The sequence below is a fragment of the Oryzias latipes genome, chromosome 14, assembly GCF_002234675.1.
Source record: "Oryzias latipes chromosome 14, ASM223467v1".
NCBI classification, from domain to species: Eukaryota; Metazoa; Chordata; class Actinopteri; order Beloniformes; family Adrianichthyidae; genus Oryzias; species Oryzias latipes.
The window spans coordinates 23,264,102-23,403,017 of record NC_019872.2 but is presented as its reverse complement, the minus strand read 5'-3'; the positions used below and the strand labels follow the sequence as shown (position 1 = coordinate 23,403,017).

Genomic DNA, 138,916 nt, shown 5'->3' with positions numbered 1-138,916 from the left:
ACAATTTCTATCAAGCTAAACAGTGTAAAACTGCCTAAAAAGTATGTTTTTAGGCAGTATAACATAGATCAGATGGAACTTCCTTTGGCATTGTAGCTGCCATAGACTTCAAATAATGTCAATAACAGCATTGATAAGTTTGTTCATCAGTTCCTGTTCGAGGAACAAATGCATTACTCACAACAGGTTAGCCGTATGGTGGTGTTATTTACATCAGTACTTTTCCTTTTTCCTACATTCTGCCAAGTCACTTGGGGGCGGGGTCCGATTATCCAGTCTTCTCTGTGGCATTCAGGTCAGAGGTCATTGCTGGCCATTCCATATGAGGCACTCACCCTTCCTAAAGTCCTGCTGTGACAGTCCTGGCACCATGCGGTGGAGCGTTATCATCCATGAACAGGGAGTTGAGGGTGTGCTGGGGAAGCTGGGGGATGATGATGAGTACGTAGCGGCTGTGTGAGACGGCCTTGAGGTAAGACCATGCAGTGACGGGAGCATCTGCAATAGAAAAATCGGTTTTGTGATGCCTGCTCAGACTGTTGCACCTCCTGCACCAAAGCCAACCCTGTGAATGATGTGTCAGGTGTGAGATGGCATTTCATAAATGACATTGCATTTCTTGTGTTGCTCAATCTTGTCTTTTGGGTGAACCAGTAGTTGCCTGAGTGTTTTATATGGTTTAACTGGGGTGCTGATGTGATGTTTTTTCATGGTCCTTTGGATGCGTTCTGTTATTCCTCTGATGTGACCATTCCTTTGCTTTCTGTCTTCTTTCTCTGTTTCCTTGTATTTCCTCTGCCCCACCAGTTTTTGTCCCTTTTTTTATAGCCCATTGTGTTTGAAAAATGGGTAACACTTTATATTAAGATTCCTTAACAAGCTTTGTTAACACAATAACAAGCATTATAAATGAATTTATAGGGTGTTAGTAAGACATTTATTAGTACAATAAGTCTAATAAGGTTTATTAAATTACTTAGTTAACACATTTACAAGCATTATTATTAGGATGTTTTTAAGATGCTAATGATGCATTTACTGATATTATAGGTGCCTAACAAATGTGTCAGTGTTAATAAACTTAATAAGATTTATTAACAACCTTTGTTAACAAATTAAGAAGTATTATTATTGTTTGGGGTTCTAGTAAGATATATATTAGCATTATAGATGCCTGACACAAGCCTAAGTGTTCATAGGCTTAATAAGTTTTATTAACTAACTTAACAAATTAATAGGCTTTATTAATATGTCAAATGCTAAAGATTTGAACGATTTGTGTATATTTAGTCTGTTTTAATGTCATAAAGTTCTTTTTACAATCTTTATGCTTTGTGGTTGTTTGTGCTAAAAAACGTCCACACTTTAGATGAGGTGCTGCAAAACAATTAATAAACTATTAACAAAGTTAATTAATACATTTGTAAAGCTTATAAGCAGTTTAGTAATATGGATTTAGAAGACAATGCTCTGACTTTAGATGTTAATAAATCTTATTAACACTTTCAGGTATTTGCAAGACGTCTATAATGCTAATAAATATCTTACTAGCATCTGACACATTAATAAAGCCTATTAATTTGTTAAGTTAGTTTGTTAATGTGTTAAAGCTTGTTAAGGAATCTTAATATAAAGTGTTACCGAAAAATGCTTTAGTTTTTCACATTTCTATGCAATCGTTTTGTTCAACCCATGGAATAAAAGCTGAAAGTCTGCACTTCAATGGCATCTGAGTTGTTTTATTTAAAATTCACCGTGGTAATGTACAGAAACTAAATCAGAAAAAATGTTTCTCTGTCCAAATATTTATGGTCCTGACTGTAGGTGTAGCGGCGGAAAACGCCTTTTGGGGCAGGATGGAGGGCGTACCGGGATGTGAATAAATGCAGACACGGAGACGTGATTATCAGTGCTTTTGTAGAGCTTTTCAAAATAAATAAATCAGATCTCTAAACATCCTCCACGTCTCCCATGCATTGTAATAAGACATACAGAAATATGAAGTTATTTGCTGTAAATCCAAGTGTTGCTCACATATGTGTTCATGAATGACTTATCGCGTGAACAAAATATTATTTAATGGAATCAAATTAATTATTTCATGGAAACTAATTCATAATTTTGTGGAACAGTTTGGGATCTGCAACCTAAAGCTCCGGTGCCACATGCAGCTCTTTCATTCTTCCATTTTGGCTCTTTGGCATTGAAGAAAAACATTTAAATAATTTGAAACAATCAAGGATTTGCAGTTTTTGTCAGTTTATTTTAGTGTGTCAAGTTTTGTGGTGGTTTATGAGTAGAATAAGCTTTAAGCTCATATTCTGATCTTCTGATGCACAACAGTGTCTAGTTGCAGTTAAGAGATAAAACTCTTGAAATATAGAAATGTATTTACATGCATGGATTTTTGGGGGATTTTTCCCCAATGTTATCATATTCATATTTGACAGTAGGAGGAATAAAGCTGCACCAATGTCATAATGACGGAGAATATCATGTTTGACTTTCTTGCTTTTTTAATTCAAGTTAATCTTCTGCAGAATGTGGATCTTATTTGAGACCGGGTGTATTTTATATTGAAAGGACCTGGCATGTGCTACTGTCAAAAGTAAAAGTAATGAAAGATGTTATATAGAGAAACAATAACACCCACAATTCGATTAATATAAATATTTGAAAATTACGTTTAATAAAGGAAGGGTTCAATGAACACAAAGACATTAATAAAGATTTAATAAAGCCTGAGCCTCAGTCAGATGAAGGTGCCGGACACCTGGAAAACAGCATGTCTGGTTCCTGTCCCCAAGAAGACTGCACCCTCTGGACCTAGTGATTACCGCCCTGTTGCCCTCACGTCCCATGCAGCTAAAGTTCTGGAAAGGATTTTGTTGTCCCACCTGAGACCTCTGGTGAAACCATCTCTCGACCCACTTCAGTTTGCCTACCAGCCACGATTGGGGGTGGAGGATGCTGTTATTCACCTGCTGCAACGTGCTCACTCTCACCTGGATGGAGGGGGGGACACTGTGAGGGTCACATTCTTTGATTTCTCCAGTGCGTTCAACACCATCCAGCCCTGGTTACTGGGTGAGAAGCTGCAGCGGATGGGTGTGGGCGGCGCCTTAGTCTCCTGGATCATTGACTACTTGTCAGACAGGCCGCAGTTTGTCCGGCTGGGCGGTGTCCTGTCTGACGTGGTGACAAGCAGTGTGGGGGCCCCACAGGGAACTGTGCTCTCTCCCTTCCTGTTCACTTTATACACCAGTGACTTCCAGTACAACTCAGAGTCTTGCCATCTTCAGAAGTTCTCTGATGACTCTGCTGTTGTTGGCTGCATTAATGGTGGGTGGGAGGAGGAGTACAGGGATCTTGTGGATGAATTTGTGAGATGGTCTGGAGAAAACAACCTGCAGCTGAATGTGGAAAAGACCAGAGAGATGGTGATGGACTTCAGGAAGAAACCACCAGCTTCCCAGCCTCTCAGCATCCTTGGCAGAGATGTGGCAGAGGTAGAGGAGTACAAGTACTTGGTAGTAACCATCGACAACAGACTGAGCTGGAAGAGCAACAGCACTGCTGTGTACAAAAAGGCCAGCAGCAGACTCCATTTCCTGAGGAGGCTAAGGTCCTTCAACGTGTGCAGCAAGATGCTTGAAATATTCTACCAGTCTGTTGTGGCCAGCACTCTGTTCTTCTCGGTGGTCTGCTGGGGGGGCAGCATATCTGCTAGGGACAGCAATAGACTGAACAAACTGATCCGAAGAGCGGGCTCTGTAATTGGTTGCAAAATGGACACGTTTGAATCTGTGATGGAGAGGAGGACTTTAAATAAACTGGTATCCATCATGGATAATCCTGAGCATCCTCTCCATCCTGTACTGGACGGTCAGCGGAGCTCCTTCTCCAACAGACTAAGGCAGCTTCGCTGTCACACAAACCGCTTCAGGAGATCTTTCATTCCTCACTCCATTGGACTCTATAACTTGTCATCCATGTGCAATAGATAAAGTCATTTATGGTCCGTCTATTTTCTCTCTCCTGAGGTGGCATGCAATACGACTGTGCTAATTCACTGATGTTTCTTTCCGATTGATTGTTTTGGTTCTCTGTCATCTATTGTGTGTAAGTTTGTATCTTGAGCCTAACGCCGACGCTGCAACAACTGAATTTCCCAAGCTGGGATCAATAAAGTATCTTTATCTTATCTTATCTTATCTTAAAGTGAATTTTTCCTAACAGTAAAATGGGATTTTGCTGCTCTCGCTGGGTTATTTTGGCCAATACGAAACTGATCTAAATGGCTCATTTCGTGCTATAGTCTGTTTATAGCTTTCGCCTAAATGTTATTTTGGAGCCTTCTGAGCCGCTATGTACATTTTACATTCTTCTTTGGGTCGGTATGATTCTGCTAGGTTTATAAAAATGTGCTGATATTAAATATGAAACAATCAGTTCTCTGTAAATGAATGGAGTTTGTTTATCTGACTCTAAAAGAGTCCTGTTATCTATTTTAATGTGGTGTTTTTGTCAGTACTCACAGGTCAGTGTGTTTTTATTGACACACTGACTAGAAGTATCTTAACATTTCCCTATACGCTGCACAAAGACTGGCAATTCAACCAGTTACAGTTAAGGTTCAATTAGTTTCATAAATGAATGCACACAGTTAAGTAAATTGTCTGCTTTAATTTGATTTGAAATATTTATTCATGATAATTCCAGGCTCCCAAGTGGAAGGTGGGGCAGACCATTTCCAGAGTGGGGGAGCAGTGCATTATTTAGTTTTTTCCCCTAAGACTTTAACACGACTTAAGCGAACGATACTCTATCAGTAAGCGTCTAATTTGTAGTTTTGTAATGATACACGTGTTTAGTTTGATGTCAAATCTTTATGAGTTAAATTGTGCGGTAAGGATCAATGACTACCTCTGGGTGCAGAAGTATGGTGCTGCAGAAGCACCCACCCCACACTGTGCGGTTGGTTCACTCAGAAAAACGAAACACAAAGGATTACAGCAAGAGCTTATCTTTCATACTGTGGTTAAAGAGTAGCACCAAGTATGAATGTGCATGTGTGTGTTCTATGTGTTTGTTTGTTTGTGTGTGTGTTGTTTGTGTGAACTTCTGATTGGCTGAGCAGATCCCGGCCTGATCTTGATTGGTATTCTGCTGTTTCTGGTCTTGGGGGGGGGGGGGGGGGGGGGGGGGGGGGGGGGGGGGGGGCTGGTGAAGCTTCCTTTATTTGTTGAGTCGGGCAGACCTGAAGAGGCAGACAACAGTTCATCACCACTGATGAAGAGCTTCGCTCCAGATCTGACGTGTGGAAGCTGAATTCTGGTGGAACGCTGGTTTTGATCTGGAGGTTGTGCAGCTCAGCTGTCTGAGGTAGGCTGGAGAACAGTGTGGGTGTGTGACGGTAGAGGCGATGGATCGTGAGGACAAGGGCAACTTTTTCCCCCCTTCTGTTAAAAATTCAGTTTGTGTCAGAAAACCTTTGGCTGTCTGAACTGAAAATCAGAAGATTTTTTGATTGTTCTGGAGCATGAGGAACTATTACATTCAAGGTAGTCTCCAAACCTGCTCTGAGCAGCCAGTTTCACTTCTTAATTCTCTGCGAATGTCTGATTCTTTTTTTTTTTTTTTGAGCCAGGTCCTGGTTCTTCTTTTTTCTGGTCAGGGTTTTGTCCATTACATGTTCTGTATTTGGTGGCTGTTGTTGTTAATTTCTATAGAGCTATAATCTGGTACAAAGGATATTTTGTTTGACTAATGCTCCTGTCAAATAAACTAAAATAAAATGGCTGTTTGGGGAGAAGGTTAAAGATTATAAGGTGGTGTTTTTCGCAGTTCTACTGCTTCTTCAGTTTCCCATATTGAGGTCTTCACTGCTTTCCCCCGATACTACCTAACTTTAAATTGATTCTATGTTCTTTCTATAAAATGTGCGCATGTCACTCAGGTGTACACAATAATGACTGTGTGGGAGTCAGTGACGTGCGGTAAGGTTCTTGGCTGGTGAGGCACAGACATATGAACCCTACAGGGTAGCTTACTCACCATTTCATTTGCAACGGTTAAAATTTCATTTCTAAATTTGTTTTCCAGTTACAAACTGTAGCATAGAAAAAATATCCCCAAAAATTGTTATTATTGACTTATTTCTACTTATAAATGAATTCTGGGCGCTGCTCCTTCTGAAGAAACACATGGGTAACCTGTTTGTATACGTGTTTCTTTTCTTTCTGCAGTTTTAGAAGTCTCTCTGTGTCAATAGAGATCACTTCCAGAGACTAGTCTAAACAAATTCCAAACACGGCATCCTCCATTTAGAAAATGGTGCTAAACAATATTAAAGAAAAACTGGACAGCTGCAGTTGAATAGCTACCACTAATTCTATTATTTTTTAGCTGCGGTATCACATCCTCTGGGATCACCAGCGCCCTCTGCTTTGACACAGGCATACTGCGGGCTTCACCTTCGCATTTCTTGCAATACAAAATACTAAATGGGTCACAAACTTGCACTGATGTGATCAGACAGTTGGCAAAAAATTAAAAGACTGAAGTAAATAAAAATAGTGTATTTTATTACTATAGAAGGACTGAATCAGTTGCTACGGTTACATGGACAAAAGTAATTGGAATAAACGCCTGATCAGAACAAAAACGCGTCATGTAAATCCCCCGTTCGGAATACTCTGCCCCGATCAGATTCATTTGGATCAAGATTTCTTTCTGATTGACATAGGTGGGTTATGCTCATTGTTGATCCGATTGTGGTGCATGTAAACAGTTTATTCCAGTTGTGGATCACTACTGCTCTGGCTTTTGCGTCATCCGTAGATGGTGTGGCACTGCAGAAGACACAATCATAGCTTCGTGTTTGCAGGAAGGGAAGGGTGCTTTGTTGCGGTGTGCACTCCAGAGAAGGTTTCGGATCGTAGTCCGTCCGGCAGTCTGTGGGGTCTAAAGTGAATGTTAAAATTGGGGGGTGGGACCGGCGAGCGATGAGCCCGGATGCCCCCCTCCACCAGACCATCCCCACAAAATGAATCAAGGTGTCTAATATGCGAGTAAAAGTGGAATAGTGGGCAGGTGCCAACGTGACACTAAAGAGAGTCACCCCCGACCAGCCCCGCCAGCATATCCCACCCGTCTAATTCCCGGAGCCCTATGTGCATGTGTGCAACATTTGTTTGGGTGGGAGTGGGAAGGAGCAGGCGGATGGGTACATCGAGCAAGCCAGCTGCAGTAGGCGCCTCAACTCCCAAGGCGACCAGGCAGCCACGAGGCGGCCAGCCAGCCGCAGACAGAGGGCGAGACAGCGCCAGCGGAGAGAGACAGTCAGCAAGGAAGGGGCCGAGCGCTGCACCTGAGGGGCAGGAGGTCCAGCACCACCACTCATGTCACAATGATTTAATCCGATTGAAAGTGTGGCTTATGTTTACGTTTGTTATAATCGGGTGACGTTTTTCTGGGACCACTTCAATTTTAATCCAATCTTGGATCTGATCAACTAAATTTTTGTACATGTATTCGTGTATTTGAACTGGAAATTCGTAAATTCTCCACATTATTTTTTACCAAAGAAACATTGAAAACCCTTTTAGTAGAAAAAAGTATATTCATTTTTATTTTGTTTATGTATTTCTTAAGCTATATTCTGCCTCCCTTGACTGCATGTCACTGGTGTGAGTCTTTATATATGTGAATGCGTGGGAACACTTCAGTGTGTTTGTGTGTGGAGATTCCTTTGTCGACATGTCTGACCAGTAAAAGTTTCTTCTTCTTCTTCCTCACAGACAGGGTGGAGCCACAAGGAAACTGGGGCTACGATCTGATGGGGTTGATGTTTTGTAGATTCTGGTTGCTGGTCCTGATGATGATGTTGAAGAATGTAGGTCAGTTTTGAACACAGGGACATCTTACTATCACATTTTCCCTGAACATGTCGGAAGCAGAGGTTAAGGTAAATTAGCGTTGTTGGCTCACCAAGCCCCACCCATTATTCTTCAAAATAAAGCAAAGCAAAGAAAATAAAGAATCGGCCATTTTCATGTGAACAACACTATTCCACCATCAACTCTTCTAAACGGAAATGACTGAGTGGTATTACATCGATGGTAGAAATAACATGTGTCTATACCCCATTGTGGCTCTAAACATGACCGAAGGGCAGAGCAAACTCTTCTGAATTTACCCCTCCCATTTAATCTTCTGGGTAACTTAAGAGATTTCCAATAATACCTGTACTTGTTAATGATGTCAATTAGGCACCATAATGGTAAATTTTTTTTTCTACCTAAAAGCTGCTAAAACTTTCAGTGCACTACTCCTGTTGGACAGGTGAGGACCTGACAGCTTTTCTGTGTTTGATTTCTGACCCTAGCTACTTCAGTAAAGCTCATCAAAGTCACTGTGACCAGCGGTAAGAGCCTGGTGCTGTCTCCTGACCACCTGGAGGGAGTCAAAGAAGGCTGGGATTTCAGGTGGACCCACTCTCACTTGGTCCTCAACAACCGGACTACTGAGTGTCCACATGGACGCTGTGAGTTGCTGAAGAACGGATCTGTTAGATTCAGCCAAGTCCTGCTGGAGGACTCAGGAAACTACACCCTGGAGGTGTTTGATGACAAAGGAATACGCAAGAACAGGACTCGGTTCTTGGTGCAGGTGGATGGTAGGTGTTCTGCTCACACCATAGACTGGCCTCTTCACTTAGGGGTCAAGTTATCTTACAAAGCACATCTGAGCAATCCACAGGAGTTCTGTTTTCTGCATCCAAGTCCATACTGAGGTTTACTGACAGGAGGTCAGGAAACCTAAGGAAATGTTTATTCTACAATAAACTGTGAGGAAGTTATGGTAAATCCATCTGCTGTGGAGAATGGCAATCCTGAAACATAGGAACACCAGGACAGCATGAAGCTGATGTAAAAGTAGCTTACCCCGTGCCTGAGGGGCTCAACTACTGACAACAATCAACATCACACCTTCAACTTGCAGCTTCAGACTCATCACCCTATCTGACCCTCTCTTCACCTCCAGGACACTAATCAAACTCCTCCTTCAGGATCTCTCATGATGTAACAGCTTGACCTTGACCAAAATCTATAAGTCTAGCTCTCTTGAACACACAGGAGATCCACTTTTCTTCTGTCTATCGTGTCAACAAGCTCTCTTGTTTTTCCTGCCAAAGTCTTTACATTCAAAGTTCCCACTCAAAGACTGATCCTAACCCCACAGTCTATGAACACACTGATGTGAACCAGTAATAATAAAGAAAGTCTTCATATTTTCTCTTTTCTTTTCAATTTCACATTTGTATCTTAGCTGCTTCTTTGGTGCGCTCTTGACTCCTGTCCTCCTCTCAGGCGCTCGTCTTTCCTCCAAGCACCTGTTGCTGTGCTGTGGGGTCACTGACATTAAGGGGTCTCACCTCTGCCCATCTTTCATCCGTCCTGAGAAGCACTCTAGAGACCATCATCACTTCAGACTGAGGCTGATTGGTGGTGTGGGCATTGGAAACATATCTCACCTTAAAGCTCATGTCAAAAACTGTGTGCACCTTGTGTGGAAGAACTGTTGGATTATTAGTATAGGTTGCAAACCGTTTCATTTCTTTTAGCTGCATCGCATTAGTCTGCTCATTCGTCACTCTCGACAGCACCAAGTTAAAGGGCCTATGTCATGCAAAATCAACTTCTTTGAGCTTTAAGTGTATTATAATGTTAATTCCAAACTATAAACACTCCCAAAGCGGTATTTTTGATCCATTCATGCACAAAATGCACAACCATCTTTGCAAAATTTCAGATGTTTGTTTTCGTGGGTGAAACGCAGAAAGACTGCCGAGGCCGACTCTAGATTGACGTCATGAAATGGGCGGCACCCACAAGGAGAGAAAGAGTTCATAGATTAACTCGCCTTACTTCTGGGTAGGAAATTGAGCTGCAAAAATAACTAAAATTTCATTAAAAAATATTTTTTTAGTGTGCCACAGATAATGTATTATCATCCATATGGATATCTTACTCTGAAAGACTTGGGAAAAGCATGATATGGGCCCTTTAATGCATGCACACACATACGCACGCTGTCCATGGTTGTGTCCGAATTCCCGCCCTAACTTTATAACGAAAAACGATATAAATCCAAACTATAAATATGGATTTTAAAAGCAATTCGGTCACCACGCTCACTACTTTTTTTTTTTAAACGGCCGACATGATGTCATCGATTTAACAAAGTTAAAATACAATTAATATGAGCGTTTTGTTACGATTATTTATGAGTCCACTGTCTTCTGAAGATAAAAATGTTGATGGTTTATCAAAAAAATACATTTAAATATATATTTTTGGTAAGAAATGTTGCAATGCAATGCATTGTGGTCTATATTCGCCGATCTAGTAAGCATCGATGCACACTGGTTTTTCGCAGAGACTTCTGGGAAATTTCCAGGGAACTTGATTTTGGAATTGTAGATTCGGACAGCTCTAGAAAATGCCGAACGCAGTATACAGTGCCCTGTATAGGGATTAGGGTGGGATATTTGTACATACCCCATGTCTAATTTAACAGCTACCAAGTCCTAATTAAACAGCATGTGTGTAGATATGTTGTTCACTTCTTTGGAGAACTTGACAAATCGAGCTTTTAAGTTTGTGTTTGTAAAAGAAGTTAGGTTTTGGCACAGTTGCTACGTTCCTTTTGATCCATTTATTTCAGTTGATTTCTCTTTTTTTGGCACTTTGTGGTACTTTTTGGAGACACTGTGGTTCACAAGCAAACCTGTGTTATGAAGATGGTGCTCGGACAATAAACGGTAAAATCTTTGCTTAAAATCTTTCACAGTGTCTTCAGGTTCCAGGATTGAGAGGCCAGCCATGCTCTTGTGGCTCCTCCTGTTGTTCCCACTCATCAGCATCATCTTCTTCATCCTAAGGAGGATGAAGAAGAAGAACATGAAGAAGATGACCACAGGTAGCCCATCCAATCAGAACCAGACTGACTGAGGCAGCTGTTCTGCAGTTGAAGACTGACATAACTTTGTGGTCTGTATTCTTTTAGGCCAGAAAGAGAACAATGTCTATGTAGAGATGAAGAGTTGCAATGGCCACAAGGAGAAGCAAAGAGAAGAGTCTGTCTATGGTAATTGCGTACATACAATTCAATTCAATTCAATTCAATTTTATTTGTATAGCCCAAAATCACAACAACAGTCGTCTCGATGGGCTTCGAAGTAAAACATGAAATCAAAAGGATCACGAATACAAAGAGTTCAATAGGAAAATACTAAAAAGAACTAACAAACTGACTAAGCTATACTGGCATCCCTGCCCTTAGACCCCCCTTCGCGGTAAGGAAAAACTCCCAAAAAAACCGGATTCCGGAAAAAACGAAGAAACCTCAGGGGTGCCCACATGAAGGAGGGATCCTCCCCCAGGACGGACAGGCGATTTACCAGAAATCTTAGAGAAGAATTAACTTATCTAAATCTACAACTACATATATAAAAGTCCAGCAGACGAGCTTCATCCAGCCGTGGTTATCGGGACAGTCAAAGGCGCGAGTCGAGCCGGAGACAGGAACCACAGCCAGGTGTAGGAGCAGGAGCAGAGACGAGGTACTCGGTCAGGTACAGAGCAGAGACGAGCCAGAGATGAGCCAGAGGCAGGATCCACAGCCAGGTGTAGGAGCAGGAGCAAAGGCGAGGTAAACGGTCAGGAACTGGAGCACGGATGAGCCAACTGGAGTCTGGAAGCACTCCCACTCCCCAGGAGGGGAGAGGAAAAGAGGGACAATACATGAATCGCACTGCACCAAACAGAGGCATGGAGAACTAAATGATAAATTATGATCAAGAATAGAGGAGAGGAAGGGTAGAAGTAAAAAAGGAAAGAGGACAGAACCCCAGTGTACCATAGTTACCCCAGCTTCAACTTCTAGCAGCTAGTCTGACAATAAGCCTGTCCAAAGAGGAATGTTTTCAGTCTAGCTTTGAATGTAGAAACTGAGTCGGCCTCTCTTATATGAGCTGGGAGTTTATTCCATAAGACAGGGGCTTGGTGGCTAAACGCTCTACCTCCAACCGTACTTTTACTAATTCTAGGAACCACAAGCAGTCCTGCATTTTGCGAGCGAAGTGTTCTGATTGGTTGGTAAGGAAACTATGAGGTCCTTAATATAGGACGGGGCCATTCCATGTAAGGCCTTATAGGTTAACAGGAGGATCTTGAACTTAATTCTAGAATCAACTGGGAGCCAATGGAGCGAAACTAACACAGGAGTGATGTGATCTCTTCTGCTGGTTCCAGCTAACAATCTAGCTGCTGCGTTCTGAACAAGCTGGAGACTTCTTAAGGAACTCTTAGGACACGCTGCTAACAAGGAGTTACAGTAATCCAGCCTCGACGTAACAAATGCATGGATGAGTTTTTCAGCATCACTCTTAGAAAGTATATTTCTGATCTTAGCAATATTCCGCAGGTGAAAAAAGGCAGTTCTACATGCCTGAGATATGTGAGCCTTAAATGATAAATCCTGGTCAAGTAAAACCCCAAGGTTTCTAACTGTGGAATTGGGGGCTATACTTATACCATCCAGGGAGACTATCTGAGCAGACAGAGCATCTCTGAGGTTTTTAGGACCAAGTATAATGACCTCAGTTTTTTCTGGGTTCAAGAGGAGGTAATTAATTGTCATCCAGGTCTTGATGTCACTGATGCAGGCGTTCAGTTTCTCTATCTGGTCATTCTGGTCAGGCTTCATGGATAAATACAACTGCGTATCGTCGGCATAACAATGAAAATTAATGCTGTGTTTCCTGATTATGTTTCCTAGGGGTAACATATAAAGCGTAAACAGGATCGGTCCCAAGACTGAGCCCTGTGGGACTCCATAGTTGACTCGAGTGCACTGAGAGGAATGGCCATTTACATTAACGAACTGATACCTATCAGACAGATAGGATTTAAACCACTGGAGAGCAGATCCTCTGATCCCTATGTCCTGCTCTAATCTATGGAGTAAAATACCGTGGTCGATAGTGTCAAAGGCAGCACTGAGGTCCAACAGGACCAGAATAGAAAGTAGTCCCTTTTCTGAGGCCAATAACAAGTCATTAGAGACTCTAACTAGTGCAGTTTCCGTACTGTGGTGAGGTCTAAACCCCGACTGAAAGTCTTCAAAGTGGCTGTTGTCCTGTAGGTGGCAGTAAAGCTGCTTAACTACAACTCTTTCTAGGATTTTAGAAATAAAGGGCAGGTTTGATATCGGTCTATAGTTGGCCAAGATGCTAGGATCCAAACTGGGCTTTTTCAGAAGAGGTTTAACAACTGCATATTTAAAAGACTGTGGCACGTAACCCGTTTCCAGAGAGGCATTTATCATTGTTAATATGGAATCATTAATTAGGGGAAAAGTTTCTTTAAAAAGTCTAGTGGGAATTGGGTCTAACAGACACGTTGAGGATTTGGAGGACGTAATAATTGATGTTATTTCCGCTTGATCCACAGCAGTGAAGCAGTCTAATGTTACAGAGGTTTCTATGGATGCCTCCATTTCTACCGCTTCAGCCTGTTCTGGGCTGATAGTAGGAATAACTTGATTTAACTTATGTTTAATATTTGAGATTTTACTATCGAAAAATGTAAGAAAATCATCAGAGCTGAGAGAAACAGGAACATGTGGTTCTACTGAGCTCTGACTGCGAGTTAATTTAGCTATAGTGCTAAAAAGAAATCTTGGATTGTTTCCATTCTCTGATATTAAGGTTGAATAGTACTGGCTTCTAGCTCTACGCAGAGCTTTTTTATAATTTAATAGGCTATGTTTCCAGATATCCAGAGACTGCTCTGAACCGGAGCGGCGCCATTCTCTTTCCAACTTACGGGTTTCTCGTTTAAGAGAACGAGTTTCAGGGTTAAACCACGGTGCTACTCGGTTTTGTCTGACGAACTTAGGTTTCAAGGGGGCAACAACATCGAGTGTACTCCTGAGGGCTTGTAAGGCATCATTAACAAAGTGGTCATTTATACTAGGACTGATACTATGGGAGCTGGTCTCAGAGTATTTTCTCAGAATATCACTAAGTACTGGCTGAACTGTGTGTTTAAACTCAGACACAGAACGGTCAGTTAAGGTTCTTCTAAGCTGTTTCTTATTCACTGGGGCAGAAGGATGTTCCAGTGTAAGCTGGAAGGTAATCATAAAGTGATCAGAAATGATGGGGTTAAGAGGAAGGACACTCAGCTGGCTGATCTCTATCCCATGGGTCAAAGGTCATATTGATCTTGAATTTTCTTGGAATATGCCTGACATGGTAATGTGGATGTGTCTGAAAAAGAGCTATTTCACAATATCAACACTAATCAGTACATATTAAATCACATCAGACAGGTGTTGAGCCCAGTTGCATGTGATGTCAGTGCCACTGATGATAGTCCTTAGAAGTATTCGTATTGTGAACTTTTGGGTCGCCATGGATGCAGGGGCTGGATTTCCCCTGGTCATAATCTGTAATAGATCAGGTCATCAATAAGCAACACTTATTCTGTAAATGGTCAACAGCTTTCTTCTTGTTGCAGGATCTCTCCACAGTGTCTTGTATGTGTTGATGTTTCTCCAAATTCAAGATCACAAGAAAACATAAGAATGAACAAGAGCCTTAAAGTAATACACTATTATCCCATACATAATGATTTCAGCCGAGGAAGCGTTCAGCCTGATATTTCAATCTTGTTTCAAATGATGGGATTAAAGTCTGCAGCCAGGATTTTGTTGAAACTCTGAACTTTTTGCCTCCAGAACAGGTCTCTGACCTTTGCTCTTCTCTCTGCAGTTACCTGTCATCCTGCTGTGAAACAAGAAGACATATGTGCGTGACAAGAAATCAAAGCAGTTCAATTTCCATCTTTTTTTTTTTTGAATAATTAGCTAGAATCCAATGTTCAAACTGACTGCTGACCAAAATACAGATGAACCTTCAGCAGGAGATGGGCTGCATACATACTGAAAACAGACACCTTTCAGAATCATTACCAAGAGTTCCAGCTCATCAAAGAGACACAGCTTACTAAAGATGAAAGCAGCTGGTAAAAACGTGTGAACAAGTTTCATTTTCAGGTCGCATTTGAAGCTGCAGCCTCACTCTGCACACACACATTACACGCACACACATTACACAGTCCCAGCTGAAGATGGACTTTAGCGTTGTTCACACCGTTCAAACCATAATTCTTCGCCAAACTCCGGAAACCCCCTGCCACACCTCTCCACAACGCTCAAAATGCCCTGCTGCCAGACCGCCATGTCGCTCAAAACACGCCACACGGTCTCTGAATGCATCTGTACATTCACAGCACTAAACTGGACGCCCCTGATGCCTGAATTGTAAACACAGCTTCAGACTCCATGACTGCTGTTCTCTTTGTACCTGTTAAACTGATTTGGATTCAGTTAGGTTTGCTTCTAACTGTGCTTCAAACAGGAAATAAAAGTATCCCCCCACTGGTCAACACTGGAAAATTGAAATTTGATCTAGAAGGAAAAGAAAATTCTACATTAAAGTTTTTTTTTTAGTTTCTAGGCTAATTTAAAGCCTCAATTGGGTCAAACATATTTGGCTGATTTTACTCCGCCCACCTCCACAGTTTTCCAAACATGTACTGTTCAGCATGGCAACATAAAGGGACAGTTTGGTAGAGTCTGGCCATGGCTGCCCATTAAAAGGCACATCAGTTATCGCAGAAGTTTGACCTTTAAAGTGTTAAAAAAGGGATTTGAAACCCACACTGCTTCTGAGCAAAGTTACAGGTGTGCTACAGATGAAAGATGCTCAAAAAAAATCTCTGTTTTTAGATATTCACACCAACAAGTCTCAGATAAGCCAGCAAAACAGTGATAAGTATGATGCCCAGAAAAATGAGACAGTCAGCAGCAAGGAAGGGTGCCAATCCCGAGGGGCAGGAGGTCAAGCCCCACCAATCATGCCCCGACATTCCTAAGGACTAGCCGCAGCTCGTTCTTCCAGATTGAACTCTTAAACTGTTGCAAATCTCGTGAGCAAGAGACGTTCTCACCTGGACAAAAGAATTGCATTCTTGTGAGATTAATCATATTTGTCTGAACCTACTTCAGAAAAAAATCATAGAACTTTCTCTGGAAATAAAAATCAAATCACCTGTATTCCAAATTTCACAACCCATGAACAACAACAAAAATGATATCATAATAGTAGCCCTTACAGTTAATTTCAGGTCATTTTCAGTTCATTATAGGCAGAATGTCTTAAGGAGATGACTTGCTCACTCAATACAAAGGATTCAATAACATTCTGCTGATAGAGGCGTCTGAGATAAAAACAGGTACTAAGTATGATGCCCATCATCCTCAGAAGAGGAGATGTCACATAAGAAGAGGTGGAGAACAAAGCTCAGAGGAGCTCCATCATTATGATGAATGTGGTATTATCATCCTCTGGTTTATGACTTGAATAAATGTAATTCTTGATTTTCAAGCTTTTATCTTGAGAACTGATAGAAGGTTGTGTTTCTATAGTTGAAGCTTCTCTTTGATGCTGCCTGTTGAAAGCAGCATTCAGAAAAATCCCCTGAAGCATTGAGGAAAAACTGCCTCTTACTTCAAATAAATGTATGCACAAAGTGCCATTTTACAATTGAGGGCACATTAGTTTTTACTGTAAGGTCATGTGACTCAAAGCACTTTCCCTTTCATTGACCCTGGATTAATAGAACTTTAAAGTCCCACTCTGACCATCTTTTGATCTTTTTTCAAAGCTCAGACGAGGAAAACAAAGACGTTCATGGATCTATTTGTCTGCAAGTGGATGCATCAGAATGGAGCAGAGCAGGGAGCTTGTAGTCCGCTGATTGTAGCTTCTACGTAACAACTACAAGCTTTTTCCAATGACACTTTTTATCTGTTCTTGATTCACAACAATTTGAATAAAAATTAATAAGTAAAAATGCACTTTGAATCTTAATTTTCTTCATACATGTCCTCTATCATGTTAAAAACACCATTTTCATTGCAATTTCTCTCTAAGTTTAAAAGTATCAAATCTGCACCCGATGTGGAGCACATGCAGAGCAGCTGTAAAACAAACAAACTAAAAACTGCACATTCATTTCCATGTTTGGGAAGAATAAGAGCTGTAATCCCAGCTTCTCTTGAGATGTATTTCATTTCTTCTCAAAGTGCAGCAATGAAAAAATTGCTGACTGTTTGGTTAGCTGGCAGACTGGCAGGGAGAGCCTGGTAAAAACCAGTCTTATCAGCAGTCCCCACCAGAAATCCTGTCAATTTGGGGACGAAAGACCGGCAGGAACAGGCCAGAGGACAGCAGTGGCAAAGACAACCTGAAGAGGGAGACAGAGATCTGCCAAACCATGACACAATCATTAAAGTCATGTCAAACACCTGATTTCCAGATCAGGGCCAGACTCACCATCAAGCAAAGGTAGGAGATTGAACTCTTAAAATACTTGAAGAATTAATCCTTGTGCTACCCTAGGCACTTTAACATTGGGAGTGGGGTCATCTAGACCCCACTAGACAGTGCGCTGAACCTTTATTTTCTTCAATGATTTGTGATCTTCACTGGTGTCCATGGATTACATGAAATCTTTCCACCTTTATCCACCTTTGTCATGGGAAAACACGTCAATGGTCGTCTTGACCCCATAGGATAGATCAAGGGTTAAAATAACAGCCGTACCCATTATTTCTCATCTCTATCATGTGTGAATGTATGAATGGGTCTCCCTCTGTAAAGCGTTTTGGGCCTTCAGAGAAGGTAGTAAATCACTAATCACTAAATGAGCTGGGCTGAAAGTGAGCTGGTACAGCCCAGACTCCTATTTTTGCTCAGATTTTCTGCAAAGCTTTAAATGGCAGAAGAACAAAACCCTCTCAGCTGTCGCCCTCTCTGCCCGTGACTGCCTTTTGCTCCAGATCAAACTATAAATCAAATTGACTACATATTTCAATGTGTGGTGCTGCCTTGCATCCTCACAGAAAGTTCAGATCAGGTCTACACACGAGGAGGGTGGCGGAGAGGAAGTTCCTGCTTTATTCTCCAGCTCATGGTTCCTGTTTAGATGAACACCGGTAACAAGTCTGGGAAAACATTTTTTCTGATCTGAACTACACTGGGCGAAGTCATGGAAGGAAAGACGTTTTTGGAAAGTTCATTTGATTCAGTGTCTCCGGTTCTTATCAAAGTTTGGAACGGTAGTAGTAGAGTCCTGCTTCCTGTAAACCATGTGACCACAGCAGTTAATCCCCCCACCCCCTCCCTCACAGAGCGCCCCTTTAAAGCAGTGGGGAGGCAGAGAGTCCAGCAGCTCTGTTCAGGACTGTAAGAATGACACAGCAAGAATTTCTATAGGGTAAGAAAGGAGAGGATTCCTCTAATTCCTGCAGTCAAACTGAGTCTGGAAAAGTGATCTGAGGTCAGTCAGTCATTCTGACTTTAGTATGTCTATGCTTGAAGGGTAACTGTAACTGAAACCGGTCAGCATGCATGGCTATGGTGTCAAATTAGCGCCTAAAGTATTGCGCATCAAAACAGTGAAACCGTGCATCAAAACCTCAAATCTGCGAATCAAAATGCATAAATTGAGAACCAAAACCCACAATTTGCAACCAAAAGCTATAACCCAAAGCACAATCCTATTTCTCAGCTGTCGATTTGTTTTCTCGCCTTTCTGAAATCCTGTTTTTGAGTTGCACTTTTATTTTGAAATCATCTTTTTGAGTTGCGCTTTTATTTTTTGCGGTTTTGATTCTAAAACCTGTCGACACGTAAAAACAACGACATGTCAGTCAAGGGGAGGAGAGGCGGGACATCCCTGATATCCAGAAGCTCATTGGCTGCCGAATAACACCGAGTCTTACGTCAACAGACCAGTTTAGAATGTGCCGGTAAGTTTTTCATGTTTTTCATATCTTTTACTATATTAAACGATCAAACTTGAACTTTATTTAACCAGAGGACGCCAGCCCATTCAGATGAGGAGCTCCAGCAGTAGCTGCTAGTGAAAAAAGATGTTAGAAAGTTAGATGTTGCATGACAAACTATCACCATTGTTCTCCCGTGTTAGCATGCTAGCTAGCTCAATGCTAGCGGGGTTTCCAGCTCTTTTCATGACTTTTATGGATTAAACAAAGCCCATTTTTTACCACAGTGTCAGAATCGGTCATGTAAACCTGGGAATAATTGCCCGTGAATTGTCACTAGGGTTAATCAAATCGTTTTTTAAGAAGTACATTCATGTATAATTTATAAGGTTTCTCAATATTTCTCAATATTGTTGTAAGAAAGTGACACCTTTCCTAGTTTGGGATCAAGTTCATCCCGATTTAAAAAAAAAAAAAAAAATTATGATTCAGAAACACATCATTTATCTGAGGTACCAGAACAAATTTCCCACGTGTGGGATCAATAAAGTTTTTCTGATTCTGAACTGTAATCCCAGACCATTTTATTCTCAACCTTAAAGATTGCATGTTCACACAGGAAGTTAACTCTCACAATATGCAGCTACTGAGTATCATTTAAGGTATATATATGTATATATTCTCATTTTAACTTTCTTAAATACATTTTTCTTTGTGTGCAGGATGCTGTGGATATTGGACGACAGACTAACTTAAACCAGGCAGAGCAGGAAACTGTTGGAGTTGTTGTTCCCTCTGTGGCTTGTCCTCTCTCCTCTCAGACCTGTTCAACCCTTGTGGGACAATGGAAAACCATGACCAAGACATTAACATTTATGTACTGATCTATGCATGTTATCTCAGCAGGATGTAACAAAAACTAACAATATGAACAGATCTCATCTGTCTCACAAAATACTGCCCCCCTTAAGAAAATAAATGGCTAATAATCACCACTGGTATTTTGTAAAGCTTCATTTTTAATGTTTGACCATTAAATGTCTTTTGTACAAAAGACTGATGGTTTTGCAAATATCTTTGAAACAGAGTCAAGTGTATTAGATTGTGTGAAATTCTGAACCACAATTCAGAGAAATTAAAATAACTGTTTTTAAAACTCCTCAAAAGACTTGAGGTGGAAAAGTCACTGTTTTTGTGCAGGCACTGAGAAATGGGAAGCAGACAGTGTACCTGGGCATGTTGTCAATGCAATCATGGTCAAAATGGACAACTATTTTAAATGCTTCTCTTTCAGTTAACAGGAGATGTCTGTGAGCCTGCTGGACAGCCTTTGCATCACACCAGGGACGTCTTTGGGGCCTGCATCTGGAAAGAAACAAAAACAGCAAAGTTAATTAACCAAAAAAAGAAGAGAAAAATTAAGATTAAAATTGTTTTCATTACCTTAAAGAAGTTGTAGACATCCACGTCATAGCTGCCTCAGTATTCCTGCCTTTTTTTGTTATGGCATGCATAACAACGGCCCTTATAGAAAACAGACATACAGGAATAGTCCATTTTAAAACCAGCACCTAATTTAAAAGAAACTAATAATTCTAATGATGTCTAATACTGGAATAATTTTAAGGGGAATAAAGCACGTTTTTGCTGGTCTGCTACAATTTACTCTGCTCTGATTCACTCATACCAGAATTCTGCCGGTCTGCATAGGGCAGACGCATACATTTTGTAAATATGGCACAGCAATATGTTGCTCTGTTCAATAATTCCCTCTGTCTGTAAACCCTGAAAAACATTGAGAAACCTTATAGGTTATAAACTATTTGATTAATTCACGGGCAATTATTCCCAGGTTTACATGACCGATTCTGACACTGTGGTAAAAAATGGGCTTTGTTTAATCCGTAAAAGTCATGAAAAGAGCTGGAAACCCCGCTAGCATTGAGCTAGCTAGCATGCTAACACGGGAGAACAATGGTGATAGTTTGTCATGCAACATTTAACTTTCTAACATCTTTTTTCACTAGCAGCTACTGCTGGAGCTCCTCATCTGAATGGGCTGGCGTCCTCTGGTTAAATAAAGTACAACTTTGATCGTTTAATATAGTAAAAGATATGAAAAACATGAAAAACTTACCGGCACATTCTAAACTGGTCTGTTGACGGAAGACTCGGTGTTATTCGGCAGCCAATGAGCTTCTGGATATCAGGGATGTCCCGCCTCTCTTCGCCTTGACTGACATGTCGTTGTTTTTACGTGTCGACAGGTTTTAGAATCAAAACCGCAAAAAATAAAAGCGCAACTCAAAAAATAAAAGCGCAACTCAAAAAGATAATTTCAAAATAAAAGTGCAACTCAAAAACAAGATTTCAGAAAGGCGAGAAAACAAATCGGCAGCTGAGAAATAGGATTGTGCTTTGGGTTATAGCTTTTGGTTGCAAATTGTGGGTTTTGGTTCTCAGTTTATGCATTTTGATCCGCAGATTTGAGGTTTTGATGCACGGTTTTACTGTTTTGATGCGCAATACTTTAGGCGCTGATTTGACACCATACACGTCCTTCTTACAAACAAAAATATTATAGGTGGAGTTTAGTGATTTCTCAGTGAATCTGTATTAGACAGAAAGGCAGTCGTGTAGGAATTTACCACTTATTTCTCAGGAATAAAAGTGGTTCCTTTCCTGGCAAGGGGAGACAAGTAATCAGAAACTGGCTGTTTTTTTCACAAGGAGAATTCATTTATGAGTTCAGAGCTACTTTAAATAACGGTCAGATTTTGCAGTGGGGGTTATTTGCACTTCTGGATGTCATCACACTTCCTCTTGTGGATTTACAATACATCCTTTTACGCCATTAAGCTTTGAAAACTACTGTATAAACAAAACAGGATAAAGCATTTCAGGAAATAAAAACTGGCTAAAACAATACAAAGAAACACAGAAGTATAACAAGTACCTACCAGATGTCAAGAAAAGAGTGTCTTTGGGTCTGAGGTACTGCATTTGCAGCTCGTTCTTCCAGATTGAACTCTTCATTTAATTGCTGCAAATATCGTGAGCAAGAGATAACATTCTTGTGAGATTAATCATATTTGTCAGAACCTACTTCAGACAAATATCATAGAACTTTCTCTGGAAACAAAAATCAAATCACCTGTATTAAAAATTTCACAACCCATGAATAACAACAAAAATTATATCCTATCAAGTCGCCCTTACAGTTCATTTCAAGTCATTTTCAGTTCATTATAGGCAGAACGTCTTAAGGAGATTACTTGCTCACTCAATAAAAAGGATTCAATAACATTCTGCTGATAGAGGCGTCTGAGATAAAAACAGGGACTGAACAGAAAAACTTGTTGCTGCAGCTTTGGATGAAGTCTTTGTGATCAGAGGCCTTCACACCTCTAAAAGCTGTAGAGAACGTCTGTCTTACAATTATTGTTCTTTCATTCTTTGGGGCTTGCACCCTCCAGTTCTCAACAAAACTGTCGTTTTAAGAACTAGGGTCTCTGTTCACCTGCAGATGAACTTTGGTGTGGTTCACTTCAAGAAATACACAGAGGGACTTTCCACAGGCCAAAGGGAGGAATTGATGTAAAGTGTGTTTGCATGGAGGAAAAGATGTCAGTCCACTCATTTGTGGTAGTTCTCAATTGCTCTGGTTATAATTCTGTCTAGCGCTTACATAGGGATTGATCCCATTCATGCAGTTTTATTTGCTTTAGAAGACTTTTCTTGGATTGGACTTATCTTCTGTTTTCAGGTTTTGTGTTTTTTTTCCCATCAGTTACAGTCATACAAAATTTGTTGTTTATCACTTTTTGGCGCATCCTGTCAGGGGTCGCCACAGTGAATAAGCTCTCACTGATGGTGGTTTGGCAGAGAATTTGTTAATTATCTTCTGTTTATTTAGTCACTCATCATTCATTCATCTTCTTTACTGTTTTATCCCTTTCGGGGTCACGGGGCTGCCTGAGCCTATCCCGGCCACTTGGGCTTAGGCAGGGGATGCCCTGGACTGGTCGCCAGTCTGTCGCAGGGTAGAATATCTTCGGTCGCCAGTCTGTCGCAGGGTAGAATATCTTCAATCACACTTCCATTCGCTCTCACACTCACACCTATGGACAATTTAGAGTTGCCAATCAACCTATGAAGCATGTTTTTTGGACGGTGGGAGGAAGCGGGAGATCCCGGAGAGAACCCACACATACACGGGGAGAACATGCAAACTCCACACAGAAAGGTCCCCCATTGATGTTCTGTTTTTCATGTCCGCCAGCCGGGACTTGAACCGGGGGCCTTCTTGCTGTGAGGCAAGAGCGCTAACCACTGCGCCACCGTGCAGCCCTAGTCAAAATCAAAATACCTGTGACAGGAGTTCATTAGAAATTCTCCTCTAAATTGTAGGTGGGACCATTGGAACAACCACACTCCCACTTCCCATCACCCATACGTGTATGGGTGATGGGAAGTGGGAGTGTGGTTAGCCTCATATACCCAACCTAACATTACTGGTTCAACTAAAGTGGTGAACAATACTGGAGCTATCAGAATGGAGCAGAGCAGGAAGCTTGTGCCCCACCCAGCGTAGTTTTAAATACATACAGCTTTTACAAAAAAAATCTTTTTTAAACTTTATTTTTTGTCCACTCCTGATTCACAACAGCTTGAATAAGGACATTATCATAAATGCAATAGCAATCTTAATTCTCTTCATATATGTCCTCCATCCTCAGAAAAATGCCACAAGAACATGTTAAAAACACCCAAAACTCCATTTTCATTGGAGTAGGTCTTAAAGACGTTTTCAGTTCACCATTGTTAAGTCATTTGTCATCAGTTTTTGTTGTCTATTTAGCAAATCCAAAATCACAATTCCTGAGACTATATATATAAAAAAAAAACAAGCTTGAAAAAAACAGAGACTTTAGTGGATCACAGCACCTAAAAACAACATTCAGGTCTGTGTGCTTCATTTAAAGTCTGAACAGCCAAATAACAGGAAGTAGAAAAGTGTCTAGTCTCACTCATCCTCTTACTGTGCCTGCAGCTACAGGTTTCCCCAGCAGACATTGATGCAGAGGTTAAACTCTAAGGTTGCAGGTTCAGCTCCTGCTTTACCTGTCCATGTGTTGGGCAAAACTCTGAATCCTACATTGCTCATGGCTAGTGCCTGCATCAAGCTAGTGGCTTGATGAAGGCGAAGCTGCAGCGAGACTGAAGGAGAACAGGAAGTTGGAGTTTAATTTAGTTTTAAAATGCCTTCCCCCTTTAGTATGATCTGTGTTATTCTATCTTTCATATTGATTTAATGTTTTGTAATGTATGTAGCCTTTCTTTAATCAATAGGTATTTGAAATTATTTTAATTGATCACTCAACTACAAAAACCATCAGGACACATTTCCCATAATGCATTGTTCTGTAGTCATTTGGCGGCTTGCAGTCAGTGCAGTATTACATTTCCAGCTGCGTTCCCTCAGGTTGGGGTCTTGCTCCCACCCCTTTCTGGTGATATTTTTGTGATGATTGACAGGTGATGCTGGAGCAAAAAGATATGACACACACCAGGTGATCTGCACAGCATTTCGTCCACCTGGGTGATCTCAAACAACGTGCATTAACCCAGGGTTACCAAGTCGAGCGTATTTACGCTAACTCATATCCGGTCTTTTGGAACCGACATACCCAGAGTAAGCGAGTTCAGGCAGATTTCAGCCAAAGTTCAGGGTTAAAGTCAGGCTAGTTTAAACATGCTTCCTGGAATACCCCCCAGGACCAGTTCATATGCACGCTGTAAGTGAACCTGAACCAAATGGTACCAGTGTCCATTTCATCTTCAGATGGTCTTGGACTGCTTGTTTCATCTAGGCCAGTTTGCAGCAGCGTATTCACACTTTAACACCTGATTTAAACTGATGTGGAAAAAAAGTCTGGTCTGTTTTAGGCAAACCAAATAAAGTAAGTTTGAATAAACCCTCATACACCTTCTTTTAGGTTCATAGTGGTTCAACGGATCAAGGATGATCTGTGATCACTAGCCACACGTGTACTGCGGATCACACCAATTCTAAAATGGCCTGTTTAGGCCTTTCATTTGTTTGTAAGTGTGGCTCTGAAGGGTCAGTGCCTCACCACCACAACCTTCAGCGCACATCACTGCTCTAAACATTCTCAGTGTCTTCCATGCATTGGAATAAAATACACACAGACATCGCTCCATGTAGCGATCAGGCTGAAAACATTTGGTGGCAGCTCTTCCCACACGCGGCTGGAGCGTCGAGCTCATGAACACATTTTTGGACAGGCGCTGAGCTACGGCAAGCAAAAAGTATCATGCCAAAAAAAGTGGCGAAAAGAACTGAGCTCTGGCCATCAAAGACACGTTTTATGCTCAAGCAGCATTTCTACACAGTGATGGTGAGGCGGTTGACGCCGGTGCCGGGCAGTAACCCCCAAGCTGGAGGAGCGCCTACAGCAGATCCCTGGAGAGACCTTAGACCTCTCAGAAAAGCGCAGTGCTAGGAACAGCTAAGATACTGTGCAGGACCCTCAAGCTCCCAGGACCCGAGCTTGGGTGAAAAAACCAGCCACGGACGGTTAGAAGGACGTTTTAACACCCCCCCCCCCACACACACACACACACATACTCACACAGAAACATTTATACTATATGACTAAATGTATTCCTTTGTCCGTCCACAGCTTACATCTGAGCATAGAGGTCACAAGCTTCCAGCTTTATGTGTGACCCAAGATTGTGCTTTCCATGAATGCACGTGGGTGCACAAAGCCCACCCCCTCCTCAAAATGCAGCCAATAGCAGCCGGCAGCTGTCAGAGGAAGAGCTGCGCTTAACCAAAGAAGATCCAGGATCTGGGGAGTAGCTCAGGCATTACTGCTGTGAGTAACTGCGCTAAGTTACAGCTACATTGACACGTGGAATTTTGGCTTTCATGTAGGTTTTCAAAGTAAGACATAAAGTTAGATTTGTCGCAGCTCTGGTTGGTTTTAATGTTTAAACAGCGTTTGAATGTCGTGCAGTATGTAAACAATGGCATATACAGATGAGGAAGTGAGGGAACAAATAACTAGAACCCAGTTGCAAAGAGAAATTAGGCTTTGACTCGGGAACGCACTAAGAATTATTTAACACAAAGACAACACTAAGAGTATCAAGAAAAAAACAAAAACTTCTCACAAGAGGGGAAAAACTGCAGTCCTAAATAACAATCAAAGGCAGAGAAAAAAAAATTCAAATTCCAAGCAGACCTCAGTGTCGGCAAAGCAGGATGGCTTAGGATGAATGAGCGAAAAACCAACACTGAGGACTAAGAGGCTGAAACTTAATGACCCACTGTGTGTTTTTTTAAATGTGTGTTTTTAATAGGGGTGTGTATTGGCAAGAGTCTGGCGATATGACACGTATTCCGATATTTTACAAGAACATTCTGTTTCTTTTTTTAAAAAGTAGAACTTAGAAACAACTCAATATAACTACGTTTAACTATGTTTACATAAGTCTTTTATTGTGATAAAATTTTAAAATTCCGTTTATTTAATGATCACAATGCTTAGCACTGCAACTGTTTCTTAACAAGTTGCTTTAACCCAAGCAAATTCCTAGTGCTTTTATTTTGGTAACTTAAAATATTTAAAGTGAACAGTCAACATTGTCTGTTTTCCACAACAAAATATTTTCTAGTGTAACAAAAAAAATAGAATGAAATTGTGATTAAGGAAATAAAGTGCTGTTTATTTTCAACATTGCTTAACGTAGCTTCTCCAGTGCTTTTCACGGGTCCGAAGCCTGAATGGTGCATCAAAAAGAAAGGAAAAAAACACTAATTCTTTCCAGGAACAATAAAGTCTCATGATGAGGCAGCAAGACAGGATGAAGGAAAGTTGCTTTAATGGGGTTAAGATGATTTTTTTACGTGACAGTCTGCACTGCCGCGTTGCAGCCACGCTGTCTCACACACGGAAGTAAACATGTATTTCACCGGTCATTGACGTGATGTTGGCCTTTTTTCAAAGTGTGACATCACTCTGATCCATCAGGTCGGTAAACTAGAATCTATTGCTGTGCGTTTCTGCAAAAACTTTGGCCTTTTTGCTGATGGCATTTTGCCTGTTGCTACGTGCATTAGTCACTGTGAAGCTGCACTGCTTCACTCATTCTTATCTGAGCTGCTAAAAAGCCCTGGAATCTGTGTTTTTAACATACTGGCAGTAACATGGCACAGAGTTTCGGTTTAGTATCCATTCTCAGTAAAAACTAAGTTGTTCATATCTCATAACAACTAAACAAGTTGCTTCACTGAGATATTCTAAGAGGCTCCGTGTGCTCTGCTGCCAACTAGCGGTCGGAAGTTGAAGTAGAAAACAAGAGTCAGACGCTAATAAATTAATTAATAAAATGTCGTCCTGACTGATTCGATACAAATATCGCAAAATGAACTGTCCCGATATATCGGCAAAATGATTTTTTCCAACACCCCAAGTTTTTTACAGGTTTTTGCAGCCTTTTTCCCTTGATGGAGGACATGTTTAAAGAAAGTTACGAGCTATTTAGACACATATTTAACACTCAAAGACATTGCACCTGTGATTGTTGCAGAATTATATTTTGCTACATGGACCAATTAATACCTTGTGCAAATAATTGTGAGACAGAGGTCAGTGGTAAGGTAAGAGAATGTGTGCTGGGCGGATAGATGTTGGCATTAATGTCAGTTGGTTAAAACTGTCTTTAAACTATTGAAATCATATGAGTTTAAAAGGAGAATATGTTGACTACTGCTTTATAAAGAGTGAGCTACAATACTGATCATTTATGACTTATTTGTGTATGTAAACAGTTGGCAGTAATGTATGGAGTTAATTCAGTCTCAATAATCAGAAATGCACACAACCGGTTTTACAAATGCACACGCTCCGATTCACAAATGTCATTTTATGCAAACGTGAAAAATAAATTCGGAAATACACACCCTGTGTTTCACAAACACACAGATTGTGTTTCACACATGCACACTAAATGTTTTACAAATGCACAATAAGTGTTTCTCACAAATGTGCACACTGTGTTTCACAAAAACATTTTAGAAATTCACAATAAATGTATCAAAAATGCACAGTAAGTGCTTCACAAACATGATTTTTAGGTACACATGTGATGTGAACTCACAGATCATTCGAACTGCAGACTGTGCATTCAAAATCCCGTTCTCGTTTGTGAATCTCCCCGTGTGTGTGAGAGATTTTTCTACGGTGAATATTGAGACTCATCTGACGGAGCGGGTCAACTAATGTCACCATTGGCTAGTGAATCTGTCAATCAAACTCATCGGCAAAGCAGGCGGGTTCGCTTTTAACCAATCGAATGGCCCCTTACACTCCTCACTTTCAAAGTGACGAGGGAGGGAGCTGTTCAGCACAGCAGTTGAAAGGACGCGGGCGGCAAACATGGCGGAGAGGTCTTCTGAACGGGATCAGTCTCAGCCCGTAAGTAATGCATTTATTTGATCATTCCCTCGTTGTACGTCCTGTAATGTTATTGAATACTAAGTTGAAGCGTTCTCCTTAGCCAAGTGACATGTGTGAATGCTTTATGAACACTGCAGCCGAGTCGTTTGCAGAGTACCCCCACCGCAAATTAGCTTAGCTTTGTTTTGCTTAGCCTGTGCAAGTTGTGGCTGCCTGTGAGTGTGAGTGAAGTTCAGCTAGCGTCTATAGCCAATGATCTGTAGGTTCTTAACATGATTCAGATAGAACTAAGGGGAAAAGCATGCCGGGTTTACAGCAGCAAAGAAAGTTTAATAAAAAGTATTGATTTGGAGACGGCGATTTGTTTAAACACTGATGCTATGCTATGCTAACTAGCTAGTTGTTCCATGTGCTGCCTTTATGTAAACGCGATCCGGGTTAAAGTTAGACACAGCATTTTCACAACCCAGACTTTAAGACGGGGTGGACTGTGCAACAAAGTTAATTCATATGACATTCATGAAAACGGCATTTTTTAAATATAACATACATGAATCCACTGTTGAATGAAAGAAGCCTCATTAAGTTTCTAACGTTAGAACCCGTATTGTGCTGAAAAGCCCTGTGAGATTGTGTCAGAGTGACAGCCACTAAAATCCCCGTATCTTTACTTCCAATGACGTAATGACAAGAATCCCAAACATTATGTTTTTAGGCTGTTTTGTAGTCGATAAGTAGTCACAGAAAGGGTGGATGGGAGAAATCAGCTGTCAACAGTGATTAGAGTAGAAGTTACTGTAAGTATTACACACAGGCTTCCTGTGATCAGTGTCTTGTCTCTGATTTTTTTTAAAGCTGTTCTTTACTACAAGCTCAAGTAATCATAGCAAGAGTGTTTTAAAAAAATTCCCCTTTCATATATTTGAAAATTATGTAATTTAAGATCAGACAGCTAAATGATCTAATCCATGTTTGTTGTGTTTTTATTTATTCTCTAGGAATTACTGAAGCGTGACAGCGTGACAATCTTTTGTTCCTCGTGCCATCAGGCAATACAACTCTCTGGCAGGGCATCTTACAAGTAATTTCTTTTAATTTTACCCACTGATTTTCCAATTATTTACCTTTTTTTATCAATCTTTTTATTTTGTGATATTTCTATTTGTAATGCATGTGTGTTTATGTGTTTTTTTAAGATGGCCATTTTAAAAAAAATTCCTCAGGGATTATTAAATACCCTTCTATTCTATTCTATTTCATATTTTATCATCCTATTGTATTACTGTTTTACCTGTCAATTGGGAATTTAGCATTTTTGCCGCCGTAAACATCTGTCAGTTGAAAGTATTTGTACTTGTATTCCATAGATCCTGTACCTGAAGATAGCAGACAACAACTGTGCAGACACCCACTTGGCCTTCTTCAGTGACGCTGTGAACGTTTATGGCTTTCCTCTGAGGTATTCATGTCATTCATAAAGAAATATTTTATTCACATATCAGGCAGTATAAGTACTTGGTTATTTGTACAAAAATAAAATTACTTTTTTTAGACTCCTCTCCATAAACAAAGGCAACTCTAAAACTCTTTCCCCTCATGAATAACATTTTACCCCCCCTTAACAGTCTCTCTCACCTCATTTTTTCCCCAGTGATACATGTAACCCACTCCTGCAATTTTTTAACCTAGAAATTCTACTTATTGGCATCATACATAAGAACATTACATTTTAAACCGATGTGTACCGTATTGGCGATGCATTTGTAATTATGTGTTTGAGACATGATTTTCATGTTATTGTCAGGGTGAGAGGAGATCACGGAGGAGAAAATGTGGGCATAGCCGAGTTAATGCTCACAGTACGTAGAACTGACACAAACGGCTTCATTGTGGGAAAAGTGTACACACAATCAACGGTGAGTTGAACCTAGTTTTAGAAGCTTTAATATATACACAGGGCTCCAGACTGCGTCCATTTGGTCGCATTTTGCGACCAAAATTTGAGAGTGTGCGACTGAATTTTACATCCAGTCGCACATGTGCTACCAGTAAATTTGCCTCCTCCACCCTCCGTATTTTTTATACATTAAACATGAAAGGAGCACGTCAAGGATCGATGAAATGAGAGATGAAATCATCAATGAGACGCGAGCACACACACGCACGCAGGCAGACACACACACTCACGCGAATACTCATGAGACTGAAGCACACGCGAGCGCACGCGAGCACACGCGAGCACACGCGAGCACACACTCGCGTTTCATTGAGTGATGCCTGAGGCGGCCAATGCGTCTGAGAAGAATAGGGAAAGTCACTGCAAGTGGCTAAAATATGTGGAGGGGCGGGGCCTAGAGATAATCGAGCGCACGTAAACATCCGTGGGAAGGAAACGGAGACAAATATCATCACAACCTGATATGTGCGTCTGAGCTATGAGCAAGTGAACTATTGATTCGTTCTTCCGACCTGCAGCTAGTGTACTAGTGACAGAGTCTACAGCAGGGGTCTCAAACTCGCATGAAGTCGAAGCTGCAGCGAGACTGAAAGAGACCAGGAATTAGGAGTTGTCCTTAACATTCAATTTCGTTTTAATATGCCTCTCCCCCTAAGTATGAGCTGTGATATTACATCTTTTATGATTATTTTAATGTTTTGTAATGGATGTAGCCTTTTTTTAATCAGTTGGTATTTTAAATTATTTTAATTGATCAGTGAACTACAAAAAACCCATCAGGACGCATGTCCCATAATGCATTGTTTTGTAGTCTGTAGGGCAGCTTTTAGTCAGTTCAATACTAAATTTCCAGCTGCGTTCGCTCTGATTGGTGTCTTGCTCTCACCCCTTTCTGGTGATATTTTTGTTTTGATTGACAGGTGATGTTAGAGCAAAAACAAAAATATACGTCACACACCAGGTGATCTGTGCAGCGTTACGTCCATCTGGGTGATCTCAAACACGCTTATTGTGCATCTTGGCTAAACCTATTTGGTGTCACCAACATGAATTTCCATCCTCTAATATTTACATACATTTAAGTATTGTTTGAAACTGTGAAATTACGAAAGGTTACTACGGTAATCACTTGTTACTAAAAACTTTTTTTATTCTAAATGTATGGTATTTTTTTTACTATTTTTACTTAGTTGTACTGTCGTGACAGCGATGGTGATGTCAGTTTACCTTCATGTTACATCTTCAAAAGTGCAGAATAAAATATGTCACTGAATTAGAAACAGCACATTGTAATTTCTGCATCTATTATTAAAGTATTTATTTGTAATACAGTGGAAATTAGTAGATTTGGTTAGAATGTTGATTTACGGTATGCGCCCCTAAATTTTCTGGTTGTGCCCCTAAAATTTTCAGTTAGGGGCCACTATGCTCCTAGTGAAAAAAGTTAGTCTGGAGCCCTGATACATAAAAGTGAATGATGTATTAAAAATAAATCTGACAATATAATATTTCTTTTTGCTTTTTTCCAAATACAGGATTGAGCCCCTCTGGTGTGATGTCTTCGTGAGTGTTACTGGTTTATATTACAACATCCTGCACTCTCCTGAGGACCAAGACTTGCTCAATATCAGTCACATCACGTATTCTGCTGCCATTACATTTTTCTACCACGCATTCAGGCCAGTTTGGATGTCTTTAGTGACGCGTGGGACAGCCATCCAATCAGGACGGAGCAAAGCATGACACCAAATCAGCTGTGGCAGTTGGGCTTGACCCAGAACCCTGTTTCTGATCCCCGGGTAAATGCTTTATTTAATCTCACTGTACTGGACAACTGATTTGTGTGCAGTTTGACTAAAGTGGAAAGTATCAAGAAGAGTATCATGAAATCATAATGACTACAGTGAATTTTCATCGAAAATGAATGAAAAGGATTATTGTTGTGTGGTGCAAACAATTTCCCTAAATTGTTTGTTTGTAGGAAGAATAGCACATCTGCAAGTTCAAAATGCATCACAATGCATGGCCTTATGAGCCATCAGATGTACTAATGTCACTACTTTGTTAAGGTTCACTTATTTGCAAATTATAAACAGTTATGGAGATATGAGGTCTGCCTGCCAGCAACAATATAAGTTATTATTAGTCGGTCACTGTTCCTACATAATCTAAAACACAAAAAAAACAGTGCTGTTCATAAACAGTATCTTTTTTTTTTTGTCAGGGTATGCTGGTTCCAGAGATTGAATGGGAGGAGAGTGGATCCATGGCTGAACCTCATCCTGGGATCAATGTCCCGGTATGGGACAGTCCTCTTTTGGGTCCACAAATGTTGGAACTGCAAGACGACATCAATCCATTGTGGAATTCAGACCGTTTGGGAGTGGACCTATATATTTACTGTCCAGTGTGTTTAGAACTTAATTTAGGCGACATAATTTCATACAGAAGAAGAGAGACTGAGGGGAGTAAGACAAAGTTCAAATCAATACTGCTGTATTGTTCAAGGGACTTCATTGTATGTAAGGAAGTTATGAAAATTAGTTCCAGTTTAAATAAAATTCAAATCAGTAGAGATCCCACATTTGCTTAAATTTTGATGTTTTAATCTGTCCATGTTTTCATTGAATTTTACTCTGCAATAAAGGGTGAATGTTTGCACTTTGTTGTTCTATGACCATCTTTTGTTGTGTAGTATTTAACCAGTTATAAAACCCAGAGAGATGAGGATCTCTTTTGCAAGGGTGACCTGGCCAAGAGGTGTATATGTATATGGTTACAATATAAAATCAATGACATTTGAGTTATTAAAAAAATAAAATTAAGGTCAAGCAAAGTGACTTCGGGCTGAGCAGGGGAGGTGTATTGGGTATCTGTGATTGACAGTGAGATGAACTTGAGGTAATGTAGTCCCACTGCGTGGTACGGAGCAAAGTGATGCCAGTTTCTCCACAAAACCTGTGGAAGTTGAAGATTTTTCTCCTCCACCTTCATATGATCAAAACCGTGTCTGAGTGTTGAAATGACGCTAGCATGAAAGCTAAGAGAATAACGTACAAACAATCCCGAGTGAAACATTCATTTTAAATCTAATGACCAGTACAGAGTTCGATGGATTCAATGTCAACTGCATTCAACCACTGTTGCCTTGCTTCCAGGTCCACTGAAAAGTTGCACAAGCCAGTAATTTTTGACAACCGAAGGCAATAAACCGACAAGCCATGCTAAGGCTAACACGCTAACGACCGACTGGTCCAGAATCAAAAAAGGGCGGGGCTTTTGCCACCCGCAGAAAGCGTAGAGAAAGTGTAAGGGGCCATTCGATTGGCTAAAAGCGAACCCGCCTGCTTTGCCGATGAGTTTGATTGACAGATTCACTAGCCAATGGTGAGATTAGTCGACCCGCTCCGTCAGATGAGTCTCAATATTCACCGTAGAAAAATCTCTCACACACACGGGGAGATTCACAAATGAGAACGGGATTTTGAATGCACATTCTGCAATTCGAATGATCTGTGAGTTCACATCACATGTGTACCTAAAAATCATGTTTGTGAAGCACTTACTGTGCATTTTTGATACATTTATTGTGAATTTCTAAAATGTTTTTTGTGAAACACAGTGTGCACATTTGTGAGAAACACTTATTGTGCATTTGTAAAACATTTAGTGTGCATTTGTGAAACACAATCTGTGTGTTTGTGAAACACAGGGTGTGTATTTCCGAATTTATTTTTCACGTTTGCATAAAATGACATTTGTGAATCGGAGCGTGTGCATTTGTAAAACCGGTTGTGTGCATTTCTGATTATTGAGACTGAATTAACTCCATAGTAATGCTATAAATGTGGTGATTCAGGCACACTACGTAGGAAAGTTGAATCACTGGATTTGTTATTGTATCAGTTCATTTATTTAGATTTTTTTTCTCGTTAGTTGTCCTGAGCCTGTGCGTAGAACTGGGTTTCTTTTCAGAACTTTAGATTTTTGTTGGTGAAGTTGTAACAAACACAAGAACTGCACACGCCACATCTTTCTGAATTTCAACAGAATGGTCATAGTGTTCAATGCAATGAAGACAGTAGATTCCTGCTTTGATAATGACGAAGACTCCCACCATCACATGATCACTGCTTTCCTTTCTTATTTTGAGCTTGATGTGGTGTCCCCTGAAAGCCCTTAACTCTATAAAAAACAACAACAACCCTGTTCTCATTATTAAAAACTGTCGGTTTTGATGCCTTCAAGCAACAGAATTAAAATCCTTTTAAAAGTGTGAACAGAGCCTGACTTCTCTTCTTGCAGAGGAAGAACCACTAAGATGATATTGATAAAAAATGCGACACCTTACACCTGGTACTGTTCCTCAATGGAACATGAGGTAAGAGAGAAATCATCACGAACGTTTTTTCAGAGTGATCCCATATTTAATTCTACTCCTATTCTGCTCTTTTCTTCAGGTTGGTCAGAAGGTGACAGGACATTCAACTCTTGAGTTAGATGAAAGCTTCTTTGCTGGTGTCATAATGGTTGTAGATTTGCTGTTTGGTCCGGTGAAACCCAGGGTCTACTTACGATATGAGGGTCATTCCAGCTGGGACCTCAGAAGTATCCCCATCATTGATTTTCGTAACGAATTCACTATCAGAGAAAGTGATGACCGCAAGCACTTCCATCTGCTGACCGACCATGTTGTTATTAATGACAGCTGCCCCAACTTTGGTAAGTATAAAAGAGATGAATGTGGGTGTTCTTTGATCATTTTCATTGACTCTAATGTACCAGTGTATTTTATCCTTGTCAGGAATATCCAGCAAATTGGAACTGAGCTCCATAATGTTTCTCATTTAAGTCCCCATATACCTTATCCCTTACCAAAGCTATGAAATGATATACAGAAGTAAGGCATTCATAAAGAAATTTCAAGATAATGTTTCAAATCTCCCATCTGAAACAGAAAAGATGAGAAGTTATAAGGCAGGGCAGCTCATTCCTTGTCCTCAATATCTACCACCCTGACTGTGGTTCTCCAAGCCCTGCTAGCTGCTGATTAGCTCAATCAGATGTCTCCACATTCTGATTGAATGAACACACTGTTGCGGCCCGGTGTGGCCTTCGCAGATCCATATGGTTCAGGACACCCAAAATGTAATGTGCAGTTGGGAAATTAAAAAAGAAATTCACACAAGAAGTCTGCATGACATTTCAAACCTTTTGAAAAGGGGAGAGTGAAAAAAAACACTACCAAGGCAGGTTCCATCGTTATTGTCAGACAAAGCAACATGTAAAATGCGTCATTAGACTCTGTGTCTGTAAGTGCAAGGTATTTTTGCGCCAGTCAAGGATGTAAGTCTAGTCTGCATTCTGCAGGTGTCTCTGTTCCATAAACACTAAAAAGAAAACAAAGACCAGAAATCACAGACAGGCCTGCTGCTGACCTCTGCACATGTCATCTGGTACTGCATGCAGGTTTCACTGTTCACTCAGCAGCAAGCAAGCATATTTCACAATAGAATATTCATGCATATTTATGGTATCAAGTAGATGCATAATCAAAAGAGCATAAAAATATAACTGAACCCCTGTTTACCTTCACAACAGCTGGTCCAGTTAATCGCCAGCAAGCAGTGCAGAATTCAACTGGACATTATTACTGGTTGAAGATGTTTTTGCCTCTCATCCGAGCGACTTTTTCAGTTCTGTCTAACTGGTGTTGAACTAGAGATATATGTCCCCCTTACAAAAGTTTCAGTCCTTTCATTGACAACAAAGTCCTCTAACAACCGAGTGGTTGACCCTGGTGTCCCTAAGTTTTATCACCTGCTCTGGGTTTCATCTCTGTACAATGTTGTCATGCTGAGTTTGTTTTTGCAGTGATTTCAAAACAGGATTGGAAATGGATGAAAGTTTATGTTTGAGTCCAGCCCCTCTCTTCAGTGAGGGATTTTATAAATTTAAAATGATGTCTTCCTTGACTCCTCTCTCAAACCATCAGTGTTACCTGGAGAGGATTTTATGGAGAGGTGGAAGACACATTTAAATTTAAGATGCAACCTACAACAAATCCCGAAACAAATGAACAAATACTGAAACACAACAGCAAATCACGAAACACAACAGCAAATCCCGGAACAAATTACAAAGTCCTGAAACACAAAATCCGGGTCCAAATTACCAAATACCAAATCACAAAAACAATCTCGGTACAAATGAACGAATCCAGAAAACACAGCAACGAAAATGGAGACGTGGCTTCCAACAGTAAAGGAATGTCCTGACTCCTGGAAGTGATGTAATATAAAACTTATTGTGTATGATTTTTACATTTATTTATTACTGTTTTTTATGTGGACATTTTAAATACATGAGACAGTCCAAAAGCCTCTTTTTGTAAAATGGTATTACTAGAATAAAAAATTACAACACTGTTTAGCGAGGTAAAGTTTTTTGCATAACTTCTGTTATTCCCTTTCCATTAAGCTTTTGCACTTGCCGGCCAGCAAATTCAAACAGAAGGAGAAAAAATTTACAAAAGCAAGCAGCTGATAACGGAAATGGAATACTCTTCTTACCGGATGTGACGCGAAACATTACCTAGCTTAACATTGTTGTAATTTTTATTGTAGTAATATAATAAAAATGAATGCTTTTGGTGTAGTGTATTTAACATGTCCACATAGCGAAAACAGTAAAAAATAACTTTAAAAAATATTACACAATTTGTTTGATATTCCATCCCTTTTTGTTAGAAGCCGTGTCTCCTTAGCCGTGCTGCTTAGTTTCCCCAATGTACAAGTTGCTAGATTCCTGACTACACTTAACGGCAAACACCATGTCGCTCTGGTTGTTTCTGGGTGTTTTGTCTTTCGGGTGGTCCAGTCTTTCCCTCAAGGTGTTCCCTGCTTTGAAGTTGACTTGGATGTTGTGGTTGTGGAAGATCCTTTCAGTTTCTCTGATAACCCAGCCACATATGGGATGACAGTGTTTTTCCCTCTTGAATCTGGTTCCTCCTTGTTGCCGGTGGTGGGTTGCTCTTGTGCTTTAGTGAAGACCCATTTGGGGTATCCATAAACCTCCAGAGCTTTCCAGACTTGGAAGAGAGAAAAGACACAAGTTTTACACAGAAACACACAATTCTGTGTTTGAAAGTTTTTCAGACATTCATCAACAACATTCATGGATGAAATGGTGAGCAAAGAAAGAAAAGAAAGGAACCTTTGATAGATGTCTAAGTTCTGACAAGGCCAGTTTAGATGGTCCAGTAAACACTGACCCTTGGGCAGCAGACCGATACTGGTCCATGGATCACTTGGTACTGGGTCGAAGAGAAAAAAAATACAAAACTGACATTATTTCAATGTTATTTATCATCTGATTATGAAGACAGTTTATTTGGAAAATCTATTGGATTCTCTCCTCCGCACCCGTCTGTGACTCACACTTGATGCATGTCAATACTTTTCGCTTGGTAACATATCCTAGATAGTTTGCTACCTTCTGAAAGCAGTTGTAACGACGGCTAAATAAAAACCCCTGAGCTAGCAAAGCTAAAGACAAACATCTCTTTGAGAAGGAGAAGATGGAAGAGGAGGATGAAACTATATTCAATGCTTAACTTACTAGTTCACAAAAAAGTGACAGTGAGTAGAGAGAGGACCAGACGACTTCCACAAAAAGAGTGGCTTAGCAAGCAAACCTAGTGATTCAGAAAGTAGAAAGGTTGTTTTTCTTTTTAGCTCAAGATTTAAGACTTTCTTTAGTTTCTGTAGGACAATTCGCAATCCAAGCAAACCCGGAAAGTAACACAATAGACAAATGACAGAAAATCAAAGATCTTCATAGCACTCCCCTTCATTGATCCGTCAAATCTTGCAATGACATTTTTTATTTCTTTTATAGTTGCATGTTTTTCTATTTTAACAATTGTTTTACATTTGCAGCGTAATCTTTACTGGTTACACAAAACTGACACGGGCTATCTCCACTTGCATTGTTTGTCTTGCAGGCCGAATTGAAGAGGAAAAAAAAGAAAAGCAAAGACAACAGCAAAGAGAAGAGCAAGAAAAGAAAGAAAAGGAAGCACTTGAACAAGAAAGAAAGGAAAGAGAAAGACAAGAACGGGAAAGACTAGAGCAGGAAAGACAGGAGAGGGAAAGACAAGAGCAGGAAAGACTAGAGCAGGAAAGACGAGAATGGGAAAGACTGGAAAGGAAAAGACGAGAGCAGGAAAGACTGGAGAGGAAAAGACGAGAATGGGAAAGACAGGAGAGGGAAACACTAGAGCAGGCAAGACGAGAATGGGAGAGACTGGAGAGGAAAAGACTAGAGCGGGAAAGACGAGAATGGGAAAGACTAGAGCAGAAAAGACGAGAGCAAGAAAGACTAGAGCGGGAAATACAAGAATGGGTAAGACTGGAGAGAAAAAGACTAGAGCAGGAAAGACTAGAGCAGGAAATACAAGAATGGGTAAGACTGGAGAGGAAAAGACTAGAGCAGGAAAGACTAGAGCAGGAAAGACAAGAGCAAGTAAGACTAGAGCGGGAAAGACGAGAATGGGAAAGACTGGAGAAGTTGAGGAGGCAAGAAGAAGAGGAAAGGCAACTGATGGAGTTTGAGCGACTGCGTAGGATCCATGAACAGATTGAGAAGGAAAACAAGGCAACCAGAAGAAACCTCTACAGGGCCCAGGAGAGGCTTCAAGAGAGACAGATCCTTAAATCTCAGGAACAGGAACAGGAACACACCCAGGTTATCCACCAGCTCTTGGATGAACATGCAACCCCTGTTGACCACAATGAAGTAAGTATATGGCAGTCAGAGTTGACAAACAGAGTGGATTGGTTTCTTTTATGTTACTAGAAAACTGATCCAACCCTTTTTCTTCAGAAATACTACCCTGCTTGCTTCCCAGGTGTCCCTGTCCTAGCTGCTGATGATCACCATAATCAGAAAGACTCAGCCATTCCGAATCTGAAAAGATCCATGAAGTTTCTTTTTATTAGCGTTGGGCACTTGTTTAATGCCAGATTTCTGTCTTCCTTGATACTTGTGAAAGATCACCACCAGCTAGTTTCATGTCTTGAGTTTTGTTAAGGGGTTTCAGACGCTGTCAGAAACAAGGCTTCCTATTGCACTTACCTTTATTGGGTATTCTTACTATTTCTTTCCAATGGATCCGTTGAGTGGATTTTTGGTCCTGTTCATCACAAAACAGACAATTATCTTTTAGAATTGGTAAGCTAGAGAAAGTGCTTTGTTGTTGAAGTTGTCAAGAACTGGTGATGTAAGACCTGTGTGAAGAATGAAAAGAATGAAAGAAATGAAAAGAAAACACCACACTTGAACAACTGACACAAATGAAGACATTTGATAATTTTCTTTTGATAATTATCACATGAAACCAGGTGAGGCTGTAGCAGCAAGAAAAACAAGCCTGAGAGCAGAACAACACATAAACCAATAAAACAACCAAAATAGCAAACTAAAATAAAGGACATAATGCTAACAGCTGTTGATTCCCAAAATGTTTTTTTGTGATTTTTATTCTTTAAACCAGGGGTGTCCAAAGTTTTTTTGGTGAGGGCCAAATACAGATAAATGAGCAAAGGTCCGGGCCGCACACAGGAGGTGACATATTGACACATGATTACTGTGTATTTGTAACTCACCTATAATGTGAAGAACATTGCTCTCAGTGGGAGCAGTGATGCTGATCTCTGCCACATTAAACAAGCGCACGTCAAAATGAAATATCACTCAGACAATGAAACCTCATTCCAACCAGGCAGTTCAGAACGGGCTTATTGGGCAGCTGAAGCCAGCAGATCTTTACATACGTAGCCGTTAGTGTGGTTGACTGGCAGAGTGCACGATTTTGTAGATTATAAAGAGTCGACTGTTTTCTCAGAAAAATAGACCAAAAAAAAGGGCTTATGGGTGACCAACGAGGACAACTTTAACATTTAACGCACACAATTTAAAAAGCTTCATTCTACAATTTAAAAAACTTCATTCTACAATTACACTCTGTGACAAAATATGCAGCTATGAACTAATAAATTCCAAAACAAAACAAGTTCTTTTGAATACTTTTTCCTTAGTTCATAATGCATTTTCACCTTTTAGGTTCACTCTCTGTGTCTATCTCTAGATGGAAAATAAAGACGTCATTAAAATGTCTACAATAGTTCATAAAGAATGACATTATTAGCATGAGCTGAGGAATCTAAAGGCACGCGGTGATCCTGGTGTTGCGGAACAGGCAGCGCCAGCAGTGGTGTGCTTGCCCCGATTCACCTGGCAGACAGAGCTTCATGCTGTTAAAAACTCAAATAAAACAGACAATAGGAACCCAATAGTGGACCAGATATATTTCCAAGCACTGAGCCGCTGTCACCACCGCCGCCCCCACGTTAAATTTGCGCACCGGACAATTGCCCGTATGACCTGTGCCTAAAACCGCCACTACCGCGCGGCGCCCCTGGCATCGCTTCGGGCTCGCCCCACTATTTGAGAAGCACTAAGAAATATTCATTTTCCCACCGTGTTTGAAATCTTCTACATTCACTTGCTATCTTGCGTTTCTTCAGTGCTGCGATGCCTGGTGACTCGTAAATATTCGTCTTTGCATTTTTTTCTTTTAGTGGAGAAGCACCTTTCTGTGACCGATTCCATCTAGTGTTGAAACTGAGAAGTGCAACAGAGTTCAGCTCAAGCGGGCCATATTCAATTATATTTTCCAAATTTGCTGCGGGCCAATAAAAACAGACCCGCGGGCCGCAGTTCGCCCGCGGGCCGTAGTTTGGACACCCCTGCTTTAAACCTTCATTGTCACACCTCACAAATGAGGTAGGTGTGTGTGTATATATATATGTGTGTGTATGTATGTATGTATATGTATGTATGTATATATATATATATATATATATATATATATATATATATATATGACGTTCCCATAAAAGTGGGAACATCAGGAAGAAGGAATGTTTTGAAGTACTTTGTATATATTTTACTACTTGCTGATGCTTTGGGACATGGATTGTTTTTCAATGTTGTTAGCTATCGTGACATTGCTCTAAAGTGGTTCAAATAGCAGAATATATGGAAACACATGCAGGTCAAGTACACTTTTGAAAGTAGAATTTTTATTATGCATATAAAAACAACAAAATACTGTGTTCGTTAAGTTAACATCCAAAATTTAAAAATGTAATTGAAATGGCCTCATGCACATCACTCATTCTTGCTAACAGATCTATGGCTTATACTTGTCTTTTGTAAAAAGTAAAACATCAAAAGTCCGACATTTTGTGACATGTCAGTAAATACATTGTATATTTTCCTCTAAAAGTAGTCTCGAAGCTCACAAACTGATGTTAACTTCATATTCTCTTTCTTTTTAATGTCTTTATGTAGCTCCATGACGTCAGTGACAGATTGACAGGCCTCTTGTCTGAGTACCAAATCACAGAGAGTGAAAGGATCTTTGACAACCTGGAAGACCGGATGAAGACCCTTCAAAATGTGCTGGCATTAAACCACTTTGAAAGACATCAAATATCCATCAGCTCACTGTGGACCATGGACCAGGCAACTGGATATGTGGACCTGTCTCTCACTGAGAAGTTTAACATCTTGGAAGCGGTAATAATGGTCACCCTTAATGAGAGGACTGAATATGAGGATACATCTAAATTCGGACAGGACCAAAAGATTGAATTCCTCTTCAACTTACAAGATCAGCTTTATGACACGAATCCAACACTAGCCAGGAAGGTATTGGTCAATGTCCTTGATCTAACTTCACAGCTGCCTCAAGCTACAAGGGACATTCTGAGTCTGATCCTGTTCAATAACATCTGGACACCAAAAGAAATCAAACTTTTCACAAGGAAAGCCTTGACCATGAGTCAAGAAATAGTCAAACAGACCCTCCAAAAAGCGTGCACCTACAGGGTAAACTGCATTCTGACTCTCTCTTCACTTAATTACGTAGATCCAGCAAAGTACATGAAACACATTATACTGAATGAGATGGATAAAGACATAGACACCATCCTGAGTGAAATGCGAGAAAATAACTATCCAGAGCAGACTCTGTCAGAACTGGAAGACATTCTTAAATATGTGGAAGCAAAGTTGGCCGGACTTAGAGATTCAGACATCAACAAAAGTATGATTGAAGATGGAAGAAAAATGATACAGTCCCTGGATTTGTCCAATCCTGATCCTGATACTCTAAAAAGAGTCCTGTTTGTGTTGTCTTTGGCTGTCAAAAAATGCACTGCATTCTTCAATGAAAAAGGTGAAAAAGTTCAAGGCTACTTCCCCAGACTGACTCAGCTGACCTCACTGTTGTTACTGATACTGCCACAGATTCAGTCAAAGGGAGGGTGTCTCTTAGAAATTGGGACTGGAGAGGGCAAAACTTGTATTTTAGCCATGTTTGCCACTATTCAAGCACTTCAGGGGACAGCTGTGGACATTGTAACAAGTTCTCCTTTGCTAGCAATTCGTGATCAGGAAGAGTGGGGGAAGTTATACAGTATGTTTGGAGTGACTTCCTCCACTGTGCCCCCACAATTTGAAGGCAAAAAATCTTCAGAGAACCATGAAGACTTGCTGAAATGTGCATACTCAATGAGAGTGGTTTATGGTACTGTTAGCACCTTCGCAGCAGATATTCTGAGGCAGGACTTTGAGAAGACAACCACTCGAGGGCAGAGGAAGTGTGAATGCGTGATAGTGGATGAAGTAGACTACATGACACTGGACAGTGGAGTTCAAGTGACTTTCCTTTCTCACCAAGCCAGTGGACTGAGGCATCTAGAACAAGTCCTGGCAGGTATCTGGGCCATGGTGTCAAACTGCCGACAAATTGAGATCTTTGAAACCGGAGACATCTGGTGGACAACCAGAATCCAGCACTTTCACAAAGCTGTGAAACAGGCTGTGACTGGATCAATATCAGAAGATGACATTCTGTTGCGGCTTGCCATGTTAAGCTCTTGTTCACAAGATGACATGGTTCAGTTAGAAAAAGCAATCAAAAGACCACAAACAGAGCATGGCAGCTCTGAAGATGGAAACTGGAAAACCATTGAAAATATTATGGCCAAGATTGGCACTGAAGAGCAGTATCATCTGCTAGGAGAGCTTGTGGCACAAGAAGGCAACAATGTGGTTGTTGACTGTTATTCACTCATCGGCAACAAAGCCAAACTTCTTGGAGAAAGTTCTGACACAGACTCTAATGTCAGCATGCTTCTCCTGCCACATGGGCGATCCTGTGAGATCTTGTCTGAGAAATCACTCATTCAAACAACTCTCAGAAACTTAAAGCCAAAGATAAAATACTCAGATGAGTGCTCCTTAAATTCACTGGAGAAATCAGAAGGCTTTATTGTAATTCCATTTGTTTTAAAAGAATATGTTGAGAATCAGTTGCCAGTTTTTGCAGAAAACGCTCTAAGAGCCATCAAAATGACTCTGGGAAGAGAGTACATGATTGACAAAGCAACTGAAGCTGACAGTGTTCAGAGTCCTCATCATGATGCAATAATTCCTTTGGACTTTCAAGCCAGTGGAGTTCTGGAAAAAAACAAACGCTGGGGAGATGGCCTGCAGCAGTTCTTAGAGATGAAACACCAGCTGGCAATTTCACAACTGTCCAATGTCACCAATTTCATGTCAAATGTCCACTTCTTTAAAAGGTACCTCAAAGGAAAAGGCATCTTTGGTGTCTCTGGGACACTCGGGGGCAAAGCTGAGAAAGCATTTCTCAAACGACAATACAAAACAGAAAGCTACATCATTCCAGCTCATCGTCACAAAAAGCTGCTGGAGCTGCCAGCTGTTCAAGTGAGCGGAGGAAACACTTTGTGGGTCCATGCGATCTATGAATCTGCCTGGAGAGCTGCAGGCAGGGGACAAGTAGTATTAATTATTTGTGAGGATGTGAAGACTGCAAATGAGCTGCAAACTGAAATGCATAATCAAAGAATAAAGCCTGAGCAGATCACCATGTACACAATCAGTGAAAAACACAACATAGAGAAGAAGAACTTCCGTCCGGGAAACATCATTATTGCCACAAACCTCGGTGGACGAGGAACGGACATACACATTCAGCAGGAGGTCAACGAGTGTGGGGGACTCTTAGTTCTTCTCACATACTTCCCTGCAAGTCAACGAGTGGAGAGACAGATCTTTGGCCGCACTGCCCGAAAGGGCAACCCAGGAATGGTGCAGTTGATCCTCAACCAAGACTGTCTTGAACCAGCTTACCAAGGCCAATCAGTGGAGACCATGAGACTGCTCAGAGAGCTGCATGAGATCAAGCGGTTGGAAGGCATGGAGAAGCATGAGCTGCTAGAAATTGAAATAAAAGAAGATCTCTTTTCTAGGTTTTGTGAGTTTCTCTGTGACTTTGACAAAAATTACTCAGCAGAAGAGAGGAGTGACATCACACAAAAGAGGATAAAAGATGTTCCTGCATGTTTTAAGATCCATAAAAAGAAATGTGACTATAAGATTGCGCTCAATGCTTTGAAAGAATCGTGGGCATTGTGGCTCATTCTCCATGAAGATGACATCAGCAGGCTTGACTACAACAACACATTGAGAGAAGACCTTACCAGAGACTTACGGAACACTGCTGAGCACCTCCTGCAGGGAACAAATACCAACTTTTATGACTACATGAAAATTGCCAAAGGCAGAACCATCCTGCATCGCCTCAAGAAGGAAAGTGACTATGGAGCATTGACATACTGGCAAAGGGCTGCAGAGAGGGATCCTTTCTACAGTGCTGTGGCATTTTATAACCAAGCTTACATCACAATCAACCTGCAAAAGAGAAACTACTTATCAAGCGCAAGATGGTTTCTGAAGAAAGCAAACACAGGAGTGGATGTGTACTTGTCAGAAACAGCAAACACTATGGCTTTTTGCAATTTGTCAGTAACAAAGGATTTTGTAGCTCACCACAAAGACTGCAACCTGCAGAGTCAAATGAATGCCCGCATGAGTGCTTTTAGAACTTGGAAAGGCCACATGGAAAATGCTCTGAAAATTCTGGAGGAGCTGGAAAAAAGCAATGGTCAGGCAATCGTGGAGGACTCTAGCATCTACAGTCTGGCAAAAAACAGAGATTTCATTAGCACGCAAGAGTTGATGGTCCTTCATGAGTTTGGCCTCTGCATTGTGTTTGATGTGAAGAAGAAGCCAGAATTCTCCATTGATGCCTTTCTGTGCTTCTGTCTTGGTGCTCTTCAGGTGGCTGCAGGTGTTTTGGTTTTGACTCTGTCATATGGGGCTGCCAGTCAGTTTGGATTTGGGCTGATCAGTGAGGGGGTGTCAGACATGATTCAAGGGATCAAAGGCATGATGCAAGGAGGTTTTGACTGGGCAGAGTGGGCAGTTTCCAAGGCCATTAGCATTGGAGTATCTCTGGTGTTTGGAGGTCTTGGCCGACTTAAAAATGCTGCTGGTGCCGTGCGCAACGGTGCTAAAGGCCTTATGGCCGGAGCCAAGCATACCACTGGATTCACAGTGAAACAGTGTTTCAAACAAGCTACAAAGTACACAGTCCAGGAGCTGACCAAGCAAGGTTGCATCAATGTTCTGAGCTCTGTTGCTGACTCTGCACTTGCAGATTTTTTCAAAAAGATCCTGAAAAAGGCTTTTATGAACAAGACAATGTATTTAGTCAGAGCCAATGAGCAGCTGGATAATGTTCTCACTAGCTTCATCTGCTCCACAATACCAAAGACGGCCATTGACCAGGGGTTCAGTGACTTCAAAATAGAAAGAGGATGCGAGGAACAAATACGCCAGTCAGTGGATGTGCTGACAAAAAGCACAATTCCTGACCTCATGATGGACTGTACCAGGATTACAAAGGTTCTCAATACCCTTTCAGATGTTTGTGGTTCTGTAAGACATCACATAGAGAACCAAAAGAGAGTTAAAAACGTGATGGTGATTCTGAACACTGCTAAATACGTCACAATGTTTGTGGAAATGTTTAGCTCCTTTCCCACTGAGGATGTCATCAACACCAAATTTGTGCCTCAGTTCCTGCTCAGTATGAAGGATCTACCACAGAACAAGCATGATCTGGATGAATGGCACCATTTATCAGATGTGAGGCGACTCAAAGATGAACTCATCAGCATCATAGCACTTACTGTTTCTGATGCCTTGGTTGAGGCTTGTGGCAAACGAATGACCTCCCTGGTGACCAACAGCTGTATGAATGCAGTAAACCACGTAGCTGGTTCTGCTGTCAGCAATTTACTTGGCAGGACTGACACCCAGAGCTTCTTTGAAACACAACACTACAAACATCAGCTGAACAAAGTCATCCAGCGCCCTTCAACGATTGAGACTGATAAGAAGACCTGTGATCATTATGTTGAGGAAGTCGGGAATGTTAACCGCCCTGCTACGGCTCTGGACATCCATGTGCTCACTGAGAGTGGCGCTCTGCAAGGCAAAGGCATCAGAGTGATTGTGGTGGACAAGCATGGCAAAAAGGTTTCAGAAGATTATTATCCAGGGAAGAACAGCTCTGCTGGAGACATCAAGCTTCAACTAAAAAAGATCCCTGAAAATCAGCAGCAGTAAGTAAAACTGACTGCATAAAAGCATTACTGTGCTTAGATAAAAAGGCTGCATTTATACCGCAAACAACAGTAGTTACCCCAAGCCTGCACAAATGCCAAGGACTCCACCAGTCCAATGCAAACATGGACCAACATAAAATAATTCAGCAGGTAGAACCACACTCAAATGTCAAAGACACGAGCAGGTAGAACCAAACAAAAATATCAAAGACATGAGCAGGTAGAACCAAACATGCACATACTTAAAAGACTCCAATGGGCAGATGCATGCATGCACCAACACCAAAGACTCAAGAAGAGGGATCAAAATATATACCAACATTAAAGACTGCAGTAGATACAGTAGATCAAAACTTAACCAAGCATTAAAGACTTTAGTTGATACAGTAGATCCAAGCAGTAACCAACATCAAAGATTCCAGCAGATACACTAGATCTAAATGTAAACCATGGTCAAAGACTCTTGTAAAGATAGTATATCCAAATGTGAACCAACATCAAAGACTCTAGTAGCGAGATGCAAAAATGTACTAACATCAAAGACAGTAGCAACTAGATTCATTTATGAACCGTCATCAAAGACTCCAGCAAATAGATCCAAACAAAAGCCAACGTCAGACATTCCTACATCCATCCATCAATCTTTTATACTGGCTTATTCCTAAACATGGTCACAATGATAGGAACGAATAACATAGGACTAAAGCACAGTACACCCTGGTTAGTTTATTAGGCCATCCTAGGGCCAGAAAAACACTGACAAGCATGCACAATAACACTTACACATAAAAAATCTTGCTAGACGTGCTAATCTAAACCTCCATAGGTTAAACCAAAACAAACACAAACAGCAGAGAAATGCAAATACAAAAAATATATATATATAAATTAAAGACTTTACAAATCCGACCCAAACGCAAACCAACATCCGAAATTTCAAAGGTTAGCCGAACAATCAATCTGGGGTTTTTTGGTAGTTAGCCAACATCAGTTCAACAGAGTCTCAGTTAAACCTGTATCCATGCATGCACAGATATGAGTTTTCTAGTGTCAGAACACATGTTTATGTCTTTATAAGATTATTAGTTTTACGATAGTGATTCTAAGAAGCAACAGCTAACATTTCATAGAATGAACATGTTGCAGTTAAATATTTTTCACTGATTTATTTCCTTTGAATCAAAAAAACATTTTTTTTGATAGGAATGAGGAATTCATCTCAAAGGTGAAAAAAAGGATCCATGGTGAGCAGAGCCTCTACAGTGGACATTTTGAAGTTGTGGGTCCACATGGCTCTGTGATACCAGTCCATTCAGAGAACCAGGAGTGTCTGTATCATGCTGTTGCCCAGGCCATCAGACCAGACTGCAAAGACCTCAGACAGGAGGCACTGATCCTTCGAGGCAAAGTCCAGGCCTCAGTAAGTTTTCTGCAGGGATTCCTCACTGAGTTCATTTTCTTGCACACGGACCATCTGATTTCCTAAATTATCAGATAATTTGAGCAATCGTGTAAGCAGCAGGATCTAAATCTTTCATCCTAACTTGTTTCATTACTTGTGAGAATGTGTAAAAAAAGGAACAAAATGACAGAAAATGGAAATAATGTGGTCAAAGTGTGAAATGAAAAACTTGAATGTTTAAAAGTCACCCTTTTTACTGTCCTCATGGAGTAAAAATGCAGATTCATCTGGAATCTATGGGGCAAAACTGAACTAATTTAATCTACAGAGCAGATGCTAAAATAAAGCGGAAAACCAAAGTTTGAATCCTCACAATGCACAAGTTGAAAAAAACCTTGAAATGAATTAAAAACACACAATAGGTTTATTGAATGTTCAGATTTATTAAGTGCTTATGTCAGATCTGAGGATTGCAGTGATCTGATCATAGATGATCAGTGTCACTAAACAAAGGTTCTGGATCTGAAGCCAGTAATATTAATAACGGAGGAAAATCACACTTGTTAAGAGAAAAAAGATATTTATCATCTAATACCTGAAGAGGGAGCAGTAGCAGATGAAGATGCTTAGGAAGACGATGGTCATGAAGCTAACCCCTGACTTTGCTCCTGCTCAGCTTCAGCAGAACCCGTCCAGATACGTAGCTGCTGTGAAGCTGCAGAAAGGCTATGAAGAAACATCTGCACTGTCCTCAAAATATGCCATTGCGGGAGGAGGACTAAAAAAGCAGCAGGAGGCCAAAAGACAGCTAATGGACATGATCAACACAAGAGACGTGCAGGATTTAACTGAAGATGAACTCAACCTCATCAAGACGTACAACCTCGGTCTGGTCGGGAAGATCCATGAGTACGTTTTTCTGACTAAATACTTTGAGTATGTGTGTGTACTTGATCTACACGTGCATACATCCAAATACACACAGTAGGAATTAATTTATAATTATTCTAATCATAAATAGACCTATAAATTATTAGTATATGACACAATAAAACCATTACTTTCATCAAAAAGAGTTGAATTCATTGCTTGAAAGGGAGTAGGAGGAAGTAAGTCTATATAATCCCACCCCTATTATGTTTTACCTAAGTTTTATTTTTTACACAATCAACAATATCCAGTTCTTAACAGCTTCAATTATTTATAACACAAATACAAGTCAAAGAAAAAAATCTCTTAAAAAACTCACTAAAATTGTTATTAATGACTTACTTCTACTTATAAATGAAGTCTGTGTGCCAGTCTTTCTGAAGAAACACATAGATAACCAGTTTGTAGAAGTGTTCCTTTTCTTTCTTCCGTTTTCAAAGTCTCTCTGTCTCAATGGAGATCACTGCCAGAGACAAGTCTAAACAAATTCCAGAGTATAGACACGGCATCTTCCATTTAGAGAATGATTCTAAACAATATTTAAGAAAGACTGGATGGCTGTTCTTGACTTGCTACCACGAATTCTAATATTCTCTAGTTGCAGAGTCACAAGCTGTAGTTACATGGACAAAAGTAATCGGAATGAACACCTGATCAGAATAAAAATGCGTCATGTAAACACACCATTAGGAATACTCTGCCCCGATCAGACTCATTTGGATCCAAATTTCTTTCCGATGGTTATGCCGATGTCTGATCGTGGTGCATAGAGACAGTTTATTCCGATTGTGGGTCACTACTGCTCTGGCTTTCATATCATGTATTGACAGTGTGGTGCTCCAGAGGAGGCTTTGGAGCGTTAACATGACCGGTCGGCTGCTCCGTGCGAACAAACCATGTCTCTGAGCAGAGCAGCCGGACTCGTAGCTTCATGTTTGAAGGCAGGGGAGGTGCTTTGTCATGGTGTGCGCTCCAAATGAGGCTTCGGACCGTCGTCCGTCCGTCTCCTTTGCGTGAGCAAGATGCTGGACTCAGGAGAACCGTGTTGACTGTTTGGTTCATGGATGATCATTTGGATCATCTAACATTTTCCTTCCAGTCGTCACTAACATTCTTTGTCTTTTTGGAACAGTTTCATTCAAGATTTTTTTTTGCATTTCTTAACACAGATTGAGTTTATCCAGAACAGAAAAACATGTTTTGAGTCAAAGCTGCTCTGTGACTTTTAAGTGTCTACTTCTTTTTTGATACTTAGCATAAAAGGTTTGGATTGGGGGTTTAACCACCAAAATAGTATCCAAGTGCTGCTGTTATTGCAGCTTACTGCTTACCAAGAGAAGAGGTATCAAATGTGGAGAACAAAACAGTCATATGTATGTGACAACAGTGGGATCTTACCTGTCTTTCTTTTTATTCCCTGGTTAGTATTTAGTTTGGGTAGTTAACAAAATAGATGTTGGCAGTGATGTTTGGAGTCAATCAAATGTATTGTTTTCTAAAGCATCAAAGGTGTCCGGAGGACCAGCGGCTCCATCTCCGACAAGAACAGCAGCTCTGCTGTGAACGCAGATCACATCCCTCCCGTCAACACCTTCCAGATAGCTCACAAAGAGTTAACGAAGCCTGAAAACAGAGACCTGAAGGAGAAGCTCCAAAACCAACACCCAAGACTTTATGAGATGATTGATGTAAAAGGAAACCGGGGGCTCTGCAGAGAAGTTCTCACACAGCACCACATGCAGGTCCTGACCACCGGAAACAGCAAACAGGCTCAAAAAGTCAGGTAAGAGCCTCCTTTGAGGGAGCTGAGCTTCAACTACAGATCCTTCAGAATGTCTTCTCTTCACTCAGGGAGAAGCTTGCTGACGTTCTTCTTCAGGGTGAGAAAGTCAAACTGATGAAGATGTCACTGATTGTATCCAACCCTGAGATGTCAGAGTGTCTGAGAAGGGATGCAGGTAAACAAGGCCTGGAGCATGGTGTCTGTGTAATAATAATAATAATAATAATAAACTTTATTTATATAGCACTTTTCAAAATCCAGATTACAAAGTACTGTACAATTAGCACAAGACAAAAGATCAGGATTAAAAACACTATATAGTACGACAAAAGAAAACAAAGCATGCACAAAACAGTGATGGCGGTTAAAATCAATCAAATAACTAATAATCAAAAATATCATACTTTTAAATTTAAGAACCAGTAAAATCATTGACAGCACGTCTATAGAGGTATGTTTTTAAAAGAGATTTAAATACAGTTAGAGACTCAGCGAGTCTGATCTCTACTGGGAGACTGTTCCAGAGTGTCGGGGCTCTTATAGCAAAGGCCCTGTCTCCGTTGGTCAATCTGGATTGTTAAAAAGCCTTTTGTCAAAGATCTAAGATTGTGACCAGGTACATAAGGAATGAGGAGACCAGCTATATATTTAGGTGCCAGACCACAGCTTGCTTTAAAAGCATTTGTGAAATCTTAAAATCTTTTCTAAAATGAACTGGTAGCCAGTGCAGAAAGGCTAAAACTGGAGTAATATAATCTCTGATTCTGGTTTTGTTTGGAGTCTGGCGGCAGCATTTTGGACTAACTGGAGTTTATACACACTGCTGTGAAAGGCATGTGTAGAGTGTGTTACAATAGTCCAAACAGGAAAAAATAAAAGAGTCAATTCCAATCTCAAGACATTTTTAAAGGGCGTCCGTGGTGCAGCAGTAGGGCGGTCGACCCATGATCGTAACATTGCAGGTTCAATTCCCGCCTTGCACACCCATGTCTCAAAGTGTCCTTGGGTAAGACAATGAACCCCATCTTTCCTCTGGTGGAAGGTTGGCGCCAGTGTTCGGCAGCAGAGTCGCCACCAGTGTGTGAATGTGTGTGTGCAGGTGACTGGGACTGTAAAGCGCTTTGGGCCTTTGAAGAAGGTAGAAAAGCGCTTATAAGTATACACCATTTACCATTTTTTAGATTTGACGGGGTTATCCTGTATAATCTGTGTATTTGCCAGAAACAACACGTGTCTACAAATTTAAATCAGTATCAAAGATTACCCGCAGATTTCTGCCGTTTGTAGAAACATTCTTAGACAGTGACTCCAATTTCTGAGCCACACTGTTTTGAGCCTCAACTGATCCAAAAATAATTACATCAGTTTTGTCCACATTCAACCGCAGAAAATTTTGTGCCATCCAGGTTTTAATTTCGGCAATGCGGCCATTGAGATTCTTTAAAAGACCCATGTCTTCAGGTTTAAAGATAAGTAAAGTTGAGTCTCATCGGCATAAAAATAAAAACTGAGGTTATGTCGCTGTGTTATCTCTTCCAGTGGAGTTGCATGTAAATTGAAAAGAACAGAGGTCCCAGTAGCAAACCCTGGGGAACGCATCGTTATTATCACCTTAGATGAGCAAAAATTTCAGATAAAAACGTTTAGATAAGAAAGAATAAAAACAGTTAAGAACTGTGTCAGAAAAAAACAGCCCAGACGTTGTAATAAAATTGAGTGGTGAACTGTATCAAATGCTGCACTGAGATCCAAAAGAACAAAAACAGATGATTTTCCAGAGTCCACAACAATTTAAAGGTCATTCATTAGTCTCAGTAAGGCTGTTTTGGTGCTGTGGTTGGCATTAAAACCAGATTGAAAGGACTCAAATAATCCATTGCTATTTATAAAGGAAATTAACCAATTAGGCACTAGCTTTACCAGGATCTTAGCCAAAAAAAGAAATTTTAAGATTGGTCTGTTGTGCTCTGTAGTGTTTCAAGCAACTTCAGTTAGTCAGTCTCTGGGATCAGTGGTTTCACATCTTCTTTTTTCTCTGAACATTAACATTTCAGACATCCAGACCTCTAAACGGGGGCAGAACATTTTGTCCAAGGAAGCCACCAGAAGATACCACGACACTGGAGGACAACTGTTGCTGCAGGAATATCAGAATATGGGGGTGATAGGGCAGAGGGAGGGACAAGAACTCCTGCAGTGGCAGAGAGAGCAGCTCTACTCCAAGAATACTCCGGAATATAAAGAACTCCTGAAAGCACTAAAACCGAAGACTTTTGATCAAAATCTCTGAAGCTGAAAGCTCTGCATGACAGTCCTAACATGGATCTGCAGCTAGTTTGTTAGCAGCATATTACTATACACATCTGAGTTAACCACTGGTATGTGTGTATGCATTTGTGTGTCTTTTACTCCATATGTCATTAACATTGACTGTATATGAGAACTGGACTGAGTGACCCCTCCCCCCTAACGTTCCAAACAGGAAGTACCCGCTGGTTCCAAGAAGCTAAAATCTCATAGACTTCTTTAGAGAAATAAACAGCTGTCACTCATAATCCTTGTTTTGTTTTTTTCTTCTCCCCTTTTATCCTCAAAGAAAAAGTTAAAAACTAACCAATCAGATGCCTCAAAAAAGAAGGTGGTTTCATGTCGAACAGTTTCTCCTGAGTCTACTTTCATTGGTACGGGTGTGGCCTTAGATCAAGCTCACTCTTACTGGTGAGAGTGGTTGCCATGGAAACGATGACTAAGACCGACTCGAACTAATGACTGCCCACTGATGTCATCTGGCTCAGATGTGGCGGCGTCCATACTGTGAGAAAAATGGCAACTGAATTGACTTCATTTGGTTGTAGCCAGAAGTCATTTTCTGTGAGTGATGGCACACTCACTCAGTCCATGCACAGTCAATGACTGCTAAATTGCAATGTACCATTTAATCCATGACTTCATCTAATTTAGTATCACCTTGAACATAAAAAACACTAAGGAATATTTATTTTGAATAATTGGAAATAAATTTTAGCATGAATTTGTTAATCAATAAATGCTTTTTGTGGATCAGACTCTGTTGTTGCAGTTGATCTTTTAATCTCTAGGGAATTGAGAATCTAAAAATAGAAATGTGTGACTCAATAAACTCTGGAAAAGGAAATGAGGTGTGCAGTGCATGTATGTTTACCACCACTTCTCACTTTGGTGCCTCAGTTATTACTTTCTGACATAACTATCATTTACTATAAGTGTGCAGAAACAGCTGCTGGGACGCAGAACGAAAAAAAAATCCAGAATATGACATTGTCTGATTTTTACAAATTTTATTTAGAAATTATGGTGGGAAATAGGTATTTGGTCACCTACACACAAGCCAGATAACTGGCTCTCACAGACCATTAACTTCTTCTGTCAGAGGATCCTCTGTCCTCCACTCGTTACCTGTATTAATGGCACCTGTTTGAACTGGTTATGTATAGAAAAGACACCTGTCCACAACATTCCAAACTCTACTATGGTCAAGACCAAAGAGCTGTCTAAGGACACCAGAAACCAAGTTGTAGACCTGCACCAGGCTGGGAAGACTGAATCTGTAATAGGTGAGCAGCTTGGTGTGAAGAAATCAATTGTAGGAGCAATTATTAGGAAATGGAAGACATACAAGACCACTGATAATCTCCCTCCATCTAAGGCTCCCCACAAGATCTCACCTGTGGGGTCAAAATGATCACAAGAACGGTGAGTACAAATCCCAGAACCACAGGGGAACCTAGTGAATGACCTGGAGAGAGCTGGGACCAAAGTAACAAAGGCTACCATCAGTAACACACTACGTCGAAGGGGACTCAAACCCTGCAGTGCCAGACGTGACCCCCTGCTAAAGCCAGTACATGTGCAGGCCCGTCTAAAGTTAGCTAGAGAGCATTTGGATGCTCCAGAAGAGGATTGGGAGACTGTCCTATGGTCAGAAGAAACCAAAAATAGAACTTTTTGGGCAGGACTCTACTCATCCTGTTTGGAGGAGAAAGAATGATGAGTTCCATCCAAACACCATACCTACTGTATAGCATGGGGGTGGAAACATCATGCTTATGAAGCCACTCCTTCATAAGAAGCATTTCAAGGTCCTGGAATGGCCCAGCCAGTGTCCAGATCTAATTTTAGTGTTAGTGTAGGATCACAGAGCACTTTTAGAGCAAAAATCAGGTTTCTCCTCCAAACCATCAAATAATACGATAGATAATTATTGGGATGTGTGAACTTCAAGAACTGTGGCTAAAGAAGAAAATTAATTTTATATGGTTTTAGTCATGAAGTATATTTCGAATGTTATAGTTGTTTATGCCAGATTCCTGCCTTACTTCACAGTCTCAACAACAAATCAGGTTCTGGGTTCTTCTTTTTTTAATTTAGAGATCACTTCACAGGCCAGATTCCCTGCATATCTGTTACCCTGCAGGGACAGCCAGCAGGGGGAGCTATTGCTGCAAAAAATAAGCTTTTTTCCTAGAAGAGAGTTCTGCTGTGGTGGAGCGTCTGCCAGCAGCTCTGCTGCCTCATTCAGGGGAGGAGTCATCCCAGGGACTGGTCTCAGTTGCACCCAGTTCGCCTGCAGTCAGTCTGCCACGCTTGTCAGCATGGAGGAGTCTTACTGTGGATTTCTGGTGGTGCTGCTTCTGCTGCAGACAGGCTCTCTTGTCTCCGTCTACATCACAGATGGCACAGGTGAGACCTGAGCTCTGATCTCTGCAGGTGTGCTGATGATTGTGCTGCAGCCTTCACCTGGGAGTGCATGGGAGCACCTGTGTCGGTCCAGCAGCTTCATGGGGGAGTTTGGCAGTTAATGAGGCAGACTGTGACTCTGACCTGGTAGTCAGGCTAGGCATCAAGGCATTAATGGAAGACGAGGAAAAAGTGGGGTCAGGGTGTTTAAACCTGCAATACCCATCAGCCTGTTTCTTAGTTCAAAATCAGAACGTAGATCTCTGCTTGTCTGTTGTTTGGCGTTTGTGAGCAGCTTCAAAGAGATGGGACGAACTTCTAAGTGAGATGGGAGGGGCTTCTGAAAAATGAGATAGCCTCTGAGAGATGGGAGGGGCTTCTTGAAGATGGGATGAGCTTCAGAGAGATGGAAAGAGCTTCTGGGAGATGGGAGGGGCTTCTGGAAGATAGGAGGAGCTTCAGAGAGATGGGTGGGGCTTCTGAAAGATGGGAGGGGCTTTAGAGAAATGGGAAGAGCTTCTGAGAAATGGGAGGGGCTTCTGAAAGATGGGAGGAGCTTCAGAGAAATGGGAAGAGCTTCTGAGAGATGGGATGGGCTTCTGAAGGATAGGAGGAGCTTCTGTCCGATATAACTTTTTAAATTTTTAACTTGTCCTGTCCAACAGTAGAGCAAACAGATCAGAACTGAAGATCTCTTGTGTTGGACTTGTTTTACTATTACAATTGCAGGTTATGAATCTTCTGACACACGAGGTGTATATTTGTGTTAACCCCTTTTGTATTTGAGGCTAAACTTTATTTATATGGATTATATTTGTGTCCATTTTTTTGACAGTAAAAAAAGAAGAAAAAGATAGATGGATGTTAGAGATGGGGGTTAAGGATACAAAAGAAAGAGGAGAAAACAAATGGGTTAAAGAAGTTGGAGGAGAATTAAAGAAGTAGGCGGTAGAATCACAGAGCAACAAGTTGCTGTAGATTTATCATTATTACTGCCAGGTGTAGATAGATAGTCTTCTAATAAGACAGCTTGCAGAATGTTTTGGAGCTGTAGCAGAAAAGGTGTGGCCTCGTCTGAACTTTTTGTCAGAAGCAGCATTACAGCTGACCTCAGCTCACGGCGGTTTTGATTTCAAAGCGTATAAAAGATGAATTCTTAAATCCAAGGAAGACGCTGTACACCGTTAAAGCTAGGTTACACTTCATTTGCCAATGAAAAGACTCTCATCAACATCTAAGATCAGCTACAGTCAAGTAATAGAGATGAGGCTCTAACCCCTTCAGATAAAGCTCTGCAGTGATCCAGCCTGAAGATCATAAAAGCAACAATCAGTGTCTCTGATAGCCTAAAGGCCGTGTCACACAGCCACTATGTACATTTTGCGTATATTGCACAAAATGAAAATTGGTCATGCGTTAATGTCCCTGTTGTTATCCTCGGCACTTTAACATTGGGTGTGGGGTCATCTGGACCCCACAAGACCCCCCCAATAACCTTTTTTCTTCAATGATTTGTGATCTTCACCGGTGTCCATGGATTACATGTAATCCTCTTCTCCTTGATCCACCTGTGTCATGGTAGGAATAACACGTCAATCTAAGGATCGGGTCATCTGGACCCCATAGTATAGCACAAGGGTTAAATGCGGAAAAGGTGTGAAAATATTTGGTCTTTACATTAAGTTTTCACAGATGTAACATAAATATATACCACATTAAAACCACGAAAGAAGTACGAATAAACCACCAAAGAATACTTAAACAACATAATAGTCAAAATTCCTGTGTCAATTGCGTAATTTCAACGCAATACATGACATAAAAGTGATACATCGGTGGTACATACGTGAAAAGTCTGTTGGATATACATGGACAAACATGGAAGGGTCGTTGAAAGCCATATGTATGCCAAATCCTCTGCTGCCAAAGAATCACAATTAAACAATAAATGGGTATGAACTACGCAAAATATGCATTAACTGTGTAATTCTCAAATGACCAAAAAACAAATTTCACAAAAAGACCCGTCGGCTGAAACCCTCGACGGACATCTGTGCACATTGACAAATGACGAACGCAAGAAACACTTATGAATTACGTAGATCACAGATGTATCACCAAAGTCCGAATTTTCATGTGTGGAAACTGCGCAAATGTACTTAGTGACCGTGTGGTACGACTTTTAAAAGAAAGGAAGAGAGTCACCTCAAATGAAAACAGCAGGACATCAGAGGGATCAAAGGGTAACCATCAGTTTTGTTTCAATAACCATATTTTGAAAAGGTTCATGTTCAGCTTTGTTTTAATGTCTTCAGTACATTTGTGGACCATTTTTTTTTGTCATAACGTATTGCTGAGACATAAATTGGGTAATTATCTGCATGTGAATGGAAATATTTGTATCTTCTTACAATTGAGCAAAAGGGGACCACATAATGAAAAAAGCAAAAGGGTCTAAAACTGAGCCCTGAGGTATCCCCATGATGCTTATTCAGAAAAAAACACTTGAGCTCTTAAGCTGGGACAAAAGGTTTAGTCAGCAAGATAAGGGCTGACCTTTCACGGCCTTCTATATCATAGACAACCAATGCAACTAGAAAAGTAAAAAATACTCAGTCACCAGAAATAAAGTGCATCATTAAAGACCCAATTTGATGAAAATGGTGTTTTGGTGGTTATTAACATGCTGTGAGGGGGAAGGTGCTAACCACTACACTGCACGATTTAGGTTCGTTCTGCCACCTAAAGTTACAGTTGAAGAAGGCAAAATTCAGGTTGAAATTCTGAAGGTCTGGTATGTTTCTTTGGTTTATGACAGCTCCGACCAGAGCAACATGCTCACACCTACGGGTTTCTGATCACACAAACCTGAACTACAAACAAGTGTGTTCTTTGCTGTAAACAGGAGCACCTGAAGGCATCCTTTTCTGATATGCTGATGATGCTGTTCTCTCTCCATCTGGCAGGTTCTCTCCATCAGGTTCTGTCAGAATTCGACATCATTCGTCCAATCAGAACCACCTCAGAGGGCAATTTCATGTCAAGGACAGTCTCTGCCCACCATTTGCACCGCAGTAAGAGACATGCCTATGCCTCAAGTAAAACAGCCATACCCAAGAAAATCACAGGGAGCCATTGGAAGGATGTACCACCATTATTAGAACAGACTCCACCTACAGAGGGGTGGAGTCAGAGTCAGGAGATCTTCTACAACGTGACCATGTTTGGACAGGACCTCCACCTGAGGCTCCGCCCCAACACTCGTCTTTACACCCCCACTGCCACCATGGAATGGGAGGAGTCAGGAAAGGTTCAATTTGAGCCAATCAGAGCTCTTGGCTGCTTCTATACAGGAACAGTGCTGGGCTTGGAGGATTCATCTGTGGCCATCAGCAATTGTGACGGTCTGGTAGGTGTGGCCTTTTTTCAAAGATTGTGAAGCTCCTCCTGCTCTGAACACCAGCTCATTTTTAGCTTCCTATTGTTTTATGCAGAGAACAAACCTAAGTCTTAGTCAGTTCTGTGCATTTCTGTTTGTTTGAACATACGATGAGTTCTGCTGCTATTAGAAACATTTCACATTTGCTTCTCCTGTGAACTCCTAACATATTTAAATACATTCATTCCTTTTTTCATGCTCATGTTTTTTTGTAAATTAAGTCTTTGACTAATATACTATGTAAGACATAACATTTAGGAATAACTTTTGCTTGAAATATAGAAATGTCTTTTACTAGAAAATCGGGATTGAGTTGCAGTATAAAACATGCACTTTTTAAATTTTTGTGTGTGTGTGTGGGGGGGGGGGGGTTAGTTACTCATTATTCCATGTTTTTTTTCTCACCAAATTCAAAAATATTGTTGTAGTCACCTAGTGCATTCCAGTATGTCCCCTTTTTTCATGGAGAGAGCCACACTGAAATATTAAAACCAGATAATTGATATTGCCATTTTCTTTGCTTTGTTGTGTTCTTTTTCATTTACTTTGCAGAGTTTTTACACGAAAAACCCCACATGATCAAATCAGAGGTTGGTAAAAAAAAAAAAAAAAAAGATTTAGTAAAAAGACTCCAGAGCATACTGGTAGTCGCAGAGCTCATTTGAACTGCAGTGGAAATATGGTTAATTGTGGTGGAAGGATACGGTGGAAATTAAAAGTATTAGAGTTTTGTGGGTAAGATGCAGTCATATACACCATGTGAATGGAAAAAGGCGAAAGAAAACATACGGATGATTTTCTATATAAGTTAAAGTTTGAACATCAGTCATTCAGAGCTTTTTAGGCACAAAGGTGTCTTGGAGGAGTGCAAAGTGCTGCATGCGAAGTAAAGTAAATCTTATTTTTCTAACATAGACATTTTGAAATATTTGTGTTGAAATCATAAAGATTATATGTTTGTACTTTTGTAGAGGATACGTTATTACTAGTACTTAGGAGCAGTGGTCCTCAACCCCTGGGCTGCAGCCCGGTAATGATCCATGGGACAGTTGGGGGCTGCAGAAAAGAAGAACATGACCTACAATTTTTTCTGTTTCATTTATGATATAAATGTGAAGGAAGTTTGTTTTGGAAAACTACTGGATATCACATCCAACTGATTCTTAACACATGTCAAGTTACTCAGTCCCTCTCTGCTGGACCCCTTGCGGGGTGGGCAGGTGGTGGACCATGTGAGGGAATGATACATGCTTAGACAGGCCCCCTCCCCTTTTGAGTAACATCTACATATGACAGTAATTTTGATAAACCTTCAGCAACTTGTCTCTTTTTGTGATTCTACTCCCTCAATCATCCTCCTACTCCTTCAACCCCACCTCTTTCTTTTGTATCCTTATCCCCCATCTCAAACATCCACTTAAACTTACGGACACTTAAAAAGACGACTTTTTTATGCCAAGAGTCAGCTTGTCTTGTTCTGCTTTTATTGTATTTCTTTTGTTTAGCTGATAAGAATTTACCACAGGGTAGGGAATTTTAGGAACATCTAGCATTTACGCCGTGTTAAAGACAACGGGTTTTGTCACGTGTTTTTTGATGATTGCTCCTGTTTTGATGGCCATCTTGGATCCTCCATGACATCACAAACTCATCACAAACAAAGACAGGGGGCGCCTTCGATCTTTTCACTTGAGGACAGATACACTGTGAGGAGTGACCAGTTCCGGAACATGGAAGGAAGTGTCAGTCCAGAAGCAAAATGTTACAGAAACCCACAGGAAGATCTGAGCGTCCGTCCTCACTGAGCGACCCGGTCGGCTGCAGCGTGGGCGGAGCTGCTGAGTGAAGCCAGATGTGGATAAAAGAGGAAAGGCCTTCAGAAAGAGAGGACATTAAGAGGAACACTTTCATATCAGACAAAGGTTCAGAAAAAACACAACCTTTTCTCCAGCACATTTTTGACGTGCTGATTCTTCCTGCCAGTCAGAAGTTTCTGATTCATGATGGTGCAGTAATTGTCCATCCATCCCTCCGTTCTAGAAACACCTTTTCTTTCAGAAAAAAAGACTCATTCTCACATTTTTGCAATAATTACTGGGACTTTAAAAGCTGTGTCACATTTACACAATCATCTGTTTAAGCGCCCCGTGTTTTTTATTGCTGACTCAAATTTTATAGTGACAAAACAAGGTAAATACTGACTCACCTTAAAGCTGAACCTAAATTTCAATTACGCTAAAAAATATAAATGATCTAAATTGCTTTTTTTAATAACTTATTAAAGCAGACTCAGACACATTTATTGCTGACTAATGCTTTGTTTACGGGGTGCGCCCGTTCTTTTCTGTCTGAAACTTTATTAATATAGTTTCTTGTAACAATGCTGACTGTTGTTCACCTTTCAGAATGTCCCTTCAAGGGCTGCCACAGCGAATCAGCTTTTACAAATTTGCACAGGTGGTTTGACAGAGAATTTTACGCCGGATGACCTTCCTGACACAACCTTGCATTTTATCTGGGCTAGGGACCAGCACAGGGAGACCCAGAATTGGGCCCCTTTGTGGCTACATAGGCAGTAGCGTGTAGGGTCTTGCACAAGGACCTACACTTGATAAAGCTCGTCGCACCCCCTGGGAATCGAACCCTGATTTCCCTACACTAAACCAATTGAGCCATCCAGCAATGATGCTGACTGTGATTCATAAAGAGACAGCAAGACAACACTTTGATGATGATGTCGTCTCTTCTCCAGGCTGGGATGATCCGAACAGAAGAAGACGAGTTCTTCATCGAGCCACTGGATCAGCAGATGCCAGGAGAGGAGGAGGAGGAAGGAGGACGGCAGCATGTCATTTATCGGTCTTCTGCCATCATCAAGCAGCCTTCATCTGTCAATCAAACCGCTGAAGACTACCTCAGAGGTGAGAGCAGGTTCAGGGTAGTCCTCTGGAGTCCTCTTGGTTGGGTCTGATGTTTTTGGGTTTTTTTAAGTATGAGAGCTCACCTTAACTTTGGCGTGGACCAAATATGTTAACCCTGGTTCTCTTGAAAGCAAGGCTCTCTGTTCACGCCAATGAGAAGTGTGGAAGTGGAGTAAAGAGAGGAAGTGACATCTACACTGTGTATAATGAGGAGTGAAAGGAACAGCACACAGCATGAAACCAAAATGTTTATCAGAGTGAAGGTGGTGCAGGGAGGCCATCCTTTTAGTACCTTATCTTCAGAGGATTTGCTGAACTCACTGGATTTTGTTTCTTCGTGTTTTTTACCCCGTCTTTGTCTTGAAACATTAGCATTCTAAAGTTCAGCCCACTGTTGTTTTTCCACATCCAAAGAATCCAAAGGGAACATTCTCAGAACATTCTGGCACACTGTGTTGTCACATGAGTTTGCTGATTTCAAAGTGTTTCCACACATTGGGCTGGAATGATGGACTGATCAGTTTTGGCTGACATCATGTTTATGTTTTCTTCTGTAATGCACTTGGGCGTTTTTTTGTTAATAGTAAAATAAACCTCCCGTACCTCAACCCATATGGTATTTTCTAAGATCAATATTTCATTTTTAAATGATTGTATATTGTTATAGGACAATTTGATTAACAACTCACCTCAGACAGATCCATCTGGTTGGATCGTAAGGGAACATAATCGATTCATTGATGAGGTTGATTAATCATTACACCCACATTTGAAACAGCGCAATTGTTTTTTCTTCCTGAGCAGTTTTGTCCACTTTTGTCTTTGGTTTACTTCTAAGAGCATCGTGTGTGAACGCAAACTTAACCACACCAAGGTGTGAGAATAGTTAGACTTTTCCACCCATTCAGGCCAAGACCATCCTAGTGTGACAGCAGCCTGAACGCGCTTAGCTGCTCTAGGGAATCAGAGCAGCGTCTTCCAAAGCGAACGTCAGAACTCCAGAGAAACGATGCAGCTTAAAAACAAACATTTAGTCTGGAAGCTCAGACACCAGGAATGTGGACACCATCTTTGCTGCAGCAGAAGAACAACACAGCAGAGCTGAGCTCAGACTCTGCTCCAGAAGAATCCGGGGAGAAGTGTGGAAAAGTTCCAGGAAACTTTCCAGCAGACACACTGAAACAGACATGCAGACAAACACATGCATTCCTGGACTGCAGTAATATCTGCATTTGAGGGAAGCTCAATGTGCTAGAGGTCACCTGAAGTCAACTGAGCCTGAGCTTTAGGAGATGCTTCTTCAAAACAGCCTTATAAGACTTCCTGTTTGTCAGCAGGTCCTCTCTTAGGGGCCCTGAACTTCTCCCAGATGGGGTTCTCCTCTGGAGCTGGTTTCAGACGACAGCGGCGAGACACTCAGGGGGCTGAACTGTTCAACATTGAGGTAGAGTGACTGTTGAAGGGCACTGATGAGGTGACCTCAGAGTTCCTGAACCTTCTTCCTCCTCCAGGTGCTGCTGGCAGTGGATTATTCTGTGCTTCTCTTCCATGGCCGAGACCACATCCAGAAATATCTGCTGACATTCATGAACATAGTAAGTAAAAGCATGGAAGTGGGTCCGAGGTTTTGACCTTTGGTGGATGGTGTGTCCTTGCTTAGCTTTTCTACCTCAATGAAAGCCCAAAGCCTTTCACAGTCGCAGGCCCCATTCAGCCAAACACACTTTCATTCACCGATGGTGGCAGAGGAGTTCAGTGCAGAGTTGGAACCAAACCTCCCGATCAATGGTCGCTGCCAGAGGGGTGATCTGTGGTTCACTGTGGCGATCAGCATGTGCGTGTGTGTGGGAGATGGGATTCAGAATGGATGGAAATGGCAATAGTGCCGTACGTGCACACACTCGTGCACACTCACACATGCGCTGGCAGCTCTAGCTGAAATCTGAGCTCAATGATTCACATTCTCTGAACGCCTGCAGCCCCAAACTCTGATTTATGAGAAAAATGTGGATGGGAACATTACAGAGCCCCGCTTGCTGACTCACACGCCCATCGGTTTGTTGGCTGTAGACTGTCATCACCGTTGCCTCAGAGGTCAGAGACTGCACAATTTCAGCGCTGAGGCAGTCAATCTCAGAAGAGACACAAAACTGCTCCTGGATTACAGACGGAAAACCGCAGAAAAGCTGCACCAGTCACAGCCTGGGAGGGACGGAGCCTCTGAAAACTCGGCTGCACGTGGAAGCTGCTTCACGCTTCCTGCATGGACCTCCATCTTCTGACAGAAAGCAGCAGCTAAGGACGTCCATGAAGAACAAAAGGTTGGAGCGCAGCTGAGACCTATGAAAGTGTTGAACCAGAGAAAAGCAACAACATAATGTCCTGCTTCTTTTTAAACATAGATTTTAAGTTTTTTTTTGTTTTGTTTTGTGTGTCAGGACTGTGAGGATGTTTGATGGATGGTTGTGGTGAAGCAACTTTCCAGTCCAAGAGCTGGAAGACCCCAAGACACAAACGCTCAAAGCCCCTCCCGGCGGAAGTCTTGTCTAAAGCCCACTTCATCGGTTTGATCACTTTAACAGAGTCAAAAATTCAACTGTCACCCGTGACCCCTCCCTCACCGCCCCGTGGTTTACTAAGGGATTCCCCTCTGCAGATCTAGAGCTGGACGGGTGTTTGAGCAGTCATTCTCCATTTCTGTGGTTCCAGTTATGGAGAAGAAAAGAAAACGAGGGTTGAAGTTTTAGCAAATCAAGTATGACAACTGTTTTTTCAGACTAAGATTCAGGATGAGAGTGAAAGCAGAGGAAGACTTGTGTCTCAAAGATATTTTTAACCTCTGTTGAGACATGATGCTGCTTCTGCAGATCCTCATGTTCACTCCTCCACTTTCCACTGTGGTGCAGAGCTCAATGAAGGGGGGGTCGACTTGGGACTCACATTGGGGCCCAGTCTGCTTGGCGGTGGAACCTCCTCCCCTATAGTTGCTTTACCCCCATCTAGGGTCCTTTGGTGATGGTGGTGGTGGTGGTGGTGGTGGGGGGTGGGGTGGCCACTGCTAACAAACAATGCCCCACTCACTAGATTTTAATTACCTTACTAAATCACCTTTTAGTGCATACCATCGACTGTGTATGAGATCTGGACAGAGTGACCCCCTAAACAGGAAGTGCCTGTTGCTTCCAAGTAGGTCCAGGCTTGTTTCCATAACAACCACACTCCGAATCAGAAGTGAGCTTATTGGAAGGCCTCAGCCCTACCATTTAAAAGCGGGGAGGAGAACCTGTCAATCAATCATTTTAAAAGTCCGATGTGAGACCAGATACTTTTATTGAGGCACCTGATTTGTCGGTTTATAGCTTGAATAACTTAAATAAAGGAAATACATAATACGGTAGGATGGGGGTGTAGACTTCCAACAAGCTCACTTCTGATTGGCAAGAGTGGTTACCATAGAAACAATGACTCAGATTGACTTGGACCAATTACTGCTTAATGACGTCGTCTAGTTCCTACATGGCAGTTTTCGTATCATGAAAAGTTGTCGACTGAATTGACTTTGCTTAATTGAAGCCTTTTCTATGGATAACATCACACTCACTCACTCCAGTTCTCTCATACAGTCAATGCATCATACTGTTCCAACACGGGGAGGGGGCTGGTGTGTCTAAAGAGAAAAAAGTCAAAGTCACATTGTGTGACAGATAACGTGTTCCCATCCCCTGGTGGAGTGGAGAGCTGCAGACACAGCCGTGCCCAGGATCTATTTGGTGGGTTAACCTCCCAATCCAACCCCTTAATGCTGAGTGTCAAGTAGAGAGGCATTTGGGTCCCAGAGTCTTTGGTATAACTCGGCCGGAATTTCAACTCATGACCTTCCAGTCAGAGGGTGGACACTCTTCCACAAGGCCACTGAGATAATCTGTTTAACACAAGAGGCTTCTTCTGATTACAGTACTGATTCAGAACTTCTGATAACTCAGCTGCTAGACAGTTCAAGTTCTGGAGAAAAGAAACACAGCTTGAAATTGAAAGTGAATAAAGATCTGATCTTAACTTTTGATTTCTCTGTAATCTGTTCCATGCTGAACAGCAGCAACAGACGGACTGGCCGTTAGTCAGTATGTGCTAAAACAAACACTGCAGCATGTGGGAACATCATTATGTTTCAGTTCTGAACAAATCAACGATCACTGCACTTCAGTGTTTAAAAACTTCTTTCTGCAAATCAACCCCTTCATGCTGGATGTCACTAATTTGCAACTTAGTATTTACTCCAGAACTCCACTTAATTTAGCATCATCTTGAACGTTTTCTTTTATATAGTTGGAAATAAATTTAGACCTGGACGGGTTAAAACTGCCAGAAGCCACACAGAGTGTGGTGTGGATGCACGCATGAGCACATACACATTTCCCAGTGAAAGCAAAATATGTAAAGTTTGACTCACTGGTAGAGTCCTGCATAGATCGGTGGGTGGACTTTGAAGAAACAGTTTGATAGTGATATTAGTCTCAAAAAACATAACTGGAACAATCATGCTGCTGTGACCACAACCTAAATCTACATCTGTACCTGACACCCCGCCCACACACTGCCACCGTCACACACTGAGGTGGTGGTTTTGTCAGTTCCAGTTGTGTTTTTTCTCTTCCAGGTTAATGAGATCTATCAGGACCGTTCTCTGGGAGCCAACATCAACATCGTCCTGGTCAGAATCGTCATGTTGTCCCCCACAAAGGTACTCAAGCACCCCCACACACGCACACAGGGTGAAGCTGAGCAGGTCTCAACAATTTTTTTTCTTTTTTTACTAAGAAAGGCTTTTGTGGGCAGGGGCAATGTGGAGTTGGTGGGGTGCTGTAATGACACATTGAGTGTGTTGGCTGGAAATTGTACCCCTGAACAGCTTATGCCTTAGTCACATGCTTTTGATGCACCAGACCCGTGGTTGGTCGTAGAGAAAAGGATGCATCAGGTGTGTCTTGCAGTTCCCTAAGACCTCATGCGCCCACCTTAAGGGAAGTCATGAAACTGGAACACCATTGCCGTGTGTGTGTTGGTAATGTATCGTGAAATATTTGCAAGGATAACATCAGTTACTTTCACTCATGACATACGGGTGCTGCTGTGGTACGGTGCCCAATGTCACACTCTAGCAGTTATTGAGGTGCAAGTACTGGCTCCTTACTGACTGCACACAAATGCTGCACACACAGAATCTGCATGTGATACACAAGTGCCCAAAGGAATTACACTGATTGATTGATTTCCTAATTTCTAACAATCAGGCTGCACACTCAGAGTGTGTGACAAGCATCGAGCAGCACTAACCGGCCCTTTTGTGGAGTACGCAGGTTTTGGGGGGGTTGAGAAGTTGAAAAGTCTGTACAACCTGCACCATGTCACAAATTTCACCCTTACTCACTTTTAGGTGTTTTTTAAGTTTTCCTCACAAACTGTTGCCCATAGAATGCCCACAGAAAAAAAGTGCATGGATTTTTCACCCTATGGGCTCACTGATCTTGATATTTCGTGTGTGCCCCACACAAATCTGTGCGCAGACAGCCTGTTACTACGCATAAGGGCAGTTGTGACTGAGGCTTTACTGGCAGAATCACAGCTGAAGCAGCTAACCAAAGACACAGATTTATAAGACTCTTTGCAAGTCCAAATCCAGCTTCAGGACTGCGATATTTGTTTTTTGTAACCAGCCTTTCATTCTGCCTCTTCACCAGAGAATCAGTTTCTAAATTGCCACCCTGATTTTATAAGGATTAATCAGACAATTCCCCAGCAGATGTCAACCATGGCTTTATTTTTACAGCTGCTGAGCAGTTCAAGGGGAGCTCTGGTTCTGGTGCACACCTGCTTCCCCTCTGTTTTGGTTAATGTTTGTGAGGCAGAACCACAGCTGTCCTCATCACAATCATAACCATCAACCTGGAGAAGACACCAGGAGGAAAATGTTTTTGGATGCTGTTGAAACAGCAATCCTCTGCCTATTGAGTCTAAATCCCAGTTTCCATCACTGAACTGGTCCGATTCAGTTCACAGATGGAGAAACTAGATCCGACCAGCCTTTAGACTGTTTTACATTAGGCAAAATGTGTTGCTTTGTGATCAGAAAGCACATGCAGGGTAACATAAAGGCCTGTGCTGTCCCTCTTCAGTCTCAGGAGCTGATCTCGGTGGGGAACGCCCAGAGGAGTCTGGAGAACATCTGTGGATGGTCGTATCTCCAGCACCGGGAGCAGACCCATGCCGAGCAGCACGATCACACCATCTACCTGAGCAGGCAGGAGTTTGGGCCCCCTGGCATGCAGGGTACCACCGTCACTGATGCATCACATGAACCTGATGAGATGGGGCTCCTCTGGGCAGCAGCTGTGTGGGCAGAGAACAGCTTTTGTGACAGAGTCCCCAACATCTTTGTGGACCTAAGTTCCTTTTGTTGAGTTGCAGGAGGTTATTATGTCTGCACACAATGAAATTTTTGGTCTAAATCACATCCCGGTTGTTGGAAAGCTCTGGCTCTTTATGGGATCCTGGGAGATTATGTTTTCCAGTCTTAGACCTTTGACTTTGAACGTAGGGATCTTATGGAGTGTGCTCTGGGATTGTGGGATTCATGGCCCACCGTTGGGGGCTGTTTGACAGATGACTCAAGAAGAGGAGTTGTTCTTTTCACTAGGATGAAGGACTGAGTATTAACCCTTGTGCTATCTTAGATGACCCCACCCTTACATTGACCTGTTCTCCCTACCATGACAAAGGTGGATAAAGGTGAAAAGATTTCATGTAATCCATGGACACCAGTGAAGATCACAAATCATTGAAGAAAAAAGTTTCAGCGCACTGTCTAGTGGGTCTAGATGACCCAACTCCCAATGTCAAAGTGCCTAGGATAGCACAAGGGTTACATTGTTGCATCTGCAGAGACTTTGTATCTCTGTTTATGAGCCTGTCAACGACCCTCTCTCTATCTGTAACCATGAGCTGTGGCTTTTGATGAGTGGGGTAGATTTGGGCTTCCTCCAAGAGTGGCTGAGGTCTCCTTAGGGCAGGGGTGTCAGACTCCAGTCCTCGAGGGCCAGCAGGTTTTTAAGAAATCCTTTCTTTTCTGCTGCTTCATTGGCGGGTTGGTTGGAAAACATGTAAGATACTGCCCCCACCCTGAGGCCTGTAGTTTGACAGCTGTGCCTTAGAGCGAGGAGATCAAGCTTAACCACCTAGCCGAGGTTTGGACTTCATTGGAAAATGCTTTTTGGAAAGTGAAGTGTTTTGGATATGTCCAACCAGGAGGAGGCACTGGAGAAAACCAGGACAAACTGGAGACAGTTTGGAAGAAGGGACTGGGAGACTTTAGCCAGGAACAGGCAGAAGATAACAAAAGAATACTTGTCTTACAATGATAACAGTTGTGATAAGTGTCTCCAACAATTTTACTATGGTCTTTTTATTATTGCATAAAACTGTCAGTATTATTATTAGGATTATTGATATTACTAGCAACAGTGAGATTGTTAAGTAATTCTGTGTTGAGATCAGCAGAATGTCTTGTGAATCAAAGGCTTTGTCTCTTAAAACATCAGGGATGCTGCACTACTGCAGCTGATGAGATGGAGGAACTTGAAACCAGCTTTGACTTGGCACCTCTCATCTGCCCTGACAGGTTACGCTCCGGTTACAGGGATGTGCCGGCTGTACCGCAGCTGCGTTCTTGTGCTGGAGGACGGCTTCTCCTCAGCGTTTGTGGCGGCGCATGAAACAGGACACGTGTGAGTCGCTCCAACCACGCACACCAGTCCAAAAACAAAAAAAGCACACTGCGATCAGGAAGTGGCCTGTTAGCCCAAAGTCACTCCTGGTTTTCTGCAACAACCTTTGACTGTATTGACATGAGATCAAAAATATTACAACAGGAATAAAAGTAACTAAAATTGTTTGGGCAGCAGAACTGAGGTTGTGGGTTTTGGTTCTGAAAAAAATTTAACAAATCTTCTCCATCAAACTATTTGATTTGCTTTTGACTTCAGTTTAGTGAATTGGATCACTGACATTTATAGAAAAACAGGGAGCAAGATTTCAACCCATCATATCAGGCTCCTCTTCATGCAGGCTGCCCCACTCCAATTAGGCCCTTCCCCTTCAAAAGAGGCTCCTCCCCCTCTTACCAGTCAGCTGTGGGACCATCCCATTGTTCTCAGGTCAGCAGTGGCTGTTGTTTCTAGCAGGAACAGTCAGCTGTTGAGTCTGGCTCTGGGCAGCTGGCAGGTTATTCCATCCTCTCAAGTCCTTACATTTTGGAGGAAGGCTGAGATGAAGCTGCTCTGTCTGCGAACTTTGTCCTTTTGAAGCGCAGATTCCAGACCCTGCAGCGCGTCTCCTTATGCAGAATGTTATAAAGTGCAGTATTCTGCAAACCTTTACAGCAAATCTGGAGGAGAGAACCTACAGCACTCCAGAGCTGACAGTAGGGAGGAAAGAGTCTTTTTGAGGCGTCGTCTTGTTAGTTCACCCTCTCCACAGCCTTTTTTTTTTTTTTTTTGTGAAAAAGCATGAAAATAGCAAAGACAAAGTTATTATCTCTCAGGCTGTGCTTCTATACAAAACTACAACTTTCAATATATTCATATATTAAGAATATTATTTGTTAAAGTCTCAGAATTCTATATGAGAAACACTTTTACAAAATAAAAAATATAGATCAGACTTAGCATTTTCCTATAGTGTTGCTCCTGCAACTGAAATATGTGCTGTTTTGATTGCACCTTTCACAAACACCTCTGCAGATGCAGATGCTTTGTGAAAAGGAAAAACATGTTTCAAAGATATTTAGAAGCGTATAAGGCTTTGGTTTGTTTATTGGTAACATTAATCTGTGAGTTAGTGACAAACTAATGAGTGTGATGTCATTAGCACGGCTTCTTCACAAACAGTGTAAAACTGTCATCAGATCTAGCTGTCCTGTGTCCTCAGGCTTCCTTTTTGAAAGTTTCATTCCCAGCTTTGTCTTCAATGGGTCTTCATCACTTCTAGCTTATTTTTATATAACTGTAACAGATCACTTACACAACATCTTTGAGCTCATTCCCATTCTATCATGGAAACAATGGCTCAGGAAATGGAGACAAAATGAACAAACCAGAGCCCAGAAGTGAGTCATATCTGCCCTGTTTTGTATTACTTTGTTTTTAAACCATCAAAAATCTGATTCTGTTGTGGAAACTCCTGCAGTGTTTCTTGATGGGAATGTGAATTCCTATTTCTGCACATTTTTTCTTCAAATAAAAACCATTTCCACCTGGTTTACACAGCTTCTTTGTGCATAGAGCTCCTCAAACCTGATCCTTCGGCTGTTTACAGGATCAGCAGCTTCTCTATGGATCTCTACTTATCATTGCTTTCTCAGAACTCCCAGCTCTCTCTGACACTCAAATCTTCAATGTCTAGTCTCCCGTTCATTTCAGTTGTGTTCATCCATGTGTCCTCAGGTTGGGCATGGAGCATGACGGCGAGGCCAATGACTGTGCTGACGATGTGCCTTTGGGCAGCATCATGTCTCCACGAGTGCAGGCCAGCTTCTATCGTTACCACTGGTCCCGATGCAGCTGGATGGAGCTGCAGAAGTACCTGCAGTGAGTTCTTCAGGAGCCCCACACAGTCCTGAACTGATCTAGACTGGTTTGGTTCTACTTTCAGTGGGATGAAGGAGTGGAGGGAGTTACGTTGGGGACTGATGTCAGGTCTTGCTTGTGCTGAAATGGGTCTGGTTAGAGCACCTTGATTCAGGACTGCACCCGACAGGTTTATGATGGATGTTGTGGTGCAAGACTTCCTTTCAGAATCAAAGCAGGTCTGAACTAGAACCAAAACAGTTTAGGTTTAACTGCCACAGTCCTGGTTCAGGGCTAAAGTTGGCCTGGCTTGCAAAAAAAACTCTCCAGATTCATGTATGAGATGGGTCTGGTTCAGGACTGAAGCTGGAATGGCTTTATCATATTTGCTGTTTGCAGCACCTACGATTGTCTCCGTGACGACCCTTTTAACCATGACTGGCCAGCTCAGCCTCCACTGCCGGGCTTCCAGTACTCCATGGACCAGCAGTGCCGCTCCGACTTTGGCCCGGGATACAGCCTGTGCACGGCCGTAAGTCTCCCTGCAGGAATAAAGTTATTTATTTTGGTAAACTGTGGATTTGATCATAAAATACTTTGTACATAAAAACCGTAAAATAAAAAACACTACGTTTTGCTGTCCGTGGTCAGCAGTGCATGCACGTGTGTGTGCGTGCACGTGTGTGTGTTTGTGCGTGCATGTGTGTGCATGCATGTGTGTGTATGTTTTCCTCCTCCTTAATCTTCATTAGTTCATGAAGGTCAAGATAAAATAAAATCAATAAACAAACTTGTTCTTTTGAGGATGGAGGGAACAGCAAAAAGAAAACAATCAGACTAAAACAGGAGTAATCAGATTTCTGTAAATCAGTCAGATCTTTTGTCCTTAAAGTTGCTGTTAGTTCTGAGAGGTTTCACTGTGGAGTGACAGCTTGATGAAGAGCGGCATCTCTGCCAGGTTTCTGAAAGGCTTTGAGCGCAGCCTGATATTTCATAAGCCTGACAGTTATTGGACAGGCTGGGTGGAAAATGTCCTTTTTCACGGAGCAGCTTCACCGCTTTCATTCCGTTCCAAATGAAAAAAACTTTGTTTCCAGAGGAAAATTCAGAACATGAAGCAATTAAACGCTGTTTATTGAAGAGTCGCTCACACTAACTCAAAAAGACTGAAAATGTTATTGTGAGCAAAGGCGTTTTAAACTCCCATAAAGCCTTGATCCTGGCAAGTAGTTCTTGAGAAGAACATGCCTTGATCCATCATAATCCACTGAGTTTAAAGAAAAGTCAAGTCCTGCTGGTGCAGGAAGCTCTTCAGACTCCCTCTGCCGAATCTGAGGCCTTTTATCAGCCTCTGCAGACGTTTCCTGCATGAAGTCACCTCCAGATGAATGTCCCGAACAGATGCTGCAGATGGATTCAGTTGACATCTGGAAGAGCCTGAAACCAAGGAAAGTGGTTACAGACTGTTTATGCTGTCAGCATCTCATCGGGTGTCTGCTTGTTGTTGTCCTGCACATCTCAGATGGATCATGCAAGCCAGAAGTTAACTCTGTTTCCGTTTTTAGGTGATAAAATCACAAACAGAATCGTAGCCTGAAGAAATACGGCTGTGGCATCTAACTCAAGGTTATCTGAGCTCTCTTCCCACAAACATCTCACGTTCTCCTACAGTCCTACAGTGAGCTCTTTTCAAGCTCAATAAAGTGTTGTTGGAGCTTTTAAGAAGTTTTTTGTTTGTTCGCCCAGGTGAGTTTGAACTCGAACAGCAGCAGCACTTCACGTTAGAACCTTCCAGCTTTCGTGAACGCCTACATCCCTGAATCTTCTCTGGATATTCTTCCTCCAGCTGGGTCATTGTACAGAACCAGAGCCAGGAATAGCCATGAATGATGCTGAACTCAACATAGCACAGAGAAAAAGACCAAAAAGTCCCATCAGAACCCGAAAAAGCCTTCACAAAGCATCAAGTTGCTTCTGTGATCTCTGGAACCATGAAGTCATTGTTTGTATGCTCAAGCACCGATGGGGGAGTGTTATGCATTGCGGTTAATACTGCTCCAGACAAAAGTAAATCTGCTGCCAGTGCAAACTTCCAACAATCTCAAGCCCAAATCTCAGTCCTGCTGGAAATCTGGGGGTGGTTTGGGAAAGGAAAGGAGGTTTGGGAAAGAAAAGAACCCCAACACCACCCACTTTCACAAGCTACCGTCAGCTCCAGCAGACGGGTTTTGACTTCTTTAGTTTGAGATTAGTTTTTTTCTCAGATCAGTAGATTTCTGTACGTAGAAATAGACATCGATTCATCGATTAAGTCGATTTATTTATTGTTTACGCTCTCACAAATCTGCTTTTACACTTTTACACCGCACAGGACATTTCTACACAAACAGAAGGAGGTTTTTAGAGGACAAGGAGAGTTCTCCTCAAGTGCGAGAATCGCGTTACGCTCACATCTTTTTGGGCACAAATTTGACATCATAGTTAATCTATTGACCCTTGCAGTTTGTTAGTTCAGTTCATAATAAAATCTCTATGAGAACGGCAACATACACAAATGTATTGTAAAGAAACAGGACAGAAACAGGAAGTCCAACAATCTTATCTAAATATGATAAATACGGCACCTGTGGTCTGCAAAGGTTCACTTTGGACCAAAAAGTTTGTCACTGTGGCTGCTACATTGACTACAGATTCACAACAGATTTGTTTTTCTGCCAACAGTCCCTAAATTGTCTTGAAGAAAATGGTTGGAGTTTTGATGATGTTCAGCTTTTGTTTAGACAGAAGAACTGCTTAAATTTGGAATATGTGACCATATTATCTTCGCAGTCGTACTGGAAATGGGGTAAGTCCTGTCGTATTGTTTTTTTTTTGTCCAGTACATGACTCATGACCCCTGCAAGCAGCTGTGGTGCAGCGACTACAACAACCCCTTCTTCTGCAAGACCAAAAAAGGCCCACCGCTGGACGGGACCAAGTGTGGACCTGGGAAGGTCAGTTCCTGCAGCTTAGTGCGATACTAATTCAGAGTTTTAGCCACACTGTGCAATCTGTACAGATCCATGTTACAATTGTGATCCCTGGTGCATATGATCACAGTAGATCAGTTTAGCATTCACCTCTGCTTGTGTCGTAGCCAAAACAGAGGGACCACAGCAGCAGAACGACTGGTCTCTGGGGCCAAACGGGTCCAGATCATCTGTGCTTTTAGACAGTTTTGACCTGCTTATTTATGAGATTTAAGAAACCGAAAGCTAAAAGCATGTGGTTCAGCAGCTTCCTGACCAAACAGAGGGCGAATCGGATGCAGTCTCAAGCCCATCTGTTTGCAGCTGCTGAGCTAACTTACATCTCTGATTGCAGCACTGTTTCAGAGGCTTCTGCATGAAGCTGACCCCAAACCTCCTCCGACAAGATGGTGCCTGGGGGCCGTGGAGTGCTTTTGATAGCTGCTCCCGAACATGTGGTGGTGGCGTCAGGTTCCGGACCAGACGATGCGATAGCCCTCTGTGAGTAAACTGTTGGTCAACGGTCATGTCATGAGTCGATTCACACATTCTTACATGTCATCATTCTCAGTCCAGCCAATGGTGGGCGCACATGTTTTGGAAACAGCTACGAGTTCCAGCTATGCAACCAAGAAGACTGCGAGCCTCTGACAGATTTCAGGTCAGTGAGGCGGGGGTTGAGCAGATGGTTGTGTCCTCTGGCCGACTCCTGCACAGAAGCCCTGCTTATCTTCCAGGGAGGATCAGTGTAAAGTCTGGAATCCATTCTTTGAGCATGGCGGACAGAAGCATCAGTGGCTGCCCTACCAGCATCCTGAGCGTAAATGCCCCATCTCACTTGCAAACAAACAGACGCACTCACAAGAACCAGATCCCAGGCTCTGCAGACAATATCATCTGGGGGGGGGGGCACCTTTCCCTTTCAGCAAGGCAATGGTTTGGTTTGTCCATCTGGACAGTTTAGACAAACCCCCGCAGGCTCTCGTGTAACATGGGAACTGAAATGCACATGTCTGCACTCACATGTTAAAGTTATCATGCAGGAGTCTACAGTCCCCCCCCCACACACACACACACATACACCTTAAACTCTTCATCATATTACAGTGTGTCTGTTTGATCGTAAAGTTTTACATTCCATCTTAAATGTTCCACCTCAAACCTGTCCACAACTGTGTGTGTTTGTGTGTGTGTGTCTGCAGCTGATGAGCGCTGCCATCTGTACTGTCAGTCCAACCAGACGGGGGCTGTAGTGTCCATGAACAGAATGGTGCATGATGGGACACGGTGTTCGTACCAGGACAGCCACAGTGTGTGCGTCAGAGGAGAATGTGAGGTCTCTGTGCTGTAGGGGGTCACTCAAGAAACCGTGGTCGTCATTATCGTCCAGTTTTTTGTTTTGTTTCTTTTGGGAGGGGGGATTCCTCCATCAGACGTTTAGGCTGACATCTGCTCAAGTTTCTAAAGTCTGCATCCGATCTCTTCTCCTCCCTGTTGCCCTTTTTTCAGCATGTCGGCTGTGATGGACAGATTGCCTCGGACCAGGAAGAGGATCGCTGTGGAGTCTGTGGAGGAGACAACTCCAGCTGTAAGGTCATCAAAGGGAACTTCACCCGCAGCACCAGGACACAAGGTGAACCTCCCAAGACTTGAGTCCAAACCCAAATCTGAGCCATTCTCAGCGGGTCACTCACTGTCTTATGGTTTTAACAATAAATCCTTGATTCCATGGTTAAGGTTACCTGAAGATCCTGGAGATCCCCAAAGGAGCTCGACATCTTCTGATCCACGAGTTCAAGGGAACTCCTCATGTCTTGTGTAGGAGCAGCTGAGAGCCCAAAAAAGGTCCTGAAGCTTCTGAACTTTATAAAAAAGAAAAAAACTGATGATTTTTTTGTTGCAGCTCTTAAGAACTTGGAGACAGGTCACTTCTTTCTGAACAATGAAGGTGAGCTTCCTGAATCTCGAGTGGTGATTGAGAACGGGGTGCTGTGGGAGTACAACATAACCGCAGAGAAGGAGACTATTCTGAGTTCGGGGCCTTTGAAGTACAGGGTTCTGCTCATGGTCAGTCGGAGGATCCTCTTCAGCAACATAGAAAACCTGAACAAACGCTGATGGGACTGGCTTTTGTGGCTCAGGTCCGTTCCCATGGCGATTCCAAGGTCACGGTGTCCTACAAGTACATCATCCAGAATCAGCTTTGGTCCTCGCTGGACTCCAACTTGGTGCAGGAGGACCCCATCTTCTATGAGTGGGCACTAAAGAAGTGGTCTCACTGTTCCAAACCCTGTGGAGGAGGTAGGTACTGCTATCTGACGGTCACCACAGCAACAATGGCAGTAAATATAACATCACCTGTGCTGTCAGGGAAACAATACACCAGGTTCGGCTGCAGGAGGAAAGCTGACGGACTGATGGTGCAGAGGATGTTCTGCTCCAACATCAGCAAACCCAGAGCCATCGGCCGCACATGCAACACTGAGAGCTGCCAACCGCCACGGTGAGCAGAAACGCCTCTGTGTGGGAAATATCCTAAAGTTTGAAATTTGGATGAATCTTCTATCAGAAAAGAAGAAACCCTCAGACTTGTCTGCTGAGTCTGGTCAAATAAGAAATTGTGACAAGCCTGACAGCTTTGAATTCCATATGTCTAAATCATGAGTGACAAGAAATTCATTTTAGAAGTATTCATTGCATGGGTCGTATGTGTTAATAGAGGGGAATAGGATTGGTGGGTGGAGTCTTTGATGTAATATTGTGTGTTGTTTTGTTGTTTGTTTTTGTTTTAAATGTTAAAGCGCTTCGAGTTGCGCAAGGTATGAGAAGCGCCTTTTTATAAGTAAAGTTTGGTTTGGTTTGATTTGATTTGATTTGATTTGATTTGATTTGATTTGATTTGATTTGATTTGATTTGATTTGATTTGATTTGGCCCATGGTGACCTGTGTGAGAACCATAGCTGACATCAGTGCAGTGTGAATTCTCAACAAAATAATCCATAAATCACTCAATTCTATCTATGTCCGACTCTTGGAGCTTAGACCTGCTGTGCAGGTTGAAGTCCTAACCTGTGTTCCACCTTTCAGCTGGGTAACGGGGGACTGGGGGGAATGCAGCGCCTCCTGTGGTCAGACGGGGTGGAGGCGGCGCTTGGTGAGCTGCCAACAGAAGTCGAGCAGAGGTCAGGAGCAGCGCTCTGTACAGAGCAAGCTGTGCAGGGATGTGCAACCGGAATCCAAGCAGACCTGCAACCGGATCCCCTGCCCTGCTGCGTGGAGAACCGGGCCATGGACTGCGGTACCGACCTGTCTTACTGACAGAGGAACTTTGAACTGCTTCCCTCTGAACTTCATGTATCCCTGGTTACCCAACAGTCTTTCTCGGTTCTACTCTTCTGTGCAGAACCTGGTGTCTTGAAAACTTTCTTTTTCCCCACTTTTCTAGATGAACATTAACATCATGAAATGTTTCCGTGCTCTGTGCAAAACAGTCTTTTTATAGGTCGATTCGTCTTCTCTTTTAGACTCCTGTCTGCTGTACCTCGAGATTTATCTTCCTCCTTATCAGATCATCATTCTGCTTCATCCATAATTGTGATATCTTCGTTTCCAATGTTCTTCTGTCCTGCTCAGACTGTGTGGGGTGTCTACATCTCTGGAGTGTGGACTTCCTCCTGTTCCTCCATAATAGCTCCACCAGGTTGTGTTGCTCTGAGTCTGGCTGCAGTCTTTTTATTCTCTCTGAGCTTTTCTTCACATATTTTCTTTAAAGGGGTCTTCTTGAACTTCTTCTTCACGTAACTTTTCCAGTGGGATGTTGGCCAGACCGTCTTGGACTCCTTTTTAACTCTGTTTTTGTTTCCAGTGTTCGGTTTCTTGTGGAAATGGCACGCAAGAACGACAAGTTGCATGTCTGAATCCTGAAGGTTCCCCTGGAAACTGCAGTGAGCCTGAGCCAATCACATGGCAGCGCTGTGAGACCCCGCCCTGCAGCGGTAAGCTCAGCCAATCACACACCTGTAAGAAATGCACAACCCACAGGATAATAAACCCAAGAGGCAAGCTATGGATTTTATATTGGAACAGAAACAAAGTCCAAAAAAATACTATCCAGCAAAACCAACTTCACATTTAAGAGGTCTTCAAAATGTACGTATTGAGATGGCAGGATGAGAAAAACATAAAATAGACGTAAAGTAAAAGGCTAAAACAGCACGAAAGCCAAAATCATGACAGCACCATGTTTTGGAAGACCCACTCTGAGGAAAATCCTGTTTTGGGTGTTTTTAACATATTCGTGTGGGATTTTTCTCATGATGAAGGATACATTTAAAGAAAATTAAGATAAACTTGTATTTCTGAGTATTTATTCAAATTGTTGTGAGCCAGGAGCAGATGAAAAAATGTTCATATTTTTTAAGTAGAAAATACATAACGTAAGCTCCCTGCACCGCTCCATTCCGATACATCCACTGTCAGACAAATAGATCCATGTGTCGTGATTAGGGTTCTTATGCCTTAGTTTTGCTTCCTGTTTTATTTTGAAGATTTCTTCCTGCATGTCTTAAATTTGAGATTGACTTCCCTTGTCCAAATCCCCCTGACCGTTTTCACATGTGTCTCATCAGTCTTGTCAGTACATAAGTCTCGTGACTGCCTTCCTCTGGGCTGGTTCCCTGTTGACCCCAACAGTTTTTTTTTTTTTATTACTATTTTTTTTTTTGTTTTCCTTCTTGGCAGCGTCATTTGTTTGCAATGAACCCCTTACCTTGGAACCGTGTGCCTCCAGTCTCTGCATTTCGGTTCCTTCCTCAAACCCCCTACCTGACACCATGAACGTCTTTATTTTCCTCGTCTGAGCTGGAATCTGGATCAAAATTGTACTGCTGGATGGCTTTGATATTTCTCACCATCCTAACTACAACGCTGATTTTAGGTTGAGGTGTGAGGGGCTGAAAGCTAGTGAGAGAGAGTGTAAACAGAGAGCTCTCTGTAATGAGTGATTGGAAGGGGAGCAGTGATGATCCATGCTAATAGTCTCGCCCAAAGCTCAGAGGTAAATTTCTAATGAGCTCCTGCTGCTCTGCAGAAACTATATCCTTAAAAAATGACAGTTTTCTGGATAAAGTCAGCATAATCTTAATTTAAAGACCACTGGGAACATTTTTGCAATAAATCAAAAGATGGTCAGAATTGGACTTTAAGGAAAGGATTGGGAGGCTTTATTGTTCGTTTAGCTGACTGTTTGCCTTCCCTACAGGCAACCAGAAAAACTCCATCATCCAGTGGCTCTCCCAGTCTAACCCAAACCGGCTGATGCCACAGATGACCTCCCGTAAGACACGCCTCTTCCTCTTCGTCATTCCTTCTTGTCCTCATTCTCATTCATGCTGGAGAGTCCTCTGCTTCACCCGCCTGCTGTCCTCTCTCCTTCAATTGATCCTACTTTGAAATTGGCTTTTTGATTAAGACATTTCATCAGAATGGAAGGATCCAGCACTGGATGTACCTCTGCTTTTGTCCTTCAGGAGACATTTCATCATGTTTAGAAGCAGCCGACTTCATTCAAAACTGCATGAAAACTACTGTAGCTTCACAAAAAAGGGTTGACTGCCAGATTGATGCTTGTTCCTGCACTTTATTTCCTGTTTTGTCAGACTGCCTGTAAAAATCCAAGCCTCTCTTCAGTAAAATTTCTTCTGGCTGCTCACTGTTTGCAGGGCAGCGTTGCCGTGGTGATCGCTCTGCCTTCTGTCGGATGGAAGTGTTGAGTCGGTACTGCGCCATCTCCGGATACCGGCAGATGTGCTGCAAGTCCTGCAGTGAGAGAAACTCTGCCCCCAGCGTCAGCACAGAGTCTCCAACTGGCAACAGCAGGTGAGACCAGACATCTTCCCCATGTGGAAGCTTGGTGAACATCTCCAAAGAAGATGGTAGAACAGGAAGAGGAATAAAGCAATGCCACATCAAACATGATAAACAACAGTTAACATCAGACTAAAAAACTGCAGAACCAGAAGCAAGCTCGCCAAGAGATGATCCTCCAGGAAAGAAAAACATTAAAGAAAGATGATTAATTATTCTCAAGTATATTATGTTACGCAAGTACAGTTTTGTCTTTTTGTGTGGTAGGTTTGGATGTCTGTCTTTGCTTTTATTAATGTTTTTTTTGTTTGTTTGGTTGACTTCTTGTGTCTTTTACATCACACGGGTTGATGTTGGAAGAACTTCTGTGACCAAACCCTTTCCCTCTGAATTTTTCAAGTTAATTCAGAGTCCATATGATGATATGACTTCAACAAGGACAGAACTGAGAGGAACGTGAGACAGACTTATTGATACACTTGACAATAAAAGTTCTGTGGGGGTTAGACTCTGGAACCAGACCAGGTTAGGATCAGGGTCAGAACCATGAGGTGAAAATCCCCCAGTGTCAAGATGCCGATGTTGGTTGTGGAATTGATTATGCTCTCCAGAGGCTGAATGGGGGGGTTATGGCCCAGAACAGTGTAAGAGGAGGAAACAGATGTTGACTGGCTGGAAAACCGGGGGATGGACCAAAGAAAAAGACAATAAAAGAAATGACAGCGTGGGAACTTGGTTTCCTTCAGTCGTTTAGATACAATTTTGAAAACCTTTTTTTTTTTTTCAAAATCACAGTTATCCAAACACCGCAGTCTACAAAATTCTCTGATTGTTTGCATAATGATACACTTCAGACAAAACATGCACCATATTTAGTGAAAATCCAATAAGCATTGTCTATTGTATGCATTATAATTTATGTAAATTTATGTATAAATCGGTGGAGGTGTTTCGCTCATTGAGAACAATTTTGCAAATAATGTGGAAATTTTTATTCCGGTGTGTTAGCAATCATAAAAAACTGTAAGTGAGAGTGGTTGAGGAGCTTCTTAAGACTCTGACAGCAAGGCTTCACCTAGACAGTGTTTGACAAACCCTCAACTCTTCTTCATGATGACTACAGTCTGTTTTCTCTCAGAAGAATCCAAGTTAATCCTAAAAGAATTAAAGAGTCTATATCATAAAAAATCAACCTTTTGAGGTTTTAAGTGTATTATAATGTTAATTCCTGCACATCCATCTTTGTAAAAGTTCAGATGTTTGTTTTCGCGGGCGAAACGCAGACACACTGCCGAGGTCGACTCTAGGTTGACGTCATGAAATAGGCGGGACCCACAAGGAGAGAAAGGCGGAGCCTCAGAGATTGAGTCGCCTTCCTTATAGATAGGAAAATGAACTGCAAAAGTTCCTTCTGTACAGAATGCCTTCAGCTTTACAAACCTGTTTGTAAAAACTGTTTGTCTGTCTAAGTAAAGTGTGTAGTGAGGGGTTTTACAGCCTTAAAACCTCTATAATATTGTTAAAACATGAAGATGACTACTTTGCGGATTTCAACTATCATGGGTTATTTTTTGGACGTAACCCCCCCCCGTAAAAGAGGTAACTCTGTAATGCAAAACCTTTTGATCTGCATCTAACCAACCTGCCGCACACAACGAACCTGATTTTGACCAAAACCTGTAGATTCTTGGAAATCCCTCTGAAACAAACATCTCTAAGTTAGCAAATCAAACGAAAGCAGAAGACAAGGAAACTGTTCATCTGCAGCATGATCCTAGTTTAGTTCCAGTCAGTCTTTAAACACCACCTTAAATTCACATTTGCTGTAGTGCTAGCCAGAGGGCCCTCAAATGCTTTTTAGTGCACTTTGGCTTCAATCACAACTTGAAGACAGCTGATTCATCCCAACCATCAGCCTCATCAGAGTTATGAAAACTTAAAAAAAAAGGTTTCTTTCTGTTTTTCAGATTGTGGAAATGGACCACGGACAATACAACATCAGTTACCCAACTTCTGACAGGTAGCAGCTTTCTCAGCAGTGATGTCATCACAACACCAACTCCCATTGTTGGTGTAAACCCAACCCCTTCCAGTGGGAGCCCCCCGGACTTTGTCTACGTAGAGTACGATGATTACGAGGCATCCTCTTCAGATGAGAATTTGTCACAGTCGTTTGAGATTCCTGACATTCGTCCCACATCCATGGCAGCAGCGATAACGATGCCGTCATCTCAACCCTTCAAGGCCAATTCACCCTTTGTGCCTCCCATTTCCTCGCTTACTATGACAGTTTCTGAAAACCCAACAGTGGCGGCGGCGAGCACGCCTCCAGTTGTCCTCACCGCCACAGCAAAGGTCCCAAGCTTCCCCAACAGGAATTATACAGAATCCGAACATGCAAGGTCCCTCTCCAAGAAGGAGAACAACTCTATGAACGAAGTCTGGTACCAGATTGTGGGAGTGGACAGCAGAGGAGATGTAGACCCGCAGAACTCCTTTGTGCGACAGATGCCTCTGTTTCACGAGCGAACACAGAACAAACGTATTCAGCAGCTCCTCAGCGAGAAACGGCTGCGGGGCTCTCTGGGCAGGGTGAACCGGACCAGAAACAACAGGAAACCCTGACCCTAGTACTTCCTGTTGGCAAACTTTGTGTAATGCAAGTCTTTTATATCTCCTGACTACCAGCGGTCCTGCTGTTCCAAACCATGCCCACTACTCACTTCAGTGCAGCACATTTTCATTGTTAGGAGCCAACCACTTTAGTTATGAACTCAAACACCCTGATGTATAACACTGGGACACAGATCACGTTTGACCCAGGACCACAGGATGATATGAAGGATCAAGGGGTGAACTTCGGATCGGTTAAGGTCTGCTGCAGTTCTTCCAGCCAGGATATATGCACCCAAAACACCTGCTTCTAAATCAAGTTTTATACAACTGTTGATTTGGTTCTGGATTACAGGACCATTTTTTACTTCCTGTTTGAGTCCTACCTGCAAGTGCACAAATCTGGAGTTCTTTTACTAACACCTAGGGACTGGTGACAGACGTCAGGCCCTTTTCACTGCATGTTAAAACTCCACCTTTACACCCAGAATAAACACATTTAAAGCCTAAATCAAGGAACTTTTTTTTATCTCTACAGTTGGATGTTGTCGCCATAACTGTATGAGGGAATAATAAAGTTGCTTTTTCTGTTTTGAATATATTATGTGATGAATTTGTGCAAAGAAGGAGGCGTGGCCTAAAGGTTTTTTTCGAACTGATCCAACTTTGAAGAAGGCCAAGCAGCAGCAGTAGAAACACTGCAGGGAAGTGACTGCTAAAGATCATTTGCAGCAAGACAGATGCCAAGGCAGCTGCAGCGGGACAACTGCAGGGGGAAAAGGCTGAAGTACGGCGGCTGCAGTAGGACAGATTCAGGGGGGAGTCTGTATCTAGTCAACCATTATTTGCGCAAATTCTCCCACTTAAAAATATGAGAGGCGTGAAATTTTCATTATAGGTGAACCTTAACTATGAAAGACAAAATGAGAGGGGAAAGAATCCAGACAATCACATTGTCTGATTTTTAAAGAATGTATTTGTATATTATGGTGGAAATAAGTATTTGGTCAATGACAAAAGTTCATCTCCATACTTTGTTATAAACTCTTTGTTGGCAATGACAGCAGTAAAACGTTTTCTGTAAGTCTTCACAAGGTTTTCACAAACTGTTGCTGGTATTTTGGTCCATTCCTCCATGCAGATCTCCTCTGGAGCAGTGATGTTTTGGGGCTGTCACTAGATAACACAGACTTTCAACTTTCTCCAAAGATTTTCTATGGGGTTAAGATCCAGACTAGCTAGGCTACTCCAGGACCTTGAAATGGGTCTTATAAAGCCACTCCTTCATTACCCGGGCAGTGTATTTTGGATGGTTGTTATGCTGAAAGATCCAGCCATGTTTCATCTTCAATGCTGTTGGAAGAAGGTTTCCACTTAAAAATTTCACTCCTGTTCCCTTTGCTGAAAAACAGCCCCAAAGCATTACATTTCCACCCCCATGCTTTACAGTAGGTATGGTGTTCTTTGGATGCAACTCTGCATTCTTTCTCCTCCAAACACGATGAGTAGAGTTCTTACCAAAAGGTTCTATTTTTATCTTACTATAGGTCATTCTCCCTCCTTGATCCTCTTCTGGATCATCCAAATGCTCTCTAGCTAACTTTAGCCGGACCTGCACATGTACTGGCTTTAGCAGGGGGTCACGTCTGGCACTGCAGGGTTTGAGTCCCTGGAGGTGTAGTGTGTTACTGATGGTAGCCTTTGTTACTTTGGTCCCAGATCTCTGCAGTTCGTTTACTAGGTTCCCCTTTTGGTTCTGGGGTTTTGCTAACTGTTCTTGTGGTCATTTTGACCCCATGGGGTGAAATCTTGTGGGGAGCCCCAGATGGAGGGAGATTATCAGTGGTCTTGTACGTCTTCCATTTCCTAATAATTGCTCCTACAGTTGATTTCTTCACACAAAGCTGCTTAACTATTGCAGATTCAGAGTTCCCAGCCTGGTGCAGGTCTACAATTTGGTTTTTGGTGTCCTTAGACAGCTCTTTGGTTTGGAGTGGAGTTTGGAGTGTGACTGTTTGAGGTTGTGGAAGGTTGTCTTTTCTATAGATAACCAGTTCAAACAGGTGCCATAAATACAGGTAACAAGTGGAGGAGGATCCTCTCACAGAAGAAGTTAAAGGTCTGTGAGAGTCAGAAATCTGAATTGTTTGTAGGTGATCAAATACGTATTTTCCAGCATAATTTATAAATAAATGTTTTGAAATCAGACAATGTGATTTTCTTGGATTTCTTTTAATCTCATTTTGTCTTTCATAGTTTAGTTATACTGTTGGTTCTAAACTAAACCAACACTTCTCAACTATATTTGAGCTGGAAGAAGGGACACGGACTCACTTTCAATCTAGAGAGAGAGCAGACAGGAACACACTTATGCAATTCTCCGTTTGCTCTGAGCTTACAAAGGTCTGCCTCCTCGCTTTTATTCAAAATCAGGGTGTTTCCCTACATACAGATGCTTCTAAAAGGGAGGGGTACTGATGCACTTGCATAAATACACACCAACATGTGTAATTCTCTGTCTGTGGCATAATTAAAGCAAATCAACATTTAACATAAAAAAAATCGTTAAAATTACATAAATTGATAATCAAATTGATTTTAAAAGATACCATCGGGATTGTGGCATGGTAGGATCATTTTACTATAACATAAAAATAACCACTATAGCACACAACACATGTGATGCTGCAAAAACGGATCAGTCCATCATTCCAGTCCAATGTGTGAAAACAAATTTAGCAAAGTCATGTGACCATACAGTGAGCTAGAATGTTCTAATAATGTTCCCTTTGGATTCTTTGGATGTGGAAAATCCACGGTGGGCTGAACTTTAGAAAACTAAAATATGAATGGATTTGCCCTTCATTCTTGTTTACTTGCTTGTTCGGACACATATTTCATTTACACCTGATTATCTTGCAGGAAATCTAAGGAATCTGGAAAACTTCACCTGCGCTGTTCAGGACCAGGTATTTCCTTAACCTGCTGTTTTCCTTTCTGTATCACGGGGCTGCAAGAGCCTAACCTGGTTACCTAAGGACATTTGGGAGAAAGCCGGAGTGCCTGGAGAAATCCCACATATGAATAAAGAGAACACGTAAACTCCAGCCAGGATTTGAACCAGGACCTTCTCTCTGTAAGGAAAAAGCTCCACCACAGTGCTTCACATCACCTCTTCATTATCCAGCCAGTGACTTCTGAGGTGAACATCTGTGTTCATGGCTGCTCTGTTGCAGGATGGGGTCTTTACAGAGGGACACTGAAGGCACGGAAGCTCTGGGTCTACAAACGCGCCTGTAAGACCAAACTCTGGGATAATAAAAACCCCGCGCCTGCGCCTGGCAGACAGAACTCCGGGAAAATAATCCTCGCCCTTCACAAACAGAAAAGATGGCGGCGGCCGCGGTGAGGACTCTGGGTTCAAGTTTGGGTAAAAACCTCCGGGAGATCCGCCTCCACCTCTGCCAGACCTCCGCGGCAAGCAAGGGGGCCAGGTGAGCGGCTAGCTGGGGGGGTGAGAGGCCGTCCACAGAGCTGGACGAGTCTGGACTGGAGGAGCTAACAGCGGGTGACCTCCTTTCACACGGAACGTTCCGGCCCCCCAACTGGGCCCGTGTGGTTCAGAATTGGCTGCTGAAACCTCCAGAACTCACACGGGTTCTGGAAGTCTGCAGAAAACCCCAGAGCAGTGAGGCCTTGAACTGAGTCAGGTGGTCTCAACGTCAAGGGCTGCTGGTTCTGGAAGAGGTTCCTTTGATTGTTCATGAAGAAATTTGATAGAAAACCAAAACAAGACTTTTCTCCTCACAGTTCTTCTTGACTTCTCATCTTTGTTTGTTTTTAACTTAACCCCTTTGTTCCTCCCTAAGTTCCTCATCCTTTCCTCACATTGGCATGGCCTTAACTTACGATCCTACCTATAAAGTTCCTCACGGTCCTAATCATTTCAGTTCCTGTAGGCTTTCCTTACGGTTCTTCCTGATGTATGTCATGTAGGGCTGCACGATATGAGGAAAACTCGCGATATTAGAGATTAATATTGCAAGAACTATATAATTTGCGGTAAATATACAAATAGTAAAATAACCAAAATTACCATTCTAATTTCAATGCAACAGTTTAAAAATTATACTCCAAATGACCTTCGTCGACATAGGTGACAAACATCTAACATAATAGGCCTCCATCCGATTGGTCAAATGCATAAAAGGATTTAGGTTTTAAAAGGTTTTAACACATTTAAGGTTTACGATTTATTGTGATTTTCGCCATTTTTTGCGATATGCGTATTGCAGAGCTGGATATTGCGATAACGATAAATTTGCGGTATATTGTGCAGGCCTAATGTCATGGTCTCTCCAATGTCCTTTATGTTTTTAACAACTCTTTGTGTTCCTTCGGATGACCTTTATATTGCTTTTAGTGTCCCTTGCGTTCCTCTGTGAGGTCTTCATTTCTTTTTTCCCATCATGCCCCACAATCCTCCTGATATTTCTCACCTGACTTCCAACATTCCTAATGTTCCCCTTGTGTTCCTCTTGACGTTCCTCTGGAGACGTTCCTCCCAGCATTTCCTTTGTCTTTCAGGGACTTTGTGGAGCAGCACTATGTGACTCTGAAGAAGGCCAACCCGGACTTTCCCTTTCTGATCCGGGAGTGTTCTGGAGTTCCGGCCCGGCTCTGGGCCCGATACGGTGAGTCAGAGGTCCGTCTGTGCTTTGGTTTCCGCTGCAGGTAATGTTGCTGACCTTTCTGCTGCTATCTGCTCAGACCTGGGGAAGGAGCAGAGCGTCTCCGTGGACAACATGTCAGCCGAGCAGGTGGCCGGCGCACTGAAGACACTGGTTCAGTCCAAACCGTGACCCAGCTGTTTTCTCCTTGTGTGATGTTGATGAGAAAGAATAAACTTGAACTTTGAATGAGACTCCTGTGTGTCCTCGTCCTCCTGACTGTGTTGGTCCATTGGGTTTCCAATGTCCAACACGAACAGGTTTGATCTCCGGTTTGGGTTTTGGAGCCGTGATGATCCAGACCTGGATTGGTGTGTTTTTGAACCCATTATCTTTCTGCGTCTCCATGGAAACCATTGGGTTAATCCCTCAGAAGAAGCCGGCAGATTGGAGGTGAAGTCTGCTGCGGTAATCAGATGGCAATTATGGAATTAACAGAAGAAGTTGCTTCTGCCATAGACAGTTATTGAAGTTCAAAGGTTGTTTTTTATGACGCAGTCTATCATATTATGCTTCTGTGGAAAAAGATACTGTCGTCACATAAAAAAGGGTCAGTAGTTATGTCAAGACAACAAAGCACTTTTTAGAAATAACTGACCAATAACTGGGCCAAAATTATTCTTCTGATTTATCAGTAGTTCTCCATGACACATTTGCACAAAACTTTATTGAAATTCTAAAAATGTTGAAAAAACATAATTTCGCGACTACACTGTTTCCATCAAATCATAAATATACGAATAAACAAAACTAACTCACTCGATAAGTCATTCCAAGACATGGTTATAGATGTGAACATTACTTTGATTTATAACAGATACAGTCACATTTCTACCACGGCACTGGCGCTCATCATCATCTATCAAAGGAGACGTTGATATCTTATCCAGGCCATGGAGTGACGAGCTCCTTACTTGACTACGGATGAAGACATTTTGTGAAATGGTGGTTTGTGATTTTACAGAGGAGCAGTGGATCCAACACTAACAAATGACGAGCTCAACTTTTGATGATCTCTGATGCTGTTGGACTTCTTGTGGCGCCTACTGTACAGTGTCCAATGCAGCCAGTTCCTACCAAGATGCACATTGCCATTACTATTTGAGTCATATAATTAGAAAAAATTGTTTCCATTGCATTTTTCCTAAATATTTAAGTTTCGATTCACCTCAAAAGCCCAAATATTTTTTCATTAAATGTGAGTTTTTTTCAATTGTGTTTCCATTAGACACATTTGTTATCGTAAATCTAAATTGCACAATTTCATTCATTGTCAATGGAAGCTGGAGTCCCCGGAGAAAACCCACGCATGCATGGGGAGAACATGCAAACTACATGCAGAAAATGGAAAATTCTTGTAGTCTTTCTACAAAGAGAAATAAGACATGATAAAAAATATCTAATGAAGTATTAATAATAACAATAATAATGTATTTATCTGCGCTCTTCCAGACGCTCAAAGTTCTTACAATTATTCTTTCCCTCCTCATTCATACCTGGTGATGGTAAGCTACTGATGTAGCCACAACTGCTCTGGGGCAGAGGTGGCAAATCTATAAACACATGATGGAGAACATAAATCTGCCTTTTGTAAAAAATGGTTTAAAAAATGGTGAAATCTCCAACCCAACCAATCTAGTAAGTTCAGTTCTGCTGTGTTTCTGCAACAGTTTATCCACAGAAACTGGTGGATTATGGGATATTTCAGTCAGAGACAATCCTTCCCTTCTAATCGGAAATTCAAACAAACCTCCACGGACAGAACCTCCAGTGGGTCCTGGAGAGCCTTTAGCTGCAGAGGCTCTCCTGACCAGCAGGGGTCAGTGTAGTGTTTCGGTAGAGTCTTACACAAGCTGGTTTGTCAATATAGTTTTCTAAGCGGAATTTTTATGTATACGTTGGCTCTTATACTTGAAGCATTTAATCCTTTAAACTTCGTGATAATTAAAGGGGGAAAAGCAGTAGAGTTGACAAATTAGTTGGTTCTAAACGTTGACTATTTCATCCGTATTTTAGCTAACTGTAGTGTGTAGAACGCCCGGCAGATGGCGCTGGCGTACTTACGACGCTGCAAACAAAGATGCTGTTCTGTAGTAAATATATATATATAATATGTATAAGACCAATATTTTGCTTATGAACAATGTGTATGCAAGCATGTAAGGAGGTGCATATGTATACTTTCTCTTTGAGTAAAAGAGATTCCCCTCCTCAGTCACATTTCCTCTCCCTCCAGCCCGGCAGGGGACGATAGAGCATCTGCAGTGAACCTGTAGCCTTTTTCCAAACCGGACGGAAGCAGCAGCTTTGCGGAACAGTTGGGAAAAACAAGGACGAAAGTCCGCAGAAAAAAGGAACAGTAGCCAGATTAGACTGCTAACTTTGAGCGAACCGGGCCGGACCTGAGTCCCGTCTTCCTACAGGACAGAAGCAGTTGTCCGTAAAGATGCCTGAGAGTAAGTCAAAGCTGAGTGTTAGCATGCTAGCTAGCCTTTAGCAGCGATGGGAAAACATCCGGTTAATACTGTGTAAAGAAAATAAACTCCACGATTCCTCAGCGCGGGGTCCCGGTCCGGACATTTCAATGTAGACGTATCACGAACTAAAATGACCACTAAGATCCGGGTATCTTTTTTGCGTTTCGGAAAATGCTTAACAACTACATAAAACACAAACACAGTTTTTCTTTACTGATAACTCACTAATGATTGGCGTTGAAAATATTACTAGAGCTCATTCCAGATTCTTAAGCATTGTGTTTTACGGCTTTAATTCAACGAGATTTATGTGAATTACACTACCACTGGTAGGGGTCTTGTTTTGGGGACAGCCGGGCAATCTCCCTCTTTTTGCATTCATCATCCACCTCAGCACAACATAAACACCCGCCTGAGCACAGATGTCAGCTCACCTTTGCACAATAGTATGCGTGACAGAATGAAATGCTTTACATGTGTTGGTTTGTGTGCATGTGTACGTGTAAACTGTAGTTGTGTTAAGTACATGTTGACATTATTGTATTTTTGGAGCCAACATGTATGTTTGTGACACTTGAGTATGTGTGTGGACAGGCGCCGCCCCTTTTGACTAACATTTACATCAGACAATAATGATGATAATCCTCCAGCATCTTGTTGCTTTATGATTGTTTCCCCCACCACCACCTATGTTTTCGTCATCCATATTACCTTAACTCTCTCTCTACTCAGGTGTTGTTTAATATAAAAACATCTCCCAAACGAGCTGGTCTTCCACAGATACCAGTAGACGTCAGTATTAAATAGTGGAGCAGTTTAATTCACTTTGGTTGAGGGGTCAAATGACTTTCTACAGCTTTACTCCACGTGAAGTTCAAGTGACTGTTAGCTTGGGTGAATTGTTTTTTAGGTAAAATTGACCCTTTATCCATCTGCTCACTACCATCCTTTATGTTGCAGCTGAGAGTTACTCCAACCCCCTGGCCCCTGAGGGCCACGAAGTGGACGACCACAGAAGTGCTGCTCAGTGAGTTTCCTCCACCCTTAAACTACCTTGTGCTGCTGACTGCACGTGTTGTCCAACTCTGTGAACACTGATCTGCATCCTCAGGTCCAAACTGACCAATGATGACTTCAGAAAGTTGCTCATGACGCCACGGAGTGCACCTGCAACTGCCCCGCCCACCAAGTCCAGACACCATGAGTGAGTAAAGGATCAGGTGTTGTTCTGTTCTTCCTACAGACACACTCACCTGTGTTTCTTCTAGGATGCCCAAAGACTACAATGAAGATGAGGACCCTGCAGCACGAAGGAGGAAAAAGAAGAGGTGAGCAGCCACACTGTAGACCAGGGGTCGGGAACCTATGGCTCGCGAGCCATATATGGCTCTTTTGATGGTCACATGTAGCTCGCAGACAAATCTTTAATTATACTTTTTTTTTTTCATTAGTCCAGTCCTTCTCGGGCGCGATGCGATGCCGTAGTAGCGGTGCTTGGAGAGAAAACTATCAGTTTACTATTATCTATTATTTCACAGAGTTTGCACCAGCCGGAAACCTGTGAATTGACGTGCCTAAAACTGCGCGTTCCCGTCTCTGAGAATGAGCGCGCATTAGCGGGGACGGGATGTGTGAGGAAGAAAGCAGAGAGTGGGGGGGGGGGCACGGCCAGAAGGTGAATCGCGCAGGGATTGTAAAAACGTAAAACCCGCTGCCCGTCACTCACTGCAGTGTGAGTGTGTGTTTAACTCCGTGTCTGCATGTGATCAGTCTGTCTCACATCTAAAGAACATTCAGACCTACGATCACGTTTAAAGTCTCAACGCCTGCATGAAGCAGAAACTCCCCACATAACCAGACTAGACCATCAGCAAAACTACTACGAGAAATACTCATCATTTATTAGCAACAGGATATCAATGTTATTCAAAATAATCCACAGACTTATTGTACTTTAAAAATGTTGAAATTACATTAAATGCACACATTTATTTGTATATTTAGATTTAAACATATTGTCGCGGACAGAGTTTAACTTGGCTGTTGGGCCGCGTTAAAAGTTCTGGAGGAGTTCACTAAACGCATCATGCAGAGATCTGATTGGCTCTCGGTTCTGTCACTCAGCCTGTTGTTAGGTAGTTTGGACCAATGGGGTTCAGCTATGGGCCAAATAAGGGAAATGGGCGGGCTGGAGCGGGAGTAGGGGAATACAAAGTTGGGAGAAGCGCTCTCGTCTCGGCGGGAGAGATTCAGGAGTTGCTGAATTAATTGTACGGCGTTTGTTGCGGTCTATAGTAACCAGAATAAAGAACTTTAAAAGAGGTTAAGTCTCCGTGCCTCAGTTGGGAAAGGGACACTACATTATTGTATGTCTCTTTTGAAATTAGATTTAAAAATATGTGGCGTTTATGGCTCTCTCGGCCAAAAAGGTTCCCGACCCCTGCTGTAGACGAATGAGGAGGAAGGCTGGAACTGTGTTCAGTTTGGTTGTAAGACCGTTTCCTCACTTTGACTCCCCTGTCTGCTCACTTGATCCATCATCTGTAATTTATCACGAGTATTGATGATCGATGCTTGTCCACCTGCAGCTACTATGCTAAACTGCGACAGCAGGAGATGGAGCGAGAGCGCGAGCTTGCTGAGAAGTACCGTGACCGAGCGCGAGAGAGGCGGGACGGCGTCAACAAGGACTATGAGGAGACGGAGCTAATCAGCACTACGGCCAACTACCGAGCCGTTGGACCCACTGCTGAGGCGTGAGTACCAGAGCGCAGAACATGACACTGCAGACAGCTGCAGCAAAAGGATGTTCCTGTCTGTATTTCCTAATGTTCCTGTGTTTCCTGATGTTCCTGTTTCCTGATGTTCCTGTGTTTCCTAATGTTCCGGGGTTTCCTGATGTTCTTGATGTTCCTGTGTTTCTTAATGTTCCGGGGTTTCCTGATGTTCTTGATGTTCCCGGGTTTCCTGATGTTCCCTTGTTGCCTGATTTTCCACTGTTTCCTGATGTGCCTGTGCTTTCTAATGTACCTATGTCTCTGACCTTCTCAGTGACAAATCTGCAGCAGAGAAGCGTCGACAGCTCATCCAGGAGTCCAAGTTCTTGGGAGGTGACATGGAGCACACTCACTTGGTGAAAGGTCTGGACTTCGCTCTGCTGCAGAAGGTCAGGCTGGGCTGCTCCAAACATCTGGACCTGCAGAGTCGGGTCAGGAGGATTAACAGAACACATGTAATCTATCTTCTAGGTGAGAGCAGAAATCACTAGCAAGGAGAAGGAAGAAGAAGACATGATAGAGAAAGTCCAGAAGGAGGCCAAGTATGAAAGCAGAGCACACATCGTTATATTCTATCTGTCTGATTTACTGACTGTTTGTCGGTTTACCTGTCTGACAGGAAGGATGTGGAGCCGGAGGAGAAGATGGAGTTTAAGACCCGTCTTGGTGAGTGTGTGCAGATGCTACTTTTTGCTACTTTATGCTACTTTTTCAGTGATCGCTCTTCTAATAGATCAATTGTTTTTTTTTTCTGTAAGTGTATGTCCTCCAGGTGAGGCCAACATAGTAAGCAAACTCTCAGTGCAGCTGAAATTTGCTCTAATCTCAAATTTATATTAAATCTCACCAACATTTAGGCTTGTGTGCTTGAAAAATAAAGCTACGTGTTTAGTTTGGAGTTGATGACCTCATCCCCTCCCCCACATTGGAAAAAGTTTACTCTTATTTGGTTGACTTGATTAATTGACATCCGAAGCCACGCCTCTTATTCTATGCAGCGGGACCACAGAGTTTGAAACACTAGATGGATAATCTCTGAGATTTCTCAGAGGATTCTGAACTGCCCAAATGAAGCCTGAAGTGAGACAGGAACCTTAATCTGAAGTTCCTCTGCCAACCTCCTTAATGTTCCAGAATGTGTGTTTGGATTGAGACAAAGCGAAGTGAGAGCTTAGTTGAGTCTACCCACCTTCCATTCAAAGAAACCCCCCCCCCAATTAAGAATAGATAGGACTGGAAGTCTTTAAGACCTCAGGTGTATGTTGAAGGATGCTTTCATGACAGTCTGTTCTTTAAATGCTGCTTCTTCTCAGGCAGGAACATCTACCGGGTCGTGTTCCGATCCGGGGCTTTGGAAAGAAATGAGCTGTTCCTGCCCGGCAGGATGGCATACGTGATCGATCTGGATGACGAGTTTACCGACACCGACATTCCCACGACTCTGATCCGCAGCAAAGCTGACTGTCCCAGCATGGAGGCGAGTTTCTAAATCCACAGCTGTCCCAGGCCAGTGGATATGGTCGATGCTGAACTCTGACGTGTCTCCATGTTGGCAACAGGCTCAGACGACCCTGACCACCAACGATATCGTGATCTCAAAACTGACCCAGATCCTGTCCTACCTGAGGCAGGGAACCCGACACAAGAAGATGAAGAAGAAGGACAAAGGTGAGCCTGATGCATCTGCATGTGAGCATGCTCAGTACACCATAGATTAACTCTGTCTGTGTGTTTCAGGTAAACTGGATGATAAAAGAGCTCCGGAGACTGACCTCAGGTTAGTTGGTGTCTGCCCTCCCATCACCATTATTGCCCCCTTTGTTAGTCAGGGCCTCTGTAATGTCTTTATGTCTCAGCATCTTTGATGACATCGGGGACTACATCCCAACCACCGTCCCCAAACCCCCCAAGGAGAAGGAGCGCCACAGAGAGCGGGATGATGATGCTAAGAGGAGGCACAACTACTTTGAGAAACCCAGAGGAGAGGAGCAGCAGGTGGGTTGTAAAGAGAAGAGGGGAGGGGCTGCAGAGTGTTGTATACTAACTATATGTATGTGTGTGTCTGTGTGTGCAGGTGTTGGAGGTGGATACAGGTAAACCTCTGAATTCATATATTATTAGTAAATATCAATTACCAGTGGTGTTTTGTAACGCCTGTTGATGATTATGTCATCCATCCTGCTCACCTGGCAGGTCCCGGATCAGTGCAGGAGCACATCAAGATGATCAACAAGAACTTTGGAGGAGCTGCAGGCAGCCAGTGGCAGGGCCAGGAGCCATATCCTCTTTTTACCTGTTTGATAGCTTCCGGAGGGGGCGGAGCCTCCCTTTTGCATGTTTAGTTGTAGTTGTTTAAAAGTGGGTAGGGCTTCCGGATCACATGATCAGCGTTGTCTTTAATAAAAACAAACAGGATCTGTGAGACGAGATTCCAGCAAAGAGCAGCTGGGAGATTTCTTTGGGGGATCCAACTCGTATGCAGAGTGTTACCCGGCAACGTAAGGTTCAACCTGACACACTGACAACGCCAAAAAAAAGCACATACTGACAACGCTACAAACACACAACCCCACACGCCAACAACGATACAAACGCACAACCCCACATGCTGATAAACTAACAACCCTTCAAATGCACAATCTCACACACTTACAATGCTTCAAACACACAACCTGACACACTGACAACCCTACAAATGCACAACCTGACAGTCTCACAACCCCATAGCAGGTAAGGTAAACATTTTTGCGTTGCAGAATGGATGATCTCGCCGTTGACAGTGATGAAGAAGTTGACTACAGCAAGATGGACCAGGTAACTACATTTCCCAGCATGCAGTTGTTTTCTGAGTTACAGAGTCACTGGTATGGCTTCTCTGCTTTAGGGCAACAAGAAGGGTCCTCTGGGCCGCTGGGACTTCGACACTCAGGAGGAGTATTCAGATTATATGAACAACAAGGAGGCTCTCCCCAAGTGAGTTATTCCCTCAGCTGTGGCTGACAGGCGGGGTGTTCTCTTCATTCTGTGTCGGTCTGTAGGGGTTAGTGTGGTTCTTACTGGGGGCTGTCTCTGCAGGGCTGCCTTCCAATATGGCATCAAAATGTCTGAGGGCAGGAAGACACGACGCTTCAAGGAGACCAATGAGAAGGCAGAGCTGGACCGACAGTGGAAGAAGATCAGTGCGGTGAGAAGCAACAACACAAACACAATGAAATCAACACAACAATACAAGTGTCGTGGGACTGCTGCAACAGCGCTTTTATCTGTTTCAGATTATTGAGAAGAGGAAGAAGATGGAGGCTGACGGGTAAGCCCTTCCTGTTTGTGTCCATATAGCTGCTCTGAGTTTCCTCAGAGACGGCAAACATGGTGATGAAATGTAGCTCTCAAAATCTAGTCAGTAAAGGAAAAGTCATTGAACAGTCAGTAAGTAGTTAACACAGAAAAAAGTACAAATGTGTAGAAGTAGAAGCACTCGAGATCGGAGGTCAGAGCGACGCATTGTCACAGTAACGCGTAACAAATAGTCCTCTCTCTGTGAAAAAAGCAATCCAAACCGACAAAATAACAAGAATAGACTACTACAAACTGATTAAATATTAATGTATTTTGTAAGTGACCATTGTATAAGCGGGTTAATGGCTTAACGCACTTTGGGAAAGCAACCGTCCTCGGCTGCCCGTCAGACGGTTCAGGCTTCCATGGCGTGCGTTAATTTCTGATATTGCCAACTTCGAAGGCCATTAACCCAGACTTACACCATCGTGACGATCGGCATAGATATCTCTTTCCTGTGTTGCTACAGTCCAGGTTGCTGCCAGTTTAGCTGTTCCCATGACAACGGACTGCACCACATATCAAATAGTCTGTTTTGTGAAAAAGTGATTCAAACAGAAAAAAATAAGAATAAAGTACAAAAAAATAATTGAATATTAATTTCTTTTGTGAAGTTTCCATTATTTAAAATTGTTTCTAAAAAATTGTCGGGCATTATTTACTTAAACCATTTTTTTTCTTTTTCAGTGTGGACGTGAAGAGACCCAAATACTGAAGAGCTTCCATGCGGGTCACATGATCGTCTGACCTTGTCATTGTTGGTGAACAGACACTGATGTAGGTGTTGTTGATCATTTATATTCCTGTATTTCAATAGCAACCAATAAAATCTAAGAGGAAACCAGTTTGTACACCCCCTTCCCTTCCCTTCCCGATTTGTTCCCTGGACTAATTTTGTTTATTGTTGACTTTATTTGTCATAAAAGCTGAGACTGTGTGAGTATTTGTGTGTATCCTTGGGTTATTTTTCTATTTCTGACCTGAATTATTCAGATGATCAAAGTAAAAATTCAGTAACCTGTCTGTGTGCTGGGGGGTACAGAAAGGCAACTGATTGATGCAGCCTGTCAGGAAACTTCTGGGGGGGAGAAATCGCACACAAAAACTGTTGGTGTGTATCCAGCTTTCCTAATATGCAGAACAGATTCAATAAGGGGGGGTTTTGATCTCTGATGGCTCCTTTTTTCCCCCCATGTGCCCATGTTCCTATAATAGATGTCCACATGTTTACTCATTTTTTGCATTGACACTGCAGTCCCACCCCCCACCATGACACAGCCAACAATAAAGCTCAATGGATGAGATCATAGTTGTTGTTTTTTTCAATGTGTTGAAGTTTGGTTCTCACCTCATTTAGCGAATCTCACTCAAAAGAAAACTGGAATTTTTAACAAATTGTGCAGCATTTTGAAGAGTGGAACACCTCTCTTCTACTTCCTGAACCCTGATCCCCCCCCAGTCCGAGTCCTCCCATGCTCTGTCCATGCTTTCAGCTGACCCGTTGGACCATGTAGCATCTGGATGAGTAGTTCCACATAATCTGGACTGGAACAATACAAGTCATGTCCTTGTCTTCTTCTATATAGATGACAGGAAACTTTTCTTTTTTTGTGTATATATATATATAGAAATAAAAAAACAATGGGGTGAACCATGGATCCACAGAGGAGGTTCTGGGAGCTCCGACGGCTCCGACTCAAATGGCCTGAACTTGTGTTCTCCTCCCTGCACTCTCCTGTCTCCTCATCCTACTCTCTTTTCAGAAATGTATTTTCTCTGACATTTCACTTATAAAGTCTACTAACATCTGTTTTTCTGCAGTCCTGTCCTGAACACCAAACACACCTACTAACCGATTATTTGCTTACACTTAAACACATTAAAATGGATTTTTTAAAATTCCAATCAAACAACCCCCCCCCCCAAAAAAAGAAAAAACAACTAAACTAAATTGACTCCATTATCCCTTGTGCTATCCTATGACCCCAACCTTGCATTGACATGTTCTCCCACCATGACAAAGGTGGATAAAGGTGCAAAGATTTCATGTAATCCATGGATACCAGTGAAAATCACAAATCATTGAAGAAAAAAGGTTCAGAGCACTGTCTAGTGGGTCTAGATGACCCAACTCCCAATGTTAAAGTGCCTAGGATAACACAAGGGATACGGACCCTCAGCTGATGTGATAATTTTGTTAGCAGCGTTTTTTATATACATATTTTTAGATGGCCTTGTTTATATTAAGCTTCAAGAGATTTATTTAGCTAAGAATTCATTGAGAAATGTTTCTTTTTTTTCAGTCAGAAAGTCTTTGACTTGAGTTTGCTCCACCTAACTATGAATAAATGATGGGGGGGATATGGTAAAGTGAGAGTTTGGTCTCACCCACCTGCCAGTCAAAATAATTCATCCCACCTTCTACACAAAAATTTGAGAAACCAAAACAGTTCATGAAACTAAAATAAGGCAATAAAGATTTTATGAAACCAGACAGAATGAAACTGCAGCTCTGCTGGACTGATGTGATTAAAGATCTCTAACTTATGGTGTCCAGAACGGAAAAGCTTGTGTTGTGTAATGTTCAAAAGAAGCGTCTCTGAGAGCTGAGGCTTTAACCCTTGTGCTATCTTAGATGACCCCACCCTTACATTGACGTGTTAACCTATATCTGAACCTTTTTTCTTCAATGATTTGTGATCTTCACTGGTGTCCATGGATTACATGAAATCTTTCCACCTTTATCCACCTTTGTCATGGTAGGGAGAACACGTCAAAGTAAGGGAGGGGTCATCTAAGATAGCACAAGGGGTTAACCAGATGTGACCAATCTGGCAGAGGACTCCATCCTTCCACACCTGGTGAAGGTGAAGCAGACTGTGACTGTAGTAACATCTGTTCCATCCAAGAGAGAGAAAAAACAGAAACTCACCAAAGTAGGAGAAATCACATCACTCCATTCAGTTTGGTTCTGTTCTGTGGATTTCTTTGCAGTTTTTGTTGTTAATTTGTGTCCCAAAAATGTTAAAAGAAAAGTTTTGAAACAGAATAAATGTACAAAAATTACGCAATTATTATGCTTCTCACAAGAACAACTCACATTTCACATTTATTTGTTTGTAGGATAAGCCCCTTGAGATGTGTCATCTCGTTTTCAAGGGGGTCCTCTGCACATAAACTAAGTTCTTGACATAAACATAAATTCCACAAAAATGCTAAGTTAGGAGCCGTTCAGGACAGGAACTAGGATTTGAGCAACAAAAGACTCTGAAAAGACTTGAACTCCCTAAAACAAGGGCTTAGGTTACTTATGTAAAGTTTTTTTTTAACTTTATTGGTTATAAACAAATTTACAGAACATGTAGAAAGTGCATTCAAAACAAAAACCCTAACATTTTCTACACAGAATAATTACATTACAAATGACATGTAAATTAATGTAAATGATAAGTTAACAAATGGTAATCAGAGAATAACAAAAAAAATGTAACGAGTGAAAATCACTCATCCACTGTATGGTGGTGCGCTGTGGGAGCATGAATATTTAAAACATAAAATTAAGTAATAAATCAAAAAAAATATTTCAGCTTTCTTGGTTAACTTTTATTTATCAAATTTTATTTGAAGAAAATGCTATTCAATTAACCATTTATAAAAAGAAAATCTGCAGTTAGTGAAAAGTTAAGATTCGGGAGTCATTGCAGAAGCTTCGGCAAAGGATTCTCATTCTCATCCCAACATTGGGTGACGTCATTCCCGTAGCTTTTGGTTCCGGGGAGAACGGTGACGTCTCGTTCTGCTGTATGAATCCGTCCATTGTCTTTTCCTTTAAAATTTGCCAGGGGAGTCAGAAAGAGGAGGGAGCAGGACGAGTTCGATATTCTCCGAACCACTGAGCGAACTCTATACAGTCAATGAATCAAACACACCCGACGATTCAGGAGGGGTGGGGGTGATGCTCCCCTGGTCACGTGACCGTGTCTCAGCACGAGCATCATGGCTGCGGAGGACCTGCCCTCGGAGTTTGACGTTGTAATCTTGGGCACAGGTACTGTTCATCTGTCTTTCCTTTGTAGTCTCTGATTTGGTCCACGTGTCCGAATGGCTCCGGGTTCGAGCCAACATTTCCGGGTACCGTGATTTGGGCCCAACTTAGGCACGAGCGCATGCTAGCCCAGCGGCTAACAGTCAGCGCTTCCATGATCTGATGATGGAAGGAACTCGCAGCCTGACGCTGCTGTTTTAGAATCCAACAAAATAAACATTGAACCCGACTGCCGTCACCGGAGAACCTCAGTATTCGGTCCATGACCCGGTACTGCTCAGATCCTGAGGGACTGGAGAGCTAGACGGGTGTGAGGACTGTTGTTCTACAGCGGCTTGTTTGTTGGACCTGGCTGCAGGGACTGAAGTTTTTTTTATTTTCTTACCTAAACGGTCAGTTTCCCTATGGGCTCATGGGAAACTGAGTCCATTAGTTCTGTCTGAGTCACTCCTGTCTGTGTTTCCGTGTCCTGAGTGTGTCAGCCCGCCCTTCTCCCAGCTGTTTTCCTTCTGATGCTGCAGGTTTGGCTGAGTCTGTGGTGGCAGCTGCCTGCTCCAGAGTGGGTCAGAGGGTCCTTCACCTGGACAGGTGAGTGCTCAGCAACAGAGCTATCAGTCTTTGTCTTTTAAACAGTCTCATTGAGTAGATTTAAGCTCCATGAACTTATATGTATAAGTAAACGTTACCTACCTGCAGTGTTTTGGTTCCACGCTGCCCATCATTTTATTGTGAAAGGGTCATAAATCTGGTGACAACTTCCTGTTTCTTCTTAGGAGGAGTTATTATGCAGCTAACTGGGCCAGCTTCACCTTCAACGCTCTGCTCACCTGGATCCAGGAGCAGCAGGTGAGCTCATGTCTGTGGGCTTCCACCCCACAGGTGAGCCCTCAATCTCACCTGTGTTTGTTGATAGGAGGGGCCTCAGCCAGAGCAAGGCAAGGATTGGTCAAGCTTGTTAAATGACGGGGAGGAGCTAATTCACCTATCAAATCCAGACCTTGATTCCATCACTAACATACAAGTGCTCTCTTACGCCAGGTAAAGCCCACCCTGTCAACCTATGTGTGAGCTGCATCTGATCACCTGGATGTTTCTCTGACATGTTTGCGTCTCTTCTCAGTGAGGAAGATGAAGAAGTTCCAGACACTGCCAAAGAAGAAACATCTGCCAACAGCCAATTAGAGGCGGAGTCTACAGGTGAGGCAGAAAATACCTTCATATAAAAACACAAATAATGATATTTTGAGGACAACTGGAATGGGTTTAGAAACAAACCATAGAACCAGTTCTAGAACTTTGTTCTGTTTCTGTCCCAGGTTCAAGGGAGGAGGAGTCGGCTGAGGCAGAGGAGGAGTCGGCTGAGGCAGAGGTAAAGATGCAGGGGAGGAAGAGCTGTCATGTTCAGCAGGACCAACTGGTCTGTCAGTCATCTAATGTTTCAACCAATCACAGGCCACCAACACAAAGGGGGAGGAGCCTGAAGTGGACCAGTCGCATCCCGGTGCATCTTCCGGCCCATCAGAACCAACCAGGAAGAAGATTAGCTACGCCCAGTTACTTAAGGAAGGTCGCAGGTTCAACATCGACCTGGTCTCCAAGGTGAGACCTTCCGTTCCAAGCGCATGACATCACATGACAGATTAAGTCACTTTCCTGTGAAAGAGATGCACCACTGAAGTCACATGACGAGGTCACGATGAGCTGACCACACCTGAGGTGAAGAGATTTCCACCCACCTTCTGTTCTTCCTCTTCCTCAGCTGCTGTTCTCTCGTGGCTCGCTGGTCGACTTGCTCATCAGGTCCAACGTCAGTCGCTACACAGAGTTCAAGAATGTCACCAGGATTCTCACATATCGCCATGGCAACCTGCAGCAGGTCTGTTGACCAGCCTTCCGCTCATCTTTTTACGGCTGCTGAGCAAACGTCTCACCTTAATGCAGCTGATTATCTGTCACCTGACTGATAGAAATGTAATCGATAAAAAATAAAGTTTAGCCTAAATTACAAAAGGGGTTTTTACAAATACACACCTAGTGTGTTAGAGGATCCAGAACCTCCTGTTGTGACAGTAAAATCTGTCCAACACAAGAAACTTTCAGCGCCTATCTGTGTGCCCAGCTGTTGAACAGGACAAGTTAAAAAAAAATTGAGAAAAAAGTGAGTCAGTAGTCCCAGTTAATCTTTAAACTACCCAAGCACAAACAAGATCAATTAAAATGAGTTTGTCTTGATGGATAAAACACACAGAAATGTTTTTAATGATCCGTTTTCTACTGTTTGGTTGAGCTGGCAGTTTAAGGGTTAACTGCCGCCGATTTTAGTGCAAAGGTTGTTCTTGAGTTCTCCAACCGAAATTCTTTAGGACTCGTTGAAGACCTCGCCACCTGTCTGTCTCTCACCTGTCTGCCTCTCACCTGTCTGCCTCTCACCTGTCTCTCACCTGTCTGCCACTCACCTGTCTGTCTCTCACCTGTCTGCCACTCACCTGTCTGTCTCTCACCTGTCTGCCACTCACCTGTCTTCTCTCACCTGTCTGCCTCTCACCTGTCTGCCTCTCACCTGTCTGCTTCTCACCTGTCTCTCACCTGTCTGCCTCTCACTTGTCTCCTCTCACCTGTCTGTTTCTCACCTGTCTGTCTCTTACCTGTCTGTCTCTCACCTGTCTCCTCTCACCTGTCTGTCTCTCACCTGTCTGCTTCTCACCTGTCTGCTTCTCACCTGTCTGCTTCTTACCTGTCTGGCCCTTACCTGTCTACCTCTCACCTGTCTGGCCCTCAACTGTCTGCCTCTCAACTGTCTGCCTCTCACCTGTCTGCCTCTCACCTGTCTGCTTCTCACCTGTCTGCTTCTTACCTGTCTGGCCCTTACCTGTCTGTCTCTCACCTGTCTGGCCCTCAACTGTCTGCCTCTCACCTGTCTGCTTCTCACCTGTCTGTCTCTTACCTGTCTGTCTCTCACCTGTCTCCTCTCACCTGTCTGGTTCTCGCCTGTCTGCTTCTCGCCTGTCTGCCTCTCACCTGCCTGCCTCTCACCTGTCTGCTTCTCACATGTCGTCCTCTCAGGTACCCTGCAGTAGAGCGGATGTCTTTGCCAGTCGTCAGCTGTCTGTGGTTGAAAAGAGGAAGCTGATGCGGTTTCTAACTTCCTGTATAGAGGAGACAGAGATGGATCAAGGTAACACTTGTTGTTCTACTTGCTGACATCTTTATGATGCTTTCTCACACACCAGGGCATTCTGGGTAATGTTGTTTTTATCCTGTATCCTCCTTCCAGCATACAGCAGTCAGCCATATTCAAAGTATCTGCAAGACCAGCAGCTCGGGGAAAACCTGCAGCATTTCTTACTTCATTCTATTGCCATGGTAACGGAAGACACACCCACGGAGGCGGGTCTAGCCTCTACACGTCACTTTCTGCGCTCCCTGGGTCGTTACGGCAACAGTCCATTTTTGTTCCCAGTGTACGGCCTCGGAGAAATCCCTCAGTGTTTTTGCAGGTGAGTCAGAGTTTGTGGCGGTCAAGCTAGAGTCCAGACAGTCATTATAAAGTTACTTCATCCATGTGGGAACGTGCACACAAAAAAACCCCCCAACCAAAGCACTAGTTTTTTATCTACAAAAAAGACTTTTTGCATTTTGGCATGGAACTGCGAGGAAGATGTCACAAGTTTTTCAAAACATTACACAGTATGACAGACTCCAAAATACACAGTACAACAATCATTTTGAATGTAATTTTTCTGCACTTTATTTGTTAAACTAGCTGGTCCTAAAACACACGGATGCTCCGCCCCCTAAGGCAGGGCCAATGACCTCTCTGCCTCCCTTTGCTGTCAGCAGCCAAAGGAATGAATGACACTGAATAAAGAAAATCAGACTTGTAACCAAAACAAATCTGAATTATTGTCATTGTTGGTGATGTTACCTTCACCTACTAGGAGTTTTTTGTGGTGACAGGTGCATAAATAAAGAGAAAACCATAAAAATATAAAGAACAAGAAACTTTTACACAACATAATACAAATACAACATGACTGCATAGAGACCTTTAAACAGTTATTTAGTATTCATCAGTCTGATGGCAGAGTGGAAAAAGCTGTTCTTCTGGCGGCAGGTTCTGGTCTGGATAAATTGTAGTAATAATAATAATAATAGTAATAGATTTTAATTATAATGCACTTTTCATTAAATGAAACCTCAAAGTGCTACAAGATATGAATGAAAATTTCAATTTAGAAAAAGAAAAGTGCAGATTTTACTACGGAACTAACAAACTTTTAGCAATCATAGGCTTTTTTAAATAGAAATGTCTTTTAAAAGGGCTTTAAAAGAGTCCAGGGTCTGTGATGTTCTGAGATGAGCAGGAAGTTCCAATGCCTTGGTGCAGCAGAACAAAATGCTCTGTCTCACATCGTGAGGATCCTGGAGGGGGGGATCTGAAGAAGGAAGCTATCTGATGAACGGAGGGTACCGGTATGTTTCTGGGGAACGAGGAGTTCCTGGAGGTATGGTGGTGCCTGACCAGCCATGCATTTGTAGGTGATGATGAGAAGTTTGTATTCAATCCAGGATGAAAAAGGAAGCCAGTGTAGCGATTTCAGGATGGGGGGGGGGCATAATCCTTTTAGGATTCTGGCGTTTTTTTATATTTTTGTTAGGAATGCCAGAAAAGAGGGAGTTGCAGTAGTCCAGCCTCAAGGAGATAAAGGCATGGACAAGTGTTACTGCGTCGGGAGGTGATAGAAGGGGCCGGAGTTTGGAGATGTTTCGTAGGTGGTGGAATGAGTCTCTTCCCAGAGGGGAGAGGGACAGTTTAGGTTCCACCGCCGGATTCTGGAGGCTACAGGTCCCAAAGGGATGGGAGCAAATATACACATGCAAGAAAAGCACAAAGACAAACACAAATGTACAATAACTCATACACACACACACTCTTCATGCACACTGTGGTGAACAGACACATGTGTACTGAGCAGAGATGTGGTTCTGAAATGTGTTAGCCGAGAACCCATTTCTCGGGTCAGCTCAGCATGCTTACACTTTTTTTTTGATTCTCTTTCTATGTTGATATCTCCTTTTTATGTTTCTCTGTTTGGCCTAGCAGAGCTAGTGAACAAAAAGAGTGAAAATCGTCACCACACGGGTTTCAAAGCAGCACATTATTTCATCTTTTTTGTTTCTTTGAAGAAAAGATCAAAATGTTGTCCTTTGTAACTGAATGTATATTTATGTGCCTTTGTGTGTGTGAGCCTGTGTTTGTTCTGTCTGAAAGTGTTTAGTCAAATTAGTTGGTCTCAAACCTAAAGGTGTTTTTGTCTGCCCCCTGCTGGGTGTGTGGTGGAATAGCAGCATTGTTCTGGTCTGCTTACTCCCCCTCATCAATCTTTCTGCTGTAACCTGGTACGGCTGTGAACCCTCCCCTCATCTTTGTGGAGTTCTCCTGGATCTTGGTTGATGTTCTGGCCCTGTGTGGCGCCTTTGTTCCTCTGCAGTTTTCCTTAAACGAGCATAGTGGTTCTGAACACTCATCTGGATGCGAGTGGTTCTTGTCCGTCTGTGAACAGGTTCTAATGGCTGCTGGGTCTGTGTGAACAACAGAACCTTTCAACAGTCAGACCTCTCTGTCTTCTTCTCTTGTGTTTTTATGTGGAGAAGCTGCAGATCGGATCTGCTCATCCAGCTGCGCAGGCGTTTGCAGATGTTAGAAGCCATTGACGACCCGGAGAGCTGCAGGCTGACCTGTTGTTTGTGTTTCAGGATGAGTGCAGTTTTTGGAGGAATCTACTGCCTCAGGCACTCGGTCAGCTGCCTCATCGTGGACAAGGACGCCAACAGGTACACCCGCCTCCTGTGATCTCACTCACACGTGGAGTCAGACGTTTTTCATGAAAACACGTTTATGTTTTATGTCTACATCATTGACTGTATCTAAGAACTGAGTGAGTGTGACGTCACCCGTAGAAAAGGATTTCCTTCAAGCTTCAACCAAATTAAATCAGTGATTGGTTAAAATCTGCCTGAGCCATTGTTTCTATGGCAACCACTCTCACCAATCAGGAGTAAGCTTGTTCAAGTCCACGCCCCTTACCATTAACAAGAAGGTGTTAAGGAAAAGGTATCAGAACAAGGAAAGTTTTTCTGACCAATAGAATGAGTAACAGCTGTTCATTTCTCTATAGGGGTCTGTGGGGTTTTGGCTTCTTGGAGCCAGCAGGTAATTCCTGTTTGGAACGCCAGGTTACCTGGTGTATCCTATTAACCTATTGTTACAGTCAGTAGGTTACATGGACGCATGACAGCAGGAAGTGTTTTGATAAATACGGTGAGTCAATAAGTATTTGATCACCCAGTGATTTAGTGAGTTCTCCCACTTAGAAAACATGGGGGGGTCTAAAATTTTCATCATAGGTGCATTTCCACAGAGAGAGACAGAATCTGAAGAAACATTCAGAAATCACTTTGTACGATTTTTTTAAAACAATTTATTTGTATATTACTGTGACAAATAAGTGGGAGCCAGTTTAGCTCGTGCTGGTTTGCGGCGCCTTCCGTCCGTGAAACCCGGGTTCGACTCCAGGCTGCTCCCTGTTCCCTTCTCTACCTCTGCCGGTTCCAAGCCCGGTTAGAGAAGATTGCGTCAGGAAGGGCATCCGGCGTAAAACATTGCCAAATTTACCATGCGACTTGTTTGCTGTGGCGACCCCTGATGGGAGAAGCCGAAAGTGGAAGAAGACTGTGACAAATAAGTATTTGATCACTTGATTATCAGATGGATTTCTGACCAGCAAAGACCTGCTGTTCTGCTTTTAAATAGTCCAACTCCACTCTGCTCATGATTCTGAATGGGGGAACGGGGATCGAACTCCCGACCCTTCGATCATTGAACAACCTGTTCAGCCAATGCCGCCAAAACCTTGAAAATCTGGAGGACAGGATGTGTTTGTGTGTTAAAATCAGGTTTTTCGCTTTCTGAACAAGCTGCCTTTCCCAAAAGGACTTCAAGCTCTTCTGTTGAATATCAGTGATTTTAGCACAGACTTGAATGATGTTATTTAAGGCCCGTTCACACCGGTACGAATTTCGCCGGCGATTTTCGCCTACGTTTAACGCCTCGTGACTAAACAAATGGCACCAATGTGAGTGTGCACACCGACGCGAAAAAATGCCACGCGTCAAAGCGTCAAAAAAAAAACGCCTCGGGTTCGTTTTTTTTTTTGACGCCTCGCGTCGAAATCTATTCGACCAATGAGAACGGCGCTTTTGCACACGTGTCTGGAGCTTCTGAAGTTACAGTAAAACATAACTTGGGGGCGCTCAAACACAAAACTGCCTTGCTGAGCACACATACCAGCGAAGAAGATAGACGCCAAGTAGCGTCTACACTGCCGCGAAGAAATACTGACGGACATTCGTCCTGACCTCAAGCTGTGCGCAGCAGGACCACCCGGTGACAGAGGCAAACACTGTCAGCTGGATGCCGCAGCTAAGACTGAACATGCACATTCCTCCACCTGCAAAGCTTCGCATTAGCATCCTGTTAGCCATTAGCTATATCTGTTGCCATGGAAACAGAAACTCCTTTGTGTTCGTGTGGTCTTGGATAGGTCTCCTTTTTCATTCCAGCTCTGCAGCATCTGTCACTTCCACTCACCTTCATCATGACTCAGATCCCCCTCTTCATCAGCCCCCCTTAAAGGTGTAGCTGGTGAGGTGGGGCTCACCCACTCTATCAGTGAGCTGAGGTTAGCAGTGACCTCACATCCTGTCACCTGTTGTTCAAGGTGTAAAGCAGTGATTGACAGTCGGGGACAGCGAATCAGCTGCAGCCACTTTGTGGTGGAGGATGGTTATTTAGGCAGCAGGAGTAGTGTGACCACGCCCACCAGGTGAGAACCCACCAATCAGAACCGAGCAATGGCTGAGTTTTGCTCCTCAGAAGCATTAGGCTGTTTGTTTGTTTGCAGGCTGCTGAGCAGAGCCATCCTCATAACGGACTCCTCGGTTCTGCCTAGCGACTCAGAGCAGCAGGTACTGTCCAGTCCTCTCATTGCACACAAGAACAATGAACCGGGCTGATTGAAAACCCCATGAGGCAGCTTCAGGCTGCTCCTTGTTTCCATCGCTGAGCTCCTGTCAGCAGAAGTGCTGGTGAAGAGCAGCTCGCCCTGAACTCAGACCCGTCAGAACCAGAACTTCTCCTTATCCCCCTTCCAACATATTTGGTTCCTGTGCTTACTCAGAACCGAGCCGGGCTCAGATCGAGGTCAAAAACCTTAATCTGTGCTTCAAGCTCTGGTGTCTGCTACTTAAACAGCTACCGGCTCTTTTTAGGCTTAAGATGAGTAACTGCTGCACAAGACTGTGGGCGGGGCCAGCACAGAGCGGTGGGGCGGGGCCACTGGCTCTTAGTCCAGGTGTAAACTACCATTTTATATAGCTATGAACTTTCAGTCAATCATCTTCAGTCAGGAAGAATCCATCCCGTTCTGCTGGGCCAGAGCTGCAGCAGCGGTTCCAGGATGTGACTGCATCCGACAAACTAAAAAAGGCTGAGAATAGCTCACTGACGGGGTGGAGTTCCCCTGAATCCACAGCTCAGATTCGGATTTTATGATCGCTAACACACTGCGAGTTTTGTAAAATGACAAAACAACGGCTCATACTTGGCCTGGTTTTGGTGCAAACACAAGTTCTTCAGCCAATCCGGAGCCGAAGCAGCTGCATGTTCTGGTCGGAAACTGGAGGATGAGCTGGAAAACCACTCTGGTCCTACTGTGAGACACAAAAGCTGGATCAGAACCTGGTTCTGTGCTCACAGCCTGTTTTGTCTGCCTTCAGGTTTCCATGGTGACTATTCCTCCTGGGGAGGTGTGCCAGTCAGCAGTGAAGATGGTGGAGCTGTGCTCGTCCACAATGACCTGCATGCCAGGAACATGTGAGTTCAGATGGAGGTCCAGCAGAACCTCGTTCCCCTGGCATGAGGAGCCGCAGCTGGATCGGTAGATGTCATTTATGGAACCGTCTGCTTAGTTCTGATGTCTCTGTCTCAGATTTGGTCCACCTGACCTGTCAGTCGGTTGGCTCCGCCTTCGAGGACCTGTCCCAGCTGGTCACTAAGATGTTCCAAACCCCAGAGTCACAGGAGCCAGGTACCACCATTGACCCGAGTCCTGACGTGAGATCTGGCCTGAAATCTGACCCGTGTTCTGACCCGTCCCTTGTAGGAGGGCGTCCGTCTGTCCTCTGGAGTCTGTACTTCAACATGGCTGACGGCTCGGTGCCTGGGGTCGAAGGTCAGGGACTCCCATCGAACGTGCACGTGTGTTCTGGTCCAGAAGGAAGTCTGGATCATGAACACAGCATCAAACAGGTGAGGTGCCCCTGCGCAGTTCTGGGTGCTGCAGGTTTGTGTGGCAGCAGAACCGTCTGTTGTTCCTCGTGCTCGCTTCACTAACTGGATCTGCTCCTGTTATTGAAACACGGGCCTCTATTCAAATCCAGTCACACCAGCAACTGAAATGTGAATAAAAGAGGAGCTCTGTGGTTTGTCTTGATGGACCAGTCCGTCGCAGACATTTCTGCAATAGTCGTGGTGCATCTTAAAGTTCGTTTATTTTAATCTGAAGGTTGTAGAGGGATTTGAAAGCAGTTTTTTTTCCTCCCTTTTTGCCCTCTTTGACTTGAATTTAAATGCAAGTTCGATTCATTCAGATGTTTGAAGTCTGAAAACAAATTTGTTCTCTGACAGACAGTATTAGAAAGCAGCCGTTTGAGTTAGAAACATAACAGAGACCAAACACTGAAGCGTTTTCCTCAGGTCATCAAGAACATTTGTATTCTTTTGGAATAGACTGTTGTGCTGTAAATGTTTTTAGACCAGGTAGTTGAAACTCATTTCCCAGACATATTTGCTAAAAAACACTGAATGCCCAGACAGAAATGTCAGAGCAAAATCTCAAGCTCTACAGCAGCGTCACACACAAACCCTGGACCAGGATCAGAACCAGAACTCTCCACACTTCTGTGCACAGGCTGAGCTCATCTTCCAGAGGATTCTGCCCGACGAGGAGTTCTGTCCTCCAGCTCCGAACCCGGAGGATATCATCTATGACGGAGAGAGCCCCACCCCTTCAGCCGAGGAGGACTCGGTCAAGGAGGCGGGGCAACAGGAGGAATCAGGAGGGGATCTCAAGGAGGCGGGGCAACAGGAGGAATCGGGAGGGGATCTGAACCCTCAGCTGGATCAGTGACCTGCAGATATTTGCCGTCTGTAATTTGGGGCGAATAAAGTTTGAATGTCCCTTCTTTAGTGTCTACATGACCAAAGAAAGAGCCTTCATTACCCAGAAGTCAGAGGTGCTGGTTTTCCCTTTGAGACAAAGCCATTAAATCTAATGATGAATCTGAATTCAATTCTTAGAACATGTTTCTTTGTCAGTAAAGTATCCTGTAAGAAACTATTTCAATGTCAGCTGTGACTTCAGCTCTTAGCCTCCATTTCTAAAGATCCACGGCTTCATTTCACACTTAAGAGCGACGAAAAAAGCTCAGTTGACACCGACAGACTTTAACAAGCTTTTATTGTGAAAGAGTAGGTCCCGCTCACAGACGCCGGCCGCGACGTCCTCCCTTCCTCCGGGTGGAGTCTGAGGGGATGGGGGTGACGTCCTCTGAGGAAGACAAGAAGATGAAGTTAGTTTCCGAGGTCCTGACAGAAGCTGAAATAACTACGACCATCCAATCTGATGCTGTTTGATAAATTGCCCAATTCTGTTACATCTGTCTATGTCACTCTTAACGCAGCCCAAGGCGGTCTTCTCGGTCATGTGATAGGTTATTGCTAAAATGAAACCCAGGAGCTAGCAAAATGAGTAAGAAACAAACGTCTTTGGAAGCTTTCTCTGCGAAGTGGTAAAGGCCCGCAAGGAGACAGAAGAGGAGCCTTCAACTTCTAAAAAAATGAAAGCTACAATTAATAGGCAGTACTTCTTTTTTGCACCATGAGCATGGGAGTGGATGATGACACCTGAGCGATGTTGTGCGTGTCAAAATAAAAGCTTGGGGTTCTTGTCATGTGTTCGTTACTCCTTCAGCCTAGCCTTGCTTAAATAGTCCACCTACTTCTTGAAGACGGTACGTGAAAATGTCGTGTGACGTCATACCGGTCCGTGACCCTGAAAAGGTTGGGGACCGATGTTCGAAACTACAGGTGGGATGGTCTGGAAGTTGAGTCATGGCAGCTGGACCTACATCTTCCAACGCTTCACTTGTTCAGTTCAGACTGATGGAGACCAGAGGTGAACTATTTCAAGGAAGAAGGGTTGAATTCCAGATGCCATGACTCAGCTTCCAGACTACACCACCTGGAATTAGAACCTTCAATCTACTGATGGGCAAATGCAACACTAGAACCTGCAGTAAAACACAAGACTGCCGTATGAAGCCAAGCGCTCAGGTTAGAACCAGAAAACAAACTGTAAATAAACATTCTGTAAATAAACTTTAGATCAAAGCAGTGATCACCTGAAGATAAACGTGTGATCATCTCCAAATCTGGTAAATTAAATACCATCTCCCCCAACGTATTCACGTTTCTATATTCATCGTTTCAAGTATTCGTGGATTTTTTTGCAGCCACACGACTTCCGGTTCATCCCAAAAACTTGGACAACTCAAGACGCTTGTACAACACATTTTGCATCTGAGGAAGGTGCAGAAGAGGAGGAGGGGAGTGTGGATGAAGAGCATGCCGACTCGTCTGCGTCTTTGCAGGCTGTTGAATGCTATTTCACAGCGAGGGACGCTATAACCAAAGTTTGTGTCCCCCACGGAGAAATGGCACCATCTGACTAAGAGGCAGCTGGAAAATTAAGGATGAAACCACCTTCTGGAAGAAGATGTCCCCAGCTCAGGCTCCTGGTTTTAAGGCCCAGAGAGACTCTCCTAATGCCGGTTATAAAGTACGCTACACTACAGTCTAGTGCTACGAATAAATAAATAAAAACTGCATCGAGCACCATTCTAGTGTTCAGTGATAAATGTTTTATAAAGCATCAGAAATGTTTCAGAAGGCTCTTTTGATGTGTAAGAATCGCAGATGGACATTCTAGTCATTGATTCTGTGAATTCGCGGGGAAAACAACATGAAGACTGGAAACATTTGCTAAAAAACATAAAATAAAACTCCAACAAATGGAGCTGGTGCAAACTGGTCTGACACACCATTTCAGATAAAAGAGCTGTTTGTTCTGTTTTGTCCTGTCCTGTTGATATGTTTAAGAATAATAAATATATAATTAAAAAAAAGAAGAAGAGCTGACCCAATCCGTTCTGACCATCAGGAACACTTGAGCTCTGTTCACACCGCGAGTTTAGCTCATTGTGTTCAAACTGGACAAGCAGGGAGGGGCGTCTCTCTTTCCTACTGTTTACTTCAGTATGGCCCTACACTTGGAATACGCTTGGTGTGAAACGCTGAAGCGGTGTAAATCTGGTGAATTTTGCTGCAAACTTTCTCTTTCTCTATTCTAATATAAGAAAGACTTGGTGTCATAGGATTCCTGCTGAGCACAAACCGTAATCGATTTGTCCTCCAAGATCAATTTTCAAACTGTTGGCAACTCTGCATATTAAAGGGGACGCCATCCATACATCACTTCCAAATCCGACTCACTGATTGGCCAAAGTTCGACCAGGTTTATTTTTCAGAACGCGTTCAATGACCGCAAGTTTTGCATGTATAGAAACTTGCAGGTTTTGAACATCTGAGTCTGCAACGACCAAGTGACCTTCAAATTAGAACCTACAGGCTGCTGTAACCTATTAGCACACTTCCCATAATCCATCAGGCTCCCACATTTTAACATGCCGAGCATGTGAGCATGAGAACTCACCAATACGGCCGATCTTCATCCCAGAACGAGCCAGAGCTCGGAGAGCAGACTGGGCTCCAGGTCCAGGCGTCTTCGTCCTGAAACATCAGTTCATTGTTAGTGGAGATCACAAGCCACAATTTTTCTGAGGCCCACAGACAAACCATGATAGAGCTTTATACTCTGAACAAGTAAATAAATTACATGACTCAGACCTAAAAATAAGCAAGTTATAATTATTTAACGTCTTAACGATCAGTTTGTTTTGCAAATAGAAAATAATGGAAGAATTGGGTAAAAATCTCAGGGTTTTTTGGTCTTCTACATACTTCATCCTATCAATGCTCAAATCACCATCATAAAATTGTCCCAGGACATTGTTCAGGAGATTCTGCAATTTTTAATTGATTGTTTAATTAATTAATGTAATTACAGGCTTTACTTCTGTCAAGTACAGTTTATTATTCTGTATTAAAGGCTTGAGCCTTTGGGCTCTCCATACCGCGCCCATTCACATAATTCTTCCCTATGTGGCGTGGGAGACTCTGGTCAGCAGCATCTTTCCTCAATGTTTAAGGGCTGGTTTTACTGACTCAATTCCCTTGTACCTTTAACGAAGCTGTGACAATTGCCATTGGCTCAAAAAAAATGTCAGGATAAGTTCAATCTATCTTGATCCAAATTAAAATTAAAGTATGAGCTATCCCAGAATGCACTGCAACGCTTATGTTAACACTAAATTTTCCAATGCGGAAACCAAGTTCTTCAACGGCGAGATGAACAGAATGCACAGTGAGACCCTTTGACGTCTCTATAGTTAGTGTCTCTGCAGGCCACACAGATGGTGAATGTAAACACGTTTGTACCAAACTCTTAAGTTGGAACAATTGGGACGGTCCAGAACCTTTAAGATCCAGTTAAGATAAACAGAGTTTCATGGCTGAACAAAAGCAACGTTTATAAAAAAACTTGAGGAAACCTGCTGGCGCCTGATTGGTGCAAATGTGCTTCACGTGAGTGGACCTCTCCAGTACAGGTGGTCTCACCTGTTGCCCCCAGTTGCTCTCAGCTTGATGTGCAGCGCTGTGATCCCCAGCTCCTTGCAGCGCTGCGCTACGTCTTGGGCCGCCAACATGGCTGCATATGGAGACGACTCGTCCCTGTCAGCCTTCACCTTCATCCCGCCTGTCACGCGGCAGATGGTCTCCCTGCAATCAAGACAGCGGTCAGATGGCGATGGACCAATGGGAGGAGGGGGCTGATCTCACAGCGGTCACTTACTTCCCGGAGAGGTCGGTGACATGGACGAAGGTGTCGTTGAAAGAGGCGAAGATGTGGCAGACTCCAAACACATTCTCGCCCTCGGCCACTTGCGGACCCAGGCTGATCACCTGCTCCTCCTTCTTTTCTTTACCTTTGCGGGGAGCCATGTCTGCAGGTGAGATGCAGAGTGTGTGACCCTAAGGTTCTGAACCAGATCCAGAGAAATCATCAGCGATTAACAGGTTCCCTCTTTCAAACGCATGTTTTCTCCAGACCATAAACGTCACGAGCACGTGTTTATCCGCGACTGTCCGATGACGGAACCATCGGTTCTGGCACTCACGTGAATCTATGCAGAACGTTTAAGGATGCTAATAGCTTCACGAGACTGCAACACCTGCACGCTCAGAGCTGGTGTTGCGCTCACTCACGATAATCACGCAGCTTCAACCGGAAGGTTAGCCATAGCCGGCTAGCTGCCGTGAGACAAGTATCTGCGTCAACATTTCTGGTTTACAGCTTACAAGCCCTGGCAGAACATGAATGGTGACCTTTGGAAACCACGCTATTAGCCTGCTGCTGAATGCCCCGCGCGCTACCAATATGGCGGCGCCGACAGCGAAACACCAACGAATTTCTCTTAAAAAACTATGTTTTCGCTTCACAGAAATAAAATGCACCCACCAACGGACACAACTACAGTCCGCCAGTCTGTACGATCATAGAACAGCAAAGGATGGGTATCAGTGAGCGGGATCCAAAAGGATGAAAAGTCCGAGCAGGACTTACCTAAAAGCTTCTTCACCGAGCGGAAACCAAAAAGGGAGGAACTTCCGCTTTCAGGACTAACATGACGAGTTCCGGGACGAAAGCGACTTCCGGCATTATTCTTTTTTTTCTTTCAGTTTTACAAACATATCTTTTGAGGCGTATAGTATATAATTTTAAAAAAATGTGTTTTTCGTTATAATTTTTTGCTATTTTTATAGAACTACAAAATGCCCGTCCACTATGCCCTTGCTGATGAAAGGTTTTCACTCAAAATCTGGCGATACAAGGCCCCATTCATTCTTTCCCTTACAGAGATCAGTCGTCCTGCTTTAAAAAGAAGGATAAAGATGCATCCTTTCTTTGCAATTCAGCTAAATTAACTGGTGTCTTGCACTGGTTGCAACTCCAACTTAATACTGATTGGTCCTTTCTCTGCTGTAAATGTCTCTTTCTTTTCTTTGTTTCTTTTGCAAAACTTCCAGAGCTCAGACTCTTGGTTAAATAGGAGTCTGTTGGGTGACTCAGAGTTTACGTTGCAGTATTTTTCTTGCACTCCTGGAACGGCAACATTACCATTTTTGATGGTGCCTCATCTCACAAAATCCGAAAAATATGTTACTGGACAAGAATGGAGAAGGTGAGAGGGAGCTGTATTATTTGTGAGGTATGAAGGTCAGCTGCAGTAAGACAGAGAAACTGTGTGTACATGAGAGGAATTAAAGCAGAATGGTGAGGTCATAGGTGGAGTTGTTGTAGATGCTGAGATTGGAGCTACCAGGAAAGAGGCTTAGAGGAAGAGCAAAAGGTTAATGGATGTAGTCAAGGAGGAAATTAAGGTGGTTGGTAAGAGTGAAGAGGATGCAGAGGAGAGGATTAGTTAAAGGCAGATGTTCACCGTGGAGAATGCTTTCCTTTGAAGCACAATTACAAGTCAAAATCATGAGCAGGTTTTAATTAGTTGTTTTGTTCTCTTTTTTATGATTGGTTAGGCAATTCATTCATTCATGCATCTTCTAATCCGTTTTTCCCTTTCGGAGTCACATAGCTGCCGGAGCCAATCCCGGCCACTTGTGGGCGAAGGCAGGGGACATCCTGGACAGTTCGCCAGTCTGTTGCAGGGTAGAGTGTCCACAATCACACATCCATGCACCCTCACATTCACACCTAGGGACAATTTAGATGGTGGGAGGAAGCCGGAGTCCCCGGAGAAAACCCACGCATGCACCGTGAGAACATGCAAACTCCACAAAAGGCCCCCCATTGATGATCTGGTCCAGGTCCTCCAGCCGGGACTTGAACTGGGGCAGACTTAGATGTTCAGAAGAACGCTAACCATGGTAAGGTAATTTGCAAATTATTTTAGTCCCCAGCATCTCCACCCTTGATGTAACAGTAATCCTCTATGTAGAGATATTGTTTTAATTTTACTGAATGGGTCAATACCGGCTAGGTGGATCCGTTGGCTCCTTGTTGGACTGGTGGATGGGAAACCAGGGTTCCATTCCCAGGGGGAGCGATGAGCTTCATCCAGTGTGGCTCCTTTGGGTAAGACCGTTCGCGCTACTGTCTACCTATTTGGCCACAAGCAGGTCCAAGTCCAGGTCTCCCTGTGCAGGTCCCCAGCCCGGATAAAACACAGGGTTGTGTCACGACGGGCCTCTGGAGTAAAACTCTGCCACACCTCCTACGTGAATCAGTGAAAGCTGATTCGCTGTGGCGACCCCTGAAGGGACATGCTGAAAGGTGAACATTTTACTGAATCGGTCAATAGTTGCTTAAAGACCCACTCGGATGAAAATCATGTTGTTGTTGTTATTTACTCGTTCTTGTGGCATTTTCTCATGATGGAGGCCACACATAAACATAACCATACTTAAAATTAAATTTCTAAGTATTTATTTGTTCAAATTTTTGTGAATCAGGCAAAGACAAAAAAAATGCAGTTTGAAAAAGGTGGAATTTGTGACGTAAAAAAAATATGCTGGGCAGGCCAGAAGCCCCACTCTATTCTTGCAGACAAATTGATCCGTGTAGGTCTTTGTTTTCCTTGTCTGAGCAGGAATCTGGATGTAAGCTGTACAGCTGGATAGCTATAAAACGGGGCGGGATTGTTTCGCACCATGAGTCCCACTCACGATTCAGAGGGGAAATTCTAATCAACTACTGCTGCTCTGGTGAAACTATGTCCTAGGAAATGACTCATTTTAAAAATTTTGGCTAAAAACGTCATAATCATAATTAAAAGACCACCGGGAACACTTCTACGATAGATCAAAAGAATATTGGAGTGGGACTTCAATGTTGGTCCAACATAGCTGGGGGGTCAAAATCAAATAATGACCACAATGAATAATATTTTTCTACCATTTATTAATAATCACAAGATATGCAGCAGATTATTGTTTCTGTCCTCCAATCAAAGCTGAACACAAATTAATCAAGCAGATGTGATTCTCTTCGTTGTGATGGGGGTGTGGTGTGTGTGTGTGTGTGGGGGGGGTGCTGCACAGACAAAAATGGCGAAGAGGCTGATGGGGATGGTGGCTTCAGCGATGAAGCAGATCCCACAGGCAGCAGCAGCAGAGAGCGGCCGAACACGCAGCCAGGTATGAGCCCACGCTTCTCTCCTGATGAGGGCGGGGCTCCATCACGTTCACTGTCAGTGTGTGACATCATCAGTCAGAGTCTAAACATTGGACATGCGACTTCGAAGCAGAACACCTGCAGACGTTTACCTGCATGTTTTGGGGGTTGGGGGTGCTCCTGCTTGTCTCCAAGGTAACCCAGCAGTGCCCCCACACCGTGTCCCACCTGTCCTGGGTGATGGTAGGTGGAGTCTGTGGTCTGAGGAAAAGTCTGACACACAGATGTCATGTGACCCAGGGTACGTTTTGAACAGCTCAGATAATCAGAAGTTACTTTCTTCGAAAACCCCTGGAGAGGCGGAGTCTGTTTTTTCTTTGCTTTATTGTTTACTATATGTTTTTCAAGAAACAGCAGATCAGTCACCCTGATCAATACTTCATTGATCAATACTTCATTAATCAGGGTGACTGATCAATGTAGGTGATTTCAAACATATCAATCTCCAAGAAAGAAATAAACAGCTCAGTCATGAAACTTGTCAGAATAAACATTCTTCACTGTAAACCCTAAGAGGTTCAGTAATGGGTTCAAAATTTATGAGGAAACTGATAACATCATATTTTTATGTTATCTTACTTAAGTTAATCAGAATTTAGAATTTACAAGTTGACACTTAACACTTTAAACTATAACTTTCACTCATACACAATCCTCTCAGGGTCATAGGGCTGCCTGCACAGCCATGTAATAATGGGAATCTGACAGTTGTGCCTGAACTGCAAAAAACAGAATCTTAAGAAAGTAAAATGTCCCTTGTATCTGTCTGGGAAGAAAAGTTATCACATCAGGAAAGTTTTCCAATAGCAGAATAATCTTAGTTTGAGAAAGCATGTTCTAGTGCCCTGATTTTATTTCTTAAAATAACAATTTGTTGTAAAACCATTTTTATCACCCTACTGCTAGACGTTTTTCACTCATTTAAGAACTTTCTTTTTAAAGTTGTTGTTCCTGTAAGGAATAAGGAGCAAAGCATGATGGGTACCTGGTAAATGGAGCCAGGGAAGAAGGGTGGCTGCGAGACAAAAGCTGCAGAAATAAAGCAAGAAGTCACATGATCAAACCTTCATCCATAGAATGTGTCATTGAAGCATGAATGCTTTCAGGAAGGATCCGTGATTTTTGACGAAGGTTTCCAGAAAACAGACCTGGTGGGAAAGAGGGGGGCGGGGCTCCATCCGGGATGTAGGGATGATATGGGGGAGGAGGCTGCCCACTCATCGGGATGGACAGATGGGATGGATGGATGAACAGAAACCTTGATTGTGCTGTGGGAATAAAAAACACAATAGTTCTGTTGGACTTTGGTCAGAGGACACAAACAAAATGAGTTCAGTCATTCTGCCAATCAAACAAACAAACTAGGTTTGATTAAAGACTGTCAAGTTCTGTTGGATGGAAAATGATGGTCAACATTAGTGTTAACACTTTCATTAAATGATCATGTTTCAGTCTGACTCATCAAGTCTCAGTCAATAGTCTGACCTCAGGCTGGGTCTAAAGCCTGGTCAGCTGCCTTCATACCAGCCTTAACCTAATAAACCAATGACAAGCAGCCAGCTGAAACAGACATGTGTCTCAATGAGCCTCATACCCCAACTTCTCAGACAAACAGAGGTTTGTTTTTGTTTACTGCTGAAAGAAACACCCCACCTCAAACTTCTGGTTCCACAGGCGCCACGGATCCAGAACAGCATTTGCATGAACATGTTTACAAGTAAACGAAAATCCGTAACTCCCATTAACAACTGTAAACTAAACAACAAAATGTTCAGATTTAACGGAAGCCAGTTTTGACCTATTACAGAGAATTCCCTTCAACAGGATGCGGGCCAGATTAGAAGAAAACTCTAGACGGCTTCAGTCCGGTTCTTCAGGGTCCAACAGGAACCTTCAGATGGTTAGAACGTCCTGACAGTGAGACCCTCACAGAAGGAAACAGAGGCTGCTGCTCACCTGAAGAAGAGGTCCTCTCTGCTGTCCTGATGAAGGATCAACTGACGAAAGCTGTGAGGAGGACGGAGGGACAACGCCTCACCCCTCCTCTTCCTTTCCTGGTTCATCATTTCTCTGAGACTAAACACATTTTTGGCTGTTATGCTTGTCAACAAAAAAAGGAACACTTTTGTTCACAGGAATATTAGATGCCCTTCTGATAGACCATAGTAAAAATTTTGTTTTGTATATTGCTGTTTTTTATTTAGCCACTATGACAAAACTGCCCCCCCCCCATTCTCATTGAAAAAGGACAAACCTTTCAATTGTGAATGAAACAACAAAAGTTACAATAAATAAACAACAATCAATGGAAAAATGATGGGAACCAGAACCACTGAATTGAAACAGCACAAGGAGCTAACAAGCTGTAAGGGAGTTTATTTGGGTTTATTTATACATGACATCATTTGTTTGTTTACTGCTGATCAGAGTATTCTTGTTGACACACCAAGCCTACTATTTTTTCACATGCATCTGCTTCTTGCAGGAGCCTCAGCCAATCAGGAGGCAGCTTGAGGCATCGCCATTGTGGACGAGGCAATAATAAAGCTGCTAACGTCAACAATCAGGAACACATTTCTGTCTAACAGCCAGGTGAGCTCGCCATGGCAGGTCACGTGACAATGCTCTGACAGTGATCTCTACGGTTCTTCTTACGGGAGGTTTCAGGAAAATTGGGTTCAAGGCAGGAAGGAAGATTTTATTTTGAAACAGGAAGTCCAGAAGGGTTTTCTTTCACTGTTATCATTTTGAGCGCGCTCTGGCCTCTGTTCACCGCTGTGGAAAAAGCTTCGGAAGCTTCTGAAGGTCTGGTTTGTCCGACACAAGCAAAGGGCGCTGTCCCACGTGTTCCAGGTGAAGCTCAACCGACCGAGCCGCAAACCAACCACACGGCAGTCTGGTGATGATGCCATGGCTTCTGCGACTCACACACCATCTGCAGACTACGGTGGCTCCGCCCCCTTAGCTATGAGGTGGTGGCCTGTTTGGTACGAAAAGTTTCAAAGAACGCCATCATCCCCTTCCTCACATTGATGCTGCCCTTCGTCGTCATCAGGCTTCCGGTGCGGGACGTGAGTGGGGGGAAGACGGCCCCGTCCATGGAGTTAGCCCGTTTGACTTTGGACGGGGTCATGTGCCACGACCTGGGTCTGGGAGGAGGAGTCTGCGCCACCAAGCACTTCTGGTACTGCACCTGGGGAGAGGACAAGAGTGCTGTTACACCAGCCACCTATAGGAGGCGCAGTGGGTCTGCAGGTCAGGTGGTTCCCCCTGATCGGCAGCCCCTCATGTTGAGCAAAATGAGCCTAATAAGAAGATCAGGAATGAGAGCAGTCTCTGGAGGGTAGTCTGTGTGTCTGCAATGTTTAGATCAAGGGTTTGAGTGCTTCATCGCTCTGTAAACTTCTGTTTGACATGTCAAGGCCCCCCACCTCTAGGCTGTGAGGCATTTAGGGAGCGTCAGGAGTTCTCCAACTCACCATGCAAGCAGCCTGCACAGCCTCAGAGAGGATTCCTGCGTCCGGCTCACACCAGAAAACGTGACACTCGAACTGCTGCGTGCCGCCATCAGCGATCACTGCGAAGGTGTGACTGTCATGGCCGACACCCAGAAAGGTGAGGAAGCGCACCTGACACTCCCAGAGTGGCTCGTCCTGTCAGAAAGAAAAGGTGGAGTGAGACTCAGGCCAGCTCTGAGCTGAGCTCCTTGTGCTGCAGGGACCTACCTCCCCCCTCCACAGCGACAGCATGCTGTCTGTGACGTGGATCACTGCGGGCTCCCAGTCATCGCGGTCTGTGGAGGTCATGATGCTCTCAATGGCTCGGTTCAGCACCTCCATACCTGCAACACCACAAAAGCTGCATGAGGGTCCGGCAGCTGCACCTTTGACAGCATGTTCTCCTGAGGCTCTGCCTTTACGCCAACTGTGCTCCTGGAAAGCTCAGAACCTTCGAACCTTTGTTCATGTCTCTGATCCTGCAGAGGAGAACCCGACGAGGAACCGGAGAAGCATGGTGATGGAACAGTGTAAGATTTAAGGGCAGAAACAGATGATGCTTCGACAATGTCATGCTTTTAACCAATGACACACTTTGAACAGCAGATCTCCTCGTTTAGTATTTTGTTTCTGTCAACGGTTTTTTCTGACAAAGAATTTTCTGACCTTCATTTCTTTGCGTCATTTTCAACCACCATTGAAACAAGCACCGGCCAAGAGAGAGAGAGGATCTGGGTCCCAACACAGAGCCTCTATCCACATTGCTCCTGCTGCTAAGACACTGTTGTGTTTGATGGAAATCTTCTTGGAAAGGAAGCTTTAATTAGTGGATCATAGACAATCTGGTCCATTTGTATCTATTTAGATGAAGTCCTCCAGTACCCGGCCTACAGACAAAAACCAACAGGTTCAGCCCTGGACACTTTAGACTGAGGGCGCATTCCAGGACTGTTTCATTGCCACACACTGGGGTGGATTTAACCCTGCAGCATGCTCTGGAGGACTCTTCTGTCAGTGTACAGGATTATGCCGACTATGTGACTGGGTACGTGTGAAGGAAATTGTTTTATTATTATCATTGTTTAAATGTATTTGTTTAGATGTGTGTTTAAATGTAAACTCAGATTGACCTTTTCACCTTTTCTGAAAACAGTTGTGTGTTTGTTCATCTGCTTCCATCCCCAGCAAGGAAGAGGGGGTTTTACGACACACTGTCCTGAGTTGATAAGGAATACTGTTTGAACTTAGAATCCACCAAATAGATCATTATACGACACCCCCTAATGAACTTTTCTCTTTGTCTTGAAATTGGAACCTCCTACTTGAGTTCTTAATAAAAGCAGCATGAGGAGAGGCAGACCTTTGCGAAAGGAAGCGTGGTGGTTGTCTTCTGTCACATTTTGCTTCTCCCTCGTGCATGAGAAACTTGATTCTTGTTGTGGTCTCTTGTTTCTAATTGTGTTTTTCTTTAATTTCTAGATGCATTTATCTGACAGTACGTCAGCACTTGTGTGGAGAACATCGTGCCCACCGACCAACTTAGGAAGTTTCCAAAGCAGAAGCCCTGGATAAACAGTCAGGTAAGTCACATGCTGAGAAAGGCCATCACAACAGCAAAGAGGCACTGCAGAAACAGCTCATCAGTGCCACAGACAGCCTGCCCAATGACCTCAATGAATTCTACACCTGCTTTGAGACCTCCACCCCTCACGCAGATAGGACGCCCCACGACTCTTGCACCACTACACCCCCACCAGTCTCCTCATCAGCCCAGGTAAAAAAAGCCCAGCTGGTGAAGAAAGCTCATCAGCGGCTGTACTTCCTGAGCAGACTGAGGCAGTTTGGCATGTCACAAAATATCCTCAGCCACTTCTACAGCTCTGTTGCTGAGTCAATCTTGACCCGCTGCATCACAGTGTGGTACAGCAGTTCTACTGTTATGGACTCGCAAACGCCTGCAGAGAGTGGTGAAGACTTCGTCCAAGATCACCAGGACTCCTTTTCCCTCACTGCAGAGCAACTACAAGCACAGAGTCCAGAGGAGAGGAACATATTTCCACCGTCAACGAGGACTGTCCCCTCTCCTCCCCCCAGGCCTCCAGGTACTGAAGTGTGAAGTGCAGGACCACCAGACTCAGGAACTCTTTCTTTCCCTCTGCCATCAGACTCCTTAACAACTGACACGAGTCTGTGACAACAGACTGCACCCTTGCACATACTGGCTGTTCATTATTTCTGTTCTTGCACTTCAGTATTCAATAACTGCACATATATCATGCTGTATAGCTAATGACAGTCTCTTTTTTACATAGTCTATATTTTGTGTTAGCCTGTATCCTGTAAATATCCTTCTTTCTTTTTTTCTCTCTTCTCTTTTTTTTAACTTTAAACATTAATGGCATTGATAGTGAACAGCAAAGTAAGATTTTCATTGTACAGGGAAACCTTCCTTCCTGAAATTGGCGTACAGCAGATGTTCTAATGTTTCTGGTGGGGCAGCATATATATTGGTGGAAGGCTGCATGTGAAGAGTCCAAGGTGACATGACTGAAGTCTCCAGAAATAACAAGAAATGCTTCAGGGGGCTGTGTTTGTAGAGCAGATGTGGTGTTATGGATAGAGTCACAGGCTGCCTCAGCATCCACTCTCAGTGGAATGTTAACACCTGCAGCGATGACGTGTGAGAACTCATGTGCTATGGTGTATGGCCTGATGCTAACAGCTAGCAGTTCCAGGATGGGAGAGCATATTATGCCCTCAAATGTCCCGGGTTACACCACCTCTGGTTGTCGTAAAGAATGATCCCCCCGCCTTTCCTCTTTCCACTGGCGATCAAGTCCCGATCGGCCCTCAGGAAGGAAGCTGAGTAGTTCCAATGTCCCCTTTGGATTATCTGGATGTTTAAAAACACCGGTGGGCTGAACTTTACGAAGCTAAAATGTGAATGGATTTGACATTCATTCTTGTTTGCTTATTTGTTTGTACACATATTTAATTTAGCCTTGATAATCTTGACGAAATCCAGGAATCTGGAAAACTTTAGCTGCACTGTTCAGAACAAGGTATTTCTCTCTGAGTCACACTGGACGAGGTTTTAGCTAAAGATGTCAAGGATCCATATTCGGTCTGTGAATTGGATCATTCAAAATGAACCAAAATCGACCATGAATCGTATCACAAACCACAAATTATGATAAATCTATTAAAATGAATCGTTTTACCCCAGGAAATTAGAGTGTAGTTTGTGTAGGTATCCTACAGGCGCCCTACGAGCATTTAGGAATCATATGCACACTTGTGCATATGCAGTAGTCTGACCTTACTAACAACCAGAGTATGTCAGAAGTAAGATACCTGCATGGGTCAACCCCCTATATGGATGCATGTGAATAAAGCTTTGACCCTTTAACACTGGAGCTTTAGCTGTTTACATTCTTTCTACTACCAGAACTCTTCAACCGTTTGCAAAATTGACAGAACTCTAGGGAATTCTGAAGTGGAGAAAGGGCGTCTTTGCGCCGTAATGCAACACTTTACATTAATAATGTGTTATTGGTGCAAAGCTGAGATGAAAAATCCCTTTTCTCTGCATCAGAATCAGCTGATTCACATTGATTGCATAAACGGTCATAAAGTTATGTTTGGTCAAAGAGCTTGTTTATATAGGTGTTAAAGAGTTGAACAAATTTTCTTGGAATTAGTAGCATTTAGATGCTGATGAAGACTGTGATTATCAGTGAAATTCAGGTCTTTACACTTAGGAAAATAGCATCATCACCAAAGAAGACTTAAGGATGTATCCATTTTCCCATCCAAAGGGGAAATTCGTGATGTCATTGTTTCTAAACAAATTCTTTCTGAACAGGTGAGACTCAGTGTGTTTGGCGTCATACCCATGGCTCTGGACACCGGCAAGTTCCCAATGTATTGGACCTCAAACTTCTGAACCTGGTGCCGGACTGCTTCCAGAACCTCCACTGAAAATAATAACATTTAATCAATACCTGAGCAATCGGAGTGCAGATGAGCTGATGGAACAGGTGAGTCACCTTGTCTGGGTAGGTCTGCCGGTGAAATACTCTCCATCGTCAGGGAGCGTGACGGGCTCCTCACGGACTTCTCAGCCACCATCTGCACACAGAAGGGGTAACATCACAGGCTCACAGAGGCACAGCGCCACCTGCTGGGTAAAGGGGAGGAGGTGACAGATCTCACCTTCGAGCACATCTCATGCAGCGCCATGGCAACAGCTTTGGCAGGAGCGTCGCAGCGAAACACATGACACTTCAGCACGCAGCTGTCCTTGTCGCCCGCCACAAATGCAAAATCTCTAAACACACGCATCCATGCGCACACACATGACACAAACAAACACACACAGTTAAATAGACAGAAACAAAGACACACACAGACAGAAAGACAGACAAGGACGGTCAGCTGACGGTGACATGGTGCCCTCAGTCATGGATTCTGACATTTGTGTGGAGGTGCCACTGTTCGCTGGTTTACCTGTCCCTGACCAGGTGAGGGGGGTGCATGGGAAAGAAGGAGAGAGTGACAGGGTTAGTGTGCCGACAGGTAACAGGTTGACAGATGAGTCTGCATGCATAACTATCAGAGCTCTTCTGCAGTTCTGGGGCATAGAATTCCGGCTTGTAGCTTTAAACCATAGTTCCCATAATCCTCAGCTGCCATTGCCATGGACACGTTCTTCAAAGAATTGTTGGATTGGCTTACCTCCCATTGTTGCAGCCCACCCCCCACACACGGATGTTGATGATTGGTTGACAATGCAGTGGGGTGTGGTCTAGCGGGTCTAACAGGGTCAAAGTGTCCTTCTTCAGAACCAGCATCATCTCCCGGTTCTGCAGGCACCAAGGTGTACACCAAGTGTGGGTGGGGTTCAGACACAACCTCCACCCCTTTTATTGATCACATTCTTACCTCCCCCCAGCTCCCCAACCTGTCCCTCTGCTCTGGACCATCTCTGCAGTGAGACAGCTGCTGGATGACATTACTGACAGCGAGGCTGCTGCGTCCAGGAGACAGGTCCTCCTCCTCCACTTGCAGCCAGCCCAGAGAGCGCACAGCGAAGTACTGAGGGCACAGATTAATTCAGATTAACGAGGGACACCGAGAGATTAGAGCAGATTATTCCTGCAGTAAAATAAATCTCGTCTCTGCAGAGAGCCTCGGCTTCCTCTCTGGCAGCTTGGATCACATAATTCACAAGAGTCCGAACAAGAACAGTGAAGTTGGCTGACGTTGGACAGGACAAACGGGGTAAAGGTCCCCCCAAGTAATCCAGTCCAGATTTATTAAAAGGTGTTCAGTTCATGACGGTATAAGGAGGATTGGATTATTTACAGTAAGGAAGGCTGATGACAGATTAAGCAGGATGAAGATTTGACAGCAGAGGGAGGGGGGCTGACTCTGAGGAAAGTACACTACAAAGAGCAGACTCGTCAACATCAAAGAGGGTACTGAGCATCAGGATATTGAGAATTTGGTCAAAAGCTGCTCCTTCCAGCAGATTGATGTGCAGTGGGGCAACAAAGTATTTGGCAGTGACTCTGTTTCATTGTAAACGATCCCACTGATGACTCTCACCCCGTTCTTCAAAGAGGATATAATGTTCTTGGGATGCAGAAGTGCAAAAGTGTAGTGACCACTCAGTCCTGCTTTTAGCCCCCTCTTGGTGCAGATGGAGGTAATGACACGCCTCAAGGAAATTGTTCAGGGGAAACATGCTTTTGGATTTGTGTTCCTATTTATTGAAGATGATGATGATTTCCATACAAAATCCCGGTTGGCTCTTTGCGTGAAGTTTTTAAAGTTATCAAGAAAATCTAACTAAATAAAACAGTAAAACAAAAGCCTCATTCCCACTAAACGGTATGGTACAGTACAAACAGAGACAGTCCAGTACTTTAAGCGTTTCCATTATGTGATTGATCCACAATACTATTTTTGGCCTCCTGTTGGTTGTAGGTCCATAGAAAAATGGAACGGACTGGTTAGGGGGGGAGCTTCTGTCGTAACCCCTTGATTGATCAAAGGTCATCACGACAAAAGAATGAAGAAGAAAGCAGCTGTAGTCCTCTTCGATGCTTACAATCTTTTCTCAGACAACATTAAATGCTTTGTTTGTAAAAGGTACCCAAAGCCAAGCAGAAAAAACAAGCTACTGGATGACCTCCATTGTTGTTTTTGTTAGCTTCACCCCGCATTCAACCGTAAGGGTCCAACTTTAAGTGGAAATGCTCAACTGAATTGTCTGGAACGTTGTAAACCAGATCAAACCGTATCGTATCGCTCAGTGGAAACGAGGATAAGTGACCTCCTGTCATCTAAAAACCACTACTGACACTTGTACACTATACTAAACTCCACAGTGCCACCGATGGTTGACTAAAATATTTGTCATAGTACAACAAAACAGATACAAATTAATATTAAAACAAACTTAAACCAAGTTCTAATCATAGAAAAACAAGATTCACTCTTACAAAAAGTCTGTAACTAAATGTGTATTTATTCAGAAGCCTGGTTGTACTGAGCTTCTCTTCTTGGGTTTCTTGTCTGCTGCTATGGTTTGTGTTCAAGGATGTTCTGTTTTCAGGTTTTTCTGGCCGTCAGGTTTAAGTTTCCAATAAATAAATAAAAGGTTTTCTTTTTGCCACAGGTCATCCTCAGACCAAACACATGCTTCATAGGTTAATTGGTTACTCTGAATTGTCCATAGGTGTGAATGTGAGTGTGTATGAGTGTGTGATTTGTGGTCCTGCGACGGACTGGCGACCTGTCCAGGATTTCCCCTGCCTTCGCCCACGAGTGGCCAGAAGAGACTCCGCCAGCCCCATGACCCCCAAAGGAAACAAACGTATTAGAAGATGAATGAATGAATGTCATCCTCAGACCCGCAACTTTTGAGGGGCTTAGTTAGTATTTGGCTAGCACGAATTATCTAAAATCAAAGCTAAATAAACCACCATCAGGTTTTGTTAAATTTGGCTAGCTTTAGCAAATGCAGACGGTTGTGTTTTACCTTTGAGTCAGGATCCCGGATGGTATGATAGTCTTCATGCCCCAACAATCTGAAAACAAAGAAACTGTAAGGATTAAGCTAACGAGAAACCTATTTAAGGTGTTTTATCATCACTTCACCCTTTAAATAGACATAAAATATTTATACATACCTGTCAGCAAATAGTTTTCACATTTAAAATATGTTTGAAAGATACATTTCAACCCTGTCAAACTCTATCCCCCAGCCAAAACTTTACCGTTGGCTATCAGAATTGAGTTCATGCTCTGATTGTCCAAGGGTTAAATGGACTAACTACACACCCCATCCTAAAACAGCCCCCTTAGATATCCGAAGGAACTGGTCAAAAGTTTTCCCCTAATCTACAAACACATGTGGACTGGATGTGCAAGCATCCAGAATTTTTTAAGGAGTCAAAAAGTTTAGATCTGGTCCAATGTTTCACGACCAGAACTGTTGTTGTTCTGGAGTGAGAGAAATTACTATCAACCGGACCAGAACTCCTGCATACACCTTACAGTGAGGCTGACGACTGGATTCCTCTTCCACTGGAACACACTCCCCCACTTTGGAACCCCCACACTGTCCTCGACTCCACAAGATGTTGGAGAGAATGTCAGAATGTCCTACAACGTTCAGAAAACCACAGCTCTGGTCAGCAACCTCAACCATGGAGGTGAAAACAAGGCCCGCTTGGACTCAATGACCTCCAGCTAAGCTGAAGGTTTACAGCTTAGTGTTTGGTCTGACCTTGCTTCTGTGTGGTTTGTTATTCTTTCTTGTTTTTCTTCATTTTTCAAACAGTTGGCACTTCTGTGAATTGAAAGGAGTCTCATCCATTTGTCAGTACCAAATCCGAGTCCTTGATTGGTCAAAGTTCAACTTGGTTTAACGTTCAATGCATGTTCAATGGCTGCACGGTTTGTACATTTCTATGGTTGTAGAAACTTGTGACGCATAAATGCAAGTTTTGAACACAGAAGCCCTGCACTTTTCTATAGACTTTTCATTGAAAGTGGTTGCTTAAACTCAGGTTGCCGAGGGCAGACTGAATGTAACATTAGACATAGAGGGTCTAAACAGTGCAGGGAGTTGGGATGAATATCAGCCCCTCCATATGTAAAGCCCTGGCTCCCAGCAGGTAAAATGGTGCGCCATGTTTGGAATTAGTCCCTCCCCCAGAAGTTAAGAGGAGTTTCAGTGTTCATTTTGGACACAGTGACAAAGGTTATAGAGGGAAACCTGTGTATCTGTGGTGATGTAGACCTTGTTCATTGTTTTGATGTAGTCTTAAGAAAAAATCTCATTTTATCAGTTCCCCCACTTCATCTGTAAACCTAAGCTGTTGTGTTAATGAGTGGTTAAGATCAGTACTGGGCAATGAAATGAACTTTGAGAGGGGTGGGGTCTCCTTAAAGACAGGAAGTGAGACAGAAATCTAGGAGAAAGTCAGATCTGCTGCTCCTCCACATGGAGAAAAGGCAGCTGAGAAGGTTTGGACCTCAGGAGGGAAAGACACCCCAACCCATTCTTAGTGAGGCGTTAAGGACATGTCCAACCAGAAGCAAGCACTACTGGGATTGTAGTTCTACTGATCTGAGAGCACCTCTATGTCCTCCTGGAAGAGCTAAACAGTGAGTTCTGTGCCTCCTTTACTGAGAGCCTGGAACAGCAGAAAATGACAAATGGAAATAAAATCCCCAAAGTAAAACTTTTCCAACTTCAACGTTAGCAGTGGTGATGTTTCTTTTTGCATCTCTGATTGCAGGTTGGAGGCGCTCACCTCACCTAAGCAAAGTTTTCCTTTTGTTTCTTTTGGGTTTGTTCATTTTCTCCTCTTTGGGTCAGTCGGTACTTCAGTTTTTTTTTTGGTATTTTATTTAAATTTTCTTTATTCTTTTGAAACCTGTGCTTGTCTGCTATGTTAGCTGGTAGTTATCAGGATTGTTTCTTTGCATCAATGTAGTGAGGTCTAATGCAACCTTGAGGAAGCCCAATCTGGTGCTTTCGTGTGCCAATCCCAAGTCTGGATCATTGCAGAGGTTTGAGTCAGGCAGAGGATCCAACAAAAACCAAAGTCAAATCAGTCATGCAAATAATAGAACTTTCAAATAGCATTTGTTGTGCCCTTGGTTGGCAATGGAGGGAGAACCACTGGTTTTGTCAAATGGAATGAAGAAGCTCAGCAGTAGCTGCGTTTACATGGGCAAAAGTAATCGGAAAGAATGCCTGATCGGAAGGAAAATGCGTCATGTAAACACGCTGTTCGGAATACTCTGCCCCGATCAGACTTGTTCAGATCAAAATTTCTTTCCGATCGAGATAGGTGGGTTATGCCGATTGTTGATCCGATTCGTTGTGCATGTAAACAGTTCATTCCGATTGTGTGTCAATACTGCTCTGGTTTTATGTCATGCATAGACGGTGTTTCTCTCCAGAGAAAGCTTTGGAGCTCAAACTGACGGGCTGCTCTGCGGACGCCCGGTGCGAAGCGCCACTCCGCCTTTCCCCTCTCTTACACCCCTCCCGAAGGGGGTGCCGGGGGAGGAGTGGGACCCTGCGCGGTCCTGGCTCGTGTGCCGGTGGACCGAACAAACCGTGTCTCTGAGCAGAGCAGCTGGATTAATAACTTTGTGTTTGAGGGGAGGATGCTTTGTTATGTGTGCGTTTTGTTGTACGTGTGACTGCGATCCGTCCCGCCGCTCTCGGTTAGCTGCTGTCAGGGGAACCGTGTGTCAGAGCAGAGCTCGGACTTCCAGCTCACAGCGGCTTTGGGGCGGTGTGCGAACTTTTCAAAGCAGAAATGTCGCTCAGTCCTTAGGAACCGTTCAAACAATCATGTGGATTTATGTTTCTAGTCATGTCCCGACAAAATAAAGGCTGATGTTATTCCCACATATTTACGTGCAGCCAAGATGCAGATTGCGGTATTTCCCGCATGGATTTTGTGTTCATCAGGTTAATGTTGTTAGCGTGTGTTAGCCTCTCCTGGGAGCTCCATTATTCTTCCACAAAAAAAGCACTGACCACACGGATTAAAAATAAAACCATGAGCGAACAGGCGCTTCATAATATTCATAACATTGATAAAAGCACATTTAGAAGATCGTCTCATATATTACCGAGCTGCTGCATAAATGTATATGACAGCAAAGGTTTGTTTACAGTGGGACTCATTTCCTTTTTCCGGTATTTTCAACACTACTGCGCATTGCCCAAATGATTTATTCCGACCGAAAGTGTGACCCGTGTGAACGTTTGTTCTAATCGGAAAAAGGTTTTCTGGGCCCATGTACATTGTTGAATTTTAATCCGACCATTGATCCCATCAAGATATTTTGCACATGTAACCGCGGCTACTGTTAAGAGAAAAATGTCAACTAAGAAAATACACTGAGAGGACAGGAGATAGGTAGATGCAGCAGAGGTAGAGGTAGATGGTAGATGCCGGAGGTGGCAAAGGCCAGACTAAGAGTGGGTGATGACTTGTGCGACAGGTTGAACACAAAGGAGGTGGAGGTTGATCTGTAAACATGAGTTACCTGTGGAGATATGGAAGAGTTTATGAGAGATAACAGAAGTGTTTCTGATTGTTTAACACGGTCTTAGAGGGTGAGAGGATGATGAATGGAGAAGAAATGTTCTGGTTCTACTTAAAAGAAGAAGGGAGACTTTCAGAGAAAGTACAGAGGAATAAAACTGATGAGTTTGTGGAGGAACATTTAGAGAGGTGGTTTCATCTGGAAAAGGAGAAAGAATGAAGGTCTGGTCCAGAAAAACATTCAGTGTGTGAAGGAGAGGAACTGAAGTGGAATGGTGAGGTTACATTAAGCAGAGGTGGAGAAGGTGAAGGACTTTAAGTTCTTAGGGTAAACAGTCCAGAACAACAAATAGTGTGAGAAAGAGGTGAAGAGATGTGTTCAAGCAGGTTTGAAATGGGTGGAGGAAGCTTTCAGGTTTGATGTGTGACTAAAGAGTGTCATCCAGAAAGAAAGGAAAGGTGTGGAAGACTGTGGTGAGAGCAGCCATGTTTTTGGTTTAGACACTTTAGATATGAAGATGTGGAGGTTCTCTTTGGGAGAGAACAGGAAGGAGAGGATCAGGAATGAAGGTTTTATGAGTATTTGAGATTCTGTGCTCTGGAACAGAAAACATCACATGCACTTTGATGAGGATGGTGAAGACCTGGATCCATGGAAAGAATGTTGGTGAAGTACAGACCTGTCCTCAGTGTGTCCATCTGTCTCCTTGGAGCTCGGCTCTGCTGCCTCCTCCTGTTCACGCAAAGCGCGTTTAGAATTGATGCTTGCGGATGATTCAGGATCATTAGCAGAAGTAAAATGGTACATCTCAACTCACCGGCGTTTCCAGTGTTTGTGACATTCCAGTAAGACAGGGGTGCTGCCATTGGGTGGCGCCAGTTGGAACATGCCAGTAATAAGTTCCTGTGGACCCTTTAATGGTTCTCCAACCAGATGGAAGGTCTGAATCCATCAGGAGGTTCTGGTCTGTCCAGATGTTGTCTGCAGGAATGTCAGCATGTAACGTGAAAAATCAACTCGCAGTGGCAGCCCCACCGTGAGGCTGTGAAGACAAAGCGTGTGCTAACCTGCTGCCTGTTTATGCACAGATTTATCATAGCAGAACCTGAATTTTGCACTGCCTTGGTCTCAAAACATTACCAGTCATACTTAAAAATGTTTAATTCAATCATCAGCGTTTCTGTGAGTTTATGGTGGTGCAGGGGTTAGCACAGGAAGGCCCTGGTTCAAATCCCAGCTGGGATTTTTCTGTATGGAGCTTGCAGGTTCTCCCCATGCACATGTAGGTTTCCTCCGGGCACTCTGGCAACCTTGTCCCCAGGTGTGTATGGGTGTGTGATTGTGCCGCCCTGCGACAGGCTGGCAACCTGTCCACGGTATACCCTGTCTTTGCCCAATGGAAGCCAGTAGCCTCTGGCAGAACCATGACCTCAAAAGGGATGAAACAGGTAATGGGTGATGGATGGTATGCACTCACACATTCACACAATGATGGCAGTGTGTTTTTAACATGTTCTTGTGGCATTTTCTCATGTTGGAGGACATATATAAAGAAAATTAAGATTAAACTTGCATTTCTGAGTATTTATTAATTGAAATCACTGTGAATCAGGAGCAGATGAAAAAAACTGCCATTTGAAAAACCCTGTATTTATGATGTGAAAAGTGTCACAAATATAATAAGCTGCTCCGCTCCATTCTGAGGTATCCACTAGTGACCTGTGGCTAATTAGTGTCCTTGGGCAAGACACTGAACCCCACCTTGCCTTTGGTGGAAGGTTGGCGCCAGTGTTCTGCAGCGGAGCCGTCACCAGTGTGTGAATGTGTGTGTGAATAGGTGAATGGGTTTGTGACTGTAAAAAGCTTTGGTAGAAAAAGTGCTATCTTAGATGTTCATCTTTCAGAATATCCCTTCAAGGGTCACCACAGCGAATCAGCTTTCACTGATTCCAACAGGTGCTTTGGCAGAGAGTTTTATGATGCCCTTCCTGACACAACCCTGTATTTTCTCCAGCTGGGGTCCAGCACAGGGAAACCCAGACTTGGGCCTCATTGTGGCTATACAGTTATAGAGTAGCTTGAAGGGTCTTGCACAAGGATGAAGCTCATTGTGCTCCCTGGGAATCAAACACTGATTTCTCATGTGCCAGTCCTACTTTTGACCAGTTGCGCCATCAAGACGCTAGATGACTAGATACATGTATGGATTTGTTTTCCCCGTCTGAGATGGTATTTGGATCAAAACTGCATGGCTCCAATATTGCTCGCCATTATTGTTTCCCCAATAATGTTAAGTTGGGGGTGAGAGGGGCTGTAAGCTAGTGGTAGAGTGTGTAGAAAGAGAGTTCTATGGGTGACGGGTGGGGGGGTGACGGGGAGGGTGAGGTTGCTCTAACTATGCCAACAGTCCCACCCACAACTCAGAGTGAATTTCTAATGAACTACTGCTGCTCTGGAGAAACTATGTCCTAGAAAACAACACAGGTTTTTAATTTTTTGGCTAAAACCAGCGTAATTAAAAGACCAGTGCACACTTTTACAACAGATTAAAAGATAATCGGAGCATTGAAATCAAACTAAACCAGAACAAATTTTGAACTCAAACACGGGCATACAGGAGGGCAATGGCATGCAGAGGAGCTCACTAACCCAGAGATGGAACCAGGCTGAGGGGAAGCCGTCCCAGCAGCTCCCAAACACATCACTCAGAATCATTACAGACTTGGTTGGTTGGTCAGTTAGTAAAATCCTCAAAACTAGTTTGTCCTAAGTTTACAGTTGCATGTCCAGTCATCCAGAACCACAGTCCAAGAACACCAGATTTAAGATGGGTCCAAAAACAGGTCAGAAGCACTGAGGAGGTGGAGCAGACCCCAACCCAAACGAAAGTACTCACACAGGTGTTCGAATGTTGACAACTGCAGGCAAAGGAGGCAGGAAGAACAAAATCTCCCTGAAAATTAACATAGAGAGAGGATTCATCTCTAACTGTAAAGTCATCCAGATGTCACTTCCCTCCTCTGTGGCTTCAGTAGAAATCTGTGATCACTGTGAAAACATATCTGCCCTTTCATCTTGAACGATTTAGCCTGACTCATAAACTAAACCAGTGCTACCAGAGAAGTTGGACAAACCGATTCCTCCTCTACAGAACAGTCTGACCTGCAGCTGAAATAAGTTTGGATTTGGACTTTGTTCTTTAAGGTGGAGACCTGGAGCTTCCAGTCAGCTGAGTGTAGGACTGCTACATAAGAAACCAGGGTTCAATTCCCAGGGTGTAGGATTAGCCTCATCCAGTGGGTCCTTGAGCAAGACCCTCCACGCTGCTGCCTAACTATATAGCCATACGGGGACCCAAGTCTGGGTTCCCTGTACCAGTCTGGATGAAATACAGGGTTATGTCAGGAAGAGCTGAGTAAAAATTCTGCCAAACCACCTGTGGTGAAAGTAGATTTCATTGTGGCGACCCTTTAAACGAGATGCCAAGAGATGAACAACAACCTTAAGCTTACAGTCAATCCTCCGTCAGCCTGATGAGCTCAGAAACCCAATAATCTCTTCAATGGGAGAATCTGCAGAGGTTTTAGTCAGATATTGATCATGCAGAAACAGAAGAACATGTCAGTTGTCAGCTGATGGAAGAAAATCAATGATCTCCTTCATCAAATTTCTTTGGCTTCTTGTTTGCCTCCATAAGTTATAAGTCCTCATAAATGTGTAAATTGCTCTGTTTTCGTTACTTTCGAGTACTCTGCATCACTGAAATGCTGCTATCCTCTCGACATATTTTCTCCTTTTTGGTGTGCCAGTTATTTGGTTACTCCACCTCCTTCAGATGTAAATAAACACTGAGAGACAAACCCAGGTCATCGGGAACTCCCTAGAATCAATGCTTTGACTGTAGAGAATAACAAAACAATTGAAGGTGACCTATTGGAGGTCTTCAAAATCTCTGCTGATCAATGATTTGATAACTGATGATCATGTTGATCTGTTCTGTCTGACAGAAACTTGACTGCAGCAGGACGGATGAAGCATCTCTTCACAGTAAAATCTGAACAATGAAAAATCCCAGAAGATTCAAGATTCATTTATTTGTCATTTTCAGTAAAACAACGAATTTGGGTTTGGAGCATCAACAATCACCCCAATTATTTCAAAGCTGAAAAAAGAAAAGATTAAATTCACCAAATAAATACACAATAAATAAACAGTGTGAGTGTGTGTGTGTGTGTGTGTGGGGGGGGGGGGGGGGGGGGGCTGTGGTTTATCATTTAGATTCCCCACATTCTTTGGTCTGACAATGTTCAAACTGACTGGACTTTAAGGTGTGGTGGGTAAATACGACACATAATCAATCACAGAGCAGCTTTAACTTGAATGTCTGTCGTCTGTTTCCATTGTGTCTGATCATATTTGAATCAACTTTGAATTTACTTTGAAGGATTGAACAGCAGCTGATGGGAAAATGTCATTTACTCAATTTATGTCAGAAAATGTAGAGCCTGAAATCATGGAACAATAGTTCAGAAATCCTCTTTCCATCCAGCATGATGGAGGAGAGATTCTTGGTCTTCAGTCCTGCATAGGTTGATAATGTTGTTGATAGTTTTACTACATCTATGTGACCTCTTAAGAAAAAAGTTGTAAAGAGAAGAAGGGGGCTCCTTGGTTGAACTCTCAGCAAAATTTAAATAGGACTTCTCATGTGGAGGAATGAAAGTTCAGCTGCAGATGAGAAGGAGATGAAAACAGAGAACCTCTGAATATTTAATGAACTCTGGAAAGTGATTAATAAGCTGGGAGGAGGAGGAGTAAGGCCAGCAAGCCAAGCTCTTCACTTTCATAGCTGATCTTAATCATGAGAACAGTAGCGTGCTTAAGCAAAGAACCAACACGTCTATTTGATAGTTTTCAGCCTTCAGCCCAAACCTGCCCAGACTGAGCTCATCGTAGAAGGACTGAAGACTTCAAAAATCTGACCCTGGACTTGACTGGACCTGGAATGCAGGGTTTTCTCTCCACTGAAGATAGACATGACCGGCCGGGAAAGGAACGGGACATCCTTAGTTAACAAAGTCACAGAGAAACTGAAGCAGAGGAAGAGTTTGTCTTAGTTGGTCTTTCTGCAGGTGGATCAGTCAACCCTTCTTCCGGTCACGTGCATGGCCCCAGAGGGAGGTCCCTGAAAGTCTCCCTGAACACCGCCGTGACCCCTCCCTCCAGGAAAGTAAGAGTAAGAGTGTTCCTACCGTCGTAGTTCACGATGATGATGGCCAGCATGTAATCTTTGCCCATCATGGCTCCACCCTTCACTGCTTTTCCTTCACACACACGGGCCCCAGGGACAGATGTTGAAGCCTTGTCCTGCCTCTTTCTCTCTCCTTGCCTGCCTGTCTGCCTCAAGGTCTCTCGTCCCTCCGTCCTTCTCTCAGACAGCACCATCGGTCTCCTCCTTCACCTCTTCCTTCTCTGCAGCTCTCCTCCCTCTGGTGAAGGATGCTGTTTTCGTCCTCTTCTGCTCCTCCTCCTGCTGATGTCATAACTCTCCTCCCTCTCATGCCTCTCCCCACTCCACTGTAAAAAGTGCTGATCTCCCACTGCAGGAAGTGGGTCAGTTTAGATTTTTTTTGAAAAACCCACCCCTGTGTGCTGATGTACTAAAGGTGCGAGGGCTTTAACGTGCACCCCCTCTACAAGATCACCTTTGGTGTGTCCAGTTTGTCTTGAAGTGGACACATCGTCACAACATGAAGCACCACCCATTATCCTCAGCTTTTCTCCACTCTAGAAAATGGAAAAATGTTTTAAAAAGTTTCATTTGTGTCTATCCATCGATCCATCAATCCATCCATCCATTTTCCCTCCCTCCATCTCTCCCTCCATCCAGCTATCCATCCATCTGTCTTTTGTTCCCACTTATTGCAGACTCACAAAAGTTGCTCCAGCAGCTCCAGGCCACAAAAACCTAAGAAGAAACAACAAAAAGCAACACCAACAATAATGATAACAACAGTGTTTTCTTCAAAAAGCTCATTTCAGAAAAGGTGAAAACACCGGTAAAATACATACATTTATATGACTCAGTTTTTAGTTGTAAGTCTTATCGCCACTTTAGTTTGTTACAAGCAATGAAATATGATGAAAACAGGCCCAGCTCCTGCCAGCAGAAAGGTAGAGTGACAAATATCACTTCTTAACTGTTTCTCATGAAACAGTTAAGAAGATCAAGATTTAGATTTGGAGATTGTTTTTTCAAGCAGTTAAAACAAAAATAAAACTAAACTAGAAGGGGCTGCATTTCCAGAAGAAAATGCAGGGTTGAATGCTGTATTGCTGAATGAAAGCTGAATTTGCTAAAGAAATGGCTGAACAGAGCTGGAAGAGCTCAACATTTTAAACGTAGAATGGTCAAAGTGGGTAAAAAACTGCATAAGAAGTTAAGCTATAAGATTTCCCATGTATTTTAATGAAGCAAAAATCCTCGAATATATTTAAAAGTTCAAAGATTTGAGAAAAAAAGTCATAGCAGGAATAAGCTAAAAAAGTTGAACATTGTAATAGTAGAATGGCTAAAATAGGTCAAAGTTTGTAGAAGGAGTTAAGCATGA

At 42.9% G+C, this 138,916-nt stretch overlaps 9 protein-coding genes and 1 long non-coding RNA gene across 20 annotated transcripts; 6 read left to right on the top strand and 4 right to left on the bottom strand.

The window, feature by feature from the left end:
- Positions 1-5,250: 5,250 nt before the first annotated feature.
- LOC105355665 lies at positions 5,251-16,765 on the top strand. Of its 2 annotated transcripts, XM_023962846.1 has the most exons (6): positions 5,251-5,385; positions 7,803-7,901; positions 8,390-8,680; positions 10,858-10,986; positions 11,074-11,154; positions 14,846-16,765. In XM_023962846.1, exons 2-6 carry the CDS (start codon positions 7,841-7,843, stop codon positions 14,887-14,889), a joined length of 606 nt encoding a protein of 201 aa, XP_023818614.1. In that variant the 5' UTR covers positions 5,251-5,385; positions 7,803-7,840; the 3' UTR covers positions 14,890-16,765. The 2 variants fall into 2 exon arrangements, with proteins under 2 accessions (XP_023818614.1, XP_011482135.1); XM_011483833.3 differs by lacking the exon at positions 5,251-5,385 and having other exon boundaries at positions 6,069-7,901.
- A 1,578-nt stretch (positions 16,766-18,343) lies between these two features.
- On the top strand, positions 18,344-54,263 carry LOC105355678. 4 transcript variants are annotated; one of them, XR_002291711.2, is made up of 11 exons: positions 18,344-18,479; positions 25,635-25,832; positions 34,681-34,756; positions 34,836-35,097; positions 38,381-39,174; positions 41,794-47,003; positions 48,210-48,426; positions 49,085-49,317; positions 50,840-51,121; positions 51,170-51,296; positions 53,176-53,286. XR_002291711.2 is itself a non-coding variant. In XM_011483876.3 (11 exons), exons 3-11 carry the CDS (start codon positions 34,697-34,699, stop codon positions 53,409-53,411), a joined length of 7,401 nt encoding a protein of 2,466 aa, XP_011482178.1. In that variant the 5' UTR covers positions 18,346-18,479; positions 25,635-25,832; positions 34,681-34,696; the 3' UTR covers positions 53,412-54,263. The 4 variants fall into 4 exon arrangements, 3 of the variants coding, with proteins under 3 accessions (XP_011482178.1, XP_020564751.1, XP_020564750.1); XM_011483876.3 differs by having other exon boundaries at positions 18,346-18,479; positions 51,190-51,296; positions 53,176-54,263; XM_020709091.2 differs by having other exon boundaries at positions 18,354-18,416; positions 51,190-51,296; positions 53,176-54,263.
- Positions 19,236-21,276, bottom strand: LOC110016412. Its single transcript, XR_002291712.2, has 3 exons — positions 21,065-21,276; positions 20,371-20,451; positions 19,236-20,292 (listed from the first exon to the last, which is right to left on the bottom strand). It is a non-coding gene; the product is annotated as an uncharacterized LOC110016412 (long non-coding RNA).
- A 1,429-nt stretch (positions 54,264-55,692) lies between the features above and the next one.
- LOC101157151 (A disintegrin and metalloproteinase with thrombospondin motifs 2) lies at positions 55,693-83,903 on the top strand. 3 transcript variants are annotated; one of them, XM_011483831.3, is made up of 25 exons: positions 55,694-55,840; positions 58,804-59,246; positions 62,029-62,197; positions 63,532-63,641; positions 63,709-63,792; positions 66,855-66,938; positions 68,371-68,524; positions 69,873-69,978; positions 71,695-71,838; positions 72,217-72,349; positions 74,697-74,810; positions 75,181-75,326; positions 75,397-75,486; positions 75,563-75,645; positions 76,028-76,161; positions 76,335-76,458; positions 76,563-76,643; positions 76,729-76,892; positions 76,967-77,126; positions 77,196-77,328; positions 77,914-78,124; positions 78,692-78,821; positions 80,087-80,161; positions 80,547-80,703; positions 82,659-83,903. In XM_011483831.3, the coding sequence occupies exons 1-25, from the start codon at positions 55,753-55,755 to the stop codon at positions 83,314-83,316; spliced, it is 3,975 nt and encodes a 1,324-aa protein (XP_011482133.1). In that variant the 5' UTR covers positions 55,694-55,752; the 3' UTR covers positions 83,317-83,903. The 3 variants fall into 3 exon arrangements, with proteins under 3 accessions (XP_020564749.1, XP_011482133.1, XP_011482134.1); XM_011483832.3 differs by having other exon boundaries at positions 55,695-55,840; positions 63,535-63,641; XM_020709090.2 differs by lacking the exon at positions 80,087-80,161 and having other exon boundaries at positions 55,693-55,840.
- Positions 83,904-86,660: 2,757 nt separating this feature from the next.
- Positions 86,661-88,228, top strand: ndufa2 (NADH:ubiquinone oxidoreductase subunit A2). Its single transcript, XM_004076655.4, has 3 exons — positions 86,661-86,798; positions 87,892-87,998; positions 88,075-88,228. The coding sequence occupies exons 1-3, from the start codon at positions 86,695-86,697 to the stop codon at positions 88,164-88,166; spliced, it is 303 nt and encodes a 100-aa protein (XP_004076703.1). The 5' UTR covers positions 86,661-86,694; the 3' UTR covers positions 88,167-88,228.
- Positions 88,229-90,275: 2,047 nt separating this feature from the next.
- Positions 90,276-97,931, top strand: ik (IK cytokine). The gene is made up of 20 exons (XM_011483830.3): positions 90,276-90,490; positions 91,472-91,538; positions 91,623-91,715; positions 91,780-91,839; positions 93,100-93,267; positions 93,563-93,677; positions 93,760-93,830; positions 93,908-93,954; positions 94,602-94,765; positions 94,848-94,956; positions 95,026-95,065; positions 95,145-95,283; positions 95,363-95,381; positions 95,482-95,566; positions 95,700-95,786; positions 96,045-96,102; positions 96,173-96,261; positions 96,364-96,472; positions 96,561-96,595; positions 97,312-97,931. The coding sequence occupies exons 1-20, from the start codon at positions 90,481-90,483 to the stop codon at positions 97,337-97,339; spliced, it is 1,593 nt and encodes a 530-aa protein (XP_011482132.1). The 5' UTR covers positions 90,276-90,480; the 3' UTR covers positions 97,340-97,931.
- Positions 97,932-100,453: 2,522 nt separating this feature from the next.
- On the top strand, positions 100,454-111,742 carry LOC101158129 (rab proteins geranylgeranyltransferase component A 1). Of its 2 annotated transcripts, XM_020709087.2 has the most exons (18): positions 100,454-100,672; positions 101,191-101,257; positions 101,443-101,515; positions 101,583-101,707; positions 101,790-101,866; positions 101,986-102,038; positions 102,122-102,268; positions 102,429-102,545; positions 103,733-103,844; positions 103,944-104,166; positions 106,427-106,504; positions 108,451-108,555; positions 108,634-108,697; positions 109,508-109,604; positions 109,720-109,818; positions 109,894-110,039; positions 110,701-110,826; positions 110,866-111,742. In XM_020709087.2, the coding sequence occupies exons 1-18, from the start codon at positions 100,621-100,623 to the stop codon at positions 110,917-110,919; spliced, it is 1,815 nt and encodes a 604-aa protein (XP_020564746.1). In that variant the 5' UTR covers positions 100,454-100,620; the 3' UTR covers positions 110,920-111,742. The 2 variants fall into 2 exon arrangements, with proteins under 2 accessions (XP_020564746.1, XP_011482131.1); XM_011483829.3 differs by having other exon boundaries at positions 100,455-100,672; positions 110,701-111,742.
- rps14 (ribosomal protein S14) lies at positions 111,233-115,696 on the bottom strand. 3 transcript variants are annotated; one of them, XM_004076649.4, is made up of 5 exons: positions 115,594-115,696; positions 114,823-114,973; positions 114,588-114,749; positions 113,563-113,639; positions 111,233-111,339 (listed from the first exon to the last, which is right to left on the bottom strand). In XM_004076649.4, the coding sequence occupies exons 2-5, from the start codon at positions 114,969-114,971 to the stop codon at positions 111,272-111,274; spliced, it is 456 nt and encodes a 151-aa protein (XP_004076697.1). In that variant the 5' UTR covers positions 114,972-114,973; positions 115,594-115,696; the 3' UTR covers positions 111,233-111,271. The 3 variants fall into 3 exon arrangements, with proteins under 3 accessions (XP_004076697.1, XP_020564748.1, XP_004076699.1); XM_020709089.1 differs by having other exon boundaries at positions 114,823-115,009; positions 115,594-115,627; XM_004076651.2 differs by having other exon boundaries at positions 115,489-115,624.
- A 2,229-nt stretch (positions 115,697-117,925) lies between these two features.
- cystm1 (cysteine rich transmembrane module containing 1) lies at positions 117,926-120,465 on the bottom strand. The gene is made up of 5 exons (XM_011483826.2): positions 120,175-120,465; positions 119,367-119,486; positions 119,204-119,247; positions 118,311-118,431; positions 117,926-118,231 (listed from the first exon to the last, which is right to left on the bottom strand). The coding sequence occupies exons 2-5, from the start codon at positions 119,437-119,439 to the stop codon at positions 118,122-118,124; spliced, it is 348 nt and encodes a 115-aa protein (XP_011482128.1). The 5' UTR covers positions 119,440-119,486; positions 120,175-120,465; the 3' UTR covers positions 117,926-118,121.
- A 109-nt stretch (positions 120,466-120,574) lies between these two features.
- On the bottom strand, positions 120,575-137,998 carry apbb3 (amyloid beta precursor protein binding family B member 3). 2 transcript variants are annotated; one of them, XM_011483828.3, is made up of 13 exons: positions 137,558-137,985; positions 133,123-133,286; positions 132,985-133,037; positions 128,764-128,812; positions 126,660-126,812; positions 126,453-126,580; positions 126,225-126,230; positions 125,931-126,045; positions 125,765-125,846; positions 125,609-125,692; positions 121,944-122,059; positions 121,698-121,871; positions 120,575-121,411 (listed from the first exon to the last, which is right to left on the bottom strand). In XM_011483828.3, exons 1-13 carry the CDS (start codon positions 137,748-137,750, stop codon positions 121,184-121,186), a joined length of 1,545 nt encoding a protein of 514 aa, XP_011482130.1. In that variant the 5' UTR covers positions 137,751-137,985; the 3' UTR covers positions 120,575-121,183. The 2 variants fall into 2 exon arrangements, with proteins under 2 accessions (XP_011482130.1, XP_004076696.1); XM_004076648.4 differs by lacking the exon at positions 126,225-126,230 and having other exon boundaries at positions 137,558-137,998.
- Between the last annotated feature and the right edge of the window lie 918 nt (positions 137,999-138,916).

What these genes read in the sequence shown, in the direction of transcription:
- LOC105355665 (XM_011483833.3), top strand. Translation starts at nt 7,712, where the DNA reads ATGCGTGGGAACACTTCAGTGTGTTTGTGTGTGGAGATTCCTTTGTCG. An exon ending in GATGATGTTGAAGAATGTAG is followed by an intron (nt 7,902 to 8,389) that starts GTCAGTTTTGAA and finishes TTCTGACCCTAG; the next exon opens with CTACTTCAGTAAAGCTCATC. An exon ending in CATGAAGAAGATGACCACAG is followed by an intron (nt 10,987 to 11,073) that starts GTAGCCCATCCA and finishes GTATTCTTTTAG; the next exon opens with GCCAGAAAGAGAACAATGTC.
- LOC105355678 (XM_020709092.2), top strand. Translation starts at nt 34,697, where the DNA reads ATGATATTGATAAAAAATGCGACACCTTACACCTGGTACTGTTCCTCA. An exon ending in CTGGTCGGGAAGATCCATGA is followed by an intron (nt 49,318 to 50,839) that starts GTACGTTTTTCT and finishes TGTTTTCTAAAG; the next exon opens with CATCAAAGGTGTCCGGAGGA. An exon ending in AAACAGGCTCAAAAAGTCAG is followed by an intron (nt 51,122 to 51,189) that starts GTAAGAGCCTCC and finishes CTCTTCACTCAG; the next exon opens with GGAGAAGCTTGCTGACGTTC.
- LOC101157151 (XM_011483831.3), top strand. Translation starts at nt 55,753, where the DNA reads ATGGAGGAGTCTTACTGTGGATTTCTGGTGGTGCTGCTTCTGCTGCAG. An exon ending in GAGCCTCTGACAGATTTCAG is followed by an intron (nt 75,487 to 75,562) that starts GTCAGTGAGGCG and finishes CTTATCTTCCAG; the next exon opens with GGAGGATCAGTGTAAAGTCT. An exon ending in TGAGACCCCGCCCTGCAGCG is followed by an intron (nt 78,822 to 80,086) that starts GTAAGCTCAGCC and finishes CCTTCCCTACAG; the next exon opens with GCAACCAGAAAAACTCCATC.
- ndufa2 (XM_004076655.4), top strand. Translation starts at nt 86,695, where the DNA reads ATGGCGGCGGCCGCGGTGAGGACTCTGGGTTCAAGTTTGGGTAAAAAC. An exon ending in GCGGCAAGCAAGGGGGCCAG is followed by an intron (nt 86,799 to 87,891) that starts GTGAGCGGCTAG and finishes TTTGTCTTTCAG; the next exon opens with GGACTTTGTGGAGCAGCACT. An exon ending in CCGGCTCTGGGCCCGATACG is followed by an intron (nt 87,999 to 88,074) that starts GTGAGTCAGAGG and finishes CTATCTGCTCAG; the next exon opens with ACCTGGGGAAGGAGCAGAGC.
- ik (XM_011483830.3), top strand. An exon ending in GTTGGACCCACTGCTGAGGC is followed by an intron (nt 93,268 to 93,562) that starts GTGAGTACCAGA and finishes TGACCTTCTCAG; the next exon opens with TGACAAATCTGCAGCAGAGA. An exon ending in AACAAGGAGGCTCTCCCCAA is followed by an intron (nt 96,262 to 96,363) that starts GTGAGTTATTCC and finishes CTGTCTCTGCAG; the next exon opens with GGCTGCCTTCCAATATGGCA.
- LOC101158129 (XM_011483829.3), top strand. Translation starts at nt 100,621, where the DNA reads ATGGCTGCGGAGGACCTGCCCTCGGAGTTTGACGTTGTAATCTTGGGC. An exon ending in CCTGGATCCAGGAGCAGCAG is followed by an intron (nt 101,516 to 101,582) that starts GTGAGCTCATGT and finishes GTTTGTTGATAG; the next exon opens with GAGGGGCCTCAGCCAGAGCA. An exon ending in GGAGACAGAGATGGATCAAG is followed by an intron (nt 103,845 to 103,943) that starts GTAACACTTGTT and finishes TCCTCCTTCCAG; the next exon opens with CATACAGCAGTCAGCCATAT.
- rps14 (XM_004076649.4), bottom strand. Translation starts at nt 114,971, where the DNA reads ATGGCTCCCCGCAAAGGTAAAGAAAAGAAGGAGGAGCAGGTGATCAGC. An exon ending in GTCACCGACCTCTCCGGGAA is followed by an intron (nt 114,750 to 114,822) that starts GTAAGTGACCGC and finishes TCTTGATTGCAG; the next exon opens with GGAGACCATCTGCCGCGTGA. An exon ending in AGAGCAACTGGGGGCAACAG is followed by an intron (nt 113,640 to 114,587) that starts GTGAGACCACCT and finishes CTGATGTTTCAG; the next exon opens with GACGAAGACGCCTGGACCTG.
- cystm1 (XM_011483826.2), bottom strand. Translation starts at nt 119,439, where the DNA reads ATGAGTGGGCAGCCTCCTCCCCCATATCATCCCTACATCCCGGATGGA. An exon ending in GCCCCCCTCTTTCCCACCAG is followed by an intron (nt 119,248 to 119,366) that starts GTCTGTTTTCTG and finishes TTATTTCTGCAG; the next exon opens with CTTTTGTCTCGCAGCCACCC. An exon ending in CCAACCCCCAAAACATGCAG is followed by an intron (nt 118,232 to 118,310) that starts GTAAACGTCTGC and finishes ACACACTGACAG; the next exon opens with TGAACGTGATGGAGCCCCGC.
- apbb3 (XM_011483828.3), bottom strand. Translation starts at nt 137,750, where the DNA reads ATGGTGCTGTCTGAGAGAAGGACGGAGGGACGAGAGACCTTGAGGCAG. An exon ending in TCCGGGATCCTGACTCAAAG is followed by an intron (nt 126,813 to 128,763) that starts GTAAAACACAAC and finishes CTGTGCCCTCAG; the next exon opens with TACTTCGCTGTGCGCTCTCT. An exon ending in GCCGGTGTCCAGAGCCATGG is followed by an intron (nt 122,060 to 125,608) that starts GTATGACGCCAA and finishes GTGGTGTTGCAG; the next exon opens with GTATGGAGGTGCTGAACCGA.